Below are 144,179 nucleotides of genomic sequence, written 5' to 3'. Positions count from 1 at the left end.
AACAGGTATACTAATTGTTTTTACCTCATCAGATTGTTGTGAAGATTAATGAATTAATACATGCAGTACTCTTAAAATGGTGCCTGGAATATGGTAAATGTTGAGTAAGTGTTTCCTCTTGATAATATTATTAATATTATTATATCACTATAATAACCATAGAACATCATTATTATTACTATCATGATGCCATTGTCCAAAATAAAGAATTCCAAACAAAACAATGATTTTGAGGAAAAGATAGTCCCAATTTGGACTGACCAAACATTTTATTTAAGCCTCTAAGTTAGAAATGACAAGTAGGCCATTAGAAATGCAGTTTTGGAATAAGATGAAATCTAGTATATCTATTTGGAAGTCATCTCCATACAGGTCATATTTGAGGCTATGAAATAGCTTGGGTTGCCCAAGGGGAAAATATAAAAAAAGAAAGGAAGGTAGGAATCATGAAAAACAAATCAACCTTCATGGAAATACTAATATTTAAGCAGTGGGTAGATGAGCCATCATAGTACCCTGAAGATCAGTAAGAGATACAATGGAAAAATGTGGAAAGATGAGTGAGATAAGCAAATAGATAGGACACCCACCCCCCAAAAGATGAAGAAACCTGAAGAGTGCTCATTGGGATTCAACAAATGATTTTTATGAATGAAGTAATTAACTAATTTGATAACTGGGAAGTCACTGGTGACATAGCAAGCTATTTCCATCTGTTCCTATCACATTGCTTGGCATGTGAATACACTGAAAATAAATATGAGACTAAAAGTACTTTAAGTGATATTAGGTACACAGTTTAGATTTTAGTGGACTGTTATTAGTGGAGAAATGAGGAAGACTATGTTCTGGTAAAAATATAATTTTAGGCAGATTTTTCTATTAAAATGAATTATGTGCTATCTAAATCTGTTCCATATTATTATTCGCACATTGTAAGGGTATATGAGTCAGCAAATTTTGTCTATGGGCTAAGGAAAGAAAACACTCATATGTGGAAAACTTACAAAGGGGAAAAAAGTAAATTTTTTGGGTCAAATAAACTGTCTGGATATAAGCAAAAAAAGAAGAATTCATATTCGCAAGTAATAAACAATTAGAAATTATAGTAGAAAAATGACTGCATTTAAGGAAACAAATGAGAAATATGATCACTAAGAATCACCTTAAAAGAAATAAATGATAACTATAATATTTTGTTTGGCTTAATGGAATGAATAAACATATTCTTGAATGGGAAGATTGGGAAAAAATATTTGATATCAGATTTCTTTATATATTTAACTTAATTTCAATCAAAAACTCAGTAGGATAACTTCAGGAAATTTAAAAATCTATCCCAAAATTCATGTAACCAAACAAAGAACCTTTGGTAAAGTGATTTGAAGAAAGATGAGTAAATAGCTAGACAGAACATATTATTAAAGCACATTAAAAAATAAATAAAACTGGGGCACCTGGGTGGCTCAGTGGGTTAAGCCGCTGCCTTCGGCTCGGGTCATGATCTCAGGGTCCTGGGAGAGTCCCGCATCGGGCTCTCTGCTCAGCAGGGAGCCTGCTTCCCTCTCTCTTTCTGCCTGCCTCTCCGTCTACTTGTGATTTCTCTCTGTCAAATAAATAAATAAAATCTTTAAAAAAAAAAATAATAATAATAATTAAAACTCAGAAAACAATTAAATCTAAAGAATCTCAGTGAGCAAAGTTCATAATTATATTCATTAATTTAGAAACATAATAGCTAATGGAATAAAGAATATTTAACTTTATTAATAATGAAATTCATATAAATAAAAAGCACAATGAGAAATATTCTTGAGAAATATTCTTTTCCTTTTTTGATTAACGGATATTTAAGGGCCACTTATCCTGTTATATTTGAAAAAATAATAATGTGCTTTAGATGTTAATGTTCTTTGTCTTTGTAATTATATTTCTATAAAGCTATTTTAAGGAAATTGAAATTAAAAAAAACATTTATTTAAGTATACAGCACTTATTGAAACATTATTTATAATAGCAAAGTACTGGAAGCAATCTAAATGCCATACAAAACAAGAAAAGTAAATTATCGCAATCCATATTATGCAAATTTATACAGGCATTAAAATCAAAATTACATGGGAATCATGATAAAATTTTGAGTAAAAAGCTAGATGCAGAAATATATAAGCAATTGGATTTAAACTAAGACATATGTAATATATCATAGATATTTCAACCACTTTTGTGGGAGGATCTGATTTATGCATTGCTTTGTTAAGACAGTGATCTAAACAGAAAAATTGAAATGTATATAATTAGAGGTTTGTCAGATAGCTATTAGCCTGCTCACTTAAATTCAGTATATCTGCTTAATACTACTCTCCAGACTAAAACAAATGTAAACATTTTCCAAAATTACTTGACAAAAAATGATCTGAAACAATGCCAGTCAATTAAAGTAGTTCATACACATAGATTAAATATTCTTTGAGATATACTTTTGTATTTTATGAACCAATTTAAAGTAGGTAAGATGTTTGAAAGGTGGTAGAAGAGTCTCCAAAATCAGAACAAGTGGTCAAATTCTGATAGTTGATGTGTCTGTAAGAGGAACTGAAGGTAACGGGTGTGGCTCTAGAGGAACAAGTCCCAGAACAGTACCCTTCATGAGGATGCATGTGCATCTGTCTCTGGAAGCAAACTACCTCAGGTGGGATTGGTTCTAGTTGGTTGACAGGAGATTGTGTGTTTTGGGATGTGGGAATTTTGAGAAAGTGGATGAAAAACAAGATGTGAATTTAAGCATTCAAAACAATCTCACACATTTGCCCAAATATCATGATTATTAATTTTCTTCAATCAAATGAAAGATCACAAGAAAATAATCTGGAAGTGAAAACAGTTTTGTTTATGGAAAATCAATTACGTAGAAAATGAAGTATAGTACTCATTTTACTGGAAAGTATCAAAAGCACTGGGCTACAATTCCAGACACATGGAAGCTTTGACAGTTTAACCATGGCTGCATAAACAGACTTGAGCAAGACTCAGAGTTGTTCTAAACTTTAGTTTTCTCAACAGTAAAAATAAAAGGGATTTGTTTTTAAGTTATCACTAAAGTCCTTTCCATTCTTTAATTTCTGTGACCATAATTCCAATACCAGCCACTTCACAGTTACAGCAACAGTAATAGTCTCATTTATTGTTACTATAGAACTGTGGCACAAAATCCTCTCCATGCATTACTCTACTTAATCATTTCGATGACTATATAAAGCAGATTCAATTATAAGCTTCATTTTTAATGAGAAGCTACGGGTTTAGAGAGGTTAATTAACTTGCCCAAGGTCACATAGCTGCAATTGGCAGAGTAAAGATTCAAACTCAACTGACTGCAAATCCCAAACTCAGAACGACTACCATATACTTCCTCTTTATTTCTAATATATCTTTTCTAAGAAATCAGGGCTTATTAACAGTTAGTTGCAAGCATGTGATACGTTCATTAAATTCACCTGACAATGTAGAAAGTTGTATCTTACACCTGTTATTTCCTGCAGCCATCTAGTAGATTGTCTTATAGATATATCCTTGTTGAATATACTGAAAAACAAGAGTTATTTCTCAATGTACCCAAAATTGGAATCTTTAAAAAAATTAACAGAGAAGATCATGTTGAAAATTAGTGGTCCTTCCCTCAATTTTCCGTAAGCTTGGTATGCACTTCAAAATGGTATTAACATAGTTATTTCTGCAATGTCTTTTGTTTGCCATAATTTATCATAAAAGGGCCACATTTTTTCTCTGAAAAATGAAATTCAATGGCCTGCTCAGTGGTGAAAGATAAGATTTTTCTGAAATTGTTATTTTATACTATATTTTAATGAAAATATTTTGCTGTACATAAGAAATGTGCAAATGTAGCTAAATAAAATTTATGGTTACTCTGAAGTCATCTAAAACTGGAAAACAGATATTTTAGTGTGATGAGCAGAACATAATTACACATCACACATAAACCTGTATCTGGCAGGCACAGTGAAGCCAGACGGTGGTAGGCTCTGCAATTACAAAGGTGAACAATAGACTCTTCTTACCTTTCGGAGTCTTTCCATCTGGTTAGAGAGACACAAATGAACAAACAATTAGAAAAGAAGACAAATGTAACATCTTTTTTTTTTTTTTTTAAGATTTTAGTTATTTATTTGACAGAGAGAGAGAGAGAGCGCGCAAGTAGGCAGAGAGGCAGGCAGTCAGAGGGGGAACCAGGCTCCCTGCTGATGCGGGGCTCCATCCCAGGATCCTGAGATCATGACCTGAGCCAAAGGCAGAGGCCTAACTCACTGAGCCACCCAGGCACCCCACAAAGACCAATATTATACCTACTAACATAAACACAGGAAAGAACACTTTCTTTTCCTGGACATGGTTGAAAGATGGAAATCAGGAGACATTTCACAGAAGATGGTATTTGTACTGCTTCTTGAAAAGTATTGAACAGAGGAAGGATGGTATTGCTGATACACATACAAGTCAACTAAAAACCTAATATCCCATGCATGGGTAGTATTCAATGTAAGAAATGTGGGTCTGAATATCAAGAGTGAGGTCGGATTAAGGAAATGGATTGAGCATCAACAGTATGTAACTGTTAATTAAAAGTTTTGCACAGTGCAAGAAGCAGGCACTAGAATGGACAGTCAGATCCACCAACATTAAAGAGGACATGGTGAGGAAGAAGTGCAAATGAAGGATCAGAGCTGATGCTTTCCCAAATCCGTCCTGCTTATAAACTCTCTCCAGTGCTACTCTCTTTGTAACCTTGAACAACCCTCATGCACTACAGGTACAACTTCTATCATCGGTAGAGTGAGACAATGAAGCTAATTCATTCATTCCCAACCCAGGCCCTCCAAGGTAGTGATGGAGTTCTTCAAACTAAATTAAAACTCCTTATGATTATTTCTATTAAAAAAAAAAACAGTCTACATTACAGCTTGTTCACTGATTTTAAATCCTACGAAATTTGGGATTTGTGGTTGAAATAATGAAAGAATCTTTACTTGTGTAAACATTGCGAACAATTTGCCCAAATTGTTCCTAGAGTCCCTTCCAGCTCTGAGAACTTATTATTCTTATTATCTCGGTGAATATTTGCAGTAGTTGGTTTTTTGCATAAAATGTATCATGTACCACACAACATTCACACTGTCCCCAGCCCTGAGAATGCTGCCTGCCTGGCAGCGGCAGAGGGACCATTAGCACTACAGTTTACACAGAACATGATGATATCTGTTTTCTTTGGTTTGTTAAAATACAAACATAGCATTTAAAATCAGTCATTTCTTGGAAGGAAGGCAAATGGTATAGTGAAAGAAAGACTGAGTTGTGAACATGAATCTCCCCAAAATGCCTAGTTTATCGATATCTAGTTAAGAGTCAGATTTTTGTTCAATTATGTCTCTTGGAAGAAACTAAAATTAACCTTCTGGCACGTCACTTTTCTTCTTTGTAAAACAAATGGGATCTAATTGATCTCACCCAGTACTCCATGCGGATTTCCTGAAAAAACATTTCAGAAAGAGCCTCTTGTTCTTTTCAATATTGGAGGTCAAAAACAGGGTATTTAAAAATAATGTAGTCAACCCTCATAACCATATTTCTTAGAAGAATATTATTTTCACCACTAAAAATTTGCTCATGTAATTAAGTCAAATATTAAAACCATATAAAATATAATCATAGATTAGATTTTAGTTCTAGACAGTGGGTATATATGTAAAATATATATATATGTATATGCATATACATATATATGTAATCTGTCCCATGAAGAAGAGTCAGCACTAGCAAAAAGCTACTACATCACATAAATCAGAAACACAACAAAAAAATTGGACTGTATCAGGAGCCAAGTTTGAAACTAATGATGGTGAAAATTTTAAACAGCAGGAAGAAATCAAGATTGCATGTTCTCCTTGGATACACAACTAACAAGTGACAAAGTCATTGACCAGGATTTGATGCAAAGAAAACTTGAGAGAGCATGAAAATCCTCACATCTTAACTTTTTCTTTCATATTTAGCATTTAGGAGGAAAATGATGGAAATTCTGTGCTTCAAAAATGAATCCCACTTTTTTGGTAAATAAATATATGAGTTTTCTTTCTGGCAGAAGGAGTTTGGCAAATATGAAAACTCAAGTCCTATATAATTTTTATTTTCTTAACTTTTAATAATTTCATTTCATTATATTTTGAAAGAATTAGTGAGTCATATATTGTGAAGCCTAGAATATTCTTGTAGTGTAAATGTATAAGTGAATCTAATGAAACCAAAACACATTTTAAACCTTTAGACTTTTCAAACTGCCAATCTTACTCAGTCTGTTGCTTCATCAGTTGAATCAATGTCAGTTAGCTGATTCCAGAATTTCATTTTAATGTAAGTCCACTGACTAAATTTGACAGTATCTCAATGTAAGATTCCTATAGGATTCTAAAGTTTAATATGTGCATTGAGTTAATTAAGAGAATGACATTTCTTTTCTCCTCCTACATGTTTTGCAGTAGGTATTAACAAATATTTATAGCCCCAAATAGTCTGTTGTTAGAGCAGCCTTTGTTCTTCAACCTCTTAAAACATACCAGGAAAGGATACTTACACGAGCTATGCTATTCACACTTTGTCACTGGCCTATTATTTACTATAAATAATGAAATGTTGGGAAGGTGGTCTGAAGTGAGTTGTGACTCAGGACAGCGAGTTGTGTGGTAGATCACACTTCAGTGGGATTCAGAAACAGCACAGATTTTCAGTTCCCTCCATCAGGAGCAGGTACCAAGTAGAGAAGGCTTACAATTTTTCCAAGTGCTATTATTTTTAAGTTGATGTTCAGATTCCAGTAAATATAGAAAAAATATAGGAAAAAAAAAGACTATTTGTGGGGAGACAATTAAGGTCTAAAAGAGGAAAAAGCAAAAATTTTTAAAATCTCTTTACAAAATGTCAAGGATAAAAGGTTCACTTAATACACAGTATTACTGGTAATCTGGAAAATTACCTGTGGGCTTTTAAGTGACTGTGGAATTAATTTATTCCTACCCTGCAAATATAAATTAGTCTTTCTTCATCCAAGGAGGCAAATATGGACATACTTTGGGTTTTCACCTAAAATTGTTTTTTTTACTATGCCTGTTGGAAGGATGGATAGTAGATAGGGCTCCTGGGTGACTCAGTTGGTTAAGGATCAGACTGTTGATTTCAGCTCGGGTCATGCTCTCAAAGTCCTAGGATTGAGCCCCACATTGGGACTCCACTGTCAGTAGGGAGACTGCTTGATGTTTTCTCTCTCCCTCTCCCTTTGCGCTTCCTCCCATTTGTTCTCTCTCTCTCTCAAATAAATAAATCTTAATTTAAAAAAAAAAAAGATGTGTTCCTATGAAAACTTTGTAAGCCAAAATGGCATAAACCAAAGAAGCAATTACTCTTCCATAAATGCAAAAATCCTCTTCAGATTTGTTTTGGTTAGGGAAAACAAATGCTAGTGTAAGTCTTTCATAAAAGCAAAGTGGCATAAAGCAAGCTTTCAGATAGTGTCAGGGGGTACCTGTATTTAGGACTTCACTTGGGATAGAACTGGCAAATGTATCTTCCATGTTTTTACTTGAAAACTGAACTGCTGAGGGGACCTGGGTGGCTCAATGGGTTAAGCCTCTGCTTTCTGCTCAGGTCATGATCTTAGGGTCCTGGGATCGAGCCCCGCATCGGGCTCTCTGCTCAGCAAAGAGTTTCCCCCTCTCTCTCTACCTGCCTCTCTGCCTACTTGTGATCTCTCTCTCTGTGTCAAATAAATAAATAAATAATCTTAAAAAAAAGAAAAAAAGAAAAGAAAATTGAACTGCTGCAACTGACACACATCCCTGGCATTGGCTTCATAAGTATAAGATAAATGCTTAAATTATTAACAATGGATTATACTGTTTGGTATATGAAAATATAAATACTTAACTCCTAATAAAATGAAAATTTAGAATAGGCATGTTATAACGTTGTTTTGTGTTTGGGTTATTATTTCCCCTGGGACAGCTGAAGTGCTTGTAATAGTAGTTATTTAGTTCTCAAAGCAACCACATGAAGTGCTCAGCAGCAAATATTGTTGACCTTGCTTCACAAATTGGAACACTTTGTCAGGTTTGTATTCATATAAACAAATAGACCATAATAAGAAAATCTTAATTATTAGTTCCCTAATGCTTCTCTTCATTCTGAATTTTATTAATCTGTAAAATTTTGATACAAGCCATATGCTAACAGAGCTTAAAACCATTGAATAGTACAAGTCTTGTAAAGAAAACTATAATTCCCTCCTCAGGCCTTATCTTTCCCTAGACTGGTAGCCCAGAGATGCAATACTCACAAATATACAATATCAGACACAGTTGTAGTACAATTTCCTTATGTTGCAATGAATTAATCAATGTTTACGTTAATTTTTGACTCTATGTTATGGTAAATGAGATCCGGATTCTTACAACTCCATACACATACACACGTCCCTTTTACCTGAACTACTGATATTACAAACTCTAATTATTATAAATTTTCCTTCTACCTGTTTTTCCCCATCAGACTCATCTAATAATTTGACTGTAGAAATCCCTGCTGACAGTCATTTCCCCTCGTATTTTAATGTCTCTTGATATCCAGTGCTCATTGTTGAGAATCCAGAAGCAGTTCTTTTTTCCTGTTTCCTTTTATGTGATCTGCTTCACACCCCATTTCTAGTGTTTATTATTTACTCTTTATCCTTAACGTTTTGAAATTTCAAGACAATGTACATTTGTTTTAATTTCTTTATAATATTATCATCTTAGGGATTCAGTGAATGCCTGCAATCATGTCCCTAGTTATTTTATTGTTTTTAAAAATAATTGTTAAATTATTTCCTTTTTGTTCGATTTTTGGGATGCTTTTGAATCAATGCTGGACCTTCAGAATTGACTCTTTTTTTTTTCCATGATCTTTTTTCCAGTCGGCTTACTTTGTTTTTCTTCATATTAGAGGCTAACCAAATGTCCCATGATCCTTAGTTATTCATTTATATTTGAAAGTAAGGCTGACCAAAGACAATTAAAGTTCTTAGTGTATGGATAGAATTTGTTGGGTATGAGTAATCAAGGAGGTGGTCTTTTCATTGAAAGACATCAATATTTAGATTCTGTTCCCTACTCTTAACTATTCAGCTTCTGTGAAGAAGTTCTCTCAGTCTACTTCATGGGAGCCATATCCCTGGGACAGGAGGCCTGGGATCAATGGATCCCAACATTACAATTTCAGACCCCTCAATAGCATCCCTATATTTTAACCCTGATCCTCACCTCATTTCTTCACTGTTTTGCTTTGTTTTTGTTCCCATGTTCAGAGGCATTGTGGTTTAAAAAAAAAAAAAAAGCGGGACGCCTGGGTGGCTCAGTTGGTTGGACGACTGCCTTCGGCTCAGGGCGTGATCCCAGAGTCCCGGGATCGAGTCCCACATCAGGCTCCCAGCTCCATGGGGAGTCTGCTTCGCTCTCTGACCTTCTCCTCACTCATGCTCTCTCTCTCACTGTCTCTCTCTCAAATAAATAAATAAATAAAATCTTTAAAAAAAAAAAAAAGTAATTTATTTATTTATTAGAGAGAGAACATGAGTGGGGGCAGGGACAGAGGGAGAGAGAGAACCTCAAGCAGACTCTGTGCTGAGCAAGGAGGCTGGTTGGGGCTTGACCCCATGACCCTGAGATCATGACCCGAGCCAAAACCAAATGTCCAACACCCAACCAAATGAGCCACCCAGGCACCCCTGTGGTTTTATTTCTTTTGAAAATATGCATTTGGTTTGTTTTCCTTGTTGGTAGTCACCTTGATTTTAAGAGTGGAGAAGGGGGACTAGAAAACATTAAATCTACATACATTCTTTCAACTATCTGTCTTCAATAACTTCAAATTTCCAAAATACCCTGTGCTTCCAAATACTGAGCTTTCCAGGTACTACAGATAAAAGCTTCTTCTCATTCATTCTTTGTTCTGTCATTTAGATAGAGGCTTCTTCTGTGAAGTTAAGTCAGTTATTACTCTTCCAATTATCTTCTGGTTTCTCCTGAAATTATTGAAATCTCTCAGCTGCTGATAATCTTCTCTATTTCCCCATTTCTTCTGTTTTCCTTCTGTTTAAATACTCGTTGTGTTTGAGTATTTAGAACTTTTTATTCCTTTGAAATCATTTTAGTGAGGTTAATGGAAGAAGAGAAAGTAAGTACATGAGATAAATCCACATTATAATAGAATATTTCTTTATTCATTTTCAAGATAATAGTACAATCTGTTTGCCTTCTAATATATAGACAAATGTTGCTGAGGATATCTAAGATGACAAATTCTGTCATTATACAGTGTATTTCTATTGTAAAAATATGAACTCAGCAAAAATAGAAGATAACCAGAACTGGAATGTCAGTCCATAACTTGTGTGAAGGGACTAAAAACTGTCCTAAGACAAGAAGTTACTATGAGGGGTGAGGAAGTTTACTATGTAAGTCCATCAGCATAATAAGAATGACAAGATGTATTTGAATATTTTAGGAAAAAACTAGTTGCTAAACTTAGTGAACTCTGAAAAAATGAAAGGTCATTGTGGGAAAACAAAAATGGATTGAGCTATAAAAAATGGAAAAACAAGTCACAATTTTCACCAAAAAGCCTCTCACCTTTACAACAGTGTATTTGTCAATGTTGATGTTGTACTTTAAGAATTAGAATAAATCCTATGGTGAGTGCTATGAAGTGTATAAACCTGGCAATTCACAGACATGTATCCCTGGAGTTAATAATACATTATGTTAATAAAAAAAATAAAAAATTATAAAAAAAAGAATTAGAATAAATCTAGGCTATTAAATATCAAAAGAAACACAAATTTGCATGTATTTATGCTCTTAAATTATTTTTAGAATTGTATCTAAACAAACCATGATGAATAAAATCTTCATGGAACAAATATTTAACCTTTATTTATGCTGGTTATTGTGATCTATTTGTTAGTAGTTCTCATAAATAGAACTTAATTATACTTCTAAAACAAAAGCTGGAATTATGACATTAATTTTTGAAAAATTGTTATTTATAGGAGAATATTTAATTTTACTTATGAATAACTTCCTTAATACTCCTGTAGAATCTGGGACTCATTTTTGGAGACCTTACTTAAGAACAGTGAGGAGAACAATAAAATGAAATTTTCAGTTGCTCTTTTCTATGACTAAAACCAATTCAGTGAAAGAATAATGGACTGAAGTGAAACAAAAATAAACAATTCATTTGCTTATTTATTAAATATATGTGTACTTTGCCTATTCCAAAAATAAATTTAAGGTAAATTATTGCAAATAAATCACTGTAGTGAGAAAATTAAGGTTGCCCCAAATAAAGTATTTACTTATTTTTATTTTTTTTCATCGTTCCAAAGTTCATTATTTATGCACCACATCCAGTGCTCCATGCAATATGTGTCCTCCATAATACCCACCACCAGGCTCACCCCACCCCACCCCACCCCTCCCTAAAAAACCCTCAGTTTATTTCTCAGAGTCCACAGTCCCTCATGGTTTGTGTTTCAATGACTATTAAAATGAACATATTTCATATATTCAAACTTGAATAGAGTGGCCAAATCTTGTTCACACATTGCCTTCTTTTAAAATGCACTCTCTTCCCTGAAGATTTAATCTAGTTCCACTGTTTAATATGAATGCCATTCATATGCCCTTGACTCTTAAATTTGTATCACCAGCCCAGATAAATCTTGTTTCATGTAATTAACAGCCAGCTTAACATTTTGGATATGTATATTACACATCTCAAAAATGGCGTGTCCAGATCAGAAATCTTATTTCTGTGGTAAACGTGTTCCTCATCTGAATGACCAGTGGGAATATTTTTCAAGTCCCAAATTTGAGATTCTTCCTTGATACCACTTTTTAACTCATTTTGTATGTACAACTTGTCATAAAATCTTATCAACAGTAAAACCAAAACATGCATCAAATATGTTCATTCTCTCTATCCTCATTGCTAGAATTCTAATCAAACTACAGTCATTTATTTTTATTTTGTGTTCATATCTATGGAATATTTTATTAAAGAAATATAAAATATATATGTATATATATATATATATATATATATATAGTTTAAGAAATATTTGTCAATTAACATCCAACTTCAGAAATAGAACATAGGAATTTATTACCTTGAATGTCCTTACTGATCAATTTGTCCACCATTTTTCCCACAGGTAACTAGTATCCTAAATCATATGCTCATAACTTCTGGCTTTTTAATTTTTTTTCCTTTCTCTATATATTCATCCTAGATAATACATGGTTTAGTTTTGTTTTTGAACTTTTCACAAATTGAGTTGTATGGTACATATTCTTCTGCAACCTTCTTTCTTTCAATATCTTGTTTGGGATATTTGTCTGTATTGCTTTGTACATTTGTAGTTCATGCAATTTTACTGCTTTACACTAGGCAATTGTTTTAGTATCTCACAACTCACATATTGATTACAATTTGTGTGAAGATTTTAATGGTTTTCAGATTTTTCTTGATGTTTTATTTTTATAATTTTTCATTAAAAACAATGCCGCTACATAATAGACATAAATCTATTATAAGTATGCATTGGGGTTTCTCCAAAGTACATATCTAGAGTGTAGGAACTAAGTCCTGAAGTTTTTGAATATTCAAACACAGTGGATTAAGTCAAACCATTTAACTGTTTGTGCTGATTTACTCTCCCATGACAGTGGATGAGAATTACTGCTGCTCTACTACCTCATCAGTGCTCATTATTAGGTCTATTTTTTTAAATTTCTACCCATCTGAAGGGTGTAAAGAGTGTAAGGAGACATCCGTTTGTAAGTTACAATTAGCATTTTCCTGATTACTAATGTGGTTGAGCATCTTTCTTGTATTTATGACCATTCACGTTTCCTCTTATCTAAAACATATTTGGTCATTTAAACTTTTTGTGTTGTTGATGGTCTTGTAATTATTGATTTGTAGAAATTTTTTTTTTGATTTGTAGAAATTTGACATTTGTATTTTATAAATATTTTCTTTCAATTCTAGTCTTATCCTTTTGCTAGTTTTATGCTATCTTCTGATAGTAAAAATCACTATAATTCAGTCAAACATTAGTATTTTTCTTTGGGATCTTGATTTCTTTTGAGCTTCCTTAAAAGAATGTTTCCAAACTTTGATTCTTACGGATATTCTTTTATATCGTCTTCTAAAACTTTTAAAGTTTTACCATACACATTTAAATTTTAATATCTCTTAGGACAATCCTTGTGAAATGACATATGTAGGGATTTAATTTTATTTTTCCTTTTGAACAGATAGTCAGATTCCAAAATTTTTCCTTAAGCAGTCTGTTCTTTCCCAGTGACTGCTAACATAATAGATCAAGTATCCATACATGTGTGGATCTATTTTTAGATTATTTTTTTCTGTTGGCTATTTCTATCCCAAATACCACACTGCCTTAATTATATAGCTAAGGCTTTATAATAATATGTCTTGGTGTTTTGTATAGCAAGTTTCTTCACCTGATGCTTCCTCTAAAGAGTCTTGGCTATTCTTGTCCCTTTATTCATCTATATACATTTTAAATAGTTTTTGGTTTTCTTAAAAAAATCCTTTAAGTTTAAAGAAAATTACACTGAATCTATAATCCAATTTGGGAAAGATTACATCCTTAATATATTTATCCTTATTCAATAACATGGTATAACTCTCCATTTATTTATGATATTTTTCATGTCTTTTAATAAAGCTTTATAATTTTCTTCAAACAGACTTCTACATATTTTACCTACCTACGTTGTTTGTTTGTTTGTTTGTTTTTAGACAGTTAATGTTCTTGGTTGCATTAACAAGGAGGGTCTTTTTTCCCTGGTTATTTAGTCTACCAAAGTGCTAAAAATAAGAGATCTTCCAAAATTTCTTAGCTGGTTTCAGTGTTTCCACTTTGGTCTCCTTACTGTCCATTCTCCTCACTTAACTACATTCTGAAATTTTTCTGTTTGTCTTTTGATGTGCTGCTACCTGTTTTCTCTCACCAAAACTCAGCTGAGAGCAGAAATCTCTTCTCTTCTGGTCAATATTGTATCACCAGGGTCTAAAGTAAAGTGGGCATTTTAAAAAACTATTGAATAAGAAATTTTAGAATAAATTAATATGTGAGTCCCATATATCGCTAATATTTCAGAATGCATAAGTCCACACAAGGGCTTTGCCTTGCCATAAATCGTTTTGTTTATTAATTAACCAGGATAGGCCAAAATCATGGAATTACAAACAAAAAGATAATCTTTTTGGGTAGTAGGTAATATAAAAGAAACTGATGACCACTTGTTTATTCTCTTCTGGTTTCTAGATGCAGAAAACATCGCTTAGATTGGACCTTTGAACACAGGGCAGCCTAATTGTGTTGATGACAGGTCACCTAGTTCTACTTCTCATCCAGTGTTCTGGTGGCTTCTCTTTCATCTTTGTGGAGTGACCACAGGACTTCCGCTTGAACCCCTTCATTATCAGGCAGCACACTCTCTCTTTAAGTTTCCATTCCATTTTCAAAGAAGCTTTAATTATATAAGAGTTCTTTATACTGAGTTAACTTCTATTTCTCTTGAGTCACCATCATTGACTGGAGCCCTGATCACCGGATCTTCAAAAAACAAATTCGACTTCTTTTGACAAAATAACTCTTCATATATTTTAAGTAATCTATTAGGTAATGTACTAATTTTTCTCTTACTTAGCTGAAACATCTTCTTATTTTCATACATGCACTCTTTCGGCTACTATTTCTGGAGTGTCTACCATGTGCTAAGCATAGCAGAGATGAGCAATAGTAATTTGAGAAAACATTACTTCTCGCATGCCATTATATAACTCCCAAAATTAAGTTCTAACCTTTCAGTATGTACTTGTCAATTCAATAGATACGTAGTGAAGACTTTGGCCTCTTAATTCTACCCATGATGATAGGATTGTTTTTCCAAAAATTACATAGCAACATTGAAAGTATTTTAAATAAGACACCAACGTGTTTAATCACACTAAAAATTAGGCTATATAGAAGATCATATCTTCCCATTTTCTTTTAACGTCCAAAATAAGTTGGGGTTGATTCCCCAGAGAATTCTGACAAAAAAAAAAAAAAAAAAAAAAAAAAAAAGGAATAAAAAAACCTAAATTTCCTGGAAAGACCATCTGGTATATTTCAGAAGTGTTATGTACTTTTTTAAAATGAGACCTAGCTTTCTGATGAAGAAAGGATTTTTGGATAAAGAACTAAAGCCAAAAATTGTTTTTCCCCTAACCATCTTTGTCAGTTGAAAATGTTTATCTTGCGGTGCCTGGGTGGCTCAGTGGGTTAAGCCTCTACCTTCTGCTCAGGTCATGATCTCAGAGCCCTGTATCTGGCTCTCTGCCTGCTTCCCTCTCTCTATCTCTGCCTGCCTCTCTGCCTACTTGTGATTTCTCTCTGTCAAATAAATAAAATCTTTTTTTAAAAAAAAAGAAAATGTGTGCACCTGGGCGGCTCAGTGGGTTAAGCCGCTGCCTTCGGCTCAGGTCATGATCTCAGGGTCCTGGGATCGAGTCCCGCATGGGGCTCTCTGCTCAGCAGGGAGCCTGCTTCCTCCTCTCTCTCTCTGCCTGCCTCTCTGCCTACTTGTAATCTCTCTCTGTCAAATAAATAAATAAAAAATCTTTAAAAAAAAATGTTTTTCTTAATTTCTCAGAGTTTATCAATAAACTTATCAAAGCTTGACCTTAGCTGGATTTTAAGGTGAGTGAATATTTTTTGTAGGATGCAAAGTTAATTTTATTGCACACCCATTTGGGACTGACCACTCTAATACTCAGCTTTTAACAAATTACAGTACAGCTGTAAATAAATTCTATCTTCACAATACATAGCTAGCTAATGTTTCTAATTGCTAGTATTTTTGTGGCTTGCAGTCTTTAAGCATCTTTTAGTCATTCACCTAGAAATGGACATCAAGGTTGCCTTCAGTTTTCGACTACCACAGACAACACTGTGTTGGATGTATTCATACATATCCTCTTATAGACCTGTGTGAGTTTCCTTCAGAAGCTAAGGTAATGAATAGCTTAGTCATCAGTAGGACAATCATATAACTTATTGTCCATACTGACATAACTTTGAGAGTGGAAAAGGACATTATTAACAATTACTCTGGAAAAGCAGCATGAATCAGAACTTGGGCAAACCCAGGAACAGAGTCTTCTGAATCACAGGTTGCATGTGTACACTTAATATACCAGTCTCTTCTCCAGAGAGCAAAAAAGGTACCTCTCTTCATAATGATGAAGTTCTAGAACCTAGGTGAGTTTCGGTGGGCTGAGGTCTGGAGCTGATGACCAAGAAAGAATTCTTGAGACATCTTTGGTGCAAAATGGTGGTTTATTAAAGCACGGGGACAGGACCCATGGGCATGAAGAGCTGCTGCCACGGGTTGTGAGGGATGGCAGGTTATGCACCTTGTGGTTGGGGGAAGGGGAGGGGAAGGAAGGTTTCAATGGAACTTTCACATGCTTAAGAGGGCCTACAAAGTGCCAGGATACCGGAGGCCTACCAGAGGCCTTGCCCTTGCCCTTGCGGCTTGATCAATGTTGTTTTTAGGCCAGCCATTAACATCAAGATAGTTGGGAGATTTTTGGTGGGATGTCACAATCCTGCTATCAAGCGTCTTTGTTAGTAAGATTTAGATTTAGAATAGGTTTAACTGTATTTACATCCCCTTCTACCTCAGCCTCCTCCAGTTTTGTTTATGGTGGGGAGGGAGACCTTAGGGCTTGAGGAACTGAGTTATTTGCCTCTGGAAATTGTGCTATTGATAAGGTAACTTCTTTGTTTATAGATCTCTAGGACATTTGTAAACCAAGGGAGACTTCTGTCTTGTAGGATTGTGATTTCTGCAAGTTAACTATTTGTTTCTCACTTATGGCAGTCGGGGTGCCCAAGGAATGTCACACATATTACCGAGGGGAGTGGGTGGAGAGGGGGTACAGGGTGCCAGCTTTTGCTTTGTCCTCAGTCAGCCTCCTGCTCCCTCATCAATACATCCTTGACAATACTTACTATTTTCAAAATTTCTATTTTTAGAATTTGACATATTCAGTGTTCCTTTCATTTTCATTTATATCCACATAATTGTTTGCTTCCCTTCTTTTAATTTGGGATTCACTGTTTTTGTTTCTTTTCTACTATAAATGTCCATTAGGTGTCAGATTAGAAATTATTCTCCCTCAGTTTGTCACCTATTAACTTGTCTTTGAACAGAAATCCTTAATTTTCACATAGAGAATCAATCAAGTTTTTTTTTTCTTTTTTGTTTCTTACCTTTAGTTGTGCTAATGTAATTTGTTTAATAAATATTTCTCCATTTTAAGGTCAGAAAGATATCCTCCTATGTTTTCTTCCATTGACTGTATGGTTTTGCCTTTCATAATTGGGAAATATAATCCATCTGGAGTTTAATTTTGGAATTAGCATAAACTAGGAATCCAACTTATTTTTTTTAATGAGAAACTCCTTTTAATCACTGAGTTCTTGACATTGTTTCTAACCTTTAATCTCAAACTAAGAAATCTTCATCTATCAAGAACACTTGCATTTTCTCAATTGATACTTTCCTCTAGTTGGCCTCTCTTTTTAGCCCTCACACAAAAAGAACAGACTGACTGCATTCAGGTATTAAAAGGCACATGGTAGCAGCAGGATCCCGTTGTCACAGAATATAGGTTTCCTGCAATTCAGGAGTGTACAGCCTGCCAATTTTTGGTTAGCACCTGCACCTCCCATATAACTGGCAGAGGGACACAGGCCTTCTCAACACATGGTGATCAGAAAGGAGCCAAACAATTATGCTTGTGGAAGAAGATCAATTCTTAGTTTTTGTTATTCCTGTAATACCTATTTTGAAAATCTAGCCCTCATTCCTTGATGGAAAAAAATGCCACTCTCATAAACTCAGAAGCTAAAGTTAAAGGTTTGCCCTCTTTTGCATTATTTGAATATATTTTGTCATCTATTTTTGTCTTGGCTTATTAGCTAAAATTCTTTGGCTTATTGGCTAAAATTTATAGTGTATGCTTTTAACTTATCAAAATCCACTTTCAAGTAATGTTATATCACTTTATATATAGTATGGGAACATTACAACTGTAGACTTCTGTTTTTCTCCCACAAACTACTGCGCTGTTGTTATGATACATCTTATTTCCCCATATATGTCCACAATATGTTGTTTTTGTTTTGGCTTTAACCAGTGAATGTCTTTTTGTAGAGATTAAAATTAATAGATAATTATTTTTTATTTACCTATATATTTATCATTTCTGATGCTCTTCATACTTTTTTATAGATTCAAGTTTTCATCTGGGATCTTTTTTCTTTTTTCCTGTTGAAGACATTCCTTTATTATACCTTGTAATAAAGATGTTGGTGGTGGAGGTTATAGCTTTTAAGATTTTAAGAAAATCTTTATTTTTTCTTGATTACTCAAAGATATTTCTAAGTATAAGATTCTGGGGTTTGGTACTTTAAAGAGTTTCTCCACTGTTGTTGGGTTTTTATTGTTTCCAATGAAAAATCTGCTGTAATTCTTATTTTCATCTTTATACATGATATGTCTATTTCTTTGCTTTTAAAATCGTCATTTTTGAGAAATTTCATTGTGATATATCTTGATACAATTTTCTTCATATTTTTTTGTGCTTGGAGTTCATTGGACTTCTTGGTCTTCTAGATTTATTGCTTTCATCACCTTTGAGAAGTTTTCATTCACATTTCTTCAAATTTTTTTTCTGTCTCTTCCTCCTTTTGGGACTCCTACTACATGTATATTAGATGGCTTAAAGTTTATCAAAGCTACTGATGACTTGTTCATTTTTCTCTGTTCTATCCTAAATAGTTTCCATTGTTATAGTTTCAATTCCACCCATCAGTCTTCTGTGGTACCTAATCTGTGGTTTATTCCATTTAGTGTATTTTTTTAATATCAAAAATTGAAGTTTTGCCTCTAGAAGTTAGATACGAGTCCTTTAAAAAATCTTCCATGTTTCTAAAATGCTTAGTTATGTTCTTATCTTAATTAAACATATGGAACATCATCTTTTCCTGCTTCCTCACACTCTTCTTTTTTTTTTTAATTAGATTCCAAGTATTATAAATTTTTGCTTTGTTGGATACTGAATAGCTTTGCTTGTCTATAAACATTGTTGAGCTTTATTCTGGAGGACATCTAAGTTATTTGAAACTGTTTAACTTTTTTTCCTTTCAAGGTTTGCTTTCAGATTTTGTTAGATGAGACCAGAACAGCTTTTATTCAGGTACTAATTTTGTTCCCAGTGCTTTTTTGAATACTCTTCACAATGCCTCATTGTTTATGAGATGTTCTCCCATTCTGTCTAGTGGAACACAAAGTATTTGTGACCATATATGAAATTGTTCCCTCTCTTCTTTTTGGGTGGTTCTTCTTCCCACCATGGGGAGTTTCCTCATACATATTTGCTCATTTATAGTCAACTGAGGGGACCTTCTGCTAATTTCCAGATATTTGCTGTGAAATCCTTTCCTTTCAGTAATTCATACCTGAGAATTCTAGCTTATTGGCTCCCTTGAACTCCTAAATCTGTCTCCTTAACTGAGGAAGTCCACCATGTCCACCTGGGTTCCCCTCCTCATGCTGCAGTCTGCAACCTTTCACCTGGTAGGAACCTGCGCAAAGCTGTGGGGCTTGTTTTCTTATCCTCTCTCAGGGAACACTGTCCTGTGATGCCTGATAATCTGATGTCTAAACTGCTGTTTGATGTATTTTTTTTTTTTTTTTGCTTTCTTTTTCTTGTTGTTGTTTCAGTCTCGAAGATTAATCTGGTCCATATTCCTGCAGTTAGACCAAAAGTACAACAGTGGTCTGAGTTTTTAACAGCAGAGACAAGATCTTATCCTAGACAAGATGGGAAACTGAGCTGAGTTTTCAGTATATTACCAGAGGCACAAATGTTTTTCTATCCAATAACTTGTATTAAAACAGTACCTTGCCAACAAAGAGAAGTAACCAGGGAAAAATGTACATCCACAGCATCATCTTAGCCATGTGGTAAGACATAGCTTTGTCAATTAAAGACAACCTAACATTATTTGACTCCCAATACAATGCAATAAGAAATGTAGAGCATTACCTATGTAGTTTTGCCATAAATGTTCAACCTCAGCTTAACTGTGAGAAATTCAATACAGAACTTGGGTAATTTTATGAAATAAGTTACTGCATTAGCTTCAAAAACTTTGATTATGTGAAATAAAGCAAAGAACTAAAGAACCCCAAGTCAGTGGGATAATTTTAGATTAAAGAAGACTACACAGTGATAATAGCCAATAGCATGAACTCTGATTGTACCCCAGCTCAAAAAAAAAAAATTAATTTTAAATATATTTTGGAAGCAATTGAAATAACTTTATACATGAAAGCCATAGTATATGACATCCATTATTATTGCATTTTCGAGGTATGATAATGGCACTGTCATATTAGATACTCTTTTGCTTAAGATAATTAAACTGAAATATTTAGCTGAGAGGTATCATATCTGCAATATGTTTTTGTGTTAAAAAGAGAGACTGAGAGGAGAGAGAATGAAGAGAACAGATGAGTGAGAATTGAAAGAGAGAGAAAATAAATATGGCAAAATGTTAAACAATGAAGCTAGTTGAAGGGTGGGCAAATATTCTTTGTAATAATGCTTCATTATTTCTATCAGTTTGAGAATTTTCCCAATAAAAAGCATGTAGGGAGGGACAACACCAAGATAGGATGGTTTTATAAGACAGTTAGAATTTTAAAATATTTAAAATATTTAAGAATTTTTGAGGGAGACAATACTTTGAGAAATAAAGTTTTCTTACTAATTTTATATTGTGAGTATAACCTTGGGCCTAAATCAGATCAAGACAGTTTGAAAAATACAAATTTTAGTGCTACTATAAACATAATACAGAGATGATTTTTTATAAGATATCACATTATAACCAGTTTGATTAAAAAATACGTTATAGCTAGGTACATGTATCCTAAAATACAATGATATTTTAACAGTAAAAAAACTGATTGACACATTTACCATTTAACAGATCAAAGAGAAACTTGTAATCATCTAAGAGGTTCCAAATATTCTTATAATATAGTTCTAAATGACAGATAAAATGAAGGAACTAGATCTACCTACATCTTCATGAAAATATAATGAAACAGTGTTGAGTGCACCAGTAAAGTTATCTTTGATACCACAATTTAAAAATGAACAAAAATATAGTTATCAGGTTTCTGGCTATATTTATTTAAAGCAGGAGTATAAAAATGTAAATTGCAGTGGCTATTCTGGTGGCTTCTCATAACTTTAAAATGAATACCAAAATCTTTGCTATAGATCTTAAAGCTCTATACGATCTGATTTCTGCCAACATTTCTAGAATTCTCAAATACTACACTTCTCCTAGCTGTGTGTGTTCCAGCCTTGCCTGGCTTCTTTCACACACTTGACTGTGTCCTGCTACGACTCACTATAGGCTCTTTGCATGTTATTTCTTCTTTCTGGGATATCCGAGCCTTATTCCTCCTCTTTACATAATTCCTGTGTAGCTTTCATCCCTTATCCCATTCCTCATTTATTCAGGAGACACATTTTATTCTTAAAATATTCCATACTATTACTTCCCTCTGGGCATCATACTAATTATTTCTCGTTTTTTTTTTATGAAGTTGTACGATTAATATCTCTCCTCCTCCACATAAAATCAGAGACTGTATCTTGTTTCTAAGCAGTGTATCCCCCAGGACTTACTACAATTCTTACACATTAAAGGTGCTTACTAAATATTTATTAAATTGGTGAGTGAATTGATAAAGTCACTTTTTCTTCATAAAATGTGTTTATTGGAGTGTGATCTCCCTGAAAAATGTTTCTTTCTGTGGATTATTCCTTGCTCTCATTTGTCTTTCCCATGTGACTACTACCATTGGATGCAGTTTGGGTATCTCTCCCTGCATGGGAGGGAATGGATATTATGATTGGCCACATTGTCCAGAACCGTAGGGATTGAATAAAGCATGTTCCAGACAAGTAGTAGGGATATGCCAGTCCTGGCAATAAACACATAAGTGTATGTTAAGAAATTGCATAGATGAGTTCATAAATTATGGATTACAAATTAAGATGTATAAAACAGAAAAGATCTCTACAGCAAAGACTAAGGCTGAAATATGCCTTTCTTTGTGTCTATTTTATTTATGAGCATATAATTATTCTTCCCAAGGAAAAAAATAAAAGTGGCCTCAAAGACATTAAGTGAATAAAGATCCATAAAAAGTGAGTTTCCAAAATATTATTTTAAACAGCTGTTTAATGGAGAGTGAATAAATGCATTATGGCAGCTCTTTTCAACAATTTCGTCCTTTAGATTTACCAACCATTTATTGAGTATCTTCTATGCATAAGACATGGAGCATGTACTGTGAAGCACATGATAAATAGGAAACAATTTGCTGAAGGAATCCAAGGTCAAACCCAGGGTTAGAGGATGCAGGTCAGCATCTAGTGTGCACATGCTAAACCAATATGTAACTTACAGAGGAGAATAGCTGAGTAGTGTCAGGTAGTACACCCTCTTCTTCCTTAGTAGAAGGAGACTTCCTTGAGAGCAGAACAGTTTTAGTCATCTTCATAACCTGGTACTGAGTACAGTGTTAGGATCATGCAAGCACTGATGTGATCACAGAGCAGCATCATAGCTTGAGAGAGCCCTGTGTGCCTCTCTTTCAACTCTGCTTTCAGTGACATACTTTGGTAACTTGAAATTGGCCTTAGTGGAAGTATTTACACTGTGGAATTCACCAAACACTACAAATTGAATCTTTTCCCCAAGAGCTAGTTATTAAATATTTACCTGCATACCACTGCATAAAAGATAGTTTAAAAAGATATTTGGTGCAGGAGTGAATGAGTTAGTGAGTAAAATTTATAGAAGAGAGATTATAGGCCAAGACATCTTTTAGTTGGTGTGTGATACAGAGGAGTGAGAGGGTGAAAGCTGATAACAACTTTCGGTGAACATTACAAAACAAATGCAATAAAAATTAAGATCCTTAGGATAAAATATCATCTAATTTCCTACTCTATGAGGGAATTTTGTATAAAAAATCGTTTTTAAAAAGGATATTCAGCAGGGCACCTGGGTGGGTCAGTTGGTTAAGCACCTGCCTTCAGCTCAGGTCATGATCTGAGCCTGCCATCTGTCAGGCTCCCTGCTCAGCAGTAATACAATATTAGTATAATAATATGTATTATTGTGCAGTTTGTTGAAGTCTGCTTCTCCCTTTCCCACTGCCCCTCTCCATTTGTGCCTTCTTTCTCTTTATCATCTCTCTCTCTCTCTCTCTCTCTGTCTCTCCAAATAAATAAAATCTTAAAAAGAATAAAAATAAAAAAAGATAATCAGCAACTAACAGAAATAAACCTTCCAATGAAAGGGAATCGTAGGAAATTAGGTAACACTCTACTTCCTTCTGAGGTTTAAAAAAAAAAAAAAAAAGATTCACATTTCTTCCCAGGTATAGTATCCTACATAATGTATTCTCATTTTGTATTTCATCACTGACTTTTTTATTTATTTATTTATTTATTTAGGAGAGAGAGAAAGTGTGAGCATGACCTGGGGGAGGGGCAAAGGGAGAAGCAGACTCCCAGCAGAACAAGGAGCCAGAGGCAGGGCTCTATCCCAAGACTCTGGAATCGTGACCTCAAAGGCAGACGTTTAAACAATTGAGTCACATAGGCACCCTCTTAAATATTTTTAAACCACCATTTCTTTTAATAGAATCACCTCCATGTAAAAATCCAGTGACATAGTCATTCATACAATTTCTGGAGGAGCACAAACTTCAAAGTACGGTCTATAGGCTTGGTTTATAAATCAGACACTGTACTAGAATAAGAGGACCTAGGGGCTAGCTATTTGTCGAATTCATTTCCTATTTCCAGCATGAATCTAGCACAGAGAAGTAGAAAACACAGAGAAAAAATAAGACTTCTAGATTGAATAAATGAATAGAATGGATAATTAGTTATTTTAGGCACCCATTACTGCCCCTGAGAGCTCTTTTACAAAACACCTTTCATTTTGTTTACTTTTTATTTATAAAGCATGATTTTTATTTTTATTATTATTTATTTGACACACAGAGAGAGAGAGAGCAAAAGAGGGAACAGAAGCAAGGTTAGTGGGAGAGGGAGAAACAGGGTTTCTTCCCACTAAGCAGGGAGCCCGATGCTGGGCTCTCCCAGGACCCTGGGATCATGACCTGAGCCTAAGGTAGACACTTCATGACTGAGCCACCCAGGCGACCCTGTAAAGCATGATTTTTAAAAACCTATAATTTTTAAATCACAGTCCTCTGATAATTTTCCACTTTGTATCACTTATAATACCAAACTAAATGTCTTATCCCACACCAAACTTGGACTATATAGTTCTTAACAATGCTAGATTTCATTACTGTTCCAGGCAATGTTGCCATCACACATGAGCCATGATGATCTTTCACTTAGATAAATTCTAGATCTTGGTTACCTAAAAGTCTATTAAGCTAAATTCATTACATGTTTCTACTTCCTCAGTGGACGTTTAACCTTAACTCTATATTTTTACTATTTAATTCCCTTGTCAATTTCAACCTACTATCCTAATCTATGAAACTCTTTATAAATTATATGACATAGTAGCTCAAATTCCCCATTTAAGTTTATCTCCAAATTTATTAAGTATATCAAATAATATCATGTCATCAAATAGTTGATTTAAAAATGATGCAAAGAAAAGTGCAGTAATAGAAACCAGAGGCCTCCTGCAGTTTGACAGGAAAGATATTCACCAGTATTGTTTGGTAGGAAACATATATAGTTTGACACAAAGATATTCACCAGTATTGTTTGGTAGGAAACATATATCAACTAAAAATTGAACAAATTACACAATAATACTATCCATATATGCTTATCTTAACCACAAAGATATTAGGAATTATTTCAAGTGCTTTGTTGAAATCTAGATGATTCAGATGAGGCATGACGTCATCTGTGAAATCCTTCACTGACATTCAAAGATACATACCTTCTTTGTGTTCTCATGAGATTTTGTGCAGGTCCCTATCGTAGTCTTTACCACAGTACACCAAATTTCCTTCGTATCTGTCTTCCCAAGTATTGTTAAGTCCCTGAACAATGAGTCTGTGCTTCCTGTATCTCTGCATTCTCAGAAGCTTGTGAATAGTAGTTATTCAGTAAATATTTGCCAAACTGTTAAGAATAAAGATTTTTCTCATGTTACCTCAGAATGTAGAGTCCTGTACAAAGTTTGCAGTTTTCTCTGGGCTTATTCTAGGATGTAAATCACTAAAAATAATTCACAACAGTTCATGGGAATAGATGAGCCACTTCACCTCTTTGTGCCTCACTTACAACATTCTTGCTAATTTAAATTTGTGCACATATGTAATATGTGACTTGGTAAAGCTAAAATTGTATATGTTATTATGGTTATTTCCCTTTTCTTCCTTTTATATTGCATCTTTTGTATTCCTTTTTAAAATGTCAAAAACAGTATCTCATTAACACCTCTCAGAAAACAGTTGCCAACATTTCCATTCATAGACTTGATATTTGGAGTTTCTCCTTCCAAATCATAGGAAAATGATAAATGCAACAAAATCACGATGTCTCTAAATGTTTATGCACTCAGGTATATAAATGTAAAATTTTCTGTTCTTTGCCTGATACTAATACATTTATTTGAGTATATAGAAAATAAAATGCCCTTATCTTATGACTGACTGCCTTTTGATGGCCAGACACAGATCCATTTTTTCTAAAACCAATGTATATAAGAAGATGCTTACAGATAAAATATCCACACTGGTTGAGTAATTAGTATCTACTATAGACTGAAAAACTCAGTGGAGGGAGAACAAGGTGACCTTGTGCCTTATGTGTAATCTTTATTAATTGAACTCTAAGCTAGCCCTTGAGATTCTTATGAGGTCTGCACCAGAAAGGTCAATGGAGTACCAATAGATCCTCTTATATTTATTTGTTCATTCTGCAAATGCTAAAGTAGGGTGGAAATTGTTCAGTTCTTTTGTAATCCACTACCAAAGGGGGTAAAGTGATTTTTAAAACTCATCTTATCCACTTACATAAACATGGAAAAATAATATTTCCAAGGAAAATTGGGAGAATTTTTTTAAAAGATTTTATTTATTTATTTGACAGACAGAGATTACAAGTAGGCAGAGAGGCAGTCAGAGAGAGGAGAGCAGAGCAGAGAGCCTGATGTGGGGCTTGATCCCAGGACCCTGGGATCAAGACCTGAGCCGAAGGCAGAGGCTTTAACCCACTGAGCCACCCAGGCTCCCTGAGAATGTTTTTAATAGCAATGGGCACATAAGAATTTGACCATGTTTGTAGTTTCTTACCATCTTATAAAATTTCTTTAAAGAAATTATAATTTTGAATTAAAAACACTAATAAATATTTATATTGAACAAATACTACGGTTAAGGTGATTTATAGGCTCCAAGAATACAACATAAATAATATAGTCAATGCCCTTAAAAAATCATAATCTAATGGAGAAACAAAATATTGAGAATTCACTTATTAAAACGAGATAAAGTAAGAGAAATACTTTGACTTTATTGTAAAATAATGCTATGGAAGCTTAAAAGATTCAATAATGAAGTTTTATAAAATGGGGAAGTTTTGAGTTGTGCATTGGGGATGAGCATAACTTCACAAGTTTTAAAGGATATTCTAAGCAAAACTGAAAATATGGGCAAGAGCTCTGAAAGCCATCTAAAGATATAATGTAATTAAGAAATGAGATATAGCTCTGTGTGACTGGGATAGGGTAAGGAGTTATGACAGATAAGCCCAGAAATGAAGATGACAGTTAAAATTTGAAGACCTTTCTTTCCATGTTAAATTGTTTGGACTTCAGCCTCTGGCAGTGAGGAACTACTGAAAATTTCTAAAGCATGGAATGGTCTGAGTTAAACCCGAGTATATCTATCAGTGTTTTAGAATGCTTTATTGGTGACAACACAGAAGGTGTGAAAACTGTAATTGCCCTCGTGTAAGCGAAGAAGTTCTTGGTTGTGGCAATGGAAATGGGATTGAAGGGGGGGATGGAACATTTATTAAAAATTAGAATTAAGACTTGCTGTTTGAATGAAAGTGGAAGTTAACAAAGATAAAGATGGCATTGGGGTTGCTACTCAATATATAATTGTAATTGCAACCAAATGGCCATTCTTAAATATTACTGTTTCATATCTAAATATTTAATTTTAATGAGTGTTCTTAATCCTGAAAAATTTTAAGTTTATAAATCTCTAAGTAATCTTTTCCTGTTCATGAATATATGTGTTCTATTTTACCAAAAGATCTTCAAGAATAATCTTTCAGAGGAAACTAACTAAATAAATACATAAAATAAAAATATACATTTTGATACATGACCAATCATTTCCTTAAGGAGATCACAGGTTTTTTTGCTTCATTTGGAGAGCAGAGAAACAGTATTTTCTCCTTCCCCATTCTCCTTTTCTACCAGGTAGTATCTCCAGGAATTCATCTTTTTAGCGTATGATAAAGAAATTGTGTATTTAAAAATATATTTGAGGGCACCTGGGTGGTTCAGTGGGTTAAAGCCTCTGTCTTCAGCTAAGGTCATGATCCCAGAGTCCTGAGATCAAGCCCCACATCAGGCTCTCTGCTCAGCAGGGAGCCTGCTTCCTCCTCTCTCTCTCTTCCTGCCTCTCTGCCTACTTGTGATCTCTGTCTGTCAAATAAATAAATAAAATCTTAAAAAAATAAGAATAAAAAATAAAAATAAAAATAAAAAAATATATCTGACCTAATTCATAGTTATTCAGTTCATTTGCTATGGTATGGGGTTGGGGGCATGTGAGTGCTTGTGTGTGTGGCAAATTGTATGTTAAGCCTCAAAACGTAATTGGTGGATATTTCAGTAAAACACAATAAAAATCCCCTGATTTATCCAATCATATGCAGATATTCCCTAATATTACATCAATACATAAAAGTAGGTAATGGTGTTCTTGCAAAGATCATTGTTTATTTCTTGAAAATGACATATGCTAATGAACAGTTTAATCTTTAAAGGATGAACTATATCATAATCATACTCATTAGAATGCCAAAGTAAGAACTATATATCAGAAAAACTTTATGTATAAATAAAGCACTGAATTAATCTAAGTTTTTTTTTTAAATGATTATGTGGTCAAAATCATTCATTAAACAGAATAAACCATATGATGTTATCTCCTTACTAGAATAATTTTCTGATAGATACTTCTTTTTATTTTTATGCAATTCCTAGAACCTATCATTGCTTTGGGTTATTTCTAGCCAATAAGAGTTTCATGGTCAGGTGCTTCTCTTCAAGAAGAGTAATAAATTCTTTCTCTCAAAGCTGTTCCAAGTGGTGTATGAGTCTACATTTGAGACACACTTTGCTACAACAAAATCACATTTAACTTAGAGTTGTATATGGGAATAACCTTAAATGTATGACTTGGTTTATAATTACATATGGCTCACTGAATTTGAATTGAATCTTAGAAATGTAGTTGGGTTTGATACCCACATCAAATAGCACATAGAAATTTTGTTTTCTCCCATTATGCCAAATTTAAAGGGAAAAAACATCTTCACATTGCACTAGAGAGAATAGTTTAAGCTTATATTCCTCCCACACATCCAGCTACACTAGAATATTTGACATTCCAAACAAGCCAATAGAGATTACATATTGAGATGGGACAGCACTTTGAGAAGTGACTAGAACATAATGAATAAGAGAGTAGAAGGCAGGATCTCAACTCCCTTTAACAGACAGGAGGAGACACATGGGCTACCTGCTCTCAACTCTGCAATACCAGCTGAGGTCGTGAACAAAGGATGGCCTAAACACCTGAATGGGTGCTAACGAAGGAGCCCAGGGAATATTTCAGAAATATTATAATGCAACAGACTTATCTAAAAAGACTTTAAGTTCAGTCAGAATAACACACACACACACACACACACACACACATTTATGTAATTTTTTAGATACTTCCCTTCTTCCTCTCTGCTCTTAACTTCCATTTTCCAGCTGAACAGAATTATCATGCTGCCTTCTTGTTATTCAAGAACTCATCACTGTAGCATCCCACCATTACTTCAAGTAACTCCTTACTCAAATCAGAGTTAGTATCTGTGAAGATTGTGTTAATCTCACAGGGCTGCTGTAATAAATTACCAAAACCAGTTTGCTTAAAACAATAGAAATTTATTCTCTCAAAATTCTTGAGGTACGTAAGTCCAAAATCAAAGTGTTGACAGGCCAGGCCCCCTCCAAAGCTCCTAAGTTTCCAAGAAAAATCCTCCTTTGCCTCTTCTAGATTCTGGAGGTTGCCAGCAATCCTCAATGCCCCTTGGTTTGTGGAGCATAACTCCAATCTCTCACTCTGCTTTCTCATGGCCGTCGTGCTTTTGTGTCTTGATGTCTCCACAGTTTTTGTTTTTTATAAAAACACAGGTATTGGATTTAGGGCCCATCCTAATCCAGTGTGACCTTATCCTAAATCTGTCTCATCTGCAAAGACTTTCTTCCCAAATAAGGTCCCATTCACAGATACTGAGCGTTAAAACTTCAGGAGATCTTTGTGGGGGCACAGTTTCATCCACAGTAGAGGAAAAGTAATAACTAGGTGGTTGTTTAGAAGGACTACTAGATCCATCTGGTTAAATCAATTTATATCAAAGTCAGAGTAACTCTAAACTTTGTTTGCATTTTTAAAGAAGGACTTTGTAACACAAAGGTATTAATAATGAATAGATTTGGGGTGTCTGGGTGGCTCAGTGGTTAAAGCCTCTGCCTTTGGCTCAGATCACGATCTCAGGGTTCTGGCATCGAGCCCCGCATCTGGCTCTCTGCTCAGCAGGGAACTTGCTTCCTCCTATTTCTCTGCCTGACTCTCTGCCTACTTGTGATCTCTGTCAAATAAATAAAAAAATCTTTAAAAAAAAATGAATAGATTCATAGGGGTCAGAACATTCTTGGCAGCTGCGTCCTGAGCTTCCAACTCCTCACCTTCAGCAAACCCACAGCTCAAGATTTACCTCAAGACCCACTAGCCAGAGTGGACCAGGTACAAAATGAAGAGGAGATACTATGCAGAAAACTTAGGCTGTACATCTAATTTTTTTTTCCTTTAACAATGTTTTTTTGCTTTTATGATAACTATTTAAATATTTTCTTTGGATCAAATTATATGAATAATGGCTTTATACTTTATTTTTTTCATGTTATTGTGGATTTAGATTTCATGTATGGAAAACATAATGGATATTCAGGCAGAAATTTTGGCAACAGAAAACGACACAAATATAAATGATTTGGGGAGGCCTGGATTTCTTTTCTTCCAAAATACTTCCTAAGTGTAGATGAAAAGAAGAAATAGAAACAAACCAAAAGAGTCTTTGAAAAGCTTAAGTCAGATAAACTGGATTCTTCTGTGCTTGCTTGGTATAGTAAGTAGTCATTCACAATTCTGAAAGACTTATCTCTGAGTGGGGTAAGGACAAAGGATGTGATAACTTTACTTAGGCCATTAAAATCCTGAAATTCAAGTTTTAAAATTATTCAAAAAGAAATGAATGCATTTTAAAACAAAATGCTTTTCCCTATATGCAAAATGCTTTTCAGAGTACAACTTTGTCATAAAATTGGCCTATACCCTGAACAATAAATGATTTTCCTTTTTTAAATAATTTGATTTATTCATAAATCACATGTGATGAATACATAGCCAGAATGATTTTATTTAATGTAGCAATTGCAGCTATAATTGGAATGGATTCTTTTTCTTCCTCAGAACATTATTAGTTTAAGAATCCGAATTTAAGGGGCTTCCAGGGTCCTGGGATTGACCCCATATCTGGCTCTCTGCTCAGCAGGGAGCCTGCTTCCTCCTCTCTCTGCCTGCTTCTCTGCCTACTTGTGATCTCTGTCTGTTGACTGAATAAATAAAATCTTAAAAAAAAAAAGAATCAGAATTTAATAAGAAATTCTGATTTTTAAGAATCTTTCATCAGTTTTAATACAACTTTAGAAAAAAGGAAATACATTACTCTAAATTAAGTTGCCATGGTATAAAATATCCATTCATATTTTTGTTAGGGTTAGCATTTCTTCTCTGTTGATTACAAAAAAACATTATGCTACATGTTATTATTTTGATTATTGATATTCCAAGAGGCTTTGATCTGAATTAAAAAGCTACAACTTAAGTTTTATAATTAAAATTTATAGCGAAACATTTATTCTGATGTAATTAATTTATACTCAAGAAAAAAATTTAATATTTAAGTAATCACAGGAGTTCCTATGGCGCCTTTTATTCAGCTGTTTTGAACACTCTGTGTTGATGGGTTGCTCCCGTCTTTTCCCAGATGCACCAAAGAACTGGAAATCCAAGACTGGAATGGGGAGCTAGAGTTTACAGAGTAGAGAAGTAGATAAATATATCACCCTTTCAAGACCAAAAGCGGCCATTGCTGGTGCAAGAGTGGCAATGGCTCGGAGAAGCTCTAGCTGCATCGTTTTTAAGCCTACATGTAAATTTGGATTGTATTGGCATTTGAGACTGACAGCTGGTGGTTATATAACATTTTGGGGTTTTTTGCACATGTGCCTATCCATGATACATTCTGTTATAATTGTATTTATTTATGTAATGTATATTTCTGAGTTTCTAGGAAGCTTTTGTAGTGGACTTAAGGGCAAGTTGCTTCTCTTGTACGTGTTCCACTCATGGGAGACCCCTCGTGGCTTTTCAGCCAGCTCTCTGGCTAGGCCTTTCCTGTTCTGTTAGATCTAAGAGATAGCTCTGAAGGTGTGGCTATTAACCGTTGGGGTGGGGAGTGTTGAAGGATGTGGCCAGCATCTGCTTTGTCCCTCCTTGTTAATGCCTAACTAACTGCATAACATCTGGAAGTGATGTAGCTGTGACTTTTTACAGTGTGGCTCCCCAAACACACACACCAAATACTACTGTGAAGTAGAGGGCTTCTTGTATGTGGAAATTCTCGTCCCTACCCCAAACCTATTTATCAACATCTCTAGAAAGCTAGTTCATGAATCTATTTTTAATACTCTATTCAGATTCTTATGCTTATTAATGTTTAAGAACCCAGGATTAAAGGGGACAGACCAGTGGATCCTAACCTCTTCAATACTGGTGATCTCTAGGCTTTGCAGTACACTGGGAGAACCTGTTCAATGGCTGTCAACTATTTCCAAAAGAATTCATCCAAAGGACATGAGAGAGAAAGCCTGAACCACCTCCCAATGTCCCCAGAGTTCTGGGAGTCTGGCCAAAGAGGGCAGGCAGCATGCTTGGATCCCAGGAAAAATATTCACAGACTTCTCTTTGCTTCGTTCTTCTCTCTCCTCCTATGCCCCTGATTCTCTTCTTTTCCTTCCCCTCTTTACTATTTTCCTTCTATTTTCTCAATACTTTCACTGATTTTGTCAGAAGAACTGGGGAGAGAAAGGTGTCCATGCAGAGGACAAAGATGGCTTATCAAAAACCCTCCCTTATTCTGCCTACCTGGCTGAATCTCACTAACATTCTTACAACACTGGTTTATAAAGGAAAGTGTCCATTTTTTTTTTCATTATTGTCATAGACAAAGAAGAAAAGATCCAGTGTCACTAGCCATCTGTCCCTGGCATGTCTCCCATCTCTGGTCCCAGTCAGGTATCTCTTTCTAGATGAGTGTGACTGAGGATATGGATGTAAGTATCCAGGCAATCTTTATCCTGATTTTAGTTCATATCTCCCATTTCGAGATTCTTCTTCCAGGGAGGGTTTTAACAAGTAGGATCAGAAATCAAAACACCATCTGAACAAGCAAGAAGTGCACTTGCTTTTTGGGAGCAGCCGCTGGAGCTCAGCCCATGCTCATCCTATTCATGACAGCCACTGGGCTACCAACTGGCCTGTCTTTTCTTGGCCTGTCACATCACAAGTCAGCACTTATCTCTCATTGCCTCCCCCCACTTAAGAACCCTTAAGAACTGCCCCCCCACACCTCCCAACAGAGCTAGAGAAATCAGGAAATTAAGTGCTTAAACTTTATTGATTCAATTAAAAGATGTGAAAAAATCACCATTTTTAGATCCATTTCTCAGTAAAATTTTTTTTAAAAAGTTCATTATGGTCTAAACCGGAAGGTAGCAAATATGGTTCATGGGCCAAATCTGACCTGCTGCTAATATTTGTAAATAAGAGTTTACTGGAACATAGTCACAGCTATTTATTTATGTATTATTTATCTGCTTTCACACTACAACAGCAGAATTGAGGAATTATGACAGAAACTATACAATAAATGAGAACCTATAGAAATCTTTGACTTTACCTTTTGGACTGTAATGCTTAAAGTACTTACCACCTACTTCTTTAGTGCACAATTTGCTAATTCCTGGTCTACATCAAAACATTCATACTTTATTTGTCTAATTTCTGAAGGCAAAATATTCATAAATTAAATTCCATGATAATATTTCCCATAGCAATAGAAAATCTTAATAGACCAGTTACTAGTAAGGAGATTAAATCAGCAATCCACAATTTCCCAACAAAGAAAAACCTAGAACCAGATGGCTTCACTGGTAAATTTTACCAAACATTTAAAGGAGAATTAATACCAAACCTTCCCAAATTCTTTCAAAACAATCAAAGAGAAGGGAATACTCCCAAACTCATTTTACAATGCCAGCATTATCCTTATACCAAAACCATAAAAGGACACTAAATTCAGCAGCACATTAATGGGATCATTCAGCATGATCAAATGAGATTTATCCATGGGATGCAAGGATGTTTCAACATACCTAAATCAATAAGTGTGATTCACTACATTAAAAAAATGAAAGAAAAGAATTCTAGCATATCAATGGATGCAGAAAAAGCATTTGACAAAATTTAACATTCATTTATGATAAAAACCCAGCAAATTGGTCACAGAAGGAACATATCTCAACCTGATAAATGCCATATAATAAAAGCCCACAGCTAATATCATACTCAATGTTAAAAGGTTGAAAAGTTTTCTTCTAAGATCAGAACAAGGCAAAAATACTCATTGTCACTATTCCTTTCCTATTCAATATGGTACTGGGAAGTCCTAATGAAAAAAAAAAAAAAAGGAAGAAAGAAAGAAACAAAAGATATCAAAATTAGAAAAGAGGCAGTAAAATTGTCTTTTTGCGGATGATATGATCTTATATATAGACCAAAAAGTGTTAGATCTAATCAACAATTCAATAAAGTTGTAGGATACAAAATTAACAAATAAAAGTCAGTAGCATTTCCACAAACTAACAATAAATTTTCTGAAAAATAAACAAATAAATCCCATTTGCAATAACATCAAAAACAATAGAATACTTAGGAATAAATTTAACCAAGGATTTGAAAGACCTATACACTGAAAACTATAATACACTGGTAAAAGAGATAAAAAACATATAAATGGGAAGGTATCTTGTGTTCATGGATTAGAAGAATTAATATTGTTAAAATGCCAATACTACAAAAAGTCATTTATAGATTAATACAATCCCAATCAATTTTCCAATAGCATTTTTTTTTAAAAATAGACAAGTCCTTTATCTGATATGTCGTTTGCAAATATCTTCTCCCATTCTGTCAGTTGTCTTTTGATTTTGTTAACTGTTTCCTTTGCTGTGCAAAAGCTTTTGATCTTGGTGTCCAAAATCTATAAAGAACTTAACAAACTCAACACCCAAAGAACAAATAATCCAATCAAGAAATGGGCAGAGGACATGAACAGACGTTTCTGCAAAGAAGACATCCAGATGGCCAACAGACACATGAAAAAGTGCTCCATATCACTCGGCATCAGGGAAATACAAATCAAAACCACAATGAGATATCACCTCACACCAGTCAGAATGGCTAAAATCAACAAGTCAGGAAATGACAGATGCTGGCGAGGATGCGGAGAAAGGGGAACCCTCCTACCCTCCTACACTGTTGGTGGGAATGTAAGCTGGTGCAACCACTCTGGAAAACAGCATGGAGGTTCCTCAAAATGTTGAAAATAGAACTGCCCTATGACCCAGCAATTGCACTACTGGGTATTTACCCTAAAGATACAAATGTAGTGATCCAAAGGGGCACGTGCACCCGAATGTTTATAGCAGCAATGTCCACAATAGCCAAACTATGGAAAGAACCTAGATGTCCATCAACAGCTGAATGGATAAAGAAGATGTGGTATATATACACAATGGAATACTATGCAGCCACCAAAAGAAACGAAATCTTGCCATTTGCGACAACATGGATGGAACTAGAGCGTATCATGCTTAGTGAAATAAGTCAAGCGGAGAAAGACAACTATCATATGATCTCCCTGATATGAGGAAGTAGTGATGCAACATGGTGGCTTAAGTGGGTAGGAGAAGAATCCATGAAACAAGATGGGATAGGGAGGGAGACAAACCATAAGTGACTCTTAATCTCACAAAACAAACTGTGGGTTGCTGGGGGGAGGGGGGTTGGGAGAAGGGGGGTAGGGATATGGACATTGGGGAGGGTATGTGCTTTTGGGTAAATTGGAAGGGGTGGTGAACCATGAGAGACTATGGACTCTGAAAAACAATCTGAGGGGAGTGAAGTGGTGGAGGGGTGGGAGGTTGGGGTACCAGGTGGTGGGTATTATAGAGGGCACGGCTTGCATGGAGCACTGGGTGTGGTGAAAAAATAATGAATACTGTTTTTCTGAAAATAAATAAATTGGAAAAAAAAATAAAAATAAAATAAAAATAAAAAATAGACAAAACACTCCTAAAATTTATATGGAACCATAAAAGATCCTAACTAGCCAAAGAAACCCTGAGAAAGAAGAACAAAGGAGGAGGCATCATACTTCATGATTTCAAGCTATACTATAAAGCTATAGTACTCAAAACAGACAGACCAATGGAACAGAACTGAGAGCTCAGAAGTAAACCAAAACATATACAGTCCACTAATATCTGACAAGGGAAACAAGAAAACTCAATGGAGAAAAGACAGTGTCTTCAATAACTGGTGCTGGACACACACATGAAAAGAATGAAATGGACCCCTATATTACACCACTGGCAAAATTAGCTAGAAATTACATAGCCATTTAAAAAAAAAAAAAAAAAAGAATGAAATCTTGCCTTTAGCAATGACATAAATGGACCTAGAGAGAGGTAGTATGCTAAATGAAATAAGTCAGTCAAAGAAAGATTTCACTCATATGTGGAATTTAAGAAATAACAAATGAGCAAAGGGGAAAAAAAAGAAAGAAAGGTAAAACAAGAAATGGACCCTTAACTCTAGACAGCAAACTGATGGCTGCCAGAGGGGGGGTGGACGGCGGATGGGTGAAAGAGGTGATGGGGATTAGGAGGGCACTTCTGATGAGCACTGGGTGACATAGGGAAATGCTGAACCACTATAGGGTACATTTGAAACTAATATCACATGTATGGTAACTAACTAGAATTTAAATAAAAACTTAGAAAAAACTTGAGCTGAATTAAAGACTTAAATTAAAGACTCTCATATATGGAACCATGAAGCTCCTAGAAGAAAACAGGAATAAAGCACCTGACATGAGTCTTGAAAATGATCTTTTGAATATGACACTGTAAGTACCAAAATAATAAGTAAACAAATGGGAGTACATCAAACTAAAAAGCTTTTGTATGGCAAAAGAAAAGACAACCTATGGAATGGGGAAAAATATTTCCAAACTACATATGTGATAAGCGGTTAATGTCCAAAATATATAAAGTACTTACACAACTCTAGGAAAAAACAAAAAATAAACAAACAAACAAACAAACAAACCAATAACCCAATTAAAGGGTTGGGTTAATTATAATAAACCAATTATAACAATAATCCAATTAAAGATGGGCAAGGGACTGAATAGACGTTTTTCCAAAGAAGATATATGAAAGGCCAACAGGTACATGAAAAGATGCTCAGCATCCCTAGTTACTAGGGAAATGCAAATTAAAACCACGATGAGATATCACTTCACACCTGTTAGAAGGGACATCATCAAAAAGATGAGTGCTGGAGTGGGTGTGGAGGAAAGGGAAACCTGTGAACTGCTGGTGGGTTATAAACTGGTGCAGCCACTATGGAAAATAGTATGGAGGATTTTCAAAAGATTAAAAATGGAACTACCATATGACTTCAGAATTCGACTTCTGGGAATACATCCAAAGGAAGCAAAAACATATCTGCATCTTCGTGGTCATAGCAGCACTATTTACACTAACCAAGACATGAAAACAACCTAAGTGTCCATGAATGGATAGAGAAATTCTGAGCCATAAATATTATTCAGCCATAAAAAAAAGAAATCAAGAAATCCCACTATTTGCAACAAGACGAGTGAATCTTGAAGGCTTTACGCGAAGTGAAATAAGTCTGACAGAGAAAGACAAATATTGTATGAATCATCTTCCTTACATGTGAAATCTAAACAAAATAAAACAAAATAAAAAACCATCTCGGGAAAAGAGATCAGACTTATGGTTATCAAAGGAGGATGTTGGGATAGGAAGAATGGGAGGGAGGCTGTCAAAAGTTACAAACTTCCAAATACAAGATAATAAGTATGTGGGTATAAAGTAGAGCATAGGGAATGCGGTCAATAATATTAAAATAAATTTGTAAGGTGACAGACGGCAACTACATCTTCCACGGTGAGCATTTTGTAATGTATATGAATGTCGAGAATCACTCTTTTGTACACCTGAAACTAATACAATATTGTATGTCAACTGTACTTCAATTAAAAAAGGAATGATAAATCAGTACTAGGATGTGCTGTACAATATGATGACTGTTGATAACAGTGCTGTATGATGTATATAGGAAAGTGGTTAAGAAAGTAAATCCTAAGAGGTCTCATCACAAGGAATTTGTTTTTCTTCTTTTTTAATTCTATCTATATGATATGATAGATGTTAGCTGAACCTATTGTGGGAATCATTTCACCATATATGTAAATTAAATCTTCGTGATGTACTCCTTAAGCTTATACAGTGATGTATGTTTATTATTTCTCAATGAAACTATTAAAAAAGAGATTCCCCATACACATGTTAAAACATACTATATCCTTTTCTCACAAACCAGCATAATATAAATATCTGGAAATAACTGCTTTAATCCCAACAACCAGAGCACCATCTATCACAGTAGAGATTCAATAAACACTTGGTTAAATAAATAAGTATTTTTTAAAATGTATGTACATTCTGCACTGTACTTGTGATATTTATTTTAGAACAAATTTCTTTTTCCCGAATCTTTGAGTAAAACAAAGATTCCGGGATGAATACACAATGAGATTTACAGTACTGTTTCAAGCCCCAGGTGGGAGAGGCTCAATAGTTTGCCCTGAAGGGTTTTATAGGTTTTAAAAGAACAAAGCAACTCTTCCTCCCATCCTCAAAAAGTGTGTGTTAAAATACTCTATAGAGAGGGGCGCCTGGGTGACTCAGTGGGTTAAAGCCTCTGCCTTCGGCTCAGGTCAAGATCTCAGGGTCCTCGGATGGAGCCCCACATCGGGCTCTCTGCTCGGTGGGGAGCCTGCTTCCTCCTATCTCTCTGCCTGCCTCTCTGCCTACTTGTGATCTCTCTGTCAAATAAATAAAATATTTTTAAAAAATACTCTACGGATAAAATACATGTATAAAATATGAACTAATTTCCAATATCTTCTATGATAGCAATTACTAGCTTGTATCCAAACATAAATATATTTTAAGTCCTCAAGACATTGATGGTTATTAATGGTCCTAAATGCTACTAATCCTTTTTTCCTACAGCAGCTAAGGAAGTAGAAGATTTTGAAACACTCAGGGCTAGCTCTCTTCCTGAACACCAATCCTGTTTTGTGCTGTTCACACAGCTCTGCATCATATTCCCCTAAGGAATAAGGTCAGGGCAGATATCAAAGCCAGCTACGTTAAGAGGGAAGGGAAGGGAGCAACAGGAAAGCCTAACCTGCAAAAGAATTCAGACCATGAAAATATCTAAGGAGTTGTAGAAGCGAGCACACCAACATTTTGTACGGGGAGAAAAAAAGTACTCCTTTTCCCTGTAAATTATGCAAAACAAACAAACAAAAAGCCTTTTGCCGCTAAACTATCGAACATTGATCTCACCAGACATACCTGCGTGACCAAGAGTAGGGCTCTGGAATCAGTCTGCTTTTGTTGCAGTCCAGCTACACTGTTTCCAAGCTGGGTGACCTTGGGTAAATGGCTTAACCTCTCTGTGCTTCATATTCCTCTTCTCGGCAACTGGAATAGTATCTCATAGGCTTATTGATAGACTGAGATTATATATATAAAACCTTAAAATTGTGCCTGTTTCATAGTGAGCACTCTTTTATTACGAGGGGGTGTTATTATTTGTGTTAATGAGGTTCAAGGTTTTAGTGTGAGCCCCTCCAGCAGCAGGCCCTTGCTCCTTTCTGCTGCCTTCTGCTTGTGCTTCATCACACTGCCTATCTCTCTGCTCTGCTGGAGCCAGATTAGTTTTTAGTCCCAACCTTTAATATCTCCATATTCTTTATCTGTGCTCATCCTGCACAGCGCCCCTGCCCCCGCCATTCAACGTTCACTTTACACTATCAAGCTTCAGCTAGGGGCGCCTGGGTGGCTCAGTGGGTTAAAGCCTCTGCCTTCAGCTCAGGTCATGATCCCAGAGTCCTGGGATCAAGCCACACATCGGGCTCTCTGCTCGGCAGGGAGCCTGCTTCCTCCTATCTCTCTCTGCCTGCCTCTCTGCCTACTTGTGATCTGTCTGTCAAATAAATAAAAAAAAAAAAAAAAAAGAAAAAGCTTCAGCTAAGTTAATGTTGAACACTGCTGTATATGTGCTCCTAACCAGACATTTAGTACCGATTTCTTCATTTCTCTTTCTTCCTTCCCTCCTCTTCACTATGAACTCTTCAAGGACAGGAGAGTATTTTGGCCACCCTTTTAGCCATAGCACCTAGCAGATATTAGACAGAATGCATTTTTAGAAATGTATGTTGAACTAAAGAAGGCTTGAGGACATAGTCTAGCAATTCTGAAGTCATAAAATTCTGTTTAAAGTATAGCCACAGGAATTGGCTCAGTGACCTCTTCTGGCAGCAAATCTCACTTATTACTATAAACTGCACGAAGGGATTGTCTTTATTTATTCAAAATTCAATGTCCTTTCATCACATTTGGTGAATTCAGAAACTTATTAGTGAAATTCAATTTCAAATATATCTGAGATGTTTCTAACAACATCATTCGGAGTCCTCGAGAGTACTCTTCTTTCTGAGAAAAGTAATGCTCCTTTTGTCTATTTCTTTATTCTTTCATTTATGAAAATAATATAGTACTTTTCTTAATCATTTACTGTCTTTAATCAATTGGCTCAATGTATTTTTTTTTCACTATATAAAACAAATGTCTCCATATTTTTACCTTTTGGAAAATTTTACTCAAAATGACTGAAGTACCTTACATAAATATCTACGTAATTTTTATTTTTCAAATTGACCCTTTGCTAAGGAAAGAAACATAGCCCACCCTATCATGATGGCTCACAGATGCATTTGTGTTTGTGAAATGGTGAAATGAATGGATAGGATGTTATACTTTATTCAGATATATCCCAAATCCAAACACTTCTCTCCACTGTCACTGCCACTAAATTTACAATCACCATCATCTCTCAACTCAACTGCTAAGGTCGCCTTTAGTCAGGCTGCTGCTTCTGGGCTAGCCTCTCTGCTAAATGTTTTATAGAATGTCTGAAATGAAAATTTTAAAATTTTCATCAGGTCATAGGGTCCCCTGGTCAAAACCTCGGTATCTCTACTGTACCGTGAATAAAGTCTGGGACTTTATTGTGGGACTTTCTTGTGGCTTGTGGGACCCAACATCACCCAGCCGCTATCTGCCTCAGTCCTTCCTCCCCTCCCCCCCAAACCCCCACCCCTCCCCCCCACAGTACTGTGCCCTGGATTACTACACCACAAGCATACTGGGATTTTTTTTCCTCCTTGAACATGTTGTACTTGTTCCTTTCCTGGCCCTTTGTACCCAGTGTTCCCTCTCCTCCTAATGTTCTACCCTGAAGGCGAGGCTATGCCCTTACCATCGCTCAGATGTGACCTCCTCTGTGTGGCTTACCTTCTCTAACTGCCTCTTCTCAGGATGACAATTCAGTCCCTTGCTATGGGCCACGCTGTGGCTGCCGTTTCTCATAGTCACTTATTTCTCAGCTTTGTGTGCCTAACGGCCCTATGAATTCAGTCTGTCTAGGATCTTGGTGTTTGGGTCCATCAGTCTCTGATGTCACATAGATTGATGCTTCCCTCTTCCAACACTTGGTTAAAGCAGAAAACCTTACAAACCTCTGTGCCTAAGTCATTTCGCACCCCGTAGGCCCTTTTTTTTTTTTTTTCCCCCTCAGCTCATCTTCCATGCCATAAGTAACCTAGGGAGAGTTGGGATTGTAAACTGGGCCTGTTCCAGCCAAGCGGCCCTCGTGACACTACTGGGTCACCACATGTTGGTATGGGATTACTCGGCACAGTAATCTCTTCCCCAAAGCATAAGCAAAAACACTGAGAGTTCCTTCAGGTAGGACTTCCTAAAGCTACTCTCCCTGGGACTGACCTCAAGCAGCTGGGAGGAGAAAAGTCACTTTCCTCTTCCACTCAGCTCTTCTTTCTCTCCATCTCTTTTGCCTTTGCCAAAGGAATAAACAAATAAGGCTTTCTTCCTCTTGTCATTTCTACATGATTTCAAACGCCTTTGTATAAAATTATATGCAAACATAACCATTTATGCTCACTAACAAACATCAAGATGAAAAGTAAAAATCAATGAACCATTTTAATGTTTCATCCTTCAGTTACCAAGCTTCTGGATCTGGGCCAGACTCCAAATAATAGATTAATCCACGAGGTCTAGTCTTTCTATATAAAGGAGAAGTAGGAATTTAGAAATCCTCTCTTTTTCTGGGCGCTTGGGTAGTTCAGTCTGTTAAGTGCCCAGCTCTTGTTTTCAGTCAGGTCATGATCTCCAGGATGTGGGATGGGGCCCCATGAAGGGCTCTGTGCTCAGCGCAGAGCTGGCTAAACATTCTTTCCCCCCACCCCCGCTCTCTCCCTTCCCCCTCTGCCCCTCCCCCTGCTTACTCTTCCTCTCTCTCTCTTTCTCTCTCAAGTAAGTAAATAAATAAAATCTTTAAAAAAAAAAAAAAAAACCTTTCTTTCTCAAGATTGCCTGACTTTAAGCCCTATGACAAAATGACCCTTTAAATGACAAACACTGGGACACCTGGGTGGCTCAGTTGCTTAAGCAGCTGCCTTCGGCTCAGGTCATGATCCCAGCATCCTGGGATCGAGTCCCACATGGGGCTCCTTGCTAGGCAGGGAGCCTGCTTTTCTCTCTGCCTCTGCCTGCCTCTCTGTCTGCCTGTGCTCGCTCTCTCTCTCTCTCTGACAAAGAAATAAAATCTTAAAAAAAAAAAAGACAAACACTGAGGGTCTTATCCTACCTACCTCTACCCCACATCAAGCAGATGACTTGACTGCCCTAGAAGGAAAGACAAGTATATAGGAAAGCAAAAGAGAAAAACGTATATCATCACATGACTGACTTAGACAGAAATGTAGAGAATGGAAGAGTACAATTGTTTCCCTGCAGGTAGTAAAAAAAAAAAAGAAAGAAAAGAAAACTTTATTTAGATAAAACTTTATCAACAAAAATGATAAGAATAACTCTATAATATAAGTGTTATTTATTCAGCTAATTAAATCATAGCTATAATTTGGGAAATACACACATGCATATACACAAATACACAACATATCCAAATCTGAGTTTCCAAGTAGATAACTCAGCCCATTTGTTGATTCTCATCATTTGCACTCAATCTAGGTAGGATTTTAAATGTTTAATTTTGCTGACTTGCCAGCAAAGATAATTTTGAAATCATCAGAAAAGATTTGGATGGTAAGAACAAAGCAAGAATGGCATTTGATGCTGAGGCAGAAAAATCATTTAAAAAAAAAAAATGGCACAGATGCTCTAGTGTCATAAAAGTCTGGAACCAGTTAAGATAGATACAAGTGTCCCTTCTCTATTTTTTCTTAATTTATTAACTGTGTTGATCCTTTATGTCAAGATTTAAAACCAACACATTACATATGTTATATGCAATAATTGTGTTTGGTTTTGCTCATCTAACAACTCTAAACCCAAGATATATATGGTTTCAACACAGAACATTGATCTACCTTACTAAATATTTCATTAATTTTTTTCCAAATTGGTATTCAAATACTATTAAAAGTAGATGTTTAGGCAGAATTATCTTTTAAACAGAGTCCAGGAAACCATGTACAAGTGAAGACTTTTTTGAGTACACACTTTTAAATTAGGGCTGGATTTGACCCCAGTTACACCTTCCAGCTTCTTGTATAGATGATTTGTTTGAATTATCAAAACCCTGTAAAATGAGGATAATAAAACCTACCTTAAAATATTGCTGTGATGGTTAAATGTCAATCAAACACACCTAAAAAAATCTTCAACAGTTGTTACAAAATATAAGGAAGCTATTCATCTGTTTTACAACTTCAAGAAGGAATAGTTAAGATTAAAGACAAGACAAAAATGCCAAATCAGTACTCCATATTTTTATTACCTTTAATGGATTTGAATCCAATATTAAAGTGCCAAGAGGGAGGGAGAATGCCAAATTAGGGGGAAAATCATTTTTTCTATTAAACATCAGCCAATGCTATGTGTGTATCCAGAAAGAAATTTGACTGAACTTTGCTTTAAAATCTACTGAGTTCAGGAAGAAAAAATGGATTAGGAATTTGGGAAACCTACAATGAGGACAAGATGAGCATGTGTGTGCGCATGTGTGTGCACTCCACAGCACATGCATGTGTGGGTGTGTGTACACGTGTGTAGGTGTGTGTACGTGTACTGGGTATGGAATTCCTAACCACCACTTACTAACCTCTAAGTTTGAAAAGCTCAGTTCTACAGCAAAAAGACGTTTCTGACAGAGAATACATTTGTACCACACAGTTTGTGAAGGCATTTTCTTAAAGAGAAACTAAATCCTCTCTTTATTTGACTTTAAACTGCTCCATAGTTCCACTAGATTTGCTCTTGGTTGGGGTAATGTCAGTGGGTCAGCTTCCCACTTTGTATTAAATAGAATCTCCGTTCATTATAGAATAAAAAAGTTCAATAAGGCTTGAAAGAACTTGCCTGCCTTTTATAGCCAATCATGTTTGTGGGCTCAGTCCATTTGAGCTGCTGTAACAAAGTATCGCAGACTAGGTAGCTGATAAACAGCAGAAATTTATTTTCCACAGTTCTAGAGGCAGAGAAGTCCAGGATTGTGGTGCCGGCAGCTAGGATGAGAGCTTCCTGGTTCACGGATGTACATCTTTTCACTGTGTCCTCATGTGGTGAAGAGGGCAAGGACACTGTCTGGGTCCTCTTTATAAAGGTACTAATGCTATTCACCCCTCAGTACCATTCATGGGCATTAGGATTTTAACATTTGCAGATGCCTGGCTGGCTGTGACTCTTGGTCGTGAGTTGGAGTCCCACATTGGATTTGAAGCATACTTAAAATTTGGAAAAAAAAAAAAGAGAGAGAGAGATTTCAACACATAAATTGGGGGAGAATACAAAAATTCAGACCATAGCAGCTGGCATATTTCAACATGAAAATTGAAAAATATTTGGACAAATCATCTAATTATTTGGTCTTTGGTTTGTTAAGCATCCAGATAATTAGAAACATTCAGATCATTCAGTAATCTCTTTTTTTATTTTTTGGTTTTGTTTTTGTGCTACATATACAACGTATTCTGTAGGTGGAAAACATAAAAAATAGAGATGATGAAATCTACCTTGGTTAACAAGATATATTATTTCCTCAGAGTTTCAGTTATAGCATTCATTCTTTTTAATAATATTTCTCTTATGGGTTACCTCAGTGACTCAAGTCAGTTAAGCATCCAACTCTTGATTTCCGCTCATGTCATGATGTCAGGATTGTGAGATAGAGCCCTGGCTCAGACTCACTCAGTGTGGAGTCCGCTTGTCCCTCTCCTTCCCTCTCTGTCCCTTCCCCTGCATTCCCTCCACTTGCTCTTAACTGCTCATACTTAACGCTCTTGCTCTCTCTAAGATAAATAAATAAATAAAATCTTTAAAAATATATAATATTTCTCTTGTTACATATTCAAATGACTTACATGGTTCAATAGCATTTTTCTAAAACTTAAATAATAAATTTATATAAACAAAAGGCACTAAAGTATATGGAGAAAGATCTATGAGAAGTATATGATTTTCTTTTTAGTTTTCTTTTGGTTATTTAGCTGCCTATATAGTACACCCAGTACATTTAATTAACATACCTTTTTTTTTCCTTTCTTTCCCAACAGGCTTAGAATGTAATAATTCAAGAATTTTATAATACAGTGGAGTAGCTTAACAACTGCTTTTGTGCTTCCCATGATATGTTCTCTGTATTGTAAGTATATATTTACTTTGATGCTGGCTTGATTGTGAGAGAAATGTGTTCAATTAGAACTTGTACGTAACCTAGATTGTTTCAGAATTATTATACACTAAAACTGACCCAAAGTATAGAAAACTTGAAGAAGTTTATCTTATATGAAGAGCTATTCTGTAAATTTAGATTTAATGTTGTATCAAAGTTAAAGCTTAATATAATTATCTATTGCAGTAGAGTAATACACTTAGTTATATTTTTAATAAATATTTTACCTAATACCTTAATATTTGCATACTATTTTTAGTTTTCTATAATTTAAAAAAAATTGGACCTGCAAAATTTTATGTTGAAGTATTAAAATCTTGAAATCATCTTTATAAAAATGTAATGTGTAATATTATTTTAAGGTCAGGCCCATTTCTATATTAGTTATTTTTTCAAAAATGATTTTAGTTTTGGCAAGACAATACCTACACTACTAAATCATGTGTGTGTGTGTGTGTGTGTGTGTGTGTGTAGTTTCTTTAATAAATTACATAAAAAGAAGAAAACTCATCTTTACGTGGTAAAGGAAACTCTTACTATTAATTTCACATTGCCAGAAAGCAAAGAAGGGAATGAAAGGCTAGAATACTATGCTGTTTTTGAGATCAGTACTAAGCTGAAAGTACTAACTCACAGGAGTGGGAAGGAAAGGAGGTAGCACAATACTTTTTTGCTCACGAGAAAATAAGCCAAGGTAGCCCAATACTTTTGCTCACGGGAAAATAAGCCAGAACTAGAGCCCTTCAGTAATCGGAAGTGTCCCCAAAATTTATGGCATGGTTAAGCCATCAGGTGATGCTGTTCTTTGACAACACTTGATAGAGCCAGACCTGCAATATTCATCCTGCATCTTGCTCTCCGTTCTCCCTTCTCTTTCCTTGCTGGGGTCCCTGTCTGAGCATCTAACATTTGCCACAAGTGACTTGGAACTTAGTGATCCTTGATCTTTCTCTACAAAGGCAGGAGAATGAGGTGTGACTGATTATACTGTGGAGGCTGTAGTGATGGTAGATACATTATTAGCATGTCATTTCAGAACACTGAATGCTTTTTGACACAAAATATAATTTAATACACAATACGTGGTTCTAAAGTAGTGCTAATTGATAAAGATAAAATGTGAGCCAAACATGTAATTTAAATGTTTCTTGTGGCCACATTTTTTAAGAGAAGAAAGAAGCAGGTAAATAAATATTGAGATCTTTTATGTCCTTTTTTTTTCACACTAAGTCTTTGAAATGCTGGTTGTATCAATCAGGATATTACATTTTTACTGGATATTCCATACTTAGATTTCATAAAATTCATAGTTGGAAAAAAGTAGATTCACAAAGCCACATTGTCCTACACATACTTGAAGTATTCTAATAACTAAATTGAATATAACTTTTTAAATTTAAATTAACTAAAATTCAAAGTGATTTCCTCAGTCACACTTGCCACCTTTCAAGTACTTGACAGTTCCATGTGGTTAATACCCACCATGTTGGACAGCTCTTGTGCAGAGAACTGTAGACATAAAGCCATAATTCTGCTACCTAATGAATTTTGTAGGTTGATGTCAGAACACGCCAATGAAGTGTATTACTTCAAAATTTTAATGAGAAAAACATGTCAAATCCTACAGTTCTGACTTAAAATGAAATTTTAACCACTCTCATCCTATCCATAAGAAATTATAGATAAGAAAATATACAAGGTCTAAACCGTAACTGTAATGCACATTGGAATTTGTTTTAAATTTGCTTCAGTGTAAATGCCCTGTTGTAACTAAATGAATTAGCTGATCATAGCCCTTCCCATTACAATGAATGATTCAAAAGCAAAAAGTAAAATTCTTAAAGATGTCTCCATCAAATACACTGTTTAAAAATGAAAATAGAAACTTCAGACTTATAAACTACATATATGATAAAGGATTTGTATTCAAAAATTATAAAGAAGTCCTAGAACTTAACAAAAAGGAAAGAAACAACCCAATTTAAAAATGGGTAAAAGATCTGAATTCCACTAAAAAGATGTATGAATGGCCAATAAACGCAGGGGAAGATGTTCAACATCATTAGTCATTACGGGGATGCAAATTAAAACCACAGTTAGAAACCACTAGACACATATTAAAATGAATAAAAAAATTTTAAAAATCTGGCAATGCTAAATGCCGGTGAGCTTGTAGAGCCCCGGGGACTCTCATTCATTGCTGATAGGACTTTAAAGTGGTACCAGAACTTTGGAAAATTGTGTGCCAGTGTTTTTGTAAACCTAAATATACACTTAACCATATGATCCAGCAATCCCATTCCTATATTACCAAGTGATTTTCAAATTTATTTTTACACAGAATTCTATATATGAATATTTATAGAAATTTTATCTGTAATTGCTAAGACATCAAAATAACCAAAATGTTCTTCAATTGGCAAATGGATGAACAAACTATAGTATAGCTATACAGTGAAATACAACTGAACTATAAAAAAGAAAGCATTATTGATTTATGCAATATCTTGGATGAATGTTAAATGTATTTTGCTAAGTGAAAGAAGAAAGAACCAAATGACCGAATACTATTGATTATATATATATGAAATACTAGAAAAAGAAAAATTTAGGAAACAAGAAACATATCAGTGGTTGTCAGGGTTTGGGAGATATGAAAGACTTGACTATAAAGTGATAGTATGAGGACGTTTTGAGGGGTAATAGAACTGTTCTGCATGATACTGCAATTCTGGATGAGTGACTATGCACTCATCAAAACCTATAGAACTGTACACCACAGAGTGAGCTATATAGTATGCAAATTAAAAATAAGAAAACAATTGGATATTGACTGTGACAAATGAATCTAACCAAATTACAAAAGTTTTTCCATGGGGAAAATGATCTAGCCTAAGTAACTTAGGGAAACAGTCTTTTGAGAGGACAAAGACTAAAATGAATAATGCTGAAGAGAAAATTACTGTACATAGACATTGTACACTCTTTGATAATTCTCCCCCAACATGAGTACGGGTGAGTAATTATGTAACCAGGTTAAATGTATATTAGGGTGGGACACATAAATAAATAAATTGTTGATAATAGAAACTAGGTTCCTCATTGTCAGTGAAAGAAGTTTAAATAATCAAAGGGAAATAGCTAAAATTAACTTTGTAGTGCTAAGTTAGAGACAGAGAGATAATATGAACTATTTTTATTTTAATATACCTATTAATAGATACAAAAATAAATATGGATATGTGCGCATACATGGGTATACATACATACTATTTATTAGCTCTACCTACTGAAAAGTCCTAGAAGTACTAACACCACAGAAGCAATGAGCACATCTTATGCCCAGATTTTAGTTACTAAGTACCATTCTCCAATTTAAAAAAGGAACCCATGGGCACTTTGGTGGCTCAGCTGGTTAAGTGTCTGACTTTGGCTCAGGTCATAATCCTGGAGTACTGAGATGGAGCCCCACATCAGACTCCCTGCTCAGCAGGTAGTCTGCATGTTCCTGTCCCCCAGCACCTCCCCCTGTATATGCTTGATCTCTTGCTCTCTTGCTCTCTCTCTCAAATGAATAAAACCTTAAAAAGTTTTTTAAAAAAAGGAATCCAGGCCATCAGGAAAAATGGCTGATTTGAGAGATATGGAAGGAAAAATGTAGTTAAAACTCAAGTAACTTCTAGTGTCAGAAAGTAAAAAAGTGCCAAAAAAGTCATTAGGGCATGTCAAAAGGACATGGGGGCAACCAGAAAGAGTTTCCAGTGACCAAAAGTGAAGCACTTTGTGCAAGAAAATTATGATTCTATTAGGCTATAACCTAGCAACTAAAATAAATATTGATAAATTCACACTGGTACAAATAAATGATTGAATAGAAAGAAAAATGACAGAGAAAGCAAAAATCATCTTTACAGAAGAATTCCAAATAATATACGTAAACACCTCACCCACCTCCTAGGAGGCAAAGCTTAATTCCTCTTCCTTTGAGTGTGAGCTAGACTCCACGCCTCAGAGAGTATAGAAGTGTGGGGCAAAGGTATTTTTTCCATGGAGAAATGTGGCAGATACCACTTTCATTGAGTGATCAAGCTTAACATCTCCAAAATAAGTTATGATGACCTCCTGTACTCTCCTGTGATTTTATGAGTGCACTTCATTTCTGTTCTATTCTTTCCACAAACCCAGAGCTCCATTGTAATCTTGAGAGAAATATGAGGCAAAGTCAAATAGAAGCATGTGCTACAAAATGTTATCAGTATTCTTCACAAGTTTCAAGATCATGAAAGACTGAGAAACACAGCTAGAGAGATGAGACATTATGACTTAATGCAATGTGGCACCCTGGATTTGGTCTTTAAACAGAAAAGAGGCATCAGTGGGAAACTGGTGAAATCTGAATAAAACCTGTAGCCTAATTAATACTCTTTTACCAATGTTCTTTGCTTTGACAAATGTACCATGATTATGTTGATAGTGGAACAAGCTGGTGAAGGGAGTTCTCTGTACATCCCGGCAACTTTTCTATAAGTTGTTATATTATTTATAGATATATTAGTAATACTATTATTACATATACATATAGATTTTTACATGCCTATAAATCATTATTATAAATTATTATTATAAAGATCTTTGAAAATGAATTATAAGTTTTTAATACTTGGTCAATGATAAATCTACTTTTAGAAAGAGTCTTCTCATATGCAATCTAATCCTTTCTACCCCAGCAATAAGCACATCTTACCATTTTTGTGTAAGTTATTAAGAACCCCTGCTCCTTATTTGCTATAAAAATGTTCTTTCATTACTTAAAATTTGAGAATTATGAGTTTTTCAATGTATTCATATTTTTAACAATTCATATTACTTAAACTGTCCAAAATAATGGTTGTTTTAATTTATAATTTATAATGAAATTTAATTAAAATTAAATTTGGCCCTTTGACTCCATATTATTTGGCAATGCAGCCTTACTGTTCACATAGGCATAGCAGCTTGACGGTCATTATGGCTGGCTATAGTTTTTACTGTATAAATGGATATATGTTTGGACATAGAAAATCCATAAATGGCCAAAATAACTATAGTGCCTTTTTAAAATGGAATACTTAAAGGCTTGTTTACCTTATCTAATGAAATAGTATTGCATCACAAGACCAAAATCCCCTTATTGTTTTTAAGTTTAAAGGTTTCTTTATACACATATGACATTTCAGCCTTACAGTGAGTATGCAAAGTAGGAAATTCAAATAACATTCTTTAGTTATAAACGGGAAAAGAAGGAAGTCTCTGCCAGGCTAAGTGACTTGCCTAGAAGCAGGCAGGTTGTGAAGGGTTGAACATTTTTGTACAGCACACCTGGCTTACCTCTGAATCCTTCTCCTTTGTACCACTGTATGGACATATTCTTATTTGTTAGAGTATTTTCTTGTTTTTCTTAACTTTAGAGATATCCAAGCTCTTTTGCTTAATTTAAAACAAATTTTAACAAATTGTACACCACTAAAAGAAAAAATATTATTCACATTTAAAGCAAAAAATTCCACCTGAAATACCCATTTTCTGTTGAACTTCAAAATCCAATCTAGATTACTAGCTTGGAAATCACTATTGCTAATTTATTTATATTATATAAAAGTATGCTTTCACTTTAAGGAAATCTAGTGAATGAGAACCAAAAAAAATCACAAAATATATTAACTGAAAATGATTTTTTATTATAAATAATAATTATAAAATTAATTATAACAATCATTTGTCTCACAAAAGCATTTATTATGACTTTTCTTAGATAACAATCTTCCCCGGTACAATTCTGTTCAGTTTATACATAGTATTTCAGAAGAAATAAATTTTATGAAGCAAAGCAGACCTACCCATGGACATTGTGATCCCTCCCTTTAGTATTTTAGTATTTTAGATCCTTGCCTTTAGTCGTTACATCGCTATCCCTATATGCTGCAGTTTCTCTAGGAGTGATCTGATAATCCATAGGCAGTTTTAATATGGGAAAAATTTATAGCATACTCTCACTTGTCAATAAATCAAGCTTTCTCCCTATTGCTTTCCAATCACAATACCAACTTCTAAGGGAACTTGTTTTATTAGGTAATTTGAAAATACTTTATTAGGCTATTTGAAAAGCTCTTGAATAAAAGAGGATGACAAACAATAAAAGAAGATACATTGGTAGGAAAAAAAACCCTATACCTTCAAATAATAGTATACTAGGTACAGAAGACATGTGCAAAATCAAACTAATCCATCCTCTGTGTAAATCCCATTTAGTAGCTCTTAGAATACATAAATATACATTGAAAAGAAGATTCCAAATCTACTTCTACCATATCTGAATGCTTAGAGCTCTCACTGTTTTCTTTTTTCTAATCTAAACTCCTTCTACCATCATAAAAGCCTATTGCATTTTTGTTTTTATTGTTCAAGAAGTTATTCGGAAAGGTTTTTTTAATAAGACCTCTCTCTTTTGTACTAAGCCTTCCTACTGTACTGCCTGGTGAATATGTGTGCTTAAAAATATTTACAGTGTTGAATTTTAAATAAAATACCATTGAGCACATTTTTCATTCAAGGAAACTAGGCTTAAGATGTCAGAGAATAACCGGGGTAGCATAAGTGGAACCATAGGTGCGATTGGCTCCAGAGTCCTGGTGTTTGTGTTGACCATTCTATATGCAAACACTTATATGATTCTAGCAGATGTAGGGTAGAGTATAGATAGCCAGATACACTCATGGAGGGATGGTGGAAGATGGATGGATGGAAAGACAGACAACCTGTTCTATTATGGTTCCCTGATATCTCCCATACAACAGATAATATTTTATCCAAAGGTAGAAAACATGTTAAAGGGAATTGGGAAAGTAGTTGATAGAGAATTCCACAGAACTTGGATAATAATAATAATTTGGAGAAAACTGAGGATACAATACTTGCACTTTCTGTGCCCAGGAAAACTTACTGCTTTATTTTGGTTACTCCAAAAAAGTCCATTTTTTATCTTAGTAGTATGGTCAGATCAATGCCTATGGAAGACTGTACCTATAATAATGGCTACTTTATATTCTTTTCTTATCCCTTTAATGATATCTTTATTTTGAATATGTAGATATAAGCAGCTCTAAGACTATACTTCAAATTATATGCTCTAGGGGAAGAATTAGTAGACAAAGATGTCTGGAAAGTCTGAATTTATTATTGTCAAATTGGTCTTGAAATTTTATTTTTAGTGACAATGATTTCCCTGTAGCTAGACTATAAACAGAAAACACTTTACAGTGAACCAAGTCCTCTAGGAAAAAATAATGTGGTGTGAATATTTATGTAAGTAAGTACTTAGAAGAAGTAGGAAGAGATAGACATAACCTAAACTTTTATTTGAAACCATGCGTATTAGCCCTGTGAGATTTCTAGCTATTCTTATAAAATAAACTACCACTCAAGGGATCCTGGGTGGCTCAGTGGGTTAAGCCACTGCCTTCGGCTCGGGTCATGATCCCATGGTCCTGGAATAAAGTCCCGCATCAGGCTTCTTGCTCAGCAGGGAGACTGCTTCTCTCTCTGCCTCTGCCTGCTTGTTTTCTCTCTCTCTCTCTGACATTAAATAAATAAAATCTTTTTAAAAGTAAATAAATAAATAAATTACCATTCTATAGATTTTCCAGTCCAATTTTAATTGTTTTCAACTATCTCTATTTGGTTTTCTTTTCTTTTCAGTATATCTTCCTATCAAAAAATTGATCTTTCATTTTTTATGTCTCAGCACTTTTTCAAATTCATATTATTTTTGTACTTGAAACAGTAAGATGTTAATTTAAAATTTGTGACTTTAAATCAGTCATTTATACCAAAAAAAAGTGAATATAGTGATTTCTCCATTCCTTTGTTGGAATATCATGATATGTCTCAAAATAAATCTGTATTGTTGAAGGCATATGCTCCCTTGGTTTTATGGATGCACAATATCAAATCTTCATTATGTTCAGAACAGAGGTTGAAAATGGAGAGCTTCCATCCATGACAAAGTGAGGGGAATTCATCAGTAAATCTTCAGGGAGGAGAAGATGAACAATGTGTTGGATGGCCCAAAGAGTTTTAGGAGAGTGATGATGTGTGTTCAATATTAACTTTCATACTCTGCTATAGTATAACACCTCTCCATCTAAAACTTCAGAAACACCTGCTTACTATGCCTTATTTATAGCAAATAAGACATGAGTAGAATTTTTAAATTTCTGAGGTATGAAGTGAGAGCACTAAATAATCAGGAGTTGATAAGAACCTTAGAATTCTCAGAAATCTTTTGGGACATTGGAATTTCCATAGAATACGGGAAGGTTGGCTAGGAACTTCAAATATAGAAACCACAACTTATATATAGGTTACTTTTGTTATTACATAAATATTTAAACAATATTATTTTAAAAAATTCAATAAAAATGTATTTCACCCAGAATCCAACCACCCCATAGATATTAGTCTATGTTTCTTTTTATTCCCAATTCATATTTACACATAATTTTACATGGTATAGTTATAATTTTGTGTTTCGATTTTGGGCTCAACCCCAAATCATAACCACTTTAACATATATAATAATTATTTTATAGGTATCCTTATAATGACTGTTTACTTAGTTCTTTCCTTTTTTAAAAATTATTTTTTTTTCAGTGTTCCAAAATTCATTGTTTATGCACCACAGTCAGTGCTCCATGCAATACATTCCCTCCATAATACCACCAGGCTCATCTAAACCATCTTCTCCCCTCCAAAACTCTCGGTTTGTTTCTCAGAGTCACAGTCTCTCATGGTTTGTCTCCCCCTCGGATTTCCCCCAACTCACTTCTCCTCTCCATATCCCAAAGTCTTCCATGTTATTCCTTATGCTCCACAAGTAAGTGAAACCATATGATAATTGACTCTCTCTGCTTGACTTATTTCACTCAACATAATCTTTTTCAGTCCTGTCTATGTTGATACAAAGGTTGGGTAGTCTTGGTCATGGTAGTATTATTTCCAATGGATAATACTCTGATGGCATAATATTCCATTGTATATATGGACCACATCTTCCTTATCCATTCATCTGTTGAAGGGCATCTTGGTTCTTTCCATAGTTTGGTGACTGTGGCCACTGCTGCTATGAACATTGGGGTACAGATGGCCCTTTTCACTACATCTGTATCTTTGGGGTAAATACCCAGTTGTGCAATTGCAGGATCATAAGGTAGCTCTATTTTTAATTTCTTAAGGAATCTCCACATTGTTTTTGAAATGTGGCTGCACCATCTTGCATTCCCACCAACAGTATAAGAGTGTTCCCCTTTCTCCACATCCTCTCCAACACTTGTTGTTTACTGTCTTCTTAACTTTGGCCATTCTAACTGGTGTAAGGTGGTATCTCAATGTGGTTTTGATTTGAATCTCCCTGATGGCTAATGATGATGAACATTTTTTCATGTGTCTGTTTGCCATTTGTATGTCTTCTTTGGAGAAGTGTCTGTTCATGTCTTTTGCCCATTTTTTGATGTGATTATCTGTTTTGTGTGTGTTGAGTTTGAGGAGTTCTTTATAGATCTTGGATATAACCCCTTTGTCTGTAGTGTCATTGGCAAATATCTTCTCTTATTCCATGGGTTGTCTCTTTCTTTTGTTGACTGTTTCCTTTGCTGTGCAGAAAATCTTGATGAAGTTCCAAAAGTTCATTTTTGCTTTTGTTTCCTTTGCTTTTGGAAACTATCTTGAAAGAAGTTGCTGTGGCTGATGTAGAAGAGGTTACTGCCTATGTTCTCCTCTAGGATTTTGATAGATTCCTGCCTCATGTTGAGATCTTTTATCCATTTTGAGGTTATCTTTGTGTATGGTATAAGAGATCGGTTGAGTTTCATTCTTTTACACATAGTTGTCCAATTTTCCAAGCATCATTTATTGAAGAGACTATCTTTTCTCCACTGTATATTTTTTCCTGCTTTGTTGAAGATTATTTGACCATAGAGTCAAGGGTTCCTATCTGGGCTCTCTACTCTGTTCCATTGGTTTATGTGTCTGTTTTTGTGCCAGTACCATTCTGTCTTGGTGATCACAGTTTTGTAATAAAGCTTGAAATCAGGCAACGTGATGCCCCCAGTATCGTTTTCCTTCTTCAACATTTCCATAGCAATTTGGGGTCTCTTCTGGTTCCATAAAAATTTTAGGACTGTTTGTTCCAGCTCTTGGAAAATGCTGGTGGAATTTTGATCAGGATGGCATTGAAAATATAGATTTCTCTAGGCAGTATAGACATTTTAACAGTGTTTAATTCTTCTAATCCATGAGCATGAAATGCTTCTCCATCTTTTGCATCTTCTTCAACATCTTTCTACTTAGTTCTTTTCTTATCTTTGATATTTGGATGTTCATGGGTTTTCATATATACAAACAAAAGTTTAGTATAAACTTTTTTTCTTTTTTTTTTCTTTTTTTTTTTTAAAGATTTTATTTATTTACTTGACAGACAGAGACAGACCAGTAGGCAGAGAGGCAGGCAGAGAGAGAGAGGAGAAAGCAGGCTCCCTGCCGAACAGAGAGCCCGATGTGGGGCTTGATCCCAGGACCCTGGGATCATGACCTGAGCTGAAGGCAGAGGCTTTAACCCACTGAGCCACCCAGGCACCCCTTAGTATAAACTTTTAACAAATATTTTTGTCCTCATTTTGGATCATGTTCTCTTGTGGAGGAAGTAGATTCTGACTTAAGAGTCAGTCTCTAGATATTTGGAGTATAACTAGGTATATGGCTGTGGAAAATGGTCTCAAACTTTCTAAGCCTTGTTTTTATTAAATGCAAAATGGAAATAAAAATAGGACTTACACTGTAGGATTGTTGGAAGAATTAAATGCAAAAATGTATACAAAAGATTACCCAATGTCTGAGCAAATTTCTGGAAATTAAACTATTGGGGATAAGGACATGATTATCTATATTCTTCCCAAGAGTCTTGCACAAATTTTTAACTTTCAGAGTATCCAGCTGCTGAAAGGATGAAAACTGATCCTTAATATCTTAAACAAAACACGACACTCCTGAATTTATTGCTAACTTAAGGAAGGGAGAACTATACTTTTCAGAGCAGAGAAGTCTGCTGATACTATACAGGGTTTGGGTTTAAAGTAGAATTCAGGGATTAGCAGGCTTCCAGGGGAATTAGTGCATTTATGTTATTTGTAGGAACATGGTTTCTTAGGTAAGAATGTCATTGATTAACTGACTTTCATAAGTGTATTCTTCAAAGTGAGTCTTTTTCCAGATCAACTTTCAGAATTTAGGATTGTTACCAATTAGTTCATTTGCAAACACGTGTTCACCCAGGTACATTGCCAGGAATTGATCAAATTTGTGTAAAATCAGTTCATATGATTTTGAGAACTGTCAATAACTGATTAAGTTGGCTCAAAACCAGTTCTGATAGTTACTTGCTACCAGAGCTGCAGAAACTCGGCCATTGCTGAAGAGTGTGGGAGCATTTTATTCTCAAGCTATATTTGAAACACCATATCAGGAAAAAATTTCCTGAGGAAAATGATGAAGGATGTCAAGAAGCACTCTCAATAAGGAAGACTAGGAAAAAACTAGAAGTTTGCACTTAATGCAATCTTCTGATTGACAAGTACTACATCAGTATCACACAGTGACATAAATGGGGAAGGTTAATACCCACTTAATAGACAAGGGAAACTCAGATGGAAGTTTATGTAAGTTAATAAAAAGTTCTCAAAACTTAATTCCTATTTCACTATCAAAAAAAAACATAACATTTTACATTTTGGTGGGGGTTATAAATGTCTTTTATTAACCTTTTTAGATCACAGAGCTGCTTTTCTTCAAAGAAAGATCAGAGTATCTGATCTCTGTTTTGTTTTTGTATAATTTCTCTCTCCTTTTTAATATAAACTGCGCTGTTACTTTCTGGTATTTCACTGTAGAGTAGTTTCCATTTCCTCTCAGAAAGTTGCCCCTGCCAGTTCCAAAATCCCTTTTTGGCTCTCATCCTCCTAAGTTTCCTTCTCCTCCATTGTTAACAATTGTGAACACTTCTTTCTTTAATTGATGTTCAGATTCTGAAATATTGGGAGTCTCTTGTTTTTTCTTCCACCCCCTTCTGTTCTTCTAATATGCAAAACTAAATCTCTTCTCTTTTCTGGGCCAGGCCTTTCCAAAAAGATCTAAGATCTGTTTTATTCTCTCCCTCTGTCTCTCTCTCTCTTTCTTTCCCTTTCTCTCTCTCTCTCTCTCTCTATGTCTCTCTCCCTTTCCTGAGAAGTATCTTAGTAGGTTAGGTGCAGGGTAGCCCATTGCAGATAATGCCTTTGTCTTCCATTCTGCCACTCTTCTACAACCTATTCCTTCACAGTCAACAGATGGCCTATTCCACCTTGATCTCATAAAAAGGAGCTTGTATTCTGGGGTCAAACAGAAGAGTAAGAAATTCCCATTTCTTCTATTTATTGGATGCTGTGACCTTATGTGAGTCATTAAGTTCTATGCAAATTTCTTTATCTGTAAAATGTGAATTTGAGTACACAGGATGGCTATGGTGATGTGATAAAATCACATATAAGAAGTACCTAGCACACCGTCTCTACCCAGGAGGAATACATAAAAAATGCATCTTCTTATTTGTGTTCATTTCTCATCACTTACTGCATTGACTCTTCTCAGAATTGTATAAGCAAAAGACCCAGGAGACCCATTGTCAAAAGCCCAGTGTCTTTGTCTGTAAGGATATTGGAAAATTTATCAAATTTTACTCATTTAGAAAGAGTAATAATTCTCTATCTTAACTTCATTGTAAGGATGGCAAATTGTGATAATGACTTACAAAACTACTTATAAGTATAATAATAACAATAACTGTTAGCATTTTTTTTCATTTGGCAACACAAGGTATTGTGTTGGCACTTAATTTATGTATATATGTGAGCTCAATCATTACAATCACCTACCAGAGAGTGAATATTCTTTCTAATATATATGTAAGGGAACTGCAGCTCAGAAAGATGAAGTCATTGGGCCAAATGTACATATTTAAGAGGGAGCAGAGCTGAACTGAGGTACTCTGAATATTTACTCTTATCCTTAGAGCACTATGAAAATCTGAGGGGTTACAGTTGCATTCAGTCAGTGTCCTTTCACTAAAATGTTCCTTGGCCTATTACTTGAATTGTGTCCCATCACTACCTAGCCCCCTTTAAAGGCTCCTGTTAATTCTTCTAAAGATGTTTTGGAGTTAGATTCTGTTTGAGGTTATAGCTACTTTGTTTCTCATATCATTAATTCATAATTCCCTTTTGTAATCTCATGGCTGAGATCTATGGAAGTGCTATAGGAGATTTGAAAAAGGAAAGGAAGGGAAGAAAGAAGGAAGGTAGGGAAGAGAGAAGGGAGGGAAAGAGGAGGGTAGTGAAGGAGGGAGGGAGAAAGGGAGGATGGGAGAATAAACATACAGAGGTGGTGTTCCCTCTCAGGAATGTACTTAAGCTTTTCAGGGTGAAGGTTAACCTGAGCTCGTCTTCCCTCCTATGTATGCCATGCTGTTGTCAGTAGAGTCTGTCCCCTTCTATCCTCAACAGTGCTTAAGCTTCTCTCATGTATCTGCCCCCAGGTACAGATAAAAACTGATCTGCAACCTTTGAACATTATTGTTTGCTTCCCTAAAGTTCTGAGTTTTTGAAAGTGCTCACTGAAATAAGTAGAGAATATTTATATGCATATCACCCTTATGCTGCTCTGTAGATCCAGGACACATTGAAAATTGTCATTTATACACAGTGAGTTAGGTTTCAGTGCACTTGAAAGCAAAGAGTTCTCTTGACTCTATTCTCAACTAGGAAATTGAGTGTGGTCTCTATATACACACATTTCTAATTCCAATCTGCATTGAATTCATGTTATTTGCTGTTACAAGCATGTTTATTTGATCTAGATGAATTCCATGGAGACAGAGGCAATGCCGTTTCTGTACAACTTTCTTGTTGGAACATGGCCAGGCAGTGAATGAGAAGTATAAACTGGTGATTAGAACGGAAATGAACAACCATCTGTAATAATATTAAATAGTTGAACATAGAATTTAAATCTAAGGGTCAATGCTTATTAACCTAAACTATAATTCTTAAAACACCATTTTTATGAATAGTTTCATATTATTATTTAGCCTGAGAGGTAGTAATTTCTTTTGCTAAAAACTAGTTTTTCTTCAAGTAATTGTAAAAGACTTCATAAGACAAACTGAAGATCAATGGATTAGGCAAGTAATAGGCTCAACTACATAATTATCAAAATCTTTAAAGTAACAACAACAGACACTATAGACAAAGTAAACGCTTTTTAATTAAAAAATTTGGGAGGTATTTGCCAAGATCATATTAGACAAAGACCTAATTTTGTGAAATGTGAAAAGTGCCCTAAAAAGAATTTTAATTAAATTACAAGAAGAACACAATAAAAGGGGCAAATAAAATATGAACAGTCATTTCATAAAATCAGAAATGAAAATGATCCACAAATAAAGGAAGTGAAGTCCAATCTTACTAAATAATAAGCAGGGAAATGCAATATTTGTGCTTTTATGGGATATTTTTTCATTGGTTTAATATTGTATGGTTCATATATCCATTGTCAATCATTAGAAGAAGGCTAAAATATATAATAGTATATGCTTACCAATCAATATTAAGCAACCATTGAAAATAACTTGATAAATATATAAAGACAGAACAGGTATCAAAACTATGCAGTACAAAAAGAAAGTCTTAGAAAAAAATAAATATAATGACCTCAGTTACCTAAAAAAAATGCATGTACTATGGTATAGAAATATACCAATATGTATAAGGTTAATGAAAAAATTCTAGAAGGATATATGCCAAACCAAAACAAAAGTGGTTATCTCTAGGACAGGAGAGAGAGTTAAGTGGAAAAATTAGATTGGGTGCTAATGTTTACTATATATTCCTGAATTGTTTACATTTTAATAACAAAATACATTATTATAATACTTACACACTTTTTATAAATTAGGCAAATATAGACACTACATAGTAAAATGTTTTCAGAGAAAATTTATTGGTGAATTATTAGTTCATTAATAATAGTGTTCTCAAGAGTTGATTTTTTAAATATTTCTCTTTTTTTCTGCAATTAAGCTTTTGTTATGTATATTTTTAAATCATACTGGTAGGGCTAACTTTGCCTAGAATCAAGTATTTTTGGTAAATTAGAATCACTTGGTAAAAAAATCAGAACCTCCTCAATAACACCACACTGCAGAGTGGGAGAGGTGGTGAGAATCTCAATCAACATGTTTGTTGGAAGGCCAATTTCTGACCTTTGTATTTGAAAAATATATTTTTTTAACAAAGAATGAAAAAAATTAAAATTAAGTTTTCTCTACTGGAAGAGAAAATTTTGTTGGGTAATCTTATAAAACATTTAAAGAGACTTACTCTGTACCCATGTAGGTTCAGCACTTGTATTAAATAAGATGGAAGAAACATAGAACCTGGGGTGGATACAAATGTCTCAGTAGAAATGTGTGGCATACGCCACCAATTACATGTCCTCCCTACCATCCACCTTAAGTGGCTCGGTAACACAATTTCTGAGTCTCCATGGGTTGCTTGAAAAACTTAATAGACCTCTATTCTTTTGTGAAAATACCTCGCAAAAAAGGGAAGAAATGCTGTAGATTCTCTTCAGTGAATGAACCTGAGTGAAACTTTCAGTCACTGCAATTGTTGCGTTACTAATATCCAACTTGGCTCTACATATTCCTTCTCAAATGGTATGGAAATAATTCTTATTTTTCCATAAGGGTGAGGCACTAAAATATTTTTCTTCTACACAATTTAAACTGAACTGCATATACATGTTTTCATACTTAGTATAAGGATAGAACCGTTGTTCATTATCCTTCTGACCCATTCAAAAACTGTCTCTTCGGTAGTCAGAAGAAACTCTTGGAGCTTTGGCTTTCTTATCATTGTGACAAGGTAACCTTATTGGTTGTTATTTTATAGCCATTTCTGGAATTTTCTATTTTAGAAATTCTTTGAAATTTAACATTTTTCCCCTGTCTCTTTTCAAGGTATTGAGATAACATAGTGATTATTTCTGCTTGTAAAACTGATTGAATAATAGCACCAACCTCATTTCCCTCTAAATAAGAGTGATTTCTAAAATTATTTAGTGCAAGTCTCAGTACCTAGATTACATGGAGCCCTTAATAAATATGAGCAGCTAATGTTATTTGGTTCTTCTGTGAATCCCTATTTTCTCTTTTATTCTAAAATATCACTACAAACTGCTATACTTTGCTTCTTTTCTAACTTAAATCTGATGTTGCTTCAATTACATACCAACCACCTGTGTGAAGAAAAGTTAAAACAAAATAAAACAAAAATGGGACTTATCAACACTATTTCCAAAAATTCAGCTACCCAGCATTGCACAAACAACACTTGAAAGGATGGCTTGATTTTCCTCACTTCAATGTCTTTTTTCTTTCCTTTTTATCCATATCTACATTTTCAGTGACGGCTTGCAGTAACTGGTGAAGTTGTGCAGGCTACAAGTATGGTGATGTCATACCCCCCCCTTACACACTAATAAATCCTTTGTTTCAGATCACTGTTGAGGTTAATCATAATTCTTTAACTGAGAGGAGAAATCAGACATTTGCTCCAAATTATCTGGAGAGGAAGCTCTATCAAGACAGCTTATTTCTCATTCTACTGCTTCTCACCTTTAGAGGAAGAATGTGCTTGTTTAGTCACCTTAGATTGGCCAGGGAATCCCAGCTTTCACATATCTATTCCGTGATTCCTCTAGGAGTCACTCCACAAATCCCCCAAAGAAGTCAAGATGGAGCAAAGGTTTCCCATTCAGAATTCCCATTCTGGTTTTAGATAGTACAGAAACCAGAAGTAGTCATCTTTCTCCTCCAGTCTATGACATGGGAAGTTTCTCACCTATTCCCAAACAAAGAATTTATCTACTATATAAAAAGGAATCAGGGGAAAGGAAGTGATCTAAAACTTACAGATTGCCTAAAACATATCAGTAAATTACAAGAATTATTTTTGGCTATCAGCACAGTCCTATGAAGATGGTAATACAGTCTCCATTTCTCATCTGAATGAGTTTCAGAGAGGTTAGAGATTTGCCTAAATCCCAGCATGAAATGGAGCAGAAGCAAATGATGCCATTTGGCCATTAATTGTAATTCCCTCCGGACTCACTACAAAATCTCCCATTTCCCCATGATATAGTATGCTTTTCCACTCTAACATTTGCATCATTTTGTTTATTTCATTTAAGTTTCACTTAGTTAACATACAGTGCAATACTGATTTCTGGAATAGAATTCAGTGATTCATCACCTATATAAAACACCCAGAGCTCATCATAAAAAAAGTCCTTCTTAATATCCTTCACCTATATACCATCCTACCACCCACCTCCCTTCCTCAACCCTCAGTTTGTTTTCTACTATTAAGAGTCTCTTATGGTTTATTTCCCTCTCTTCCTTTCCCCGTTCCTTCCCATATATTCATTGTTTCCTTTCTTAAAGTCTACATATGAGTGATATCATATAGTATTTGTTTTTCTCTGACTGACGTATTTATACACTAGCTCCATCCATATCATTGCAAATGATTTTGGTAAGAGTGATTTTATTCTTTTTGGGGCACCTGGGTGGCTCAGTGGGTTAAAGCCTGTGCCTTTGGCTCAGGTCATGATCCCAGGGTCCTGGAATTGAGCCCTGCATTGGGCTCTCTGTTTATCAGGGAGCCTGCTTCCCCCTCTCTCTCTCTCTGCCTCTCTGCCTACCTGTGATCTCTGTCTGTCAAATAAATAAATAAATCTTTAAAAAAGAGAGAGAGAGAGATTTCGTTCTTTTTTTTTTAAAAGATTTTATTTATTTATTTGACAGAGATCACAGGTAGGCAGAGAGGCAGGCAGAGAGAGAGAGAGGAGGAAGCAGGCTCCCTGCTGAGCAGAAAGCCCAATGCGGGACTCAATCCCAGGATCCTGAGATCATGACGTGAGCCGAAGGCAGCGGCCTAACCCACTGAGCCACGCAGGCGCCCCGAGATTTTGTTCTTTTTCATGGCTGAGTAATATTCCATTGTAAGTATGTATACACACACACTATATCTTCTTTATTCATTCATCAGTCAGGGGACATTTGGGCTTTTTCCATAATTTGACTATTGTTGATAATGCTGCTATAAACATTAGGTTGTACCCCTACGAATCTGTATTTTTTTATCCTTGGGTGAATACCTACTTGTGCAATTACTGCACCCTAGAGAAGTTCTATTTTTTACTTTTTTTGAACCTCCATACTGTTTTTCACAGTGGCTGCACCAGCTTGCACTCCTACCAACAGTATAGGAGGGTTCCCCTTTTTCTGTGTCCTCTCGTTTCTTCTTCTCCGTTCCTCTCTGCACCTGTTGTTTCTTGTGTTGTTGATTTTAGCCATCCTGACAGGTGTGAGGTGATAGCTCATCATGATTTTGATTTGTATTTCCCTGATGATGATCCTTTCATGTGTCTATTAGCCAACTGAATGCCTTCTACATTGGCATCATTTGATGACAGAACAAATATTAATTTTTTTTTTGCTTTTTATGTTATTTGCTATATTTTCTTCCTACAAATGCTAATAGTTTATTTAGGGTAAGAGCTGTCCTTTTTTACTAGACACTTTTTTTTTTAATATTCAACATCATTCAGGAAAATTGAGTAAAAATCAAGTTTGAAAGAATTTAACATATCTCCTGTTTCTTTTCTAACAAGCATCTATAAGCTGCTCCTGAAAATGAGCAAAATGTTGATTCCTTTACCTGAAATAGAATGTGACCTTCTTCCATCAGCCACATGTTATAGTCTGGTTATCCTGAGTCGGTGTACATTCCATAGCAGAACCATGGTTCAGTTAATAGAGGAAGATGAATTAGATTATAGAAAATGGGTATAGGAGAATATCTTTGATATCTTCACAAAAATGTTGAAAATTATCCCTGAACTGGTAGTAAAAGTGAAGGGGTAGCAGTTTGGAAGACTGTCAGTACTACCCTAGACACGTGTTGTTTTTTTTTTTTTTTTTGGCTGTTCTTGCTAACTCAACTTTATTTTGTTTTGTTATGTTCTCCTTTTGGTGATTTAGACACAATCCTTTTTTTTTTTCTCTCTCTCTCTCTCCCTTTTTTTGGACATAATTTTTTTTTAAAGATTTTATTTATTTATTTGAAAGAGAGTGAGAGAAAGTGAGAGAACACAAGGAGGGGGAGGGGCAGAAGGAGAGGGAGAAGCAAGCTCTCCTCTGAGTAGGGAGCCAGACATGGGACTCCATCTCAGGAATCTGGGATCATGACCTAAGCCAAAGGCAGATGCTTAACCCACTGAGCCAGGTGCCCCAAAACATTCATTTGTGATATGAGGAAATACTTTATAGTATGTTTCGAGATACTTTAACAGACTGTTCCAAAATGTAAGGAGCATTTATCAGTTCCCATAATCTCTCTCAAAAACTTTATGAAACAATCATCCTGAGCAAGTCCTATTTACAATCTCTTATTCTAAAAATGCAAGACAAATAATCAAGAAGCGTACTGTTCTGTCTGATTCAGACAACTTTTCATTCTCTAATATTCTTGCATATATGTGAACAGTACAGACCATTTGTGTGCATGTACATTGTGTGTGTGTCTCACTGTAAGTCACAAAAACTTTAAATGTCATTGCCCAAAATGATTGCACCAGGGACGTAGATCTCTCAAGAAACTTTTCCCACACTCAGACCCCAATTCTTTGTTCAAAATAGTGCCTTCATTTCTGTGGTGCTTTGCTTAAATAACTATGAAAGCAGCTAGAAGAAAAATACAAGGATAAAACAAAACTCCATAAAGGGAAATACTAATGAAATCATTGCAAACCCTTGAGTATTTAATTTTTTAATTAATTTTTAAAAATAATACAAGCGTCTCTTAAAATTCAGTTAATAAGCAGGAAAAGCAGACCAGTAAGGTTCAGACCTGAGCACTACAACTTGCTAGTTGAGGAACCCTGCACGAAGTTATTGAACCACACTAGGCTACACAGCCTCATCTATGAAATCAAGATAAAACTACCCCTCTCTTCTAAGATAGTTAACAGAATTAATCTGTGAATTTATAAATGGGACTTAGTACCTCACATGTAATACATTTTCAATAACTTTTAACTATTAGCTCTATAGCTCTGCTGAAGGGATTACAAAATACTGATTTACAGACTGACCACATAGTGTTTTATTTTGTTTTATCCAGTTTTGTATGCTTTATATAGATTATACCTTATTAAAATAATTTGCAGAATCAATAGTATTTTGCTTTTTGATCCTTGAGAGGTATTATTTATTTGTAAGTTTCTACGGTCCTATGTTGGACAGCTATAATTTTACTTTACTTCATTTTTACTGTAGAATTTTAATAGGTGAACTAAATAAGAGTGATTTTTAAAATTATTTCAGACAGATATATTTAAGTGTTTCCCTTTTCATGACTCCTAAATAGAGAAGTTCCCGCAAATATGAGGTTGACAAGTTTTACTTATTTTTTTAAGATTTTATTTATTTACTTGACAGAGACAGAGGCAGCAAGAGAGGGAACACAAGCAGGTGGAGTGGGAAAAGGAGAAGCAGGCTTCCCGCTGAGCAGGGGGCTGATGTGGGGCTTGATCCCAGGACCCTGGGATCATGACCTGAGCCAAAGGCCAATGCTTACCAACTGAGCCACCGAGATGCCCCACAGACTGAGAAGTTTTTTAAAAACTTTCAGGCACATGGTGACCCAGTCAAGCATCCGATGACTCTTGATTTCAACTCGGGTCATGATCTCAGGGCCATGGGATCAAGCCCGGTGACTGGCTCCATGCTCAACGGGGAGTCTGCTTCTCTCCCTCTGCCCTTCTCCCTGTGCTTGCTTGCTGTCTCTCTCTCATAAATAAATAAATAAATAAATAAATAAATATTTTTTTAAAAAATACCAGATATATAAGTTTTGGAGAGAGTTGAAAGAGAGAAGTAAAGAGAAGAGATATAAACATTGGAAAATGTATTTTAAAATAATTTTTTCTCATTATAAAATTAGCATATGCTCATTATAAAACTGCAGCTAATACCAAAAGATAAAAATAATATTTATGTTAATATTTTGGTGTTTTAAAGATATATTCTGTGCATATCCACAGCTAGTAATTTTTTGTTGCTGTCAATGGGATCACACCATACCTAGAATTTTATAAGTTTCTTTTGTCTTGTGACTCTATCTTGTGTATTTCTTATGTCAACAAATATAAGTCGACAGTATTGTTTTAACTGTGTAGTATTCTATCCTTTGTTTGGACCATATTTTTTTTTAAAGATTTTATTTGTTTATTTGACAGAGATCACAAATAGAGAGGCAGGCAGAGAGAGAGGGGGAAGCAGGCCTCCCGCTGAGCAGAGAGCCCGATGTGGGGCTCGATCCCAGGACCTGGGATCATGACCTGAGCCAAAGGCAGAGTCTCTAACCCACTGAGCCACTCAGGCGCCCCAGGACCATATTTTTTAACCCCTTATTCAAAAACGTTTGCCTTATATCTAATATTTAGAGATTGCAAACAATGCTTCTATCCTTATACAAAACACCCTGTGTCCATCTCTGAATACTTCTCCTTCAGTTCTCAAATGCAGCCAATTATTGTATGACAGCAGTGTGGCAATCACAGTAAGAACATTTTACAGATAAAATACATAATATACAAGTGATTTCATATACTTATTACATGAATCCTATAAGATGGGTACCATCATCAATGTCATTTTACCCAACAGAGTGACTGAGGATTCATACAGACAAATAACTTGACAGAAGTCCACCTAAAGCTAGAATTATAACCTATACAAATTGATTCATGTGTGTAACTATTTCACTATACTACCTCTCTCCTGTGGTAGATACATCTTAAGTTTTGTTAGGATTTCCAGAAATTTTAAATTAATTTTTCATAAATATCCTAAATTCTATTTCTTGGGACAACAGCAATTCAGTTGTTCTAATCCCCAATGCATTGTCTACTGTAGAATCTTGCCAAATAGCTAAAGGACACATTCAAATCTCATGGCATTTTCAAAAAGGGACAAAATGTGCAATTGCCGAGGAGTTTGTAAAACCAGTTGCAAAGTTAAGAACTTATATGCTGCTTGGAAAGAAAAAGAACACATTATTGGCAAAATTACTTTGTCAGACGACTTTACTGAATGCCCCATAATATGAACTGCAGACAGTGTCAATAGGAAACTATTGTCTGAGTATCTTGGCTGATCTTTTAAATTTTGTCTATAGTTACCAAAAAACTCAGATGTGTGTGGGATAATCAAGTGTTTACATGTGTATGGTTCATATATATGAAGGACATTTTGTTCCCTAAAAATTTGTGCTAGGAAAGAAGAGATATTTCTTTAGTTACTGCTTATTATTCTTTGGAAAAATATTGTAGCCTCAGACAATATTCTACTGGGATTAGAGATGAATAAGCATGTTATCGTGCCCCAGGGAAGGGTTTTAATAAGCAAATGGCCAGAGGCTTCACCTTAATACCAATACTTAAACTGCTTCCAGCCAGGGACCAGTTGGCCAGCCAATCTAATTAATTCTGACCATAGTTCAACATCAAAAGAGATAATGAGCATGGAAATATGAAAAGATTATGGACACTGAGTATACAGTGTATAAGTATGTATAAGTATATTATAAGTGTATAAGTATGCACAGCAAACATAAAACTCTACTTTTCTCTTTGACAGTATGCTGGTGGTTGAACAGAAAGGTAATTTTAAAATGAGGGTGAAGAAACAAACCTTTCTTCCCAAACCATACTTTCATTTCTGTGATTTCAAGTGACTTCCTCAAGCAGCAAATCCCAGTGATGCATACAGTGTCTAGCATAGACAAAACCACTTATTCATTGACAGAAGCATGACTTATCTGAGGTAAAAATAATAGGGTCCCTTAAGACCAACATGAAATCCTGCAAAAGACCTGACCACTTATAGAGTGACTTTTTCTAATATTTGATGATTTTCTTTATCTCCTAGTTGTCTGAGGAATATATTGATGTATTTTTATTAATATATTGATATAAATGGATGGGATATCATTGGGCATATTTAAAAATCACATCCATATGCAGTATGAGATCATGAAGAAATCATTTCAGAGTAAAATATCACCAAAGAGTAAATTAAAAAATCATTTACCCTTAACTTCTGAATAGTTGAATGAGTTGAATCATTTAACCTTTTAGCTTTGAGCATAATATGTTGACTTAATATCTGATGAAGCACCAGAAGTTCGATTTAGGGAGAAATATATCAGCGTTCAAAACTACTTAACAAAGCTTCTGAATGCTTGCTGTAAAGCTTAATAGATATAATTGAAAGTTTAGATTTAATTTTACTAAGAAACAGAATGCATTAGAACCAATTTATCCTTGAGTCAGATATAAACAGTATCTTCTTGAAGTTATGAAATGATTATATAATGTCTTATCATATTTTATCTTCATATTTTAATTGTGATAAACATTTTAATGTACCTAAAATTGGCAGTCATTTTGCATACTAAGTATCCATTAAGTGGTCTGCAGATGCTGAAAGATTGATGTCATGCTTAGGAATATCTCCTTCACAGCCCTTGTACATTATCCTAATGCTTTTTACATTCAGAAAAGGCAAATTTTATTCCAAAGAAATATAAAGAAATTTAAGTATTTTGAAGTTGTATGGGTAGGATGTTGGGGACATTGTGGGGGTTTAAAGCAATAGGAAAAAAGAAATGACTATGATCATACTTCCAAATCAAAAGCTATTAGCACATTTCACAAATAATTTAACATGACTTATGAATATACAATTTTAATATGATGTGAATCAGACTTGATCTTTACAGCAAAAAGAACACATACTGAAAAAATAGAATAGTATATGGGCACATGGAAACACAACAGTTCATAAACCTCTGACATTTACCTTTTCTGTAGGCATCAAGCCAAAATTTAGATTCATGACTATCTTAGATCAATCAACAGATATTTATCAAGAACTTATTAATTCAGGGCATATTGTAAGGTACTGCAGGGATGGACCGCATGTGATGTGACTTTTTTCTTCAAACTTGGTAGTTTTATCTTCATCTTTTTCATGTTCTAAATTTCTCCTTTCACATATGTTTTCATCTGGGGTGGGGAGGGAGGCAATATAGTGATCTTACATGGTGGTGTTCAGACCATTTGCCAAAGGACATTTTTTTTGTTCTGTTTTGTTTTGTTTTGCCAGTTGTATTCCTTAACAAAAATCAGTTCCAGATTCCTTTTCATTCCCTAACATTCAGTCAATACTTGTTCCATTCAAAATGTAAAGGGATTCTAATACTGTTCTCTAAAAAGTGGAACCAGGGATCTTTGAACAAATGGCTGGTTTCAGGGCTGGAGCGAGGTATACCCAAGATGAGCCTGAAGGATCTCATTTGCCAGAAGTAAGGAACTGTTCAAAATAAATAAATAAAAAAAAGAATGGGAGCCTATCAAAGGAACCAACTGTAAGAACTTGTAGTGGCCAATTTTGAGTAAAGTAAAATAGAATAATTTTATCAACATAGTAAATGTTGTAGTATTACAGTGTAACCCAATGTATAAAATGAATATTCACCAGTGAATATTTATCTGAATAAATGATCAAATAAATAAATGGGAGAGAAAAGACAGTTTTCATACAGAAAAATCCCAAATAATTTGTGTAAATACTCTGTCCTCAAGGACAGGGGGCTTAACCCTCAGCTTCTTAGGTGTGAGCTCCATGTAATATTTCTTCCCAAATACTACAGATGGAAATGGTGAACATGAAGAACTTTACAGTGTTGAAACCTGATAAATATTACCTCAGTCAGGTGATGAATGTTAGCAATAGTGGGAAGTCATGCTGGTGGCATGTATCTTTGGTATAATGTGATAAAAACGGCACTTCATCTCTCTCTTTGGTCTTCCTACCCAAACCCCATAACCTCAGTCTAACCAGGAGAATAATCTCAAACAATCCAAACTGAGAGTTATTCCACAAGATATCTGACCAATACTTCTCAATACTTTAAGGTCATTAAAAATAAGGAAACCTCAAAGAGACTGTCACCACAAAGAATTGCATTTAATGGAACATGTTAATATATATATATTTTTTTCAATTTATTTATTTTCAGAAAAACAGTATTCATTATTTTTTCACCACACCCAGTGCTCCATGCAAGCCGTGCCCTCTATAATACCCACCACCTGGTACCCCAACCTCCCACACCCCGCCACTTCAAACCCCTCAGATTGTTTTTCAGAGTCCATAGTCTCTCATGACTCACCTCCCCTTCCAATTTACCCCAACTCCCTTCTCCTCTCTAACACCCCTTGTCCAACATGATATTTGTTATGCTCCACAAATAAGTGAAACCATATGATAATTGACTCTCTCTGTTTGACTTATTTCACTCAGCATAATCTCTTCCAGTCCTGTCCATGTTGCTACAAAAGTTGGGTATTCATCCTTTCTGATGGAGGCATAATACTCCCTAGTGTATATCAAGGGCATCTTGGTTCTTTCCATAGTTTGGCGACCGTGGCCATTGCTGCTATAAACATTGGGGTACAGATGGGCCTTCTTTTCACTACATCTGTATCTTTGGGGTAAATACCCAGGAGTGCAATTGCAGGGTCATAGGGAAGTTCTATTTTTAATTTCTTGAGGAATCTCCACACTGTTCTCCAAAGAGGCTGCACCAACTTGCATTCCCACCAACAGTGTAAGAGGGTTCCCCTTTCTCCACATCCTCTCCAACTCATGTTGTTTCCTGTTTTGTTAATTTTGGCCATTCTAACTGGTGTAAGGTGATATCTCAATGTGGTTTTAATTTGAATCTCCCTGAGGGCTAATGATGATGAACATTTTTTCGGAACATGTTAATATATTAACCTGGATGAGGCCCTGGAACAGAAGAAAATTAACAGATAAAAAATTAAAGAAATTGGAATGGAGTATGGGGTTTGGTGTATCATAATGTGTCCATATTGGTTCAGTAGTTGTGACAAATGAATCATAGTAACATGAGACATTAACAATAGGGGAAACTGGATTTGAATATACAAAATCCCTCTGTCCTATATTTGCAACATAACTGTAAGTGCAGAAAAATATTTAAAGTTTATTTTAAATGTTATATATAACAGGCTACCTGGAGCTATAACCTGAGGAGATCTATGGAGCCTCTCAGGGATAACTAAAAGAAGAAGGTGGGTCTCTGTGTGCTAATGACTGCTCATCTGTTGAACTACTGAATCGTCCTCTCAGTTTACTCTGTTGATGGATATTCTCCAGACTTGTCTCCGTTCTTATTTCCTCTTTCAGTAATAAACTACCAAAAGGCACAGACATTATCAGTTTTGAATCAACCCTGTCCTCTCTTAATTTAAAAAAAAAAAAAAAAAAATAGAGGGCAACGATAATTTTCCGGTACAGAACTACGTATTACTATCTTTGGGGAAAAAGGCTTTTAGAGAAAGAATCTTTAAATGAAAGAGGCAGGATAATCTCAACAAAGATGAGGTTTTACTTTATTTTTATTCTTAACTCTTTCTTTCATGTGCTTCTATTTTTTTTTCATCTGTTGTCTTATAAAAATGGATCTACATGCAGACAATACAAAATGATAGCTTCCAAAGAAAGCCATGCAACAGAATATTCTTGTGTAACAGCACTGAAGCACCTATGTGTTCTTTTTTTTAACACTTTACTTATTTTATAAGGAAAGTGAAATTTGAAATGTCACTTCCCAATGCAAAAAACAGAGAGAGAGAGAGCGCATGCACAAAAGCAATTAGCACAGATGGCTAGCAACAAGGTTGAAGATACACTTAACAGACTGAAATTATATTGGTGTATAGTCTGTCAGCAGTATAGAAGTAGTCAGGACTGAGTTGACTTCCTTAACAAAGCATCTTTTCCCTTCCTGTCTGCCTCTTATATTACTTGTCATTTTAATATTCAGACATTTTCAACAATCTGTAAGTGAATTCTACTAATCAAGAAACCCCATCCTTTCTTCAGCATGTGTTATCTCTTTTAAAGCAGAAGTTTCTCTTTCAGGAATACTTACATACAGTTTGAAGTGTTCAGGTAAAAGCCTCAGAGAAAAAGTGTCACAATAATTAGACACCATTAAAGCAGAGGTCATTTTTTTTCCAGAAAAATTCATTAACCAGTTATTGATTGACCTCAGTGTGGAAAATACAAACCTCAATTTAATCTCCATGTTTGAAAAAATCAACTACTGGCTGGAAATTAACATTATATATGCTGGACAATAAGACTTTTGCTTTATAAGCTATTTTCATCACTGAGGATATTCATATTCTGCCATTTTAGTGTTCAGATATTTAAGGTATGCCATGCATTATATACTTAAAATCTTGACAGAAATGCAGTTACATTTGAAAGATGAAAGAAATGTTTTCTATCCTATATTGACCTTAGAATTGAGTAATAATTACAATAAAACATTTCAGTCTTTTAGAATATCAAGTTTTCTGGGACGCCTGGGTGGCTCAGTTGGTTGGACGACTGCCTTCGGCTCAGGGCGTGATCCTGGAGTCCCGGGATCGAGTCCCACATCGGGCTCCCAGCTCCATGGGGAGTCTGCTTCGCTCTCTGACCTTCTCCTCGCTCATGCTCTCTCTCACTGTCTCTCTCTCTCTCAAATAAATAAATAAAATCTTAAAAAAAAAAATACCAAGTTTTCTTTGCCAAATCTAGACAAATACAGGTTTATTTTTATTTCTTTAGTTAGAATTAAAGAGATTTTTCAAATTATCTCAAAAGTATTATGTTTGTGACAGGTTATCTATAGCATAATATGGAAGCTATGCTTTAATGATTAGTTTCTTCTGAAATGTCTTTTTCTTATTGGTTTTTATACTTTAACAGTATTAATCCTGATAATAAGATCTAGACAAAATATATAGGCTAATAGATTATTTTCCCAAATATTGGAAAAGTACTAGTTCTAAGAGATTATTAACTATTGTATGAAAAAAGAAAAAGAGTTCCATGATCAAATAAATTTCAGAAATGTTGCCACCATAGTCTCCTCTAAGTTTCTTTTCATTAACATATGAAAGGTTCTGGTAAATCTTGTAGAAAGATTAGAAAGATTGCCAAAAATATTTTGAGAGCAATAGGAGTAAGACAGCAGAAGCAAACAGCATCCAAATTATGAAGAATCTTCTATGCCTTCCTGAAAAGTTTGGAACTTTTCCAAATTTTCTTTTTAAAATGACCACTGTAACAATAATGTGAAGGATGAATAGAGAACTATTTAGAAAACTTCTTCAAATCAGAGCAAGAACAGCCTGAGCAAAAGTAGCTACAGTCATACTGAAAAGAAGTAGAAAGATTAAAAATAGAGAGAAATGGCAGGATTTGAAGATTGACTGAGTGTCAGAGATTAGAATTCAAGAGTGATTCAAGTTTATGGTTTGGGTGTTTAGTGCATGTTAGAGTCACTTACTAGGATCAGACACATAAAAAGAGCATCAGCATTCAGTGAGATAAAATGGAAAATCTGTTTTCACATGAGTCGAGTTTGAGGTACCTATTGAAAATCAAGGGAGAGACTTCCAGTATATAGTTGGGTGAAGAATCACAGAATTCAAGAAAAGACCTAGGCCATGGGCAGATAGCAAATAGGTGGTAAATTCATGGAAACTGATGAAGGCAGTCAAGAGACAATAGTCAGACTGTGGAATCTGGAGAGCACAACAAAACAAAGAGTTTGACGACTAAGTATACAGGTAGAAAGACATAGTGAGCAGAGTCATGGAACCTAAGTGTAGAGGATCAAAAAAGAGGCAGTATGAGTTTCTTTATATATTTTATTGTTCATCCCTGCTTAGAAATATGATTTGAAATATTTCCTCCTTTTCATTTTGTTGATGGCTTTCTTTACTGTGCAGAAGCTTCCCCCCCCCCCGCCCAAGATTCATTTATTTATTTAAGAGACAGAGAGAGTACAAGTGAAGGGAGGGGCAGAGGGAGAGACTCTTCAAGCAGATTCCCTATTGAGCACAGAGCCTGTCCTGGAGCTCAAGCTAGATCCATGAGATCATTACCTGAGTCCAAACAGAGAGTCGATGCTTAACCATCTGAGACAACCAGGCGTCCCTGCACAGAAGTTTTTTTAGTTTGATATAGTACCACTGGTTTATTTTTGTTTTTGTTGCCTATGCTTTTGGTGTCAGATCCAAAAAAGCAGAGCTTAAACCAATGCTAAGGAGCTTATCATCTGTTTTCCTTTAGGAGCTTTATGGTTTCAAGTATTTATTCTCTTTTGGTTTGATCTTTGTGTAAAAGGGACCCAGTTTCATCATCCATGCATGTGACTAGTCAGGTTTCCCAGCACAATTTATTGAAGAGTGTGTCCTTTTCCCATTGTATATTCTTGTCTCTTTTGTCCTAAATTGATCATAGATGTGTAGGATATTTACGGGCTCCATATTCTTAACCTACTGAGCCACCCATGCACCCCTCTGGGCTCCATAGTCTTTACCATTGATCTATTTATCTGTTTTCATACCCATACCACACTGTTTTGATTACAGCTTTGTAATACAGTTTGAAATCAGGATGCATGATACATCCAGTCCTGTTGCTCTTGCTCAAGGTTGCTTTAGCTTTCCGGGTCCTTTGTGGCTCCATACAAATTTTAGTATTTCTTTTTCTATTTCTGTGAAAAATATCATTGGAAATTTGGTAGGGATTGCATTGAATTTGTAGATTTTTTTGGATAATATGGGCATTTTAACAGTATTTCTTCCAATTCATGAATATAAACTATCTTTCTATTTATTTACATTTTGAATGGCTTACAGTTTTCTTATAGTTTCAGTGTATATGTCTTTTTAAAGTTGATTATAATGATGTTAGCTCAACCGTAAGTATAGTAAAAAACATTAAATGGTACACTTCAAAAGAGAGAATTGTATGGTATAAAAATAAAATAAAAAAACTACTATGTTAAAAAAAAGAAAAAAAAAAACCCTGGATTTGCTATTTTGGCAGTTATTAATGACCTCAATGGGAGAAGTTCAGTAATGGCTGGAGTTCAAGCCAGATTGAAGACGGTCAAGAAATAAATGAGATGAAGAAGTTAGTAACAAACCTCACCTGCCTTTTCAAGGTGTTATGACAAAGGAGATAGCTTGGTAGAAAGTTTTTTTTTTTTTTTTCCTATGATTTTATTTAAATTCCTGCTAGTTAGGGGTGCCTGAGTGGCTCAGTCAGTTAAGTATCAGATACTTGGTTTCGGCTCAGGTCATGATCTCAGGGTTGTGAAATCAAGCCGCTGTTGGACTCTGTGCTCAGCTCAGAGTCTGCTGGGGATTGTCTCTCTGCCTCTCCTTCTGCCCCTCCCCCCTGCTCCCGCTAGCTCTCTCTCAAAAAATAAATAAACCTTTAAAAAATAAATAAACACTTTCCAGTTAGTTAACATTCCGTGTAATATCAGTTTCAGGTGTAAAATACAGTAATTCAGTACTTCCAAACCGCACCGGTGCTCACCACAGGTGCAGTGCTTGATCCACATCACCTATTTCACCGCCTGCCTACCTCCCCTCTGGTAACCACAAGTTTGTTCTTTACAGTTGAGTTTTTTCTTGGTTTGCTTCTCTCACTCGCTCGCTCTCTCTCTCTCTCCTTTTTCCCTTTGCTCATTCGTTTTGTTTCTTAAATTCCACATATGAGTGGAATCATGGTATCTGAGTTTTCAGAGAGAGCTCTAGAATTGTGTTACAAGCTGAGAACCCAGGAAACCTGGGGGAATTTGACAGGGGTAGACTGGTCCTTGACTGGTACCTCTCCAGATACTGATTGTCTTCTCTGAGATTTAGCTGGCTACAGCTTGGTTACGTTTATTATAGTATATAACCCTTCTCCTTGTCTGCTGGGCATACCTCTCCCAATTCTAACTGTATCCCTCCTTTACTTTACATTCCAGCCTTTCTGCAGGGATTAATTAGCCCAAACATATCTAACTAATACATGTTTATCTGTGAAACAATATTTTAATGTCAAGGGTAAAACAAACAGCAGATACACATGAGTATCCTACTCATAAATTTGTCTAAGAATCTATAAAACTCTTTTAAAAGCTAGTGATTTCAGAGATGAGACCGAGTATAAGAAGATGGCACAGAAAATCGATCCCAGTAGAATTTTCTAGTCCTAAGGCAAGTTTCTAGTTTTTAAATTCCTTTGTACAGCTCCTTCTTATAATAACAAGTGGTACTAAAGGCAAGATAAATTTGTGACAGTAGAAGTACTTAAATTATCTTCCTTCTGGCCCTAAATAAGAAAAAGGGAAACATGATGAAGTTATAAATAAGAGCATGGCCAGTAAAGGGCTAGACGATATTAGTGTCTAATCTAAAGTAGTCTGAGAGAAAATGCAGCCTGCAATTTGCCAAAAGTGAGAAAAAGACCAAATCTACAGAGAGCTACAGAGAGAAAATGATCAGAATTAAAACAGACTTGAATTAGGAGTTATTTAAAGGTTCATCATTAAGGAACACAGTATGACCAAATGAATCTGATCCTCAATCAGAGGTTGTCTTGCTACAGAAAAGAAAAGCTACTTGAAGGATCAAGATACATTATTTTATTTGTGCATCCTCAAAAATCCCATTAAAATATACATACGATGTGTAGAGAATAGTATTTACATATTAGCACTCTATGGCTGTATATTGTGCTAATACAGGTTTCTCGTTATTGTTATTTTCCTGTTAGTGTTATTTTTACCTAAGAAAGGACATAGCTATGGGGAGAATACATCGAATTATCAAGTTTTTATCATAATAAGCTTAGAATCATAACAACATATTATTTTAAAGAATATTTTCACATGGATTAAGTCGTATCACCTCATAGAAGTCTTGTGATTTTGACAAAGCAGATATTTTGCCTGCATTTCAGAAAGAGGGAAATTGAATAAAGTGAAGTTTGAGGTCCTCCCCTAAATGGCATAAACAGTCAATGTCACAGCTAGAAGTGACGCCAGCACTATTATAACCTGAAAGAATTTTCATCTACTACATTGCCTCCTGATCTGATTTTGTGCATTTTTTTGTAATTGCATGACCTCGGACAAGTTCCTTAACCTCTCTACACCTATGTTCCAAGCTCCATGCCAGGCAAATGCAGGTACTGAGAGCCGTTAAGTTAGCTATGAAGATGAAATGACATATGGAACCTAACCTCTTCCCTCAGTGCTGAGGGACACAGAAGCGCTCACAAATACTGCGTAAACTGTTATTTGGTCTATGCAATAGGCGAACAATTTGGGGACGTTGAGAGATTTCTTCACAGGCATTAATTCAATAAGCCTTCATTGAGTGTACAATATTTGCTGGGCAGTGGGTGAGCTACTGGAAAAACAAGAACACGAAATGTAACTCTTTGCCTTGAGTGGCTTCTTGTCCAAGGAAAGAAAGTACACATACAAACTCCTGCTTGACAAATTGATTTCAATCAGTAAGATAGGAACAGTGGAGAGTGGGCGGTGCAGGCATCAAACCCAGAGAGGTCCTAAAATGTGGCATTCCAGACAGAAAGAGGAACGTGAAGAGAGATGATGAAACAGAAGCTGCTTCAATGTGCTTAGAAAACAGTAAGCACAGGTCAAGTATGGCCAAAAAGTAAGGATGATGAGGGTCCTGACAAGATAGAAATTAATGGTTAGAGAAGGAGATGCTTTCTTCAAAACAGGTAAGTCACACGGTTTTTTCATTCGTTCTCTCCTGCCTCCCTCCCTCTCTCCCCCACCTCCTTCCTCCCCCTCCCCCTTCCCTTTCCCTCCCTTCCATTCTTCCTACCTTCCTTATTGCTTTGTAACACCCTTTCCCCATGCCTCAACTTCCAACCCTCAGGCACACCATATCCTTAGTATAGGTCAGTGCTGAACACAGGGCCATTCGTAACTGTTTACTACCCTTATTTGTTCAACAAGATTATTTTAAAATATAAAGACATGAATCTGGTGGGCAGATTGAAATTTTAGACAGGACAGCCAAGTCATGTGTCTTTTTGAACAAAAGAGATAAGTGGGAATCACACTGCCTTGTTAGAAACCAGGAAGGGTGCATAAAAAATGAATTTTGGAACGTTGAAAAAAAATAAAAGTAAATTTTTAAAAAAGAAAGAAAGAAAGAAACCAGAAAGGGACCATATGACAGAAGGCAATAATTTAAGCAGATTCCCTCTCCCCACTCCTCTACACGTATCTGCTTTGCTTTTGCTCCTTGGCAATACTGGACTCTGGTTGTGCACTTGTCTCAGAAAGCCTCAACTTACTGAGGGAAGAGGTAAGTCTCTCCATATAAACAGTGAACTGTACCTGTGAATCAATGTGTTCTTCCTGTCCAAGTTAGGTCTCCTGTTTACCTCTATTCCCTTCAGTACTCTCACCTGTCTATGCTATCACACCTTGTACACACACAGGCACACATACACACACTCATTAACAGCAACCTCTTTATTACATCATCTCTGGCTCTCATCTTTGTGGAAAGTTCGTTTTTAAATCCTTTTTCTTCCTTAGTGATTTTTCCCCCAATTAGTTGAACGAGTGATGATATTTGTTTGCAGCTTCCAGTGTTGCTTATAAAGAACACCAGTTATTCATTTAGGGAAATTGCTTGATCATTGCTAGGCAGGTCTATTGTATCTTTTTTTCCTGCTGATAGGAGAAAAGAGTGATATGCCAGATTGAAACAACTGGAAAAACAGATTGCTGAATTAGAAGTGAAGATATAATTAGATGCACCCTCCAATAATTGGTTAGAATTGGAAGCGTTTAAGTCTGTACATAATCAAATATTGCCTGGAAATGTTACAGCATCCTTATTTTATGCTAAATAGATTTTTATAGAAGGGCAATAAAGGAGGAAATCTGCCTGCTAATTTGATTAAAAACACAATGGATATCTGTTATTTCCGCTATTAAGACTGCAAATAAGAGAAGGCTGATTAGAAAAGAAGAAATTAATTTCATATTTGAGATCTATTATCAAACATTGCATATTTTAAAGTGGAATTATTCTTAACAATTGATGTATTTTCATAATTACTAACAGAAGAGAATAGATACATTCCTAGTTTCTCTTTAAAATGAAAAAAAAAACTAAAGAAATAATAGCACTCTATTGTTAACATTTATGGGAGAAAGAAGGTAGTTTATTAACCACATAAACCCATTGTACAGAAAAATCAATAGATTAAAAGAATTCCACCTTGCAAAGGCCATCCCAAAACACAGGTCTGAAGAATTCCACAATTTCAAGACTATATCAATTTTCTGCTTATACTATTTATAATTTCTTTATTATGCCATAGTTTTCAGTGAACACAATCTCTTTGTCTTATAATTTATTCATTCATTTGGCATATATTTACTGAGCATCTACAGTGTGGCAGACAGTGTTTCTTTTCAGGCACACTGTAGGGAATGTAGAAGACAAAATTTCCCAAGATCAAAGATTTTGTAACCTATTTGAAAATGGGCAAGTGATAAATAAATTAGCACAGTATATAATGTGTTGGGTCATAATAAATGGTAAGAAAGGTAAATATGGAGGAATATATGAGGTATGGGGATGGCTTTTGATTTTAGAGGTGGTGGTCAAAGAAGGCTTCACTGAGGAGATTTTGACTCAGGATTAGAATGAAGGAAGTGTAGGAGCTGCCCTTGTATATATCTGAGAAAGCCTTTAGGCAGATGTTCAAAAGCCCTGAGGCAGGCTTTCTGGAGCAACAGTAAGAAAGCTTATGTTAAAAAAGCATGTTAGAGCAGTGACAAGGATGGGATGGGAGTGGGAAGTGCCTCTTCTGTTAAGTCTTCGAGGTCACTAGGACACCATAAAGATTTGATTTCTAATTAGAGTGACAGGAGAAACCGGTTTTGAGCAGAAGAGAAATAACCTGCCTTACTTCATTAGATGTGAGTTTATAAATGGCAGGGTCTACTGTAGATCACCTAGCTTTGTACCCTCACCTAAGTGGTCTAACATGATTCCTATATAGGGTTCAGAAATATGTTTTAAATAAACATAGTTCCAAAAACAATTCCAATTGTCCTATCACTCTTCTGGTTTGTAGACACTCAAGAACCCTTTTAATCTCATTTATTATCTAGTATGCAGTCAACACTGACAGTGTTTATCAATGATGCTGGTTACCTTTTATAAACCAAATAAAAAATGTGCCTTTAAACACAAAAAATGACACATTTGGAAACTGCAAAGGAAAACATGAGGGGTCATATCTTTATAATCCAATTTAAATATCTAAACATCATAAAAATAGGCTAATTTGATAAGAGTAAAAAAATTCTCTTAATGCATCAGTCATAGGGTAAATAGTCTTAGCTTTACCTCTTTGGAACTATGTTTAAAGAGGAATAAATTAATTCTGGAATGCCATTTTTTTGCAGAAAGAAGCTGAAGGGATTTCTTTATATTTCTATTTTATGTACCTTCTCATTCTTTTCCATGTTACCATAAAAATAGCATTACTACTTGGTGAAAGTTTTTCTTTTATTATAAAATGATAAAATGAATTTTAAATTTATTGCAAAGAATGCTTCCAGGAGCCAGCTAAATATGCTCATGGGTCTGCTCCAGCCACTTTTATGGCTGTTAATTGACAAGCCCTATTGTACAATAGTAGTTTGGAACTAAAAATTCTCTATCTTTGGATAGCTATAATTTGATCAAGCTTGCTTTAGCTCTTTTATTATTTCATAATGAAATATAAAATATCTTACACGTAAATGCCTTTCTTCCAGAAATTAAATAGAGTGCAAAAAATTCACAGGCCAAAGAATAACAATCAGTATAAACACAATTACCTTCTCACAGAAGAGATAAAGCCACTCTCCCTTTTTTTCTTATCCAATATCAGAGTAGCACAATCTTTTCTCCCAACTTGTACAAGAGCTATTATCTTCATTTTTATTCTAAAGCAAAAGAAAAGGATAAGCAACTGCAACTGTGCGATATAGAATAGAGACGTCAGTGTGTTCTCTGAGAAAAGGTGAGTTTTGGGAAGCATATAATTGCGAATCTTAAACCTAAAAACAGAAGTAAGACTTCTTCATAGATCTAAAAGCAATGAGGATATTTGCCACTCGGAGCACCCAGAGTGAAGATTTCTTCTCTCCCCATCCTTCATCCATGTGCTAATTGAAATGAGGAAGACCCCAGGGGGTGGTGGGACAATCATCTCACGCAGAGTGCTAAAGCATCACTTGATGAATACTAGCCATGATAGATTCAGGCTTGCATAACTAATCTGCAGGAATTCTTTGAAGATATCACAGCCATTCTAGATAAAAGATATTTAGGGGCCGAGATATAGTTAATATTTTAGGGGAAAAAAGTACATTTGATACGGATTCACATCAGAGGTAAAGTAAAAGAACCACTGAACAGGGAATGAAGAGCACCGAAGGGAAAATTAGTTTTAGAGACAACTACAAAAAGAATCCTTCAAAGAAACATTTATGTTGGGAAGAAAAAGTGTTGAAGCTGAGCAGCTCCTGTGCAATTAATCAAAGGGCAGTCCTTCATTAAAAATCATGTTTAACTCGCCATAGACCTCACAAGGTTGATGACAACTAGAATTCTTCCTAACTGCTTTTCATAGTGGACTAATCAATCACTAAGCAAGAAATGTGAAAGTCTAGGTTCTAGTCATCGTAAATTACTAAATTACTGAATGACATCGGCCAATTAGCCACTCTGGGTCTCAGATTCTTCCCTGGAGAATGGGAAATTAGGGCTGCATAGATCACCAAGTCCCTCCTATCTCCAAAGTTGTTTGACTGTAAGAGCTTCATAGAGCTCTGAAGAGTTCAGAGGATGGAAGCCAGTCAATAACCACCATCAAAAACCAGATAATTAAAATGTGAATAAATAATCATCAAAAAAGGTTCCTTGGGGTTCCTGGGTGGTTCAGTGGGTTAAGCCTCTGCCTTCGGCTCAGGTCATGGTCTCAGGGTCTTGGGATAGAGCCCTGCTTCCCCCTCTCTCTCTGCCTGCCTCTCTGCCTACTTGTGATCTCTCTCTCTGTGTCAAATAAATAAAATCTTAAAAAAAAAAGTTTCCTCATTGAGTTGGATAAAGTATAAGTGCTCTGTAGTACATCAAGAACAAGTTCAGACTTTTTCAAATTTTACTGTTTGCTTTCAGAAAAAATAACAGGGCACAATCAGAAAAGCTACGGAAATGTGCTAAGAAGGCTACTTGTTCCTGGGTTCTTGACAACTTCATTGACCTTCTGAGAACAGTTAAATATTCCTAAGGCAGGAGAGGTCTTGGAGACTGTAATGATTTTGTATTGTCCAAGCTACATATTGCTCCAATTATATATTTTGCAATAAGGCAGGGAAAAACGTTAAAATAACAAAAAAGATATCTAACCCTACAGTGGTATAATAAGTGCATATTTAAACAAATCTGATGTCTTTATTCTGATTCTATATGTGCATATAAATCCCCCCCAAAAATGTTCTCCAACTGCTTTTTTGTGACGGTGCCTTAAAATTTGGTCTTTGGGATTTTGAGCTAGTCGAGCAAATAGACTGCTTTCATTATATAATTCCCTACAATCCCCTTACACAGTCAGTATAAATTGTTAAATTGAATTTAGTTCTTCTACCACCACCAGAGTGTGTGTGTTTGTTTTAATGAGGAACATGATTGCTAATTAGATGACATGTAATAGAGTTTAAGACAGACAATAAAAGTATTAAAAACCACAATGGAACATTTTGGAAATAAAATTAAAATATTGACTTAAAAACTATCCCATGATGCTTTCAACCCAAAATGGTCAAATATTTTAATGCCTAAAACAAATGCCTTCTCAGAACAACCCTTCCTAAAAAAGCACTCTTCTTTCACTAAATTACAGATACTTGATTTCCTCCAATCAGGTGTAGAGTATCAACATCAAGCAAAACGTAATTAGTCACAGTCATCAGCAGAAATGAAAATGAACCTTGCTGAAATATGGACATTGCTAGGAAAAAACACAGCTCTGAGTCCCATCCAAAGCACATCTTTCTTTGCCTGAATTTTAAAGCATTATACTTCTAGGGCAAAAGATAATTTCTGCACACCTGGACCTTGTTCTTTTTAGGAGAGATAAGACATATCCAATAATTACAGACAGGAGAGAAAATGGCACAAATTAGAGACTTTCTGATAAAATATCATGAACATTCAGAAGATGCAATCCAAGAGCAGGAAGTCATTGTAAAGAAAATAGCATTGGTGGTAGGCCTGGACTTTAAAGTGTGGAACTCGGGGCTGGGAGGTCAGGAGGAACCAGCCTCCAAATATAGAGAGTCTTGTGAGGAAAAGCTAGGGGTGAGGGCGGTGGGAGACTGTATGTATGCTTCACCGAGCCTCCCAGGGTGTTAGCAGAGCAGGGGGCTATGAGGCACTAGAGAGCGGAGGGCCTTGGGGGCCTGACATGGTCTACAGTTATCACATTGGACGAGGCACGGAGGATTTTAAGACGAGGAATGACAGAACAGGAGATTTATTCTGGCAGCAGTGTGGAAGCTGGATTGAAGGAGGTGATGTCAGCTCAACAGCACAGCGGTAGCACTTAATTCATGTGCTCCTGAAAATCGACCTGCCTTCCACCTGCAGCAGTAATGCACAATAGAAAGACTACCTCTTTCTGGAATACCCCAGATCTGTGAACAATTACCACCTCTCTGTACTTGAGCTGCATGCAGCTGGCCATTATTGGTAACAATAATGATAATAAAAGATATACATAATTCCCTAGGATTGCAGGTAGAGGCAAGATAACATTCTAACAACTCCCACTTTGCTCCTGTTTTGGGTTTTGAAATTTTATAATAGCAAAGTATTTAATTCATCTTGAGGTTTGAGCTATGCCACTGATACCACCTTGCTAATTATCGTTATCAGTGTGGCTACAAAAAGGAAAGGTGTGATTCTGTAATTTAGATTTTCAGATACCAAATAGAATGCGAATTGATATCCCGGATGTATGATTACCAAAGTTAGCACACTTGCTAACCGCAACAAAATGTTTTAACCTAAAGCCATTCGAAGGCTAAAATTGATGTTAAATTTAGACTAAAGGAAAGGGAAGAGAGCCCTGCTTTTCTTGAAGCTTAACTGCTTTAAATAAACTTGATAACAAGTCATCCTTAGGGTAACTTCTACTTCAGGCTGAGTCTCACTCCATGGGTCAGGCCATTGTGGAGTATTTATAATAGAAATTTGGACTTTTTCCCCTAAAATATACTACAATGTCTGAAAAAGAAAATCTCATTTTAACAGAAAGAGAAGAAAATCTATCAAAGAGAATGTGAGAAATTATACTTTCTTTTCTTGTCTTTGCTGCCTAAGGTAAAGTGAAATTGTTTGTCCATTATCAGATCAAATCCAGACATACTTTAAGAAGACTAACCTCCCTTAAAGATTTGATCAGGTAAAGACATCAGTCTTGCCTTCCTCCTTACTGCAGTGCCCTGGAAAAGGTCTCACAGCAGGACCACAGCTAAGTCACTTGACAAAGGTATGCAGAACAGAACAAAACTCCCCTACATCCTCAAGAGACCTGTTTCCCAGAACTGTGAACAGAGTTTTGTTATATACAGATTCACTCTCTTCATCTTTCATGAGCTTTGAGTTCCAGCTAGGATTTTTTTGGACCTAAGGAATAATTCATCCTTTGATTTCTCCAGGAAGCAACCATCTAATACAATGGAAGTTACATAATCGAGACCTCACTGTGAGCTTTGAAACTATTTTTAATCACCAGAGCCTACTTCTCATCATCAAAGGATATCTCAAGCTCATCATTTGAGGTAGAAAACAATGGCAATCTTGAATAAAGACAAGTAACAAATTAGAAAACTGAAGTTGGGAAGCACTCAGAGATCAGAGGGCAGTCTCTTATTCACAGGTCCAATTGATGCCAGAGTCTATAGAAAACATTTTAGAGATATATTTAGTGCCATTGAAATTGTTCCCATCTTTACTTAGAGGGAGGTCAGCATGATCTGAAAAAGCCTAGGAAAGAGTCTATCTTTTAAAGGCTGATATGACCCAGGATTCTGTCCTTGGACATTGGCCCTTCTATGGGCTCATCTCCTCCTTGGTCATGGTTTTGCTTATTACACACCATATATGCTGGTATAACCCAAGTCTATAAGTTCAGTCCAGACCTGATCCCTGAGATTCAGATTTGAATAATGACCTAGATTTAAACCACGGATGTCTATCCCACAGGCATCTGGCACTCTGGTGGCACTCCCCACGGAGAGTCTGAGTGCTCATTTTACTCCCAGTCTCTCTCTGGGCGGAGGTGGGGGCGGCTAGGGCTATATCTGTTTTGTTCATCCTTGGAGGCCTAGGTCCTGGTCTATACAGCTGTTCTTGAATACATGGGTCAATGGGATCGGACCAGACAGCTCTAGATAATTGTACTTTCATAAAATATCCTGATGCAATCTTCTATCTAACCACTAGCATTTAAGATGAAGGGATTGCACTGACACTGATCTACGCGCTGATCTCCTTATGGTCCCAGAATGCTGAGTCACTAGGTACTGTCTTTTAGACAATGATTTGTTGTGTTTTTGCCAATGAATGTTCTGCCAAGTTCAAACAACTGAATATTACTGCCCAGTCAGTTGATAGAGTTGTAAATGGAGAATTATTGCCTTTCAGAAGAATGTTGCTAAAATGTATTAAAAGCAATACCTGAAAAGCATAATATGAAAAGTGTTTTCATTCCCACATGTGAAGTTTAGTGAAAGCTGGGCTTTAGGATAGGCAAACTTCATCTGGGTATCTTCCAGGAAAACTATAGAAATCTAGTTAGGAACAGCAATAAAGGGCATAGCAATTATAGCTATTATGGAGAAGTTATTAATTCTCATTAATAAAGAAAGTAGAGTGCCTTAAATCAAGCCCAACATTTTTCCCCATCTATTAAGTGTTATCAAACTGGAGTGCTTACAAAAATATTTGACTATATTGTATATTTGAAAGTTGCTAATAGTGAAAATCTTAAAAGTTCTCACCGTACTTACACACACACAAATTGTGACTATGTAGACTGATGGATGTGTTAACTAACCTCTTTTTAGTAATTATTTTGCAATATCTACATATAAATCAAATCATTATGGGGTATACCTTAAATGTCCATAGTGTTAGATGTCCATTATAGCCCAATAAAGCTGGTGGAAAATGTTGTATGTAATTGTGGGATAAATTTTCAAGAATCTAAATTCTGTAAATACCTGTAAACAATTTTTAAAGACCATCAAGTCAGACCATCTGAGAATTAATTGCTCTCAACTCATCCAGAATGTGCTCTGTGTCATGTCAGAGCCCACTGCTTTATTTCTCCCTGTTTTTGCTTCTTTAAATCACAGCAGGACATTAGGCATTGTCGGATGCCTTTCATTTATCTATATTTTAGGGAACTAGAAAAACTGATTTATCATTTTTTTAAAAAGTATGTAGGGTTCCCTGTAAGTAGACAAAGTAAGAGTTATAAATACTATCCAAATACCTTTCTAAGTACAAAATTAAGAAATATCCTGAAAAAATAAATGAGACAGAATTAAGCTAAGAAAGTACAATTTATACTAGAAAGTTGTCTCCATGTGGGTAATGACCATCACCACTAAGATCTTCACTGCACAGCTCTTCACTCAAACAAGAAAGAAATAGTAACTTATTAAATGAGACTGTGGGAAATACTATCCCAACTCCTGAGGTCATTTATCATTAAGTCTTGAATCTCACTTTTTCAGTTTCTTTATGGTTTTCAATTATGAATCCGAGAATCACTACAGTCATTAAAAAAAAAAAATAGAATGTCTTTATTTTTATGTGCCATAGAATTAATTTCCTGCCTCTTTCAGAAATATTTCTTCTGCCAGGAATGGCTAGCAACCCATCTTGATCCTAGAGGAAATGGCCGAATTTTTTTTTTTAATTTTTTATAAACATATATTTTTATCCCCAGGGGTAAGGTCTGTGAATTGCCAGATTTACACACTTCACAGCACTCACCTTAGCACATACCCTCCCCAATGTCCATACCCCCAACCCCCTCTCCCAAGCCGCCTCCCCCCAGCAACCCTCAGTTTGTTTTGTGAGATTAAGAGTCATTTATGGTTTGTCTCCCTCCCAATCCCATCTTGTTTCATTTATTCTTCTCCTACCCCCTTAACCCCCCATGTTGCATCTCCCCTTCCTCATATCAGGGAGATCATAAGATAGTTGTCTTTCTCTAATTGACTTATTTCGCTAAGCATGATACCCTCTAGTTCCATCCACGTCATCACAAATGGCAAAATTTCATTTCTTTTGATGGCTGCATAGTATTCCATTTTGTATATATAATACATCTTCTTTATCCATTCATCTGGTGATGGACATCTAGGTTCTTTCCATAGTTTGGCTATTGTAGACATTGCTGCTATAAACATTCGGGTGCATGTGCCCCTTCGGATCACTACATTTGTATCTTTAGGGTAAATACCCAGTAGTTTAATTGCTGGGTCATAGCGTAGCTCAATTTTCAACATTTCAAGGAACCTCCATGCTGTTTTCCAGAGTGGTTGCACCAGCTTGCATTCCCACCACAGTGTAGGAGGGTTCCCCTTTCTCCACATCATCCCATCAGGTGTCATTTCCTGACTTGTTAATTTTAGCCATTCTGACTGGTGTGAGGTGATATCTCATTGTGCTTTTGATTTGTATTTCCCTGATGCCGAGTGATATGGAGCACTTTTTCCTGAGTCTGTTGGGCACCTGGATGCCTTCTTTGCAGACGTGTCTGTTCATGTCTTCTGCCCATTTCTTGATTGGATTATTTGTTCTTTGGGTGTTGAGTTTGCTAAGTTCTTTATAGATTTTGGACACTAGCCCTTTATTTGATAGGTCATTTGCAAATATCTTCTCCCATTCTGTCAGTTGTCTTTTGGTTTTGTTAACTGTTTCTTTTGCTGTGCAAAAGCTTTTGATCTTGATGAAATCCCAAGAGTTCATTTTTCCCTTACTTCCCCTGCCTTTGGCAATATTTCTAGGAAGATGTTGCTGTGGCTGAGGTCGAAGAGGTTGCTGCCTGTTTTCTCCTCAAGGATTTTGATGGATTCCTTTCTCACATTGAGGTCCTTCATCCATTTTGAGTCTATTTTCATGTGTGGTGTAAGGAAATGGTCCAATTTCATTTTTCTGCATGTGGCTATCCAATTTTCCCAACACCATTTATTGAAGAGGCTGTCTTTTTTCCATTGGACATTCTTTCCTGCTTTGTCGAAGATTAGTTGACCATAGAGTTGAGGGTCTATTTCTGGGCTCTCTATTCTGTTCCATTGATCTATGTGTCTGTTTTTGTGGGAAATGGCCGAATTTTTAATTTTCCTGGAGGGATAACTACTACATGTATCTTTTGTTTCTAGATTTGATTATCAGACTGTGTGTTTCTACCTCATTAACCTTATTTCACAACTAGTTTTCAGCATGACAAATGGGAATGAGTTGAATAGATGGTTTCAATCCAGTGGTTAATCTCATTTGGTACAATACTTGCTTGTATATCTAATGATATACTTTATATTGCTCTCTAAATCAGAAATCAGTATTTTATAGTTATCATCTTACTAATATTCACATGCAGCTTGGAGTTGAATATTAGCAAAATGAAAGAAATATGGGGGGATAATGAAATCATTTTCTCAAGTGGTTATTTCTGTGAATACTGAACTTTCAGTCCTAGAATCCTTAATTGTCTATACAGCCACAATTATCTGGCCAAATTTTACTTTTTAAAATGATAGTTTTTCTTGGATTACAACAATACTTTTTTCAAGGCAAACAAATAGTACTTGGGTCGTTAGTTGGAAATTATAAGGTATATTAATAATGATAGTTTGGGTTGTAAATAATAGGAGACACACCTTATGCTCTCTTAAAAAGTAAAAGAAATTTATTAGCTTACATAATTTAGGAGTCCAGAAATAGGAGCTCTGGGTACAGTCTGATCAAGTCTAATTTAGTTTCTTTACAACTCCACTAGCTCTTTTTTTCTTCCAGGAAAAGCTTCATTCTTAGACTTACTTTCCCCATGATTGCAAAATGTCTACTTGCCATTGTAGGCATCACCTCCACACAGTACATTGTCCAAATAGAAATTTGGACACTTCATTCTCCTTGGGCCCAATTAGTTGATGTTCACTAATTAGTTGATGTTCACTAATTAGTTCACTTCTGAACCAATCACTGTGACTGGACAAATCCTGTCTATGCACATTGGAAGACAGAGATTGACACTTAGTTGGACTTCATGGAAATTCTCTCCTGAGGTCAGTCAGCCCTACAGAGGGCTTGACTGCTGTGTGCAGTATGGGAAGGTGTATTGCATGCTGAAGAGCCATTCTTTCTCAACATTTCCATATGTTCCTTAAATCCCAAAAGCATTCTCTCTGTTGTATTAAAAAATGGCCCACAATCAGCAGAGTGCAGAACATCTCCATTCTATAGCAGTTGTGGTTTACTTTCTTATAGCACCTGCTTTTTTTTTTTAATGCTTTTAGCAAGTTTATAAAGTTTTTAAACCTGATTTCTGAATTTCTTTGAAATCAAGAAAGTTAGTAATTGGGAGTTAGGAGGGGAAAACGGTTTCGTGTTGAATGATTTATTATGATAGCACTCTTTCTTGTCTTTGGGTGGAGGGAATATGTTATGGCCTGAATTGTGTCCTCCCCTCAAATTTATAAAGTCCCATAATTACTTTATCTAGTACCTCAGATATAACCATATTTGGACATACGGTCCTTAAAGAGGTGATTAAGTTAAAATGAGGCTACTAGTTTGTTGCCCTAATCCACTAGGACTAGTGTCCTCATAAGAAGAAAAGGGGCACCTGGATGACTTAGTCAGTAGAACATGCAGCTCTTGATCTTGGTGTTGTCAGTTTGAGCCTCGACCTTGGGTCCAAAAATTATTTAAAAATAAATCTTAGAAAAGAAGAAGAGGAAGAAACACCCATGACATCCACAAATGAAAGACCATGTGAAGAGGCAGCAAGAATGTGACCATCTGTAAGCCAAGGAGAGATCTTTGAGAGGAACCCAACCCTATCAGCACTTGAAGCTTGGACTTCCAGCCTCTAGAACTGTGATAAAATAAATTTCTGTTGTTTAAGCCATCAAGTGTATAGCATTTTATCATGGCAACCTTAGCAAAGTGATACAAAAAGTTGTTTGCTTTTTGTACTATTAAATACCTAGTTGGAGTGCCTTGGATGGCTGGTTCAATTAAGTGTCCCACTCATAATTTTGGCTCAGGTCATGATCTCAGGGTCATGAGATAGAATACCGGGTCTGGCTCTACACTGGGCATGGAGCGTATTAAAGCTTCTATCTGTCCCTCTGACCCTCTCTCACCCTGCTCATGTGCTCTCTCTCTCTCCCTCTTAAAAAAAAATAAAATAAAATTAGAAGTGCCTGGGTGGCTCAGTCATTAGGCATCTGCCTTCCACTCAGGTCATGATCCTGGGGTCCTGGGATTGAGCCCCATATTTTGCTCCCTGCTCAGTAGGGAACTTGTTTCTCCCTCTCCCACTCCCCCTGCTTGTGTTCCCTCTCTCTTTCTGTCAAATAATAAATAAAATCTTTTTTTAAACAAACAAATAAATAAATAAGTGCCTAATTGTTGAAACAATTAATTTCATAACATGCCTTTGTTATGTACATTCTATTTCTGATCTAAGATTTTCTCCTGTGACTGGTTACTTTTGTTGTTATTGTTGTTGTTGTTGTATATAGCTGTATCCCTTTGGAGACTATAAAGCCAAACTGTCTCTTCCAAATTTTTAATTTAGGGTTTTGTGGTTGCAATGAGGAGAGCTGATTTCACAGAAGGTAATCTTCACTCGGTTGCTACTCATCCTTGGTGAGGCTGATGTATTTTTTTTTTCACTAGGCAAATAGATAATAGTACTAGAAGGTTTTTAAATTTTTACACTGGTACAGGACTGGTAATTTTCCTTCCAACCTGCAGATACTTTGAGGATCAAATCTCTGAGCCAGCATACCCATCACAATGTTACCTTTCTCATTTCATTGGTATTAGCTCACCTTTTCCCCAAGGAGCCTTGGGAATATTCTTGCTTGTTTTGTTGTGGTTTTTTGTTCGTTTGTGTTTTTTTGTCTGTTTTAAACACTATAGCTCTTTTCATTTCATCTCACGATAAGCCCAATTCTTATAAAATGTAAATAGAATACGTCCTTTTTACTGTGGCTATAATTTGGATCTTGAATGTGTAAATTGTGACTGCCTATAACAAAGGAAATGAAATATGTTTCCATTAAATAAAATAATGACAGAAAATGCTAGTTTGAAATATTCTTTTTTTTTTTTCCCTTCAGTTCTCATTAAAGTTGGGTTAGTTTGTTGTTTCAGAAAAGAAAGTTTCTATGTAGAACCTTATCCCTAAAGGAATTTCATTAACTATGCCTAGGCCTAGAGAAAGATATTATGAAATCAAGACTAGCTAAGAAGGCTAAATAAGATCTGATTATTTCTATTTCTTCTTTGATTCTATATGTTATTGCTACTTTTACCTTTACTTCCTCATATAATTGTGAAATGGGTGTGACAATTCTTTTGTCCACAGTACTCAGAAGTCTGTTACCATAATCACTGGAAATATCACAGAGAAGGGCCTTGGGGTCCTCAAAATGTGTTAAATAAATGTTAAATATGGTAAAATGTAAGGTATGTGGATCTTTTTATGATCTTTCTATTATTTGGATGAATTTATTTTTGTGTTTTTCTCTTAAAAGAGATTGCCCAATAAAACTATTTGGGGAATGTGCATTGAATCAGAATAAACAATTCTCCAAGATTTGGGGATGCTTAAGTTAATTATGAGGAAAGTTCTAGCTTAGAATAATTCTAGACAAATAATGACATTTAAAAAATGAACCAAGATTTTAAAACTCTTTAAATTAAACAAAAACAATGTAGAAGGAGGATGCCTGGTTGGTTGGCTCAGTCATTTAAGCGTCTGCCTTTGGATTACATTATAATCCCAGAGTTCTGTGATTGAGTCTGCATTGGGTTTCTTCCTTGCTCAGTGGGGAGCCTGCTTCTCCCCCTGCCTGCTGTGTCACCCACTCCCCCTGCTTCTGCTCACTCTCACTCTCTCTGACAAAAAAATTAAATAAAATCTTTAATAAAATTTTTAAAAACAATGTAGAAGAATTTAAACAGTCATATCTCAGAAATGTCAGTGAAGACTATAAAACTAATTCAACTAAGGAATTCAAAATATTATATAACCTATTTTTAATATACATGTTTTCCAAAACAGGAAACTAATCCACTTCTTAGAAAAAACTACTCAGGCCTAAAATTATATTTTGATATTTTAACATATTATTACGTTATATTATATACTATATATATAATATATACTATATGATATTATAACATATTATTAAAGAACAACCTTGCCTTACATTTTTCTCTTTGATTACCCAAAGATCATTTGTCTTCAAAATTCATGACTGTCCTCTCTTTAGAAAAAAGCTCCTTAAAGAAACAAAGAGATTGTTCCATATGGTATATTGTAAATGAAAGGAATATATTTCTAGCAAATGCAATTATTTTTCTCTCTAAATCTGAAATTTCATTTATATTAATTTCATTATCCAGTCTTAAAGTATTACTAATAGAACAAACAATATGACTCTTAAATTATACTTTTGCAACCTGCTGTTTGAAAAGTATATGGTTAGTGTTTACCATAATTTTCACAATGCTATTTGCCTTAACTTTATATTTCATGTGTCATGTTTTAAATAAACAATAAGACACACCCTTGCTGACTCTATTTTTAATATATATTTTCAAAACAAGGTGAAATCTTAATGGCCCTTAATTGTCCTCATATCATAATGGACATGCTGGAGAGAAGTGTTTCCTCCACTGTATAAATGTATAAAATTGTGGCAGTAAATATTGTATAAATTAAAATGTATATGTTATAGATATCAAATATTAATCTATTTGAATTCAAGACCTGGCAAGGGGAGTTACTAATTTTTCAAGTAGAAACCATTTGCAACAAGGCAAATGAAATTGTTCTCTAATTCCTTCATCATTCCTTTTGTGACTCTAGGGACCGGTCTTCAGACAACGAACTTGCCATGTTTTGTTTTGTTTTGTTTTACCATGTTGTTTTGATGATCAAATATTCTGGGGAGATGTAAAGAATCTCTAACCACGTCTTCTGTTTCCATGGCATTAGTTTTGCTGGCTCATCTTTACCCCAAATGTCCATGACTTCATTCTGTACTATTAGTGATTAAAATGTAAGCTCCCTCTCCTTCATCCTGCATCAGCGAATGAGGCTTGCATCCTCAGAACTTGAGCATCATTTGTAAAATTTCTTTTTAAACATTTCCTCATAGAATATCTGCTATCCCTGGCCTTGCACTCAGAGCAATGATGTACTAATCCTTAAGTTGAGCCAAGGAGGAAAAAAATTACTAAAAGCAACTTTTCTCTAGAACTCCCTTCCAAAAAAAATCATAGCATGGAGTAAGACATGAGAAATTAGGATTTAAGATGGGTTGTATAAGACCAAATGCATTGGTAGAACTAGATGTCTGTAAGATTATTTAAAACAGTGTAATTTATAGAAATGTCTCCCAAAACAGGTTTTCAGAGCCAGGGTAATTACACTGACTAAATCTGTTTCACTTGTTCTCTTATACTATATAAAGTTTCCCATGGTATTTCACATTATTCTTTGTACCTTAAACTATCTTCTACTGAAGTCAGGATCCAAATTCTATTCACGTCTCCATCACCTTAGTCCTTAGCATAGTACTTTAATTTAGGACTAATGGGAAGCCAGCATCTGTTGAATAAATGAATGGATGAATCCAGTGTTCTAATTTCATAAGTGAGCCTTGTATCAACAGGATTTCTAACATGCTTATCAGTTTAATGTTAGAAGTAATGAATACTCTTGATGAACTGCATCACTAATTCATTCTTTCTTAGTGATAAAGTTAAACATACATACTTTTTGTTACAACATCAGGTACTTCTTATTGCCCTTGGATATATTTTTTTCACTGGTTTAAATTTATGTTATAAAAAAAGAAAAAAATGAATTAGGTTGAATATCAGATAAAATTATAGAAAGGTAGAAAATCTGGAAACCTTGTAGTTACATACAAGCTTTCTGACTGATGCTTTAAAAATACTGCTCTGTGTTTTCCAATTTAAAATATAGATTAGGGGCACCTGGGTGGCTCAGTGGGTTAAGCCTCTGACTTGGGCTCAGGTCATGATCCCAGGGTCCTGGAATCGAGCCCCTCATTGGGCTCTCTGCTCAGCGGGGAGCCTGCTTCCTCCTCTCTCTCTGCCTGCCTCTCTGCCTATGATCTCTCTATCTCTCTCTCTGTCAAATAACAAATAAAATTTAAAAAAAAATTTTTAATAAAATAAAATATAGATTAAAGCTTAAAATGGTGTGGACACCATGAATTTAAGTCTTTGGCATACTGAAATTAAAATTGGGAATTCTGGAATCTCTGTCAATGATGGGATTTTGGCTCTATGAAGAATTGGGATTAGGAGTGAGGGGGGTACTTTGCATGAGGTTCTGGGGTTTCCAAACTGTTCGGCAACTAGGTTATTTGTGCTGGTGAAAGATGCTACTGTCATGCTTTCTGGGTTTGCAGAATAAGTAGCTTTAATTTCTATCACTGACTGTGTTTCTAGTTGAATAAGAAGGGTTTTGTTTACCTGATTTGGCTAATAGTCACCTGGATCAATCCAGTGACATAATTGGTACAGTAATTGGAAAAATGCCTATAAAATTTTATTAAAAGCTATACAATGCTATAAACTGTCAAGGCATTATTTATTAAATTGTTTACATATAGTAATAAAACTTTGTCCAACTTGATGATTCACCAAATTCCCTCATGTCTGTCCAAAAATGTGGGAAAAACAACCTAATAATATATATTGAAGATTTTGAATAATTTTATCATCATATACAGTTAGATCTTAATTAATTATGGAAATGGATTTTGGTGATAGCATGGGAAAATGAAAATGTGGATCTGTTTATAAATACATTTGCATTACAAATGCTATCATACTGATGTTTATTATTTACTGAATGTGAAAGAAATAAATATAATGATGATGAAAAGGTAATAATGATCAGGAGTGATGTGTGTGCATATGCATAAAAGAAGGGAATAGAAGAAGAAGGAGAAAGAAAGAAAAAAGGAAAGAAGGGGGGATGGAGAAAAGTGGGTTAGGAAAGGAAGAGAGGAAGGAAAGAAGGAAGGAAAAGAAAAAGAAAATAAAAGACTGAATATTTTCCTAAATTATGATTATGGAAAGGCAAATTATAATCACACATAACTTCCATATACTTCTGTAGGGTAAATTAAAAAGGCTACAGTCCTTTAGTAAAGGAAAATATGGATTAGTTTAATTCTGTAACATCAGAGTAGAAATAATGATTGGCACAAGAAAGACCGTACTCAAGGAAGAGGCTTTCTAGCTATAGATAAAGATGTAGAGACTTAGATAGATATGGATATAGCTACAGAGAGATCTATACCTAGAATACAAAGATATAGATGTGGATATGGATCTGACTTTGGATACAGATATGGACATGGACATACACACAGACACAGGCACAGACAGTCTGGATTTCATTTATTTGGAATGAGTAGTGAATAGTTTCAGTACTGGAGGTGACTGCCTGAATGTGGATATGAATACTCATGGACCACACAAATATTTATAGGAGCTAGAGACAGCTTCACATATATAAGTCTCCCATAATTCTCATTTTCCATTAAATAAAAACCACATTTTGTAGACCATGTGACTATGTATTATGAATAGAACGAATGCCAGATATCTCTATGAAAGTGTGACTACTCCCCTATGCCTTTAGCCATGGGAATATGAAGAAAGGACATTGAACATTCCAAGAATCTGTGCTAGATTTTCTGAGTTTCTTATTCCTCCCATCAGTCTCCTCTTAAACACATCAAATGAGTTCTTAATTTCAGACAGTATATTTTCAGTTCAACCAAATGTTCATTTGGTTCTTTTTATGTGTTTCAATGATTGAAATTCTGCATCTTTATATGAAGTTTGTTCTTTTTTTAAAATGATAAAAGTGACAGTTCTCTTGACATCCAGAAATCCCAAGATTCTCCAGACTTTTCTTCATACTTGATTCAAACAGAATCCCAGGTACAAGCAGGGCTTGAAGATTGTGTGTTAATGTTCTAAAGTTTTGTATATTGTCTGCATGATGTGTTCCTTTCCCATTAAATACGTTTTGTAGTAAAATTATATATTCTCTGTGACATCTAGATATACAGGTGGAACAATGAGGTCATATATCAAGATTCTGAAATATCACAAAGTACTAGCATTGATTCTTGCAGACACGCTCGCAAGTTGATGTGGCAAAAGAATGGCCTCACCGAACTGAAATAGGAGTATCCTGCTAACAGAATCTTTTATTTGGGGCACAAGTAACTTGCGATACCAGTTAGAACACAGTATCTTCATCTTTCAGCATTTGCTTATATCCACTATACCCCAGGTAAAATATGTCAAACATCCAGGATGATGAAATGTTTTCAGTCAAGAAATGTATTTTTTGAAGACAAAAATATTCGCATTTTCAAGTACCAACCAGTCTTTCTGCTTAAACTTACAACAGTTGACTCATAAATTTTTGCGAGGGTAGAATGTTTAAAGAGTTCTTTCCAGACTGGATACTTCAGCATTGTACTACGAGTTAGGGGCACTATATTTCGAAGTGGGGTCTCATTCTGTGTTTTCATGATCTGCTGATGGTTTCTCGGCTGGTATAACCAAGCATCTAAAGGAAGTCTCAGTGTAGACTACAAAAGCCACCATAGAACCACCAGCATAGGCTCATGGTTATTTTGTTATCAAAATCTTTGGGGAAAAAAATCTTTGGCAAAAATTTGGAACCCTATGGTGTCTCTGAAGAGTTTGCTGCCCTGAGGTGCTGAGGGAACAGGCTGGGCGCTTGATACACTGCGGTGCTGCACACGGCCCAGGGGTCGGCTAGCAGAGCAGCCTTAGTGTGCTGTCTGAAGGCAGCGATGTGCTTTGAGACAAAGGAACTAATAAGACTTACTCTGCTTCTTTCACCAAAGATTTTCAGGGCCTGTTCTTTCCTATAATTATATCTATTAGTGAGGGGCAAATGCCACAATTTTTTTTTCTTTTTTTCCTCTATTCTTTATCTTAGGACTGTTTTTTTCTTGGTTCTTCTCACTGAGGGGATTGTTATAACCGCTTACTATAAAAATACCACTTTGGGGGGACATCTCAGTGGCTCAGTTGGTTAAGTGTCTGCCTTTGGCTCAGGTCATGATCCCAGGGTCCTGGGTTCAAGTCCTGCGCAGGGCTCCCTGCTCAGAGTGGAGTCTGCTTTTCCATTTGTTTGCTGCTCCCCTTGCTTGTGAGCTCTCTCTCTCTCTCTCTCTTTCTATCTGACAAATAAATAAATAAAATCTTAAAAAACTTTAAAATAAATAAAAATTAAAATATGTTGGTTTTTTTTTTTTTTTTTTTTTGGTCTGGACAATTATTCATTGATGTCACATGTGAATATTATTTGGGGCATCTACTCTTCTACATTTCTCTATCTAATGCATAATCTCTTATAAACTGATGCCTGTTTTTATTACACTTCCTGGTCTCCATGACCACAACTGTGACTCTTCTCGGACTCTGAAACCACTTGGGATTTGTGTAATTATCCAGAAAATGCACTCCATATATCTGAGGTATTATCACATACAAAATATTATGATTTGAGCATGAAGAACATCTGTAAAGTCTGCACATAATCTACTGTAGGCACAGCTGTAGTTCGTTTGGGGCAGAAATACGTTTAGAACCTTGCAATGGGATTGCCCTTAGAAGTAAAGTTGTGTTGACTTAAGTTTCCAGAGGATGACAATACCACCATGCTCTATTTCCTGTTTCCAAATATGATCTGATGATAGTTACCAGTAGACAGTGCTAATGATCAGAGTGGGAAGATGAGTAATAATAGATATGTGAGTCTAATCATGGAGAGCGTTTAGTTTTTCTGATAGTCAATGGCAGTGCTCTTCAGACTTTAATATACATACCAATCACCCGGCTGTTTTGCTAGTGATGAAAATTCTGAATTAGTAGTTCTGGCTGTGGCCTGAGATCCTGTATTTCTAACAAGCTCCAAGACAAAACAATACTGCTAGTCCAAAAACCACATTGTGAGTAGCAAGAGGCCAGGGCTACACTGTTCAATATGGCACCCTCTAGCCACAGGTGACTATGGCTATTCAGATCAATTACATTCTTACTGATTTTCTACCTGCTTGGTCTATCAATTACTGAAGCAAGAGGGTTGGAGTCTTCAACTCCATAGGTTAGTCTTTTTCTCCCAACAGTTCCATCAATTATCACCTCATGTATTTTGACAATTTATTGTTAGATGCATACATGGTAAGGATTGTTATGACTTCTGGAGAACTGACCACTTTGTCATTATATAATGTTCACCTTTATCTTGATAACCTGTCTTATTCTGAAGTATGCTGTGTCTGAAATTAAGAGAGCTACTCCAGGCTTCTTTAGTTACTGCTAGCATGGTATGCATTTCTTTTATCCCTTTACTTTTAAACTACCTGAATCTTTATACTTCAAAGTAGGATTGTGTAAGCAACATCTTACATCTTCTTTTTTTATCGTGTTTTTCTGATGTATGTAGAACATACACATTTAAAATTATTATGGATCTAGCTGGAATAATTTATATGTTATGTGTTTCTGTTTTCTATTCATTGCATTTGTTCTTTTTTTCTTTTTCTTTCCCTCTTTTTTTGCCTTCTGTGGTATTAACTGAGCATCTTCTGTGATTTTATTTCATCTCTTGGCATACCAATTATACCTTTTTTTTTTTAAGATATTTTTTATTCATTTGACAGAGAGAGGTCACAAGTAGTTAGAGAGGCAGGCAGAGAGAGAGGAGAAAGCAGGCTCCCTGTTGAGCGGAGAGCCCAATGAGGGGCTCGATCCCAGGACCCTGAGATCATGACCTGAGCCGAAGGCAGGGGCTTTAACCCACTGAGCCACCCAGGTGCCCCACCAATTATACTTTTAAAAAAACTTCAGTGTTTGCTTTAGAGTTTGCAATATACATTTTTAACCAATCTAAGTTCACTTTCAAATACCACTGTATCACTTGCTGTGTAGTAAAGATAGTTGTTTTTGTTTTCTAAGATTTATTTATTTATTTGAGAGAGAGCAAGCAAGTGTGCAAGTGTTGGGGTGGGGGAAAGGGAGAAAATCCTCAATCAGGATACACACACCACCACTGCTGAGCACAGAGGTCTGCACAGGGCTCAAACTCACAACCCATGAGAACTTGAACTGACCTGAGCTGACACCAAGAGTTGGTGACCCAATGAACTGAGCCACCCAGATGACCCCTGAACATAGCTTTTAAGAGAATCCCCAATCCCTCCCTTCAATCCATTAGGATACAGTTAGTCTTAATTATTATTCTTAATTTCTTAAGTTCATTTCCTAATTAAGTTTTTCTTAATTTCATTTATATATATATGCTGAAATCACTTAATGCATTGTTATTATTTTAAGCAGCTATCTTTTAGATTAAGAATAAGCAAAATAGGAGACTTTATTTTGCCTTCATTTATTTCTTCTCTGACAGTCTTCTTTTCCGTAAGTAGATCCAAGTTTCTTTTTCTTTTTCTTTTTTTTTTTTTTTTTGATCGAACTTTCTAACATCATTTTCTTTACCCCTGAAAACACTTCACATTTCTTGGGGAACAGGTCTGCTTGCAAAGAATTGCCTTGGTCTTTGTTCGGCTGAAAAGTCTTTATTTCTCTATCACTTTAAAGGAAAATTTCTCTGAGTTAGAATTCTAGGGTGGTGGGGTTTTTGATATTAAATATTTCATTCCACTCTCTTCATGCTTGCATGGTTTCTGATAAAAAGTCACTATAATTATCATTCTTGTTTCTTTATAGATAAAGTATTTTTTAATCTCCTCAGGCACCTTTCAAGATTTTTATCTCCATCTTCAGTTTTCTGCAAATTGAAAATGATATGCATGGGTTTAAAATTACTGATTCTTTCCTGTCCATGTCCAGTCTCTTGATGAGCCCATCAAAGGCATATTTCATATCTGTGACAGTGGTTTTGAATCCTTCTGATTCTGTCTTAGAGCTTTCTTTTTTTTTTTTATTTTTGCTTAAATTACCCATCTGTTCTTGCATGTCATTTATTTTTTTCCATAGAGCCCTTAACATATTAATCATAGTTATTTTAAATTCTCTGTCTGATTACTCCAAAATCTGTATCATATTTGAGTTTGGTTCTAATGCTTATTTTTTCTCTTCAGGATGTGTTTCTGGTGGCTTTCAGCATACATTATAATTTTTTGTCAAAAACTAGAAACAATGTGTCACTTAATAAGAACTGAGGTAAATAAGACTAAAAAAAAAAAAAGATTTTATTTATTTGACAGAGAGAGAGCACAAACAGGAGGAGCAGCAGGCAGAGGAAGAAGGAGAAGCGGGCTCCCAGCTGAGCAGGGATTCTGATGGGGGACTTCATCCCAGGGTCCCAGGCAGCTGAAGGCAGATGCTTAACCAACTGAGCCACCAAGGAGCCCCTAAATAGGACTTCAGTGGGAAATTTCCTATTATTCCAGCTTGCAGTTGGGCTGTGATTAATGATTGTTACAGCTGTAGGTACCAGAGACATCACACTCTGCTAGTGTCCTTGTTTTGCCTCCACTGCTATCTTTGTGCTCCATTTTCTCTTAGACATTTTCTTTTAGAGTTCCCTGAGGACGCACCCTGGTATAGAACCTGCATCTTGTAGTTCTTTCAGCTGCATCCACTGTTTATATACCAGAGTCCTGTTGGCAGGGTGGTAAGGTGTGGGTGGTGGAAACGTATGCTGTAAACTTATGATTAAATCTAAGTCTTTCAGTGGGCTTATGTCTCTAGGCTATGACCTTCACGAGACTTTCTTAGCTTTTTATTTCTTCTTAGGTCATGTAAGAAAGTTAGAGCAGCTGCTGTTGGAGAAATACACCTCCTCCGGGTCAGATAAGGCTCTGGTAAAGTCTTTTTTCTTGGAGAGAAAGTCTTTGTTATAAAGATTACCCTAAGTATATCTCATAATTATTTTTTCCCTCCTTTCCCTACCAGAATCAGGAGAGAGATACTGGCTCTTCATTGGGAGAACTGGTAGGGTTTATGGGGGTAAAACCCAAGAAAATGTAGTGGTCTCCCAAGACTGCAGCCCTTACAAGTTAGGCACTCAGGCTAATCCACACTCAGACTCAACAGTTCATGAAAGTTACCATCTAAGTATCCCTGAGAGCAGCTTCTGTTCCAGGTAAGGAGATCTGGGCTGCAATTCTCAAAAATTCAGCTGTCTCTCTAGATTTGGGGTAGCGGGTTTGCTCTTTGACCTTAGTTCTTCCGTGAGTCCAGAAAGTCATTGATTTTCAATTGTTCAACTTTCCCCGTGCTTTAAAGACAGGAGTGACAGTGCCCAAGTTCTCTACATATTGTAACTGAAGCCAGAATTATTACGTGACTACTTAAGCTTAAAGGTAAACTAAATAAATTTAAATAAAATTTAAAATTCTGTTTCTCAGTCACACTAGCCACATTTCAAGCATTCGATAACCATGTGTCGCTAGTGATTACCATATGGGACAGCATGGATATAGAACATTTCCGTCATCGCAGGAAGTTCTATTAGACAGAACTGGTCTAGACAAATTCTCTAAAGAAATCTCATGAGACAGCTAGAATCACAAGACAAAATGGGTCAGTATAAAGTAAGATATTTTAGGGTGAGAGAATAAATCTTTGTCTCAGGTTCACTTGAATAATCACTAAATGATGACAGAAAAGTCCACAATGAAAGATATTACTAAAGAGTTGAACAATAATAGTCTATGGTATCAAGATATGATGTGATCGGGGTGCTTGGGTGGCTCAGTGGGTTAAAGCCTCTGCCTTCGGCTCAGGTCATGATCCCAGGGTTCTGGGATTGAGCCCCGTGTCGGGCTCTCTGCTCCGCAGGGGAGCTGCTTTCTCCCCTCTCTCTCTCTGCCTGCCTCTCTGCCTATTTGTGATTTCTCTCTGTCAAATAAATAAAATCTTAAAAAAAAAAAAAAAAAAAAAGATATGATGGGATCTCTACCTAAGCCTAGCAATGAGATAAAAAATCTGAATTGAGACCCAGTCATACCCTAATGTTTGTAAAAAGACACACCCTGATTGAAAGATTTTTCATATTTCCATACATAGCTAAAGCAGAACTTGCATTTTCTGCAAGTGACTGTCACATGTAGATTTAAAGCTGTCTTTATATTATTTTGTATTCTTTACCTTTCAGAAACTTTAATTAGCTAAAATTTTAGTGATTTTGAGTACATAAAAAAATGCCTCAAAAATGCATGGTGATTAATTTCAAAAGCATAAAATAAAAAAGAATAAGTAAAAAAGAAAAAGACACTGAGAGAAAGAGAAAGCATAGAATTCCTTTGCTTTGGAAACAATAAAAAAAAATGAGATCTTTCATACTTTTCATTTTAAAGAATTTCATGTAAGTGACAGGTTTAATGAATCAAATCTTTGAAGTAATTATACTACTGGCAGTTAAATATGAAATATAACATTAGACTAGGGAAGCATAGAAATGTTGGCATTTTCTATACATTGTAAGTTCAAAAATCATCTTACTAGCATGACACAATGGTTTTAAATGTCTTTTATTTTTCCAGAATAATGTTACATTTGACTTTTAAAAACAGGTTCAGGGCACCTGGGTGGCTTAGTTGGTTTAAGTGCCTGCCTTTGGCTCAGGTCATGATCCCAGAGTCCTGGGGTCAAACCCCACATGGGGCTTCCTGCTCCCCAGGAAGCCTGCTTCTCCCTCTCCCACTCCCCCCTGCTCGTGTTCCCTCTCTTGCTGTCTCTCTGTCAAATAAATAAATAAATAAAATCTTAAAACTAAACTAAACTAAAATGAAATGAAATAAAATAATAAAATTAAATTAAAATTAAAAACGTTTGGCATGGTATTCTGTGTTATCTATAGGAGCCATAATGATTCATTTTTAACAATCTTTTTTTTTTTTTTAAGTTAAAGGTTTCTCATTTGCTCTTAATTTTTGTTTTAATTTTATCAGTAAATAGGAACCAGTACCTCTGGAATACCATTGACTGAAAAAAAATAAATATTCTCGTACTGTTGTTTTTTAAAATATGATATTTGAGCCAGTGCCAGAAACCTAATCTATATATTTCAAACCACACATTTTGTGACTTTTTTTCTTTCTGCTTAAATATTTTCATTACTGAGCCTAGAAAAAAAATTTCTGAAAATGTAAAATGGTTATTTTAAATTTGAGAGAGGCAACATAATTAAGAATTTAAAGACTACATCTGGGACTGGAAGTTATTGGATGTGATCCTTAATTCCTAATAAACAACTGTAAATTCTCTAGTTTTGAAAATTAAAATGAAAAGGAAAGATCTTGAAAGGTCTTAAATCAAATGCCTAAGGCAACCTGAGAGCAAATATATGTAGCAGTCAATAAAGCCAGTAATGAGCAAGGATGTAAAGAAGGAAACAGTAGGATCATAAGATTTTATCTAAATAAACAAAATGGGAGCGTGCAAAAAACAAAACAAAACAAAACCAACCCTACACTATTCCTGTGTGTTTTTCCTTTACTCACATTATTACCACACTCAAAACACTCCTGACATTAGATGTATGGGGGGGGGGGTTCCTCACACCGAACAATTCTCTATGACACCAGCTGAATGTCCTACAACTTATAATTCTGACCCTGTCTACCTAGAGAAAGTGTCTGATCCCAAAGGGGAAGAGCTCATTCCCACAAGATTTTTCCCACCCCACTTCAGATGCCAATCCCAAGTCATTCATCGTCAGGTTATCCTGGAGGTTGGCCTGGGGATTCCTATGGCCTCCTCCTCCTTGGTTTAGATCGTTTGCCAGAAGAGTTCACAAAATTCAAAGAAACACTTACTTGTGTTTACCAGTTAATTATATAATAAAAGATATGATAAAGGATGTAGATGAACAGCCAAATGAAGAGATGCATAGGGCAAGGTATATGGAGAAAAGCATGGAGCTTTCTTGTTCTCACTGAGTATAGCAATCTCCCAGTACTTGCACATGTTTACCCACCTGGAAGCTCCCCCAAACCCTGTATCTTTGGGGTCTTTATAGAAGCTTCATTACATAGGCATGATTGATCATTAACTGAGTTTCCAGCTTCTCTCCACTTCCTGTAGGGTAGGAGGTAGAGGGTGAAAGTTGTAAATGTCTAATCATGGGTTAGACTTTCTGGAAACCAGCTCCCAAACAGGCATCCATCCAGAATCACCTCATTAGAACAAAAGATTCTCCAGTCAAGCAGGAAATTCCAAGGGATTTAAGAGCTCTGTGTTGGGAACTACAGTTAAAGACCAAACATTAGAACAAAAGATGTTCATAGTGCTCTTATCACTTAGGAAATTACAAGGAGTACTGTCCAGGAACTGCAGTGGACAGATAGATAGATGGATAGATAGATAAATTTCACAGAGAGCCAATGGAAAAGCTTTAAGCAGAAAAGTGAAATGATCTGGTTTATAATTTAAATCTCTGGCTTCTGGGAGACTGTAAGAGGCATAAAAATATAAGCAAGAAGAAGGCTATTCCAATATTCCAGAAGAAAAATGACAATGACTTCATTTAAAAGTATCCTTGAAAATGGAAAGAAGAAGTAAATTCTATATGTAAGTTCGAGTCAGCAGAATTTCCTTCTGAAAGGCTGTAACTTGCACAACTTGAAAACAGGGGTTTACCATCAAGTAAGATGGGAAAGGCAACAGATAGAACAAGACGGGTAAAAGACCAAGATTAAACGTAATGCGGGTTATCCAGATGGAAAGATCAAGACAGCTTGAAATAGTTTAGAATTCGGGGTGAGGTCTTATCTAAATATATAAATTTAGTAATTTACACATAGTTGTGGAAAAAAAAGAACCTATAAAAACCAAGTCCTCGAGCAAATGCCAGGTCTAGCAAACATAATGCTAGTCCTAGATTACTTATTGATTTAAAAACAACAAAAAAAAAACACAAAAAAATAGTAAAATATAAAAACAAATTAATGTTTTATAGACCCTGGGAAAAAGAGTTTTCAGCAAAGTACAAAAATCTAAAGCATTCCTTTCTTTAATTTTGTAATTCTTTACTGTGGAATAGCTCAGAATGTCACTTCTGTTTTAAATAACAGAATTGATAACTGAGCAAGGAAATGTAATTTGGATTATAAAATTCTTGCTTTAATAAAAATTCCTTAAACAGTGGAAAAAAAGAAAACAACCAAGTCCTGAGCTCTGGGACACTTGAATCTTGAGTGCTTAGGAAGAATGGGTGTAACCAAGAACGAAGCAGAGAAGAAATGACTAATAAAGAAGAAGAAAAACTACGGGAATGTGGTAATTTAATACAAGAGTGGAAACTCTTTGCTTGAGGGAGAGAGCAATTGTATCAAATATTGCTTCTAAGTAAAGTACAAGTAAGATAAAGACTGAGAATTCATCACTGAGTTTAGCAAATGGGAGAAGAATTTCATGAAGTAGCAAAGGAAGATGCCTGAGTAGAATGTACTTAATGGAACACGAGCAGAAACCATGAAGAAAGTGAACAAATAGACAACTAGTTTGGAAAGTATTACTGCAAAGTAGAATACAACAATGGAGGAGTCGCTGGCCCAGAAGCAGAATCAAGAGGTTTGTTTGATTACTTGTTTTAAGATGGGAAACTTCTTAGCCTTGTGATAGAAATAATGCTACAGAAGTCAAAACTTAATGATAATGAAAGAAAGGGACTCAGTAATTCTTGGTTAGGCAAAAGGGGATAGGATTTACTGTCAAATCAAGAGATTGACTTTAATAAGAACTCACTTCTAGCAACAGGCAGGAAGGGTATAATGGTGTGAACGCTGCTATGTCTGCATAGAAGGTAGCAGAAATCTGTTGGCTTTCACTTCTATACATACGTTATTTCATTTAATCCTAACAGAAGGGCTTTGAGGTGGATGCTTTTATTTTCCATGATTTACAGATGAAAAATCCAGCTCTTAGAATACAAGTAACTTGTCCAGGATCATGCTATTCATAAATGATAGAGCTATCTGACTTTATCTCAAAACCTTTCCTCCTGGCTACCATGTTATATTGCCTCACATGATTGTTGGTAGGACACTTCTGGGCAATGCATTGTTGACAGTTTTGGAGATGTGACTCATGAGCTCTTTATTATGGGGAAGTTAGTACTGAGAGATAAGAAGTTTTTAAGTCTGGCTCTCAAGTTCTCAAGGGGTCAATCTGAAGGGGCTTTTAATTCATAAAGGATCTTATTTAATGGCATTTTTAAGAACATCACAAAATGATGGTTCCATCTCTAATAAAGATTCTTAATAATAGATTCTCCATAAATATTATGCAAATATTTATGCTAGACATACTACAAGTAACAATATGAAGTGCATTTTTCACAAAGTTCACATTTTATTTAAAGGGAATAGATAGTAAACAAGTAAACAAATTAATAAACAAGATGGTAATCATATCTATGATGTAAATAAGTAGGAAAACATGAGTGAAAGTCCCTGGAGAGAGGGGTGCTAGTTTAGATACTGTCAACATAGTTCTCTTGGTAGAGGTGGCATCTAAATTGTGACCTGAACAACGAGAATCAAACCTTCTGAAAAAGTGGAGAACATTCTAAGAAATGCAAAGCCCTTAGGAAGACAATAACTTGGCCCATTGAAGGAATAGTGAGGACAGCAGTGTGGGTGGGATGTGGAGTGGAAGGGAGACTGGCATGAAATGGGGCTGAGAAAACGGATAGTGACCAAATCTCACACCTATGTTAAGAAGATTGGTTGTTTTTTTTGTTTGTTTTGTTTTTTTTTTTAATTAGTGCACTGGCAAGCCATTGAAATGTTCTAAGAAAAAGAGAGAGAGATGATCTGATTTCAGTATCTACTAGAATTCCTGCTCCTAGGAATAAAATTAGCTTTTTCTTTGGCCCTTACACCAAGACTGCCTACTTTCCACAGATTGTATTCAAAAGGGTGATTCTAGGCAAAACCAATCTTTTTCTCATAAGTTGAAACGTCTCCAGATGCTTAGTTAAAATACATGGCTAAGACTCAAGAATTTTCTTTTCTATACAATAGAAATTTTTACTTGAATCTGAGAAATTTTCAAAATATTCACCATCAATCCATATACCAAAACAAAAATAACTTTTTAGTGTGGTTTCACTCTATAACACATGCGATAACCAAAAATGTTGCCAGTCTTTTTTCAGTCCCCTAGAAACAGCCACTGAGAGAAAGTGTGTACAGAGCTGTATTGGGGAGTGTTTAGGGAGCATCTATATACGAGTGAGGGAAGCAATATTGGATGAAGGGAGGGGGCTCTGCCAAGAAGCCCCTCCAGGGGGACTTACATGATCCTAAGGAGCCCTGGAGATGGGATGGCCCTTAAGAGGGCTCACCTTGGCAAGGGGCTTGAGCCTTTGTACTGGCTCCTTGATGAGACAGTGATGTAGGAGCAGATTTGGAAGAGGCACCCCGCGATGAAGGGACTCAACTGTGAACTGCCAGTAGCCAATAGGCTGAGCAACTGGGAAAATGAGTGAGTGCCAAAGTCCTAAAGGAAGTAGCTGAGTGTCCCACCATGTTTACTACTGTGACCACCAAGACATGAATAACTGATGTGTAATTTAGTACTGCCCATGGAGATTCCGATGAATGTGGAGCAAATGTGATCATGACAATTCTAACTTCAAATTAAGCTCTGCTGATGGTTTTGGTTGCATTTTAAATTCACCCCCAGCAATGTATGGTAAAATAATCCCATTATCATGGAGGATAATTACCATTACCAGTGAAACAGTATACATAACTCAACATAGAGTACCTACTCAATAAATGCAAGCTAAGTTCAATAAAGGGAACAAAATCATAGCTCTTAGCCAGAATTTGACTTTTTCTCTCAGGAAAAGGTTTTATTTATTTAAAAAAGTACATAATCATTTCAAATTTAGTTTTTTTCTCTCTTTAGATATTTTTCAGTTGAAGAACTATTTTGAAAAGAGTAGGCATTATAAATAAAACTTTTTTCTGTCATGTCCAAATCTCCTTTCTAATGCTATGTGTTTACCAAATCTTTCTCCTTCATTCTTCAAAAATTTTATGATTTTTAACTAATTAGGGAAAGTTCCAATTAACATTTTTATTGTGTTGAGAAAGAGAAATTAATTTCTTATGGTAAAGATGAGTGAAAGGTTACTTGAAATTCTGCCAGCCTGATAAATTTGGAATAAAGTTGAGTGAGTGATTTTTTTCATTAGCTTGTGAAAAGGCTATTTATTTCCACATGTAATTATAAAACAAGTAATTCTGACTTAATGAAATAAAACCAACCCTGAAAACAAATAGGACTCATTTGCAGTTTCAGCTAAATTAGATACTGAAAAATGGTTGCATTCTGATGTGTTTTGAAATGTCTAATGAAATTACAAATATAATATTTCAAAGAACAAGAATAAAAGCTTTGATCAGAGAAGGAAATGTACGTGCATAAATAACATCTCAAGAAGCTCAAAGTCACTTTGCCAATTTAAGTTTTCTCTTATTTATAAGTCAATGGTGTGAAGTAATGCAGGAAAATGAGTTTCCACCCAAATCTTATGGAGATGTTAAATTTCACAGGAATTGAGCATGAGTAGTTTACAATGTGCACAGTAGGTCGAATTGATATTGTGATTCATGAGAGTTAAATGTTTTATTTCATAAATGCAGAAACTTCAGATTGCCTCTGGCAGAAGTTTAAATAGCTTATAAATAAGATTTAATGTCAACAGCAGAGATTTATAACAACCATAAACTGAAAACACCCACATTTTAATGTTAGGATCATGAACTACATTGTATCAAAATCAAACTGTATTCTTTTTTTCCTTTAAAACAGAATAGCCAATGAACTAGTTAAAAGAAGTTAAACTGAAACAAAATCTCTTTCTCTCTTACACATACACATGCACAAACCTACACAGATATACTATCAAATAGGAGTAATATAAGAAAATAATATTACTATCACTCAGAATCATTGCCTTATATGTTGAAGATAATGGTTTTCCTATGGTTTCTTATATAAGTTAATAAAACTCCATAAAGTATGTAATAATGACAAAGAGCTACTGTCCTGGGATTAGAAGGAAATATATTTTTCTAGATCTCCATTCAGACAACACATTTGAAACCCTGGAGAATGGGATATTTGGGGATTGTGCTCTGAGTCAAGTAGAAACTCAAAGACAATTATGGTTATCTGTAAAACTCTCTCACTCACTCTGGGTTACCCATAGCCTTGATTTAGCATATAAATCAGTTAACAGTCTACTCTTTGGGGGACAATACATGGTTCACTCCCCTGCCCCTTTTCTTCTTTCTTCCCCCTAAATCCCCACTGTTTTAGTTTCAGTCCTTCTGAAAGTAGATCCTAAAAGTAGAGACAAAGACTTGATGACTAATAATTTTGAGGAACATCTAATCCTAAGAAATAGGAGCAAAGAAGAGGACAAGTGGAAAAGGAAAGACAAAGGAGTTTATCTCAGGATGCATTATCAAGTTGACCACCAAACAGGTGACTGGCACTCAAGTCCATGGCATTGACACATTCTGAAGAGCTTTATGAAGTGTGTCAGGGCTGTATGCCCTAGGGGATGAGAGACAAGAGCGTTTATCCATCAGTTCCTATTTCCGTTGGGACAAGGTTGACTCCTCAGATCTTAACTGCCCAGCACTTCTGAATGCTTTGCAGGTTCCCAAGAATGTTCCACATTCAGTGCATCTGAGAAGTCTGTAGGCAATAAATGGTTGGCTTATGACCCAGAGAAATGCACTGTTGGGTTGCACCTGCCATGGCTAGTGGAGGGATGCATGGAGATGGTCACCTCCTGCCACAGAGGTTGGAGCAACAAGTGGGACTCAAAGCAGAGTGAGGTGGGGCACAATAGTTGTCTGAGACACTCTTCTTTCTCATTCAGTCTAGATCCTTTTAAGCTCCACATTTGGGACTTATTCCTGTTGCCATTCTCTGTATCTCAGTTGCATGACCTTCATTTTTCTGGAGCCAGGTAAAAACAAAATAGGGATACCTTTATCACTAAGTACTTTAAAAATCTAAACGACAGCTTTAAGGAAGGCTCATATAGCAAAATTTTGTCATTCTACCATATTCAAGGGCTCTCATCAACTCAAGGGATGCCCATTCTTGCTTTTCCTCCATTCATCTCAACTCTCAAATTAAGCAAGTGACCTGAAATGCCATCATGAGATTCTATCCTGAAACACCTAGCAGAATAAAAAATTTTCTAATACTTAGGACCATTTTTGGTTTGAATGTCATTTGATAATTCTAGAGGCAGAAAATAACTCTTCAAATCAGTGAACTTACTGGAATGAATGATTTCCTTTCACATTTTTCTTACGAACTCCGCCATTTACTACCATATGCATTTTTATATGCATTTTGTTACTGCCAAAATATTTGTTCCTGATTGTGTGTGGGTCTAAAAATAATTTCAAATCATTATTTATTTGGTCTCTATATTTGGAAAACAGCACTATATCACTGAGACATGTTCAAAATTTTTTAAGCTTTACTTATTTTTTTAAAGATTTTTTTTTTATTATTTATTTGACAGAAAGAGATCACAAGTAGGCAGAGAGACAGGGGGAAGCAGGCTCCCTGCTGAGCAGAGAGCCCAATGTGGGGCTCAAACCCAGGACCCTGGGATCATGACCTGAGCGGAAAGCAGAGGCTTTAACCCACTGAGCCACCCAGGCGCCCCTAAGCTTTACTGATTTAAGTAATCTCCATACCCAATGTGGGGCTCAAACACAGGACCCCAAGATCAAGAGTCACATGCTCTTCCAGCTAAGCCAGCCAGGCACCACAACATGTTCAGTGTATTAATGCCACAGCTCCTATAATCTTTTGCCCTCTTTCTTGAAAATTAGAGTCTCAACAGTATGGGTTTCTACATAGTATTAGTAATGTTTAAAGATTGCTACCAAAAGTCAAGACAATAAATAAAGGACATTTTTTACTCGGGGGAATAAAAGTGGACAGTCATTGAAAGATTAAGGCCAAGAACTGACAACTAGAAGTGAAGAATCAGGCTTATGTCCTTTAAGCAAAGATTAATTCTCTAGGATAAATTAGAAAATGTGCCTAATCTGAGCAGTTCTGATTATTTTACTCTTATTTAACGTACTTTCGTCACTATTGGGCAAGCTACTGTGGTTATTATCCCAGAAGCATTCCTTTTTTCTTTTTTTTTTTTAAATAAAACCCTTTTTAGAGGTAGAAGATCTAAGGAGTAAGTCACAATTCCAGGGTCAAGTGGCAAGCCTTAGTAAATCTTCAGCAAGCCTCAAGATTCTTACTTAGTCAATATCACTTGTCTGTAGGATTGTTACTATGGAGGACAAAATGAAGAGACACAATTCTCATCATCACAAAGATAACCATGTATTCTGAAAACATAAGAGAGACGCAAACATTTACATAATCTATCACTAGGTATGAAGTTTCCCAGTACCACTGAAATATTAAAAAAAAAAAATCTTAAGGACTGGAGTCAAAATAGATGGTTTTATGGAACTGGGGGAGAACTTGTAGAAAATGGGAGATTTGAATTTGAATTGATGGAGAGGGGCAAAAAATGCACTCCTTGTGGGAAAGAATACGAGAACAGCTTCGCAAAGCACACAGCATTCTGTCCAGTTACAAGGGCATTTTTCTATTTCCTTTAGTTTCTCTATGTTGCTTTTTGTCCAGATCATTTGAGGGGCTGGCTCTTGCTTGTCATTCGGGTCTCCTCTTAAATACATATCATTTGACTTACGTAAGCACTAGTCGTTCTATACTACTGTATTTTATTTTCTTCAAACAACTTACTTTTGGGGAACCTGGGTGGCTTAGTTGGTTAAACAGCTGCCTTCGACTCAGGTCATGATCCCAGGATCCTGGGATCGAACCCTGCATCGGGCTCCCTGCTCAGGGAGAAGCCTGCTTCTCCCTCTCCCATCCTCCCTGCTTGTGCTCTCTCTCTCTCCTTCTCTCTCTCTCTGTCAAATAACTAAATAAAATTACCAAAAGAAAAAAAAAATACTTACTTTAATTGATACTGTCTTGTTTGCTTCTTTTTATTGTATTGTCTGCCATGCCCTCACTAAAATGTTAGCTGCATGAGGGAAGAAAACTTGTCTGTCTTCTTCAGCTGTTGTATCAACAGCGACTTGAATAGCACTCAAGATTAGTCAGTAACATTGTATTTATTGAATGAATTGAGTCTACCTCATAAGACCACAGCATCTTACTTCTCTCTTGGTGGGAGATGAGAATTGAGCTGTCCTTCTCTCAAAGTCTTTGTGTTCACTAGAGATTTCCTTGACTATGTTCTTGCTTCATTTAAAATCTATTCAATAAAAACAAAAGAAAAAAAAATGATGAATATTTTATCTGATAAAATATGTTTGCGTCTGTCCTACAAAGTTATGAATTTGTCAAGATGGAACACCTGGTCTTTTATATTTACAATATGATAATTTAACATATAAATCCCACAGATTTTCTTTTTGTTTTCTTTAATACTGTTGAATGAGATCCACCATCTGATGGCATTGCTAAGTTTTAAGTTTTTAAAAAAATCTGATTGTCACATTGTTGTCATTAAAAATGTCTTTTAAGAAATCATTTGCATAACAAAGTATCTAATAATTTATTTGTTTGGATTGCTGTTTAGTTTTTCTAAAGAAAAATGTGAGATTTTATTCTGTGAATCAAGACTGAGGAAAACACAAGAAGTGTTTATTAAGACTTCTTAAATGAGGGATTTCCTCCACTGGTTGAGATAGAAAATATGGAATTCTGTGGCCCAAAATCTCACTTGCTTTTGAAGTCGTAGATCACTACTTAAAGGTGCACAAGCAACACATTAGGGATTGAAGTAAAAGAAATGTGATTGGATAAATGCAAACTCTTCACCACTCCAAGAAACAATCCAAATTAGTGTCCTAACAATCACAGCTTTGTATACAAAGAAGAAATGTTAAAGAAACTTAGATTACTATTAAAGAAAGGATAGCTGAGGGTTGTTAATAACTAGTTTCAAGTTTATAAAAAGCTTTGTAAAAAGGTTGACCAGATGTTTTCTATCTACATGGCAACAGAATCAAATTAAATGGTTGCAAATTACAGCAAGAAAGATGTAAATTATACCTAAAAAAACTTCTCCCCTGGAGAAGGCTACTGAAATGGAACAGTCACCTTTCACCGGTTAGGTATAAAATTACTTGGAGGCGGAGGTTAAACAAGATAGTATCTGCCAGGGTTTTTCTCCTGGCAAGAAATGGACACAAGGGTTCCCAAATAAAAAAGGCTGACCACTACCACAATAACAAGATATATGCATCATAATCTTATGTTTGCCCTTTCATCATTATGCCTTTATTTGAAACCAGGAAAAAAATAAATAAATGGTGAAGTGAATACAGGAAGCATGGCTAGGTTATAGAGGCTGAAAAAGATGAAAATGAATGCGGAAGGTAGGAAGAATTCACAGAAAATGATTTGTGACTAGAAAACCCATAGGCTTCTATATATGCCCAGTTCTGAAGTCCTGGACAAATTATCTAGAAAACATCCCAAGCAAAATTTCCTTGAAACTGAATGCAAACCATTTTATACACATGTGGGTTTTTTTTCTTTTTTCTTCTTTCTTTCTACCTTAAAAAAAAATACTATAAGTTTTAAAGTATTCATTATTCCAGAGGGGAGGTTGACTCTGAAATATTTTGGGATCTTACACTAAATACACTGGTGGACTAATTCAACTGTGTTGATATGCCGTAACAATGGCATAGATTAGCTAGATTGCAGGACTTTTTCCCTTGAAACTGGACTTTGAGAAAATGTCTCAGCAAGGTATTGAGACTCTTTCTGGGACTATTTAAAGCTAAATAAATGCCTTTTAGGATCCCATTTCCCTAAGGCTAAAGTTTAGGAGACAAATCTAGGAGCTCACCAACCAGAAAAAACAGCTGTGCCTCTCTGAGGCGACAGCCCCTTCACCTTCCCATCTAGCACATTTGGCTCTGCCTCTATTAAGTAAAGGTGAGAAAATGTTTTTCATTTCTTTGCTACCTCACTCCCACCTTCTGTCTCAACTAAGTGCATTGCCAATACTACATTGCCTGCTAAGAATTCTATAAGAAATATGGCCACTTTGAAGCAAGCAGAGAAAACTTACTGTAAGTTCAAACATACTGTGGCTAATAGTGATGGTTATTTACATACAAATGTCTTGAGTGTGAAGTTTCATGTAGATTTAACCAGCAATAACGTGTGGAGTTTGTTGCTTAAAACTGCTCAGGCTTTTTACCTGTGCCATCGCATATCAAGAAAAATAAATAAATAAATGAATAAATAAATAAGTAGACATTATGCTTTAAAACGAGTTCTACCTGATGCTTTAAACCAGGAAGCTGCAAACTTACCACGGAAAGCTAGTTGGTAAATATTTTAGGCTTTGTGTGCCAAAAGGTCTCTGCCACTGCTACTCAGCTGTGTCATTGTAGCACAAAAGTGGCCTTAGACAATATGTAAACAGATGGATGTGTCTGTTTTCCAATAAATTTTTTTACACAAACAGACTATGGTTAGAGTTGGCCACTGGGCATATAGTTTGCCAGCCCTTGATTGAAACAGTCCCTTTTGCTCATGTTAAATTGTTTTTTTGTTTTGTTTTGTTTGTTTGTTTTTTAATTTATTTTTTATTTATTTTCAGCATAACAGTATTCATTATTTTTGCACCACACCCCGTGCTCCATGCAATCCGTGCCCTCTCTAATACCCACCACCTGGTACCCCAACCTCCCACCCCCCCGCCCCTTCAAACCCCTCAGATTGTTTTCCAGAGTCCATAGTCTCTCATGGTTCACCTCCCCTTCCAATTTTCCCCAACTCCCTTCTCCTCTCTAACTCCCCATGTCCTCCATGCTATTTGTTATGCTCCACAAATAAGTGAAACCATATGATAATTGACTCCTTCTGCTTGACTTATTTCACTCAGCATAATCTCTTCCAGTCCTGTCCATGTTGCTACAAAAGTTGGGTATTCATCCTTTCTGATGGAGGCATAATACTCCATAGTGTATATGGACCATATCTTCCTTAACCATTCAATGTTAAATTGTTTATTCTCTCCGGCATTCTCTCTTTTCCCCTGCTTTTCTTCAAACCTTGGATAAAGTCCAAGAGAAAGAGGGGAAGCATCTTCCAGTCTGGTATTTTCCAGCCTCAGAGCCATGCTTCTTGGCTATCTGCTACTACTAGGGGGTCTGCTTGTTCCTCTCCCTCTCCCCCACCCCACTGCTCATATGTACCCTTTCTCCCTCTTTCTGTCTCTTTTACACACCTACTCTCTGTCTCTCAAATAAATAAAATCTTCAACTAACTAAATAACTAAATAAATAAATATATACTCTCTTACAACCATACCCACCAGAAACTTTCTTTACCCAGAGCAGAAGCAATTCTTTATAGGCAGGCTTTTTTTTTTTATAGTGTGGGGCAGGATAAGGGATCCTCCAACTTTAAAAGGACTAAAAGAATACCAGACTTAAGAACAGACTTATGGGGGCACCTTGGTGGCTGTCTGTTAAGCCTCTGACTTTTGGTTTCAGCTCAGGTCATGATCTCTGGATGATAAGATTTAACCCCCAGTTGAGCTCTCCCCCACTATCAGGTTCTCTCCTGGAGCCCAGAGTCTGCTTGGGATTCTTTCTTTCCCTCTCCTTCTATCCCTTTCCCCACTCCTGCATGCAGGAGCGCTCTCTCTCTCTCTCTCTCAAATACATAAATCTTAACAAAAAAAAAAAATTTTTTTTTTTAAAGAATAAATTTGTGTGTCCATCTTCATGACCATTTGGCTTGGGTTCCCCTTCTACCCAACCTCCCTGGGTTCAGGTGTCTGGGACACGATGCAGTGCCCTTAAGGAGAAGAGAGTAAAAGAATGTGTAGCAGTGTGGCCAAGACAAACTACTAGTTCCATTCAATATCCAGGCAAGACTTCCCTGTTCAATTTACATTTCTATTTGAATTATTTTCATTTTAATTCACTCAGTGATTTGATCTTAGACTCTTTTTCATTTTGAATTATTACTATCACAGTTTCTTCATTTCATGAAGAGAAGAGACATTGTATTATGGAAAGTCTTGAACTGGAAGTCAAACTATATGGCTTCAAGTTCCTATTGTGTCACGAATATGTAGTATTAGTGCTAATTTGACTTTTACATATCTATTTCATAACGCTATCAAGCTATAAAATGAGGCTGTCAGATTAAAATATCACAAAGATGCCTCCCAGCTAAAAACTGTTTCTTAATTATTTTCTATTGCCTTCAACACAAATGCTCGCAAATCTTCTCATCTTCAGTCAATGTAAGTCTTGCAAACATTTCCATTGTCAACCACCTGACAATCATTAATTAAGGAGACTCTAATTCCAGGCCTTAAATAATGCCATCATTTTTAGAAATAATTATTTGAGTCTCAATTTCTCATTCAATTTATTATTTAACTGAAATATAAATAGAAAGAACATGAAATATAGTACTAAGGGTTTCCTAGCCCTATCAATATGTTAATCATTTAATATAATAAACAGTAAAAAACTTCAATCTCCCTTCTCACTGCTTCTGAGAGCAGGTGATTTGGTTTCAAACTGTGCTTATATTTGCTTCCCATCAACTGTTTGTCAGCAATTCATGGAATCACATTTAAATACTGTGTTCTTTTGCTTTAAGGATCTCATTTATATTTAGATTTCACAGAGTTGTCATTTAGCAAAACAAAACTTTTGCAGTTTCCCTAGCTTCGGGATTTCTAAAGCATCTGAGTCTTCTTTTATACCACAGGAGAAGAAAACCACTATCTTAAAAGCACTGAAATTGTTATGGTTGGAAATTTCCAGAGAGTGGGAGCTTGAGGATCTTCGTCTCATAATGCATATGACCTTGGAAATTTGTTCTTTCTGCTCTAAAGAAAGAAAGAAAAAGCCATAAATTCATAATATTTTCTTGAACGTTCATTTATTCACTTACTCATTTAGAAGAAACTTACACCTTCCATGTACCTGAGACTGTGCTAGGTAACTATAATAGGATGTCAAAATAAATTTGGTTCATGCTTCTGTGGAGCTTAGGGTCTAAGAGGGAAGGAACACGGAAATCAACCTTGACTTCATTATAATACAAGTGTCCAGTTAGGGAGATACACAGCAACTATGGGAGCACAGAGGAGGAAGTCTTTCATATTAAGATAATATCTTTTACACTGTATATTATTGAGTAGGATTGTTATCTTCTTTTGCTACTTGTTTTTCTGGTTTGTGAGTTCTTCAAGGGAGCTTACATATATTGTTGTAATATCCATTTATAACATTGTGTCACATAAACATAAAAACTTCAAAAATATTTAATGAGCATTTGTTATATACAAAACCATGGGTTAGTTAGTTTGCTGGTTGTAGAAAAAAAAATGGAATTTCAATACATAAGAACAATGAAAATTAAGAAAATGAAAATGACTGAAAAATCACTTACTCCCAAAGAGAACACCTGAAAAATGTGTTTTCAGAAATTGAAGGTCAAAGAGGGGCAAAGCACATCAGAGAAAATGAGTTTCTTAATCTCATGGAGCCAGATTTGCCTATTGAGCATACAGTTTATGACAAAATAATTGTCTGGTAATTACTCTAAAAGATGGAACAAAATCAAATTAAAATGGAGCAAATTGCTTTTTGCATCGTGACCAATGACAAGTAGTGACACATTCATGCTGCAAAATGCCACTTTGTTTTTTTTTTCTAAGAAGTGACCAGTGGTTAAGTGACTGGGTTACTCCATGTAAAATCTCCTGCAATTCTGTGACTCAGAGGAACTGCAAAGTTTGTTCCTGCTACTGCTACATGTGGCAGTTTCATATCCAGTAATGAGAAATACTTCTGACGCCGGACACATGTATATGTAGTAAATACCACAGCTGATAATTGCCAAATACTTTCTATGCGTCAAGGACTGTTCCAGATAGTTTACATGTATCAATTAATCATACGTGCACAAATCTGGCAGATAGGTATTCTTATTTTTTAGATGAATAACTCTGGAGAAGTTGAAGGTGTTGCCCGAGAATTTCATAGAGAGCCAAAGGTAGATCCTGGATTGAAAATCGGGCTGTGTCCAGAGCACGTGTTTTCAGTCACAGAACCATGTGCCATGAGTCCTGCATCTTCCAGAGGCCAGTTGATGGTCCTCTTTTTCATCATTTTTAAAGATACAATCTAGCACTTATTTCACATAGCATCAAAGTAAAAAACAAGTTTGAGTCAGTTGAACACATTATGAGTGAATATTGTTATCTTTGTAACTCTAAACCATTTTAAGTCTAGAGAGAGACCAATAGATAATATTGGAGAAGATCCACTGGTGGCTCAGATACCAAAGGGAAGACATTCAGGATTTATTTCTTTGCTTTGCTTTTTCATGCCCAGAATAAAAATGACGTAATGTACATCATTACACCTAGAGATAATCAGCCCCATTAACATATACACAGTTAACTGAATAGAGAGTTCATCCCTTCAGGAAGAAGTATGTGAATTTTTGTTGCTTTCATTTATATAAGAAATATTTCTTGAGCAAGACGATAAAGTAAGAGCTGTGACAGACATTCATAGTAAGAGGACTGTGGAAGTAACACTTCGATGAGGAAGTACATTAGTCTGCTAGGGGCTGCTACAATAAAATGCCACACACTGGGTGGCTAAAACAACAGAAATTTATTTTCTCACAGTTCTGGAGGCTGCGATTACAAGATTAAGATGTGGTGGTGTCTGGTGAGAGCTCACCCCATCGGTTGCAGATGGCCACCTTCTAGCTCTGTGCTCGCATGACCTAGTGGGTTTGCAGGGACAAGGGGAAAAACAAGGTGCTCTTCTAGGGATGCTGAGCCTATCAGTTTAGAATCCTACCCTAATGACCTAATTTAACTGTATTAATTCCTTAGAGGCTTCATCTCCAAAATCACTAGGGATTAAGGCATTAAAATATGAAACTTGGGGCGAACATAAACATTCAGTCTGTAACAGGAGGTAATGCTGCATCCAATTCCTTTAAGGATAAGTGAATAAAACTAGACCCAGGGAAGTGACATAAGAACAAAATCAGAGGAGGTTACTATTGTCACTTTGCTGCTCCTGTGTTTTTTAAAGTACCATATGCAATGATAAGTTAATATATTTGAAAATCCTAATGCTGTGGACAGTTCTGGGAAAATACAAATAATTGAAATTAACTCAAGTAATATCAAAAATTCAAATACATGAATAAAAGAAATCGGAAATGTTACCAATATAATGTAGTACAATAATATAAAAAAGACAAGGAGCAGGACCAACAGCAGGATTCAAACTCAAGGAAAGCTAATCCTAGTGTTACAAAATCTTTTCACTAATACTGTCTGCTACATAAAATAAATAACATTGTTTTTTTAACATTTATTTCACATTTACACTTTGTTTGGAATTGTACAATGCTTGTATTTATTTCATTTAACTTTTTATGTGGGTATCCTAGCCTTAATACCAAAAGTTAATTAAGAAGGCCCCATAACAAAAAATACATAATCATTTCTAGATATGTATGTAAAAATACCCAAATCAATAGCAGCACTAATTTGAATGGAAAAATAGTGTCAAGCAGTAATTTAAGGAAGATTTAACTAAGAAAGATTAGCTAAGAAAATAACAGCAAAACACATCAAAGACCTATCGATGGACACATAAGTAGAAGAAAAAACATTTAATTAAAACAAGGAAACAAAGAATTAGGTGTAGTAGAAAACAATTTCCTTGATGTAAGAATAATATTTCACAGTGCCTGGGTGGCTCAACCTGTTGAGTGTCCAGACACTTGGTTTCAGCCCCGGTCAGGATCTCAGGGTCTTGAGATCTAGCGCAGTGCTGGACTCCCCACACTCAGCAGGGAGTCTGCTTGAAGATTCACTCCCTCTGCCCCATACCACACTCATGCATGCACATGCATATGTGCCATTTCTCTCTCTCTCTCAAATAATTTTTTTTTTTTTTAAGTACTCTAGGGTTTCCTGGGTGGCTCAGTCAGTTACGTGTCTTCCTTTGGGTCAGGTCATGATCTCAGGGTCTTGGGACCATGTCCTATGTTGGGCTAAATGATCAGGAGGAAGTCTACTTCCTCTGCCTCCTCTGCCTCTTCCTCACCCTCTGCCCCTTCCCCATGTTTGTGCTCTCTCTCCTTTGCTATTTCTCTCAAATAAGTAAATAAAATCTTCAAAAATAAATAAATAAATAAATAAATAGTACTCTGACACATAACCAGAGGTGAGACAGTTCTTACAAGTAAAAATGTGCCAAAGATGCCAATTATCATTCCTATTTAACAGAATTCCAAAAACTTCAAGCCACCAAAATGTATTTTACTTATTGGAAATTGTAAGGAAAAACATTATTATTTACAAAAGATTTATATGTGTATCTTAAAGACTCAATAAAATAAACACAGCATTTTTAAATTAATATGAAGTTTTCTGTAACGTGTTCCAATAAAATTAAAAAAAGGAAAATTATTAGTTTTTTTCAGAAATAATAAGATAGTAAGGGGGGGAGATGCCCTATACAATAACAAGGGACAATAAAAACATGAAATGTCTCAGAAAAAATAAATATTCTATGTATGTAAGATACTACCAACTTTTACTGTGAGAGATGAATAATTTTAGTATAATGACAGTACATTTTCATTGAGAAGAATAAATACATTCAGTACGCCATTATTTCAAATACTTTAAATAAACATAATGAGATATTTCTTCCAAATACTAATCAGATTAAGAGATGGACTTGACAAAAATAATTTTGTTATCTGGAAGAATAAACAAGTGATAAACAATTGAAGAAAGTAATTATGGTGGAAACTAATATAAACAATTTAAAGCATGCTATAAACACTGCAATCAACAGATGAATGGAATGGAATACATGCCCTTGAGATAAATCCAGACATCAACACAACCTAGAATTGTTTTGTCTGGGTTTTTCAAGAGAGGGTGTGGGAGGGGGCAGAGGGAGAAATAGAATCACAAGCAGTCTCCACACCCAGCACGGAATATGACATGGGGCTCGACCTCATGGTGTCAATCCCAATGCGATGACCTGACCCAAAATCAAGAGTCGGATATTTAACTGACTAAGCCACCCAAGCACCCCATGAAATTGATAATAAACCACTACAAAAGAGTGTGCAAAGGACAGAGTATGCAATAAATATTGTTGGGAATAATTGGTTGGGTATTTTAAAAATATATTCAGTTATATATTCAGTTAACATAAGCAATTAAATCCTAGAATAACATAGTGATTTGACTGATCTTTAGTTATAACATACTTTCTAAGTATAAATACAAACAGAAGCAAAGGGAGAAAGAGATATATACTTGACTGTATAAAATATAATAACTTTGTTTTTTTATAAATTCTTTTTTTTTAAGATTTTATTTATTTATTTGACAGAGAGAGATCACAAGTAGGGAGAGAGACAGGCAGAGAGAGAGGGGGAAGCAGGCTCCCTTCTGAGCAGAGTCTGATGTGGGACTCGAACCCAGGACCCTGAGATCATGACCTGAGCTGAAGGCAGAAGCTTAACCCACTGAGCCACCCAGGCACCCCTAAAATTTAACAACTTTGTATGTTAAAAATGTCAAAAGTAAATCAAAGGGCAACCTACTAAAAACTTTCAAATATGTAATTGAAAAGATATTGTCATATCATTACATATAACTAATAAAAAGTTCTTCCAATTTACAGTACCTGGATGGCTGTTGGTTAAGTGTCTGCCTTCCACTCAGGCCCTGATCTTGGGGTCCTGGGATTGAAACCACCTCAGACTCCCTGCTCAGTGAGGAGTCTGTTTCTCCCTCTCCCTCTGCCCCTTCTTCCTGCCCCCTACTATTCTCCCACATGCTCTCTCTCTCTCTCCCTTTCAAAAAAATAAAATATTAAAAAAAAAAAAATTCAGGGCACCTGGGTGGCTTAGTTTATTGAGCCTCTGCCTTCAGCTCAGTGATCTTGGGGTCCTGGGACTGAGTGCTGCATTGGGCTTCCTACTACCAAGAAGTCTGCTTCTGCCTCTACCCCTCCTCCCAACTCGTTCTTGCTTGCTCTCTCTCTCAAATAAATAAATCTTAAAAAAAAAGAAAAGTTCTTCCAGCTTAACAATTTACACAGTAAATGTAATTTGGAAAACTAAGCACATATACCTTAAAAATTAATAATATGTCTGGAAATACCTGTGTTCTTATGTCTTTTTAATGGATATATGGCTTTGAAATTGTTCATGCTCTTTTATCCAATTTTCCCCTTCTATAAAGCAATCCTAGGGAGACAATCAGAAATATAGTCATAGATTCACTGTATAAATTATATATTGTGATAACAATTATATTAGAAAAAAGTGAAAATAGTATTTATGACCAAAAATAAATGAGTGGTGAATTAATTAACAGTATATTCATATGATGAAAGGTTATTTGACCATTAAAAATCAAGTTTTTTCTGACCCGCTGGGTGGATCAGTCAGTTAAGTGTCCAAGTCTTGATTTTGGCTTAGATCTTGATCTCAGGGTTGTGCAGTCAAATGCTCTGCCACTGAGCTATACCCCCTGATCTCAGGGTTGTGAGCTTGAGTCCTCCATCAAACACCCTACTGAGCCCCCTGTTGAGTCCCACATCAGGCTTCACACTGAACATGGAACCTTCTTAAGATTCTCTCTCTCCCTCTCCCTCTGCCCCTCACCCCCTCCAAGAAAAATCAAGTTTTTTTCTTGATGATATGAGCAAATGATCACAACTTAAAGACAGGTTTAAAAAAAAAAAAAAAAACCAGAAGAAAAAAGAATCTATTCGTTCTCATTATTGTTTAAAAACACTTGATAATTGAAACTAGAGGGGTGAATAGTTAGCTAAATAGATCTCTATGATAGAATAGAAAGACACACAAAATATTGTTATTATTTCTGTGAATTGGTTTATAGACTACTTCCATTTATTGCACTTGTGTATTTTCAAAATTGTGTAGCAAATATTAAGCTAACACAAAGAATTAGATTGCCATAAGAAACTCATTTCTGTCAGAGATTGTGCCCTGTATCAAAGTGCCAATATTTTAAGGATGCAATCAGTCATGAGTCAGGGAGAAGTCTGAAATATCCTAGCAGTCTCTATAAGCTCTCCTTTTTGCATCATACCTGGTCTCTGGTCCAGAGTAATAGAAGTTCCCAGTGTCACTCACAGAGTAGGGAGCATTAAGATTGTAAGACATCTTTATTTTATACTTAAGAGAGTTTTATAGCTTATGTGATGCTCTCTAGGAAGTCATGCCTCATAAATCCATCCAAGTTTAGGTTCATTTACAATAAACAATCCTAAACCAAGAACATCTTCCTGAAAGTATTTCATAGATAAGAATTCTCCCTTCCAGCAAATGTGAGTCATCTCTTGGCCTGAAGGTCAAGTTATCATGTTTACAAAAACACTGCACCAGATCACCTGCCTCCTTAACCTGCCACTGGTAATAAGGAGGGATCATAGGCTAGCTGCTTTGAGGCTTTCCTCCCCAACACTGCTTTACAACAAAACTTTTTTGAAAGGGAGAAGTTGAAAAAAAGAAAAAGAGTCACAGTGTTTACTATAAATGGTATGAAAACAAGACCGTTACCAGTGAAAACAGTTGGTGGTTCATTATAATAATCCAGGAAATAAGTGAAGCAGGCCTAAACCACGACATAACAATAGAGAAAGTAAGTGAGACTTTATAAATACTACAGCATTTCAATTGATTAAGGGTAATAATTGACTAGATATTGGGTAAGGGAGTTGAAGAAATAAATAATAATTTCCAGTCAGAGGCTTAGATAGGTATATGAATCATGTGGCTATCTGTGGAGAATAGAGAAAACAGAGGGGCAGTATTTGGGAGAGTGGAGGTTCTTTAATAGAAGACAAGAACTATGATTATATTTAAATCCAAATGGAAAGCAACCATCAAAGACAGAGAAATTGAAGATTAGGAAAAATCAGAGATAATAAATATAATGAGGTCACTTGACTTACTTAGATTCCAGAGTTGAGGAGGAATCAGCCTTCCATGACAAGACAGCTGTCTTTTCCTGTGTGGTGGGAGAAGAGGACCTAGGACGATTCTCTACTAATCTACTTTCTTTTCATTTTCTCTACTATGTTCACCAAATACAGTACTTTCTTCCCAGTCTTCAACTACTTGGTGAACTGAATATTCAAAAGATTATTTATTAGGAATGAAATCACAATAGGAATGTTACCTGACCCTTGAGGAGAAAGAAGCCATTGGGGCAAGCCCAGTAATGGTGATTCAGTGGAAGTCCTCCCCACCTCCCCTTTCCCCCACCAAGGACTGGAGTGTTTGTATCTTAAATTTAAGGATTTTTCACTCTTGCATCTTTTACTTCTAAATTCCTCCTTCTTACCTTTCTTCTAATATCTTTGTTAAGTATCTTAATCAAACAGTTCATTTTCAGATTACTCAGTTGCAAGTTGATTGAACTTTCTTCTTTCTTGAAATTTCTTTAGCCACACTTTTATCAGAGTGTCTCTTGGGCTGTTGGTTTCTTAGCGGCTTATCCTTTGTATTTTGATTCTTATTGGCCTATTCTCTTATTGTAGATTTAACTTGAGGTTTCAGAATCTTCTCACTAACTACAGCGATGTGTTTTTATTTAATCCCAGTAAAGCTGGTGCTAATTAGCTTCACATGAGTTCAAAAGATGATCAGTCTGTAAAATTTGGTGTGATCCAGAAACTGTTGTCATGGCAATGCCTCATCTAATATAGTGTTTACTTCTACAGGTAGATATGTTCTTTTTTTTATGGCAACCTTCTTCTTAGTATCTGTTAACATCTTTTGATATGCACGATGGTGTGTTGTTTTTGTTTTCATTTTTGTTTTTGTGACTTAAAAAGCAAGAATTTTAATGTTGGAGAAAGTATGTAAGAAAGAGCCAAGGAACATAAAGCAAGGGTCAGGGGACAGCTGGCTTTGAGGTTGTAAACCCACACATTTGATGGTAGGAGTAGAGCAAGGCTGCATTGGTTGGATTCTCAGACCCATAGTAGCCAAAGGAGGAAGATGGACAAACGCAATGGATGGGGACTGTTGCTGCCGGACTGGTTTGGGTCCATAGGAAACTCCCTCCCAAGGTCATTTACAAAAACAACTGAGGGACCTCTTTGCAGAGATTATTGGTAGTAAGACTGATGAAGGTCAAACAATCATAGTATAATCATCGAAAGCAAATGACCTTGGGAAACAGGGAAACAGGGAATTTAGAATGTAAAACTTAGAGAAAAGAAATTCTTTATTCTGTCTTAAGTAATGGTTAAATACATGTAAAATCTTTAAATGTTTTTAAATGTTTTTAAACCTTTAAATGATGACATTGTGTGCACAAACTCTGGGATATAACTGAAATTTTTATAGAGGTTCTTTTTCTCTACCTTTATTGTTTTTAGTCAACGTGGCTCTTTGAGGTCAATTTTCAAAGCTGGCTCAACAAAGAAGCACATAAGGATTCACCTCAAAGAGAACGTAGCTATCAGGAATACAATGCTCAGAAGCCAGGGATTACCAATTCCAAATGTGTCAATTATTCTTTGTATTCCTGGAATTGCTTGATAAATAGCCTGATAATAAAACAAAGCTAGACTTCTCTCCTGCGCTAATTCACCCCTCTGCACTCTCTCAGGGACAGGAAGAGAATTATCTACAACTTCTACTATTCTGTTTCTGGTCATTGGTTTCCAGGAAAAGAGTAGAGATGAAGTATTGGTGACCTAGTTTGTTCTAATGAACAAGAACCTCAGAGCAATATATGTCATAAAATAAATTTTCTATCCTATAATTCACAGAATTCACAGTTTTGCAATTGTAAGCTGGAATTCTCAATTCTTAACTTGTATTTTTAGAGCAACACATTAAAAAGCCAAGCTACTAGTGTCCACATCTTGATTTATCACTTACTGGTGTGACATGGGACGGATAGATGTGCATCAGTTTCCTCATCTATAAAATGAATGTAACTATAATGTATATTTTATCTCATCATTATGGATTTAAAATAATTATTATTTCTTAAGTGCTTAGAATCATGCTTGGCATATAGAAAATGAGATGTATTTGTTTTTCAAATACACAAAAAAAGAGTTTTTTTCCTGAAAATAAAATGATAAAATTTATTGAAAAGTCTTAGCCTTATTCCTGTAACATTGCAAATGCTCAATAATTGCTAACTACTTGGTCACTCAAAAAAGCATTTGTTGAAAGCAAGGATATATACATCTGACTAGGATCGAGAAGTTGGATACTAAGGAAAAAACCCAATGTCTATTATGTGAGCCTAGTTACAACCAAACAGAGGCAACAACACTAATCAAATACATAAATATAGGTACCTTCGTTACTGTGGTAAGTGCTTTGTAAAAACAACAGATAGAACCATGAGACATGTACTTGGGGCCTTTGATTTACTGTGTATGTAGTAGGGTGGGTGTCGGCAGGTTGTCAGGAATTCTTCCATAATCTACTGCCAGTGGAGCAGAAAGGAGGAAATCAACAGAGACAGGAGGGAAATTGCTCCAGGGAGAGGGAAGTGTTGGTCCAGTGACTTCCTCAGTGAAAGAAGGCCAACCATGGCCATGCTGGAAATGCAGAAGGGAACGTGACATGCAATATTTCAGAATCCCTGAAAGGACTTTTTAAGATAGATTCCTGGGCCACAGCCCAGTTTCTGATTCCTGATTCTGGGTTCCGGTGGGAGAATCTCATTTCTTACAAGCTCAAGCAACGCTGATGATGTGGCTCCTCTGGGGACCCCACTTTCAGAACCACTGGTCTACTGCCCTGTGAATCAACTGAATGCATCAAAAGCAAGTGCCAGATGTACCACTGAGAAAGCAAGAGGAGCAGTCTATAACAGAGGATCAGATAGATGCCAGACCTGGAGAAGTAAAAAGAAGTCAACTAATCTAAGCATAAATGGTACAAGGTGGGGTGTGGATTTGAAGGACAGGAGATGTCAGGAACGAGCTACTCTGTCATCTGGAAGGAAAAAATTCTCATCTTCAGAGTTGGACCTGGAGAGCTTGTTTGGAGGTTCTAGCAGGGGAGCGCAGCTACTCGTATACCCTTGACCGAAGAACGGTCCTCTCCTCACATAGTAATACATCAGCTCAAAATGAGAGTTTGAGGATTTGGGGTTTTTTTTGTTGTTGTTGTTTTTAAGGCTCCCTTGACCTTCGTTGGCTGCTGCTACAGGCTACACCTGACAATAATAGTAGAAAGCACTGGTGTTGACAGCCAAATTATGAAAGAATGCTAGCCTCAAGGAACACCAGAAAGCATGTTCTAGGTAGCTGCCAGAGAGCATCTCTGGCCCTGTCTGTGGTATTCCCTCTGGGAAGGTAGCACAGGAGCCAAGTTACACTTGGCTCAGTGTCAGATCTGATTGCTCTAGCTATAGCTAAGGCGGGCAAATAGATCTTCTAAAATGAATAAAGACAGCGATTGCAAACAAGTGATTATGAGTAGAAAGAAGCAGATAAAAGATCAAACTAAAAAAGGTTAATCTCTGAATTGGAAAGAAATTTCAAAGAGAATGAATGTAGAACCTGCTTAAGATGAAGAAGTTTGCCGTGCAGGAAAAGCCACCATTGGCAGTTTGAACACTGAAGGAAAGCAATGTGTGAGACAAAAATGAGAAGGGGGAAAAAAAGAGACACTTCTGAGCATTTTAGAGGTAATATCCCAAAGGAGAAATAAGTCAGGGAATTTTTATGTGTGCTAGAGCACAATCTGAGGAATATTAGGGAAAAGCAAAGTCGACCATTAAAAGTGGCATATTTTGGTGAAAGCCTCTCCAGTGTTTGGAAGAAATAAAAGAGGCTCACCCATGGAAATACCAGAGCTAATACCCAAAGGTCTTTGAGAAAGGCTCGCGAACACAAATTTGATAGCATTCCAGAGATCAGCCAGTGTCTTCTTGCCAAAAAGTAAATGGCATCTCTCCCAAAGACAGGAGGCATTTGGCTCAGGACCTTATGGGGAGAATAGTGAGAACTCAGAGCAGGAATGCCCATGAGGAAGATTCAGTGGATTGTGAAGTGTCAAGGGAATTTTTGAAAGTGAAGTGATGAATATATAAAGTCTTACAGTATCTTGAGGCAGAATATAATTTGGTATAGGGTATTGAAAGTATAAGACATTTTTATTCTTGGAAAGGATCTTACTGTAAAAGTCATAGGAAGAAGTGAGAGCAAACAAAATCATAACAAAAACAAAAACCCAAAAAATAAATAAAGCTAGGCAATTCAAAATATGAACATTTACAGAAGACTTTTGCAGAATCCTATTGATATCATGACACCAAACCTCATAATGAATATGTGGGGAACACCATTGTTCTTTGAACCTGAACAAACAGATAAGTAATAGCTCAGTTAAATACCACCTACCACCAAATACCTAAATTCTGGATGGCATCTACAGCTTAAAATAAAATGAAGAGATAGGTTTGCTGTTTTGAGAATTTATATAGAGTTTTTATTTTATTTTATTTATTTATTTGACAGACAGAGGTCACAAGTAGGCAGAGTGGCAGGCAGAGAGAGGAGAAAGCAGGCTCCCTGCTGAGCAGAGAGCCCCATGTGGGGCTCGATCTTAGGACCCTGGGATCATGACCTGAGCTGAAGGCAGAGGCTTTAACCCACTAAGCCACCCAGGTGCCCCTAGAGTTTTTTTTTTTAATCCAAATAATTATGGACATATTTTGAAGGATTCTAGGTATACACTTCCTAACCTGCATGAAGAAAAAAAGAAGAGGTGAGATAATTAGTTGAGTTTTTGTTTGTTTGTTTCCTTGGTTAGGGTTTATTTTGTTGTGGGTTGTTGTAGGGGTGTTTGCTTGGATTTGCTTGCTTCAAGTAATAAAAACAATTATAATTGAAACAGACAAAAAGGAAATTATTGCAAGCTTATGGAGTAGTTCTTAGAACTGAAGCAATAGCTGAAGAGGCCAGCCCAGGAAGACAGGATCCCAAGCAGATCCTTGGATGCAGGTAGTAGAGTGGTTAATCAGCTCCAACATTTTCCATCCTGACCCTTCTACTCAACTTTCCAAGTCCCAGAGTCAGAGCTTGCATGATCTGAATTTTCTGCCCAATGTGGTTTAGGAAAGGGGGAAATAGCATTCTCTGCAATCCCAAAGATTGTATACAGGAGGGAGAGGTAATATCCCAATAGGAAATTAGGGTGGTATTATCAGAAGAAGGAAGATTGATCCAGACACTATAAACTAACAAATACCTGCTATAGAATCCTTTAAATAGGGGCCCCTGGGTGGCTCAGTGGGTTAAGCCGCTGCCTTCGGCTCAGGTCATGATCTCAGAGTCCTGGGATCGAGTCCCACATCGGGGTCTCTGCTCAGCAGGGAGCCTGCTTCCCTCTCTCTCTCTCTGCCTGCCTCTCTGCCTACTTGTGATTTCTGTCAAATAAATAAATAAAATCTTTAAAAAAAAAAAAAAGAATCCTTTAAATATAATATGTTCATAGAGTAACTTTTTGTAAAAGTGTGACTCCATGAAATATTGAGACAATGTTTAAATTCATTAGAAATTGTATATTATATATTTCTCCAAAATATATTAATAATGGGTTATGTTTTGAACTTAGAGGAGATTGTGTGTGTGTTTGTTGTTAGAAATGGTAATAATCTGCATAGACATAAGAAGGATTTATTATTCCAAAAGAAATTCAGCTACGGTGAGAGCTCGGATTCTTGACTGCAACAGAGAGTAATAATATAATAGCAAACACTTACATAGTTCTTTCTCTGGTCCAGCCACTATCAAAAGCACTTTACAAATTTTATTGTAACAGGGAAGTCACAATGAATGACAATCACTTATTTTCTTTAAATATTTCTAATTTTAATCTACTTAATTTGTCCATGATTCATCTCTTGGAGGCTGGTCTGAACTGATCTGAAGATCCCTAAGTGGATTGAAAGTTCTATTTCTTTACATGGATGAAAAGTCTTACCATTTCAGGAATGCGTTCATTGTACACCCACACAACAAATAGAGAAGAGGTGTACCACACAATGATTGTCAAACATGTTGACTCAAGACCTCCAGAGGGCATAGGGAAGCTCTCTTCCAGTGCCACATGCCTGCTACTGTGAACCAGAGAGGTGGGTTGAAGAATGAGGGGGTGGCTGCTATCTAAGTGAAGTCTAAAGGGGCAAGTTAAAGCCCAACTGTCCTCTTCTGTCTTGTAAGTTTCAGGCAGGTATTGAATTCTGTTCTAAATATACCCATTTCTTTCAGTGTAAAATAAGGATTCAACACATGCACGTGCACAAACACTCACAGACCAAAAACTTAAAGTAGAATTACTATTCCTTAGAGAAGCCTCTTATTCACTTTGGTTCCACATTTTTTCTCCCTAATTCCTTGAAGCATATTTATGATGTGAGTATGCGCTTGAACCTCTTCTATTCCAGGCTCCCTTCTGTTCTCTAACTCTCAGTGGAGATTCCTAAGGCATGACACTGAAGAGAGTCTCTTAATGGAAAGCAGAAGTATATGCACACCAAGTCCCATCAAGTTACATTTTTACAAAAGATTTTGTTAATTATTAATACTAATGTCTTTATATTCTTTTATGGCACTTAAGACTATCAAAAATAATTGAGAAGTTTTCATTATACTATTTATGGTTATAATTTGCTTTATGCTATAAATTTATTGCTCTCTCTAGTGAGAGCTAAAGTTACATGCCTATGGCCAATTAACAGTTCAAGATGTGTTGGATATCCAACTGAATTTTAGTTATGAGAAGTAAGTTTAAAGTTTCCTGTCAAGGGGGTGTCAATTAGGCTCCAAGAGGCAAACTTTCGTGACAGTTTCTATACAAAGCAGGGGTTACTGAGTAACTGCCCCTATTGTTCAGAAATTGACCCGACAGCAATGAAGAGCTGAGAGGAGAGGTGTACAGAGAGTTAACAAAAAGAACCTCAGTACAAAATGTCCAGGAAGCAGAAAAACTGAGAGGCCTGCAGTGAAAGGAACATTGTTTCTTGCCTAGTGACCTTTTTTTTTTTCCTCATTTGACCAAAAAGAGGAGTTATAAAATTAAAGTATACTAGATAGATGCCAACTTTGACACATGACAAAGCTAGGGGATTTTGCTCATTTAGCGGTAGAAATATCTGTATGCCAACTGTGATGGTAGCTATTTTCTGAAAGTATACATATTAAATGCACAAAGAAAGCAACTAAGTATCTATTTCTTCATTCATACTTGGCTTATTTTTGCTTATCTAGTTACCTAGCATTTTACCTTGCACAGGGTAGGGACTAGGCATTCCACCCACTCATTCATGCAACATATATAGCATTTATTAAACACCTACTGTATTCTGGTGATGAGGATTAAGCGGTGAAGAAACAAAGGCCTTCACAGAGCTTGCATTCTGGTTATTGTGTTCTCTAGCTGCAGCCTGGAGAATCAGTGAACATAAAATGTAGTGTTCATGACTCAAACTAGAACCAATGACCTGGGTTTGTTTGAAAGTGTGCTCTGCCACTTCTGAACTGGGTAACCCTGGGAAAGTTTTTTAACCATTAGAAGCCTGTTTCTTTATCAATAAAATGGGATTACAATGAGGTAATACATAGGTGTGTGTGTGTGTGTGTGTGTGTGTGTGTGTTAACGTAAGTGCTAAAATCAATGTTTGACACTAGAAAGTATCATATAAGTGTCAGGTGTTCTTGTTAAAGGAAATTGCTCAAAATTTAATGCATGGATAAGTAATCCTCAATTATAAAGGGTAGAGGCCAGAGAAACCAAAACAATAAAACCAGAAGTGTCAAATGCACCTAAATAGACAACTGAGGCTTGTATTACTTGTTCAAAGAAGATGGTAGAAGGCAAGAAAGAGCATAACTCAATGGTTAAGCTGGTTGCATATATCTCTGACCCTCAGTTTTTCCTTTTTATTTTTTAAGATTTTATTTATTTATCTGAGAAAGAACATGAACAATGGGAGGGTCAGAGGGAGAAGCAGACTCCCCATTGAGCAGGGACCCGGATCTGGGGCTTAATCCCAGGACCCTGGGATCATGACCTGAACCAAAGGCAGACATTTAACCAACTGAACCAACTGAACCCAGGCACCCCAGACTTCAGGTTTTTTTCCTCAAAGGTGATAAAAGACTTTCTTCATAGAGGTTCTATGAGGATTAAAGGAAATGATGTGTGCAAAGTGCTCTGCACAGGACCTAGCTGAGAATGAGCATTTACTGAACAGGGGCTATTTAAGCTGTAATTTATTGCAATGAATTGACATTATTTACTTAGTTACTGACATTGCATTTCAATTCAAAAAGGACGTAAGGAAACTTTTTCAATGAGAACAGTTCTCTCTTTCTCTCTCTCTGTCTCTCTTTTTTCCCTTGTTCTTTTGAGAAAGGGAGAGAGAATGCGAATGAGTGGAGGAAGGGGCAGAAGGAGAGATAAAGAGGGAGATAGAGAATCTTAAGGGGGCTCCCGACACAGTGTGGAGCTCAACGCAGGGCTCAACCTCCCAACCATGAGATCATGACCTGAGCTGAAATCAAGAGTCACATGCTTACCTGACTGAGCCACCCAGCACCCTATCAATGAAAACATCTTGAAATACCATTAAACATTGGTCTTACAGGAGAAAAACACTTCATTGCTCAGTCAAATCATGTATATTACAGGTTAGTATTATTACTCCATTAAAAAAGAGATCTTTCCAGTAACTTTTCTCAGAGTGTAGAAATAGATTATCCAACCAGTCAAATTTATTAAGTAGGATCAAATGTACATGAACCTACATAAACCTACTCTTGAATTATGTCATAATATATTTTAATTTTCTTTATTGCTCAATGTTTGTATCTGTGTTCATAAGTGAAATAGACCATTTAAACTTTTTATATTTCCTTTTAGTAATAGGTTAATAATTGACTTCATGTAATGAGTTAAGCTTTTTTTTGTTTTCTGGATTTTTTAAAAAATGACAATAATATTCTCTATTTATTGAACAATTGATATCACTCCTACAAAGCCACCTAGGTCTACTGTTTGTTTTCAATGATCATTTATCAATTCCACTTCACTAACTGCTATTTGTTTAATAAGAAATTCTCATTAAAATTGGCATTTTTCTATTTGTACAGATATATAACCATCCATTTCATCAGTTTTTCAAATTCATGAACATAAAATTACTCCATATAGTCATTTCTTATTTTTTTCTGTTGCATAATCATCTGCTCTTTTTTTATATTTAAACTGAATTTCTTTAAAAAAATTAATTTCCTTTTTTCATGATTATTCTTGGGTGAAGTTTATCTCTGGATGTTTTTTAGTTCTATTGAGTTATAATTCACATGTAGCATTATATTAGTGTAAGCGGTACAACATACTGTTTTGATATATGTCGATATTTCAAAATGATTACTACTATAAGTTTAGTTAATTCATCACTTCACATAGTTACATGTGGTATTATCAGTCTTCTCTAATTTCTGTTCTCAATTTCAATGATTTCAATCCTTATCTTAATTTTTTACTTCTTATTGCTTTAGCTTTGGCCCATTGTTCTCTGTCCAGCTTGTTCAGTTGGCAATTTTGTTAACTAACTTCCTGCAAACTGTGCAAACCTGTAAATTTCCTTTAAATAAAGTACTGTTTTAGCCACATTCCACCAAATCTCACATGTAGAGTCAACAATGTCATTTAGTTCTAAACAGCTAAGATTTCTTTCATATTCATTTCTATTTTCTCTGTAGCTCAGGAGTTAATTAATAGTTTCTGAACATATTTGGTAGACACTTCTTTTATTTTCCTTTTGTTATTGACTGGATGGGGCTGAAGCTAAATTTGATGGTAAGTCTCAGTCCTTGATTCCAATAATTCTCTTCTGGGAGTTCTCCAGGATATAATATCCAGAATCTTTGGATTCATAAAATCAAGGGAACTACATAGAATATGTCATATGCTTTAAGAAAAGCTGCATAACAGCAAAAAAAAAAAAGTGATTTTTTAAAAAAGTGTTCACATAAATTTAGGTAATTAAATAAAGAACAATTTCTCCCTTTTTTTTCTGGAAGGAAACTGCTCATGTTTGTACACTGTTCATGTTTGTACACTTTTGATCAAGACTTCAAAATATTTTAATGAATCTGAAATGATAGACCACATTATTTTGGTGAAAAGAATCATGAATTTCAGAGGATCAGTAAGAATTTGATCAAAAGACAGTTTTGCAAACATATTATATATTTTATCTTTGTGTTCATATTCATAAGAAGACATGAATGTCAAAGAGGAAAAACCTTGAAGACTCTTCCATTAAAAAAAAAATCAAAAAGCCTTAATTCATCTTTTTAGCTGCAATCTCCTATAATTCACAAGGTCAATTTTATCCTCCATGAAACACAATTCTTTTCTTTTGAGAATCCATTTATTTTTATTATATTAATATCATTTTAGTGCTAAGAAAAACTTTTTTTAATGCCCTGATACCACATGAGAATGTTTTTCTAATGCCACTATAGCATTTTATTATCGCAACCTAGTAGATCTTGGGTGTACTAACAGATTATTAAAAGTAAATAAGAAAAATTGTAAGAAAAAATAAATATTAAAAATTAAAAAAGAGATTTTAATTTCTCAAATTTTTGCACCCATGTACTTACTTAAAAGCAAAACAAAATAACAGATATCAAACCAAGAGCTGCCATTTCTTATAAGAGATCGCTTGTGATGCATTTTTGGCAGGAAAGATGAGCTTATATCAAAAAACCAAAACAAAAGTTTTTCTTTAAAAATTTTGGTTTTCTACTGAATTCCATCTGAACTGCAAAGTTATATTACAATCTCAAAAATGCACGAGTAAATAATTATAATAATTATATATAATTAATAATAGTCATATAAACTAAGGAATGTTCTCAGATCTGATGTGGTTTCAAAGTACAAAAAAATTTTAGTCATAGCCTTGGTGATGCCAGTCTTTGTGCCAGCTTTCTAGAAACAAATAAAATAACAGGTAAGGATGGCATTGAAAACAGATGTAACCCAGCTTCAAGATATGCAGGCAGACTTCTAACAAATTCTGAATCATTATTTATGGAGTTCAAGAGAAAGTTCCTTTGAAGGCAGTTTCTTGGCTTAATAAAAGCTCCATTTCTCTAATGGTTTAGTAACACTAAAAAAGGAAAATGCATCTGGTTTTGTGATTAAGTATATTTTGAAATATATCACCCGTTAACCTCAAATTGTATTTATGGTTAGCTTTTCATCACTACCGCTACCTACCTCCATCGTTCTCTTTCACAGAAAAAATTATGACATCAGCATCCAAAGGAATTCTCCGCCCATTTTTAATCGTCTGCATTATCCTGGGCTGCTTCATGGCCTGTCTGCTCATTTACATCAAGCCTACCAACAGCTGGATCTTCAGTCCAATGGAGTCAGCCAGCTCAGTGCTGAAAATGAAAAACTTCTTCTCCACCAAAACTGATTATTTTAATGAAACTACTATCCTGATTTGGGTGTGGCCATTTGGGCAGACCTTTGACCTTACATCTTGCCAAGCAATGTTCAACATCCAAGGATGCCATCTCACAACAGACCGTTCTCTGTACAACAAATCTCACGCAGTTCTGATCCATCACCGAGACATCAGTTGGGATCTGACTAATTTACCTCAGCAGGCTAGGCCACCCTTCCAGAAATGGATTTGGATGAATTTGGAATCACCAACTCACACGCCCCAAAAAAGTGGCATTGAGCACCTGTTCAACTTGACTCTGACTTACCGCCGCGACTCAGATATCCAAGTGCCTTACGGCTTCTTGACGGTGAGCACAAACCCCTTCGTGTTTGAAGTGCCAAGCAAAGAGAAGTTAGTGTGCTGGGTTGTAAGTAACTGGAACCCTGAGCACGCCAGGGTCAAGTATTACAATGAGCTAAGCAAAAGCATTGAAATCCATACCTATGGGCAAGCATTTGGAGAGTATGTGAATGATAAAAATTTGATTCCTACCATATCTACTTGCAAATTCTATCTTTCTTTTGAAAACTCAATCCACAAAGATTACATCACAGAAAAGCTGTATAATGCTTTTTTAGCTGGCTCTGTACCTGTTGTTCTGGGGCCATCTAGGGAAAATTATGAGAATTATATTCCAGCAGATTCATTCATTCATGTGGAAGATTATAACTCTCCCAGTGAGCTAGCCAAGTATCTGAAAGAAGTTGACAAAAACAATAAGTTATACCTTAGTTACTTTAACTGGAGGAAGGATTTCACAGTGAATCTCCCACGATTTTGGGAATCACATGCATGCTTGGCTTGTGATCACGTGAAAAGGCATCAAGAATATAAATCTGTTGGTAATTTAGAGAAATGGTTTTGGAATTAAAGTTTTCCATCATTTGCACACTTGGAAAAATTATTTTGATGAGCTATCATCCAAGTTTTGAGGATAAGAAGAGAGACAACATTCTGCTTTTGTGTCACAATTTATTTTTATCACTCTCTCTTGGGTAACATGTTCACTTTGATGGAGATTTCTGAGAGCTCAGCACTAGCAATCACTCCCTTTGGTTTTAAATTATCCTGTATATACCTAATTATGTGCACTGAAAATTAATTTATTCTTGCTACCATTTGTAAACATTGTTTTTCACATTTTGGTAGTTGTTTGTAATGTACATTCATGATATGATTGTTGTTTCTACACTGGTCAGCTATTCAAGCTATTTGGGAGATGATAATGCGCATCTTAAAATATGAAATATTTTCACTAAATACCATGATCTCTAGTTCCAAGTTTGCCTAATATAACAAAGGAAAGGTATTTTTAACGGAGTTCTAACCTCTTTGACTTCAAAGTGAACAAAGTGTGTAACTGTCTCTATTAGATATACTTTTTACCTGCTTACCACATTTTTTGTGAAGGGAGAATTATTCATGTAGTGAATAAAAAAGATAGTGAAGCTGAACTGTTTTTTTCAGGAAGGTATTAGACTTTTCATTTATTTTCATTAAGCAGTCTTACAAATGCAATCACTGGTTCTCAAGATCTTAAGTGAAATTATTCAAGTATTTCTAAATATCCAACTTGGGGGGATTTGTAGAACTTGGGAAATAATCCTGACAATACATAAGAATATCTAGGATAGTTCTCTTCCCAATCCTTACACTTACTATTATAATAAAACAAATAATTTCCTCAAATAACAAAGGAAAAGAATGTGTATAGATACAAATCATATTTACAAGTGGTACATTTATGTATAATCTTGAATAACATAAAAATTTTAAATATTTTTTCCAAGCCCCAATATTTAAAAGTTTCATTTTACTATGTGGACAAATAAATAGACAAAACATTTTAAAGGTTTGCTCTCACATTACAAGAACCAAAATAAAATTATCATTAAGGTGTTATGCAGAAGATATTAAACATAATAAAGTGGGGATCTATAGAAAATACACAATTCTAAACCAGAGTATGATCTCAATGCACATTTATTGAATGAAGAAATGAATATCAGGGAAAATCATGGGAAAATTTTTGTTTGCTTCAAGAAAGTGACAGTTCTAGCGTATAAATATTAACTGGAGATGAGATTTTATATTTCATTTTCATAATTATTCATCTATAGCACTTGTGACCATGGCCCTCAGAGTTTACAGAACTAAAATAAACTTGCCATTACACTAAGTTCTTGGAAGAGTCATCCCTGAACCTACAGTTGTACACAACAATTTTCCTTTGTAAGGTTAAGAGCTGGAGATAAGCAGAGATTAGTAGGTGAAAAAAGATGGGATGTTAAGGATTCTTCAAGAAAAACATGTCCCCCAAAGAATCTTTAATGACTATTCCATTCAGGCCAAAAACCCATCAGAAGAACTGGAGTGTTCTGATGACATCTTTTTGGATCTAATTGTGACATATTCTATTAGCCCTGTTACATGTTAACATTAGTAGAATACAAATCCACCATCTTCTACATCAAATGGAAGTTAGAGACAAACTTGAGTTCAGTAAGTAAGACATATGTCCATTGCCCCAGACTGCCTTGTGTGGGTATGAGCTCTCTGGAGCTCTAGGAGGAGTGGACCAGAGGAAGATTCTGGCATGAGATGGAGGACTGTTTGATCCTCAGGTTCATTTCTTTACCCATGTCAAACAGGCATGTTGTGTCAGGCAATGCCCTAACCAGAGACAAAGACAAACAAGTTACTGTCACTGCCCTACAGGAGCTTACAGTTAAGTGGAGAGATACATGAAAGCTTTCTTTGAGTCTGTGTTAATGCACGTACTCCTCTCAATGGAGTTTATATGAGGCACTGTTGATTTAATGAAAATAAGATAGCTTATTTCCCCCGTTGCTCAGGGATTTGACATATTTCTGAGCTGCAACCTTTGTTCACTCATTTGACCTGATATAGGTCCCCTCCATATTATGTCTTCTAACACATCGCATCAAGAAGTGGTGTGTCTGTGTGGATGCCCTCGTAGATAAAGACAAATCTCACCTACGTTTATTTCATCAGGTTAAAAAGTCTAATTCATACATTTACACAGACTTTGTCATCCTTTTGTTATCCTACAAAAAAGCGTAGGGTTCTAAACATGTTGCATGGCTAACATGTTTAGAAAGCACCTGCTTTCCTCAAAAGTAGCAAAGCATTCAATGTCTTGACAACCCATCTTGGCTGTGGTGGGCACCCATGATTTCAAAGAACTAAGAAATCTGGGGGCATCACCTCTCTTGCCAAATATGAATTTGGTCTCTTTTTTAGACTGAGTATAATCACATGCTGATAATATGACTCAAGCCAAGGCAATAATACTATGTCACTAACTGACACATATATATATTGAAAACCCATTACCAGGTCCCAGAAGAATAACTTTTCTGAATTTGAAGTGCCAAAATGAATGAGTCAACTTAGCCCATCAGTTCTGGGAGTATTTATTTGTAAGTTTTAGGGCTAAATGGTATTATAGCAATGTTTACGGACCAATCCCTTGATCTACTTATGGATTAACCAGATCCAGAGATAACCTTTATTCAAGAAATATGTTCACACACACACACACACACACACACACACACACACACACACAGCTAGTGACATATCCAAGACTGAATGTAAGGGTGCCCTATCTCTCAATGCTATGTTATTTTTCATTGTATTATCATCTAACCATAGAAGTATGTCTCAATTCATAAAAATGTGAATGCCTTATTGGTCTAATTAAGGCCTAAGGAATGGTACACTCTATGTGGAAGCACTTTGACTTTTGAAAAAAGTATATAGTAAATAAAACATCAAACTTGTTAGCATTCTTTCTGCTTTAAATATTTTAGGAGATGAGCTTTAGCAGAAGGAAATGGATTTTGACTACATTTTAAGTGAAATGTGACCCTCAAAGATTCTGTATGGTTCTGAGGCATTCCATTAATAAATACCATGGATTGCAATTCTTTTAAAGGATATCTCCTGGTGAAAGATATGGAGTCAACAAAATTAGCTTGCTTTTGGTTATAAAAACAAATAATTATGCCAGGGGATAAACTGTGGATAATAAAAACAGAATAGACCACTTAAAAAGTTTTGTTCCAAATTTTAAAAAATCTTTAATAGTCTGAATATTAAATGTTAATTATTATAGGCCTTACTAGTAAAATATAGAAATATTATTATAAGTCTTCGTTGTAAGAATATATACTGAATTCTCCATATCCAACAGTATTAAACTCCTAAAGAAAAAAAAAAAAAAGACATGACAGTCATATTACATGACAGCCATAAATTTTAGAAGTAGAGACTGGAAAAAAATTATCTTAGTGGGAAACCAATGTCAGCTTAAAATTTTGCACTTACTACATGTCTTGATAATCCTAGAATGTGCAGAAATGCTTTCTGTTGTGAGGGCTTAGAAAGCTCAGAGCACTTGATGTATAAAGTGACAGAATATTTAGGAATTATTTACTGAGGCTTTAAATTCTTGCCTCCAATTGGAGGTTAAATGTGGTAAGAATAAGAAATTATACAATTGATATCTTTTTGGTTGCCTATTTTCAAACTAGATTCCATGAGTCTTAAGGTAATGCCTTTGCCTTTGCCTAGAAAATGTCTTCGCATGAAGAAATGTTACCAAAACAAGGTTTAGGTCCTTACATTATGACCTTGTGACATTATGACCTTAACCATACCTTTGAGTTCCCTTGAACTCTGATCTCATTTAGGGGAGCTTCTTAACAAATTAATTACAATTGAACTGTTAAATATAAAAATTTCAGGATCTTAAAGATAAGCACGGTGCCTATCACAGAGAGGGATCTCAACAAATATTTGTTCAGTGAATAAAGAAATTGCATTGGAGGTCATGCAGAATTTTATTAAAGTGTGATAACAGTTCTAGCTTATTGGTACCAGTTAGAAATTATATTTTATATTTATTTCTTTGGTCAATTTACTGACTGGATGCAAAGGAAGTCTTCATGTACTTCCAATCTTCCTGCATCCTAGCAACCCAAAAGAAATAACATTTCAAGAAAGCAATGTTTTAAAGGATTTGGAACTTGTTAACATTCTATTCAAATATGAATACCAATTGTTTCTAACAGGAAAGACAATTAGTATTTGAGGAGAATATAAAGTGCAAACACTGTGAAGGGCACATATTTATTACCAAACTGTGCACGGAGGAAAATGCAGTTTCTTTCCCACCTAACTGCACTCCTTTGTACTGCAAACATCAGTCAGTTAAAATGATACTTTTTTCTAGATGCCTCTCATCTAAAGATTTTGTAGCATTTTACAAATGGGTAAGCTCAACTACAATCCAAAGTGTTCTCCCTCTCAGTAATTCATATTGAATGCATCCATATTCATAAGCATTATACAGAGCAGGTAACAGAACAAAAATGAGAGAGAGTCAGCTAAACCAGACAATGCTAGGCTGGGTTATTGGTTCAACAAACTCATTTTCAGAAATCCAGCTAACTTCTCCGGACCTTGTTGTTTGCAAGGCTCCTTCTGGAGTTGTTACTCTCTCATCTAAGATCTAAACTGACAATATGCATGTATTTGCAAATGAAATTCCAATGACCATATCATTTTTTGAAGGGCAATATTTCAAATGGATGTCCCTCTTTCTTCTCTGAATAGACTTTTAAAGTGTAAAACAGATTATTTCAACTAATATGTGGAAAGAACCTAACCCTGTGCTTAGAATATAGCAAGTGCTCAATTAACTGAACTTCTTCCTTTAACTCCTTCCCCTTCATTCTCTACCTCACCTTTTGTAATTCATATACTCGTGACTCACGGAGACCTTAATTGCCTACAGAAAACCAACCATATAATGAGCATTATTTTAAAATATTATTGATTTTTCCATATCATCCACATTCTTATTACAATAATCTAAAACTTTTTTTTATCAATCCAAAAGTTTCAAGGAAGCAGTGGAGGCACACTGCAAATACCCAGGTGACAATGAAACAAGGAGCCTCATTTGAGTAAACCAGATTGAATATATCCAAACAATTTAGTTATTCTTAATTCATAGTTACCATATGTTTTTCATTTGATCTACTTTGAAAATATTGTAAAAAATTAAAAAAAAAAAATCTCTCCAATGTCAGCTGTCTTTGTCAAGGTAACTGAAAAGCCTGATTCCTGGGTCGCCAGACCTGGAATCACCAGAGGTATTTATGAATAATACTGATTCCTTGACCCTGCTCAGGCAATTCTCTCCGAACAGGTCTAAAAAAAAAAGAAAAAAACACATGCTTTTAATATACTTCCTAAGTTAGTCTGTTTCACGTTGTAGTTGATAAACCATCCTAACTTAGCCAGTGGTTCTTGAACACGCACATGTCTTTGGAATTTCCCGGCTGCGTAAGAATCATTTGGAAAAATATTAATAATATGCAGTTTCTGATTCTCTGGGTCTGAAATGGGAGCTGGAATCTGTATTTTAAAAATTTCCCAAGATAGTTCTGATGTGCTGTCAGGTTTGAGGTCTGTGTCATAACCACCTCTAAAATGGAGTGTATTCTGAGCTGATAGAAGCTAATGTCTTTAATTCACTTGGGATCATCCTGGATATGTCAGTAAAGTGCTTCTCTACCTTAAGAGCCAAGATATTCTATTTGCCTAATTATTTCATGCATGAGCATGGTGCTGGCTAACTAATCCCTCAATTTGGGGCAGATTATCTACAGTGTCCAAATCTTCTTTTAAGTTGTGGTTGGTTTATAGCAGTATTTCTCAGGTCTAGATGCATGTGTGGATCCCTTGGAGAGGATTTAAAATTGTGGACTCCCAAACTCCATCTCCAGAGATCTGATCTGAATGGCTTGAAATGGGACCCAGAGACCAACAATTGTAAAGACACCTTAGATGACACTAATGTGGGGCTA

The 144,179-nt window shown here is 35.6% G+C and overlaps 1 protein-coding gene across 1 annotated transcript; it reads left to right on the top strand.

Moving 5' to 3' along the window:
- Positions 1–45,829: 45,829 nt before the first annotated feature.
- Positions 45,830–139,092, top strand: FUT9 (fucosyltransferase 9). Its single transcript, XM_044245392.1, has 2 exons — positions 45,830–45,908; positions 137,061–139,092. The coding sequence occupies exon 2, from the start codon at positions 137,069–137,071 to the stop codon at positions 138,146–138,148; it is 1,080 nt and encodes a 359-aa protein (XP_044101327.1). The 5' UTR covers positions 45,830–45,908; positions 137,061–137,068; the 3' UTR covers positions 138,149–139,092.
- The last annotated feature ends 5,087 nt before the right edge of the window (positions 139,093–144,179 follow it).

Source organism: Neovison vison, chromosome 1 (assembly GCF_020171115.1).
Source record: "Neovison vison isolate M4711 chromosome 1, ASM_NN_V1, whole genome shotgun sequence".
Classification (NCBI taxonomy): Eukaryota; Metazoa; Chordata; class Mammalia; order Carnivora; family Mustelidae; genus Neogale; species Neogale vison.
This window is presented reverse-complemented; position numbering and strand designations above follow the sequence as displayed.

What these genes read in the sequence shown, in the direction of transcription:
- FUT9 (XM_044245392.1), top strand. Translation starts at nt 137,069, where the DNA reads ATGACATCAGCATCCAAAGGAATTCTCCGCCCATTTTTAATCGTCTGC.